The following is a 144179-nucleotide window of genomic DNA, read 5'->3' as shown; positions in this document are numbered from 1 at the left end:
GGGCGCAATAAATGGCTTGCCCCGGGTGCTGGCAACCCACGCTACGCCACTGCCTGCTGCTGCTACTGTCTGTCCTGATCCTGCTGAGTTTTGTGTAGGCCATTTACTCCACCATTACCTTTACCTGCTGCTGTCTGTCCTGATCCAGATGAGTTTGCCCCAGGACTAAAGGGGCCTTCCTGCAACCTTATAGGTTAAAATTTATCAAAAACATTACTATATCTAAAAACGAAAGCACACGTTAGAACGTAAAGAAATATTTATTAACAATGTTGAGGAACAAATATGCCTTCAAGGCAACTTTTTTAGTTGATAATAGAGATCCAGCAACTCCTGGATCCCCTTACGGTGCAACTCTTCCAGCTGATGCACCTTCTTATCCAGATGCGGCTACTGCTGATGTAACCTCCTTTGCTGCTCCCATATTATCTTTTGCTGGGCTCTGATCTCCAGAATTGACCTTTGGTCGTCCTGCTGCAGCTGCATAATTATATTTTTTTTATTTACCGAGTACTGTTAGGATTAAAAAATATATTAAAATTACTTTCAATTAAGATTAAGAGGCAATTAGTGCATTGTGTGGAGTATTTGTTAAAGCACTGACAATTCGTTAGTTAATGATATTTATGATGATTATATAGTTATTGAAAGTTCAGTATAGTATAATGTTATTTCGTTGGTTAGTTAGTGCTAGTTCTGTAGAGTATAATTGTATTTAGTTGGTTAGTTTTTGATAGTTATGTAGAGTATAATGTTATTTAGTTGGTTAGTTAATGGTTTTTATGTAGATTACAGAGTTAGTGTCCAGTGTTGTTGTTTTCTATTACTGTAGTGTGTGTTGTCCCTTCATTTTTGGCCCTTTGTTTCTGTACATGTTATGGATACAGAATTATATTGCTGTGTGCACATATTTACCCTCCTGGCGGGGTCTGTTGACAACCTCCTTCTCCTCCTCTTCTTCCTCATTAGGAGCTGGGGGGAATGCGGCTGCTGAGAGGGACCAGCCTCTTCGGCCTCCACCTTCACCATTTCGCCAACATCAGGTAGTGGTGGAGCATGTGCATACTGGGAGGGTCCAGCATGCTCTCCCTCCTCCTTCTCTTCCTCCTCCAATGCCGAGACCACAACCACCACCACATCCTCTGTAGAAGGCCTGTGCCCTATCACACAATATTCAGAATTTAGACAAACAACTCAGAACTCATAACAAATGCAAATTCACCCCTTAATGACCGGGCCATTTTTCACCTTTCTGCCCAGGCCATTTTGAGCAAATCTGACATGTGTCACTTTATGTGGTAGTAACTTTAAAACACTTTTACTTATCCAGGCCATTATAAGATTGTTTTCTCGTCACATATTGTATTTCATGACAGTGTAAAAATTCAGTCACACAATTTTATTTCTATTTTTTTTAAAAATACAATTTTTACAAAAAATGTGATCACTTGGTATTAAGCTTGTGATGTAAGGTGTAAAAAAAATGGCTTTTTTGACACAGTTTTTATTTTTTATTTTTTACGGTGTTCACCTGAGGGGTTAGGGCATGTGATATCTTTATACTGATGGTTATTACGGACGTGGCGATACCTAATATGTATACTTTTTTTTATTACACAATAATAGCATTTTTGAACCAAAATAAATCATGTTTTAATGTCTCCATATTCTGAGAGCCATATTTGTTTTATTATTTGGGCGATTGTCTTAGGTAGGAGCTCATTTTTTGAGGGATGAGGTGACGGTTACATTGGCACTATTTTGGGGGTCATACGCCGTTTTGATTGCTTCGTGTAGCACTTTTAGTGATGTAATGTGGCAAAAAAATGGTTTATTTAGCACAGTTTTTATTTTTTAATTTTTTAACGGTGTTCACCGGAGGGGTTAGGCCATGTGATATGTTTATAGAGCCGGTCGATACGGACGCGGCGATACATATACTTTTCTTTTTTTAACTATTTCAAAAAAATAATATTTAACTTTATTTTGGAAAAAGGACGCTTTTTTTTGTAAAAATTTTTTTTTATATACCTATATTTTTTTTAAACTTTTTTCAGTTTCTTTTTTGTCCCCCTCTGGGACTTCAACTTTTGGGGGTCTGATCCCCTTTACAATGCATTAAAATACTTCTGTATTGTAATGCATTTGCTGTAAGTGTATTACCAGTGTAATACAGGGGGCTGGATCTCACAGACTCTCCCGGAAGGCAGCCACGATGCCTAAGGAAGGCATCGGGCTACCTTCCCTGCCATCGGGGTCCCCGTCACAGCAACGCGGGGACCTGATGGACACACCCCGCACATGTCTGAAGCTCGCACGTGCGGCGGTCAGCACTGACCGCGGCCATGCAGGGGTTAGTGGGCTGGCATCGGTGATTTCACCGATGCCAGCACATACAGCAGGGGTCTGGCTATCAGTGACTGCCGGACTTTTGCCCCCAATCGGGCGGGCGCAGCTCCTGCACCCGCCTAATCACCATGCAGTAAATTGAAGTCACTGGGCTTTAAGTTACGTCCAGATCTGACGTACATGTACGTCATCGGGCGTTAAGGAGTTAGGTGGGGGATGTATCTAAAGTAATGATGTACGGGGCCTTTTACTGGAATACAGAATGATGATTGCAGTTTATGTACAGTGCTGCCCATAATTATTCTTACCCCTGGCAAATTTTGACTTAAAGTTACTTTTATTCAACCAGCAAGTATTTTTTTGACGGGAAAGGACATAGGTGTCTCCCAAAAGATAATAAGACGAAGTACAAAAAACATTTCTCAGCTTTTATTACCATTTGAGTAAAGAGTGTCCAGTCCAAAATTATTCATACCCTTCTCAATAATCAATAGAAAAGCCTTTATTGGCTATTACAGCAATCAAACACTTCCTATAATTGCAGACCAGCTTTTTGCATGTCTCCACAGGTATTTTTGCCCATTCATCTTTAGCAATGAGCTCCAAATCTTTTAGGTTGGAGGGTCTTCTTGCCATCACCCTGATCTTTAGCCTCCTCCACAGATTCTCAATTGGATTCAAGTCTGGACTCTGGCTGGGCCACTCCAAAACGTTAATGTTGTTGTCTGCTAACCATTTCTTCACCACTTTTGCTGCGTGTTTTGGGTCATTGTCATGCTGAAATGTCCACTGGTGCCCAAGGCCAAGTTTCTCTGCAGACTGCCTGATGTTGTCGTTGAGAATCCTCATGTATTGCTCTTTTTTCATGGTGCAGTTTACTGTGATTAGGTTCCCTGGTCCATTGGCTGAAAACCCCCCCAAAGGCATTAGGTTCCCACCACCATGTTTGACAGTGGGGATGGTGTTCTTTGGGTTGAAGCAGTGGCGTAGCTATAGGGGTCGCCTAAGTCAGGGCCCCTAAGTCAGGGGGGCCCACGGGGCGCCCCAGGAGATAAAGAGAAAAGCCCTGGCCCGGGTAGTTTACAATACTTGTACGCTGCAGGCTGCGCCGGCGGCTAAGTTCAGAGGGGCGGAGGCAGAGCAGTGTATGTAGGTGCAGGCTCAGCCAGAGGAGGGAGTGTTCCCGCTTCCGTGGCAGTACTGGCCGGAACTGGAGGAGAAGATGCGACTCGCGAGTGAGGGAGGTGAGGGTGGTGGCGTGACGAGCAGAGACTTGGAGATCACGGTCAGCAACCTGTGTATGAGGAGCTGTCTGAATATGAGGAGGGGGTCTCTGTGTGTGAGGAGCTGTCTGAATATGAGGAGGGGTCTCTGTGTGTGAGGAGCTGTCTGAATATGAGGAGGGGTCTCTGTGTGTGAGGAGCTGTCTGAATATGAGGAGGGGTCTCTGTGTGTGAGGAGCTGTCTGAATATGAGGAGGGGTCTCTGTGTGTGAGGAGCTGTCTGAATATGAGGAGGGGTCTCTGTGTGTGAGGAGCTGTCTCTGTATGGGGAGCAGCGCATGGTTACATCCCTTCCCATAAGTTCCGTTCCCTGGATAGCTGACACCTATTTGGCTGGGACTGGACTGTGACTTCATATGTGCTCACCAGTTCAGTGGGAGGCTTTGATGCAACTTGATCCTGCATGTTCTGTCCTTGTTAATGCTGGAAGTATTGCCCTATTAACACATTGCTGTGCCCCACACACTTTATAAGTGCTGCTCACAGTAAGGCTGACTCAGTAGTGCCCTACTCACAATTTTGCTTCCTTTAAGGGTACTTTCACACTTGCGGCAGGACGGATCCGACAGGCTGTTCACCCTGTCGGATCCGTCCTTCCGCTATTTCGCTGGACCACCACTCCGTCCCCATTGACTATAATAGGGACGGGGGCGGAGCTCCGGCGCAGCACTGCAGTGCACGGCGAAAGGATGTCCGACTATTTAGTCCGGCGGCCTCTCACCGCGAACTGCCGTAGCGGAAGGACGGATCGGACAGGGTGAACAGCCTGTCGGATCCGTCCTGCCGCAAGTGTGAAAGTACCCTTAGTGACCATCTTGCAATAATGTTGCCCCTTTAAAGCCCCTTACAATAGTGTTGGCCCTTCGTGCAGCCTTACAAGGCCACCTATACAATAGTGTGGCCCCCTTAGTGCCCCCCTTACAGTAGTGTTGCCCCCTTAGTGTCCCCCACAATAGTGCTGCCCTGTAGTTTTAATAAAATAAAAAAGTAATACTCACCTATCCCAGTCCCCAAGGTGATTGGAGCACACCTTCCCCCTATCCTGTGTTCTCCCCCTGCTCAGCTCAGCAGGAACCATGACGTTACTGCATTGCAGCTGCCCAGGGGCGTAGATATAGGGGGTGCAGAGGTAGCAGTCACTATTGGGCCCAGAAGCCTGAGGGGGCCCAAAGACCCTGGTGCTTCATAAGAAGACACCGGTATTATAGAAAGCGCATGCTGGTCAAGTTACACCTCTGGCTAGAGAGAAGGGGTTAGGTCAAGATTTGGCTTGGGTGGTGCCGTTTAAATTTTCTCTTCCCCTGCCACTGGCCCCAAAGCACAGAGGGAAGGGGGGCCCAAGCTGAATTCTTGCACCAGGGCCCATGAGCCTTTAGCTACGCCCCTGCGTTGAAGGCTTCTCCTTTTTTACACCAAATGAAGGAAACATCATTGTGACCAAACAATTACATTTTTGTTTCATCTGACCATAACACAGAAGACCAGAAGTCTTCTTCTTTGTCCAGATGAGCTTTTGCAAAGGCCAAGCGAGCTGGAGAAGTGGCGTCCTCCTTGGTCTACAGTGTGCAGTGTCCATTGGATTGTCTGCCTTGGGACATTGCCACCAGCAGAGCCCAGATTCACTAGGATGGCCTTGGTGGTGATCCTTGGATTCTTTTTCACCTCTCTAACTATCCTCCTGGCCAGCACAGGTGTCACTTTTGGCTTCCGACCACGTCCTCTGAGATTTTCCACAGTGCGGAACATCTTGTATTTTTGGCTCAAATGTAAATAAAAGCTGAGAAATGTTTTTTTTTCCCCCACAATAATGCCTCTTGTACATCGTCTTATTATCTTTTGGGAGACACCTATGTCATTTCCCGTCAAAAAATTACTTGCTGGTTGAATAAAAGTAACTTTAAGTCAAAATTTGCCAGGGGTATGAATAATTATGGGCAGCACTGTGTACACACACACACATATATATATTTCTGTGTGTGTAAAATGCACGAAATCAGCCGGTTACATCATACATCTGTACCTCGCTGTGTGTATAAATATATATATACTCATGGCAAGGTAGAGATGTATGATGTAACCGGCTGATTTTCTACACCAGTTAATAAGTAATCATTTGCAAAGGGATGAAATACTTATTTTCATAACTGTATATATACATTACAGAGTTTTGGTGAGAGATACAAAAGTAATGTAAGCATTGTACCTGGGCATATTCTGTCACGGATCTCTCTGATCCGCTCCGAATTCCTCCTCTTCAAATTCGACCATTTTTTTAATACGCCCATCCTAGGGTGATTGCCCTTAAACTTCCTCTTGAACTCGGAACGGATCTCCCTCACAATGGCCTTCTTCTCAGCGTGGACCCGGGTCCGGTCATAGCCCCGCTCCAACATGCGCTGCAGAATAAAGACGCAAGCATATAATCCCAATAATTTTTTTTTTAATACAAGTATTGTAAATAATGTCCTCAACAAAACATCAAAAAGTATTTTGTCTTCGAAGAGGAAATATTAGATTTAATGTTACCGTTATAAGATCGGATTGTATTGCGATTGTATGTGTGTGGGGTCTGAGCAATCGCATATTGGCCAGCTGAGCAGAGATGTACCTGTCTAGTGAAGTGACGGTACGGTATGGGGTGTAAAGCTGGTTCGCCTCCCCGTGGTGCACCCTGGGTAACTCTAAATGAACCAGCAAATACTGGCGGTAATACAAAGAAAGCTTCTCCTGAGTCCTGACCAACAGGATACAAACTATAATCTATAGACTGTGTGTGGGGGGGGGGGGGGGGGTATATAGTGTGCGGCAGGAAAATGGAAGTGCATTGTGCATGTGAGAGATATTTATCTGCTGTCCATACATACATGCTACAGACATAGTGCTGTGATGTTACAACAATACTTAGTGCACCAATCAGTAAAATCTACTTAGACCTGATAAAAAGTGAAGTTATATGTATCGCGAAAAAATCATTTGGCTCATAAGTGGCGATTTTCGCAATCACGAATATTTTATAGCACTCTATCTGCATATAAAGCGATTGGTCTGACATGCATGTCAAATGTAATCAAATACACTGGTGTAATGTGAAATTACTTCCTCACAGTCTCGAAAATTGCTTCCGACCATCTTTTCCAATCGGTTAAAACTTCGGGTAGTTTGAAAACAGTTGCTAGGTGACGCCCCTTTTTGCGCATGCACATTAAGCGAATTTTACATTGCGATTTTAATAATGAAAAAAAAAAAGGAAACGAAGATAGCAAATTTGCGAATTCACGAATATATGACAAATATTCGTCCATATATTAGCAAAATATCGCGAAATCGAATATTGCCCCTGCCGCTCAACACTATTTATTAACAATATGGAATCCTTTACAGAGCTGACATGCTCTACTAGCTGCCTGTGGATTTTTTGTCATTTCCGTCATCTGAGGAGCAGATGGACTCCTTATATCTGATCTCTGACCTTATAAACACTCATTACAGCTCAGTCCTTATCTTACTGATAAGAATGTGGCTTAAATAAGCGTTTATGACCATTGGCATACATAGAGAAGTAGGGGCCCCATGGCAAGGATTAAACCAGGCCCCCCACACAGGACAGAAGGGTTTCCGCCTAAACCCCTTTCAATGTTCCTTGGGCAATTTTTTTCACTGCTTCGTGTGCTAAAATTTGTTCCTTTAGAAGGAAGAGTCCTGCCCAAGTTTTCATCCTCAGTAGAAGAGGGGATGATCCCAACTGGGCACCCTCTTGCCCTGGGCCCCATAGCAGTCGCATGGTCTGCCCCTATGCTAGTTACGCCCCTGTTTATGACCTCTCAGCAGTTTAGAGATAAGGGTTATTAGATGACCGGCACAAAGTGAAAGTACCGGTCACACAGTTAGAAAAACAGTTAACCCTTTGTGACTAAACAGCTCAATATTTTTTAATAAAGGCCAATTGAAAATATAATATTTAGCCAAAAATAAGTTAAATGCAATCATTAAAAAAATGACTCCAAAGGTGTACATAGCCTTTAAAAATACTTAAAAAGTTTTCTCCTTTGCATTGCCATATTCTGACCTCTGTAACTTTTTTACTTACGTCTACGGGGACGTTACGTCTACGGAACCGTATGAGGACTCACTTTTTGTGGGGTGGTCTGTAGTTTTTATTGATACCTTTTTGGAGTGTGTCTGACTTATTGATTACTTTTTATAAATTTTTTGGGGGAAGTAAGGCAACAAAAAAATGGTGAATCAGCCACTTTGATTTTTCTTTTCTTTAGGATGTTCGCCATGCGGGATAAATACGTTTATATTTTAATAGTACAGGCGGAGAGGACTATTAGCTTTATTTTTTATTGTTTATTTTTAATATGGAGAAAGGGGTGATTTGAATTTTTATAATTTACTTTTTTTTTTTAAATATTTTTTAAAGCCTTTTTTTAACCTTTTGTCACAGAGGGGGGTGTTCATTAGAGATGAAGGAATCAACTTTGGATGAAACATCCGAAGTCGATTTGCATAAAACTTTGTTCCAATACTGTAAGGAGCAGGATCTCCCTACAGTATTAGAATGTATTGGCTCCGATGAGCCGAAGTTATTGCTTCGCAAAGTCTCGCAAGACTTCGGGTAATAACTTCATAAAATAATTTCTACTGTAAAAAACTTTTTACCGAACTCGGGTCAGAGTTACCCATCATAGCCATTAATACAAGGAGATAACGCTCCAACCCTGATTTAGTTTCCTATGTTTAATTTCAATTAACCTGAGCGGCATTAGTGTCCCCGATGCAGCGTCCGCTTAAGGTGATAATATGATGATAGCGAAATCTTTAATTACACCGTAGCAGAAAATAAAAAGTCACACATTCAGTTCTGTTCAATTATTTTAGTTTAATTCAATTAAGTTCAACCAACAGTTAGAAATATCATCAGCAAACACCCGAACACCACGTTTTGGTTTTCTTTTTGGCCCATTCTGGGTACTAATTTAGGGGTTGTCTCCCGAAAAATATTCTATATTTTAAAAAGCAGCCCCTGGAACTGAATACTTTTGTAATTGCATGTACTGTAATTAAAATGTTATTCCAGCCACCTATTATATGCACCTCGTATAGGTACATTCAAGAAAATGCACCTGTATGGCGCCACCTGCTGTTTTTTTTTTCTTATTCCTCTGTACACCTCAGTTCCATACCTCCTGAGCTGTGATAGGGAGATAGCTGCAGCAGAAAGGACACGCCCCCTGAGCTGCAGCAGAAAGGACACCCCCCCTGAGCTTCCAGCTTGATATAAATATAGCAGAGCAACTAGAACAATGAGTGGGGAGATCTCTGGATCCATGTGAGGTACAGGGCTGGTTCTTGGTTAAAAAAAGGTTTTCACGTACTATATGATGTCAGATTTAAAAAAAATTATATTAATCATGGAATAACCCCTTTTAAAAAGGGTGTCATTGCAAAAAAAAAAATGAATGGTTGGAATGTTCTGACAGCTTCTTCAACACCATCCTCATCAATAATCTGAATGTTACTCACCTCACCCGAGTCCTTCGGGAAGTCCCAACCATGGCTCCTGCCGAGTAACCGGATGCCTCCGCTCCAGCCCCGACAGCCTATTTAAAGAGAATAATTCATCCTTTGCCTGGCGCCTGGCTACCGTTCCCATGTATTTTGACTCTTTCTTGACTCCTGATTCTGATCTTGGATATCGCCTCTATCTCGCCCCTTCGGTTGTTTACCTAGTACCTGTTTTTCAGCTCCTGGTCTCCTGACTATGCTCCGTCTCATCCTTTGGCCCATTGCCTCCTAACCACTCTCCTGGTGACTTTCTTTGTTTCTGGCCTGATGGCGGTACTATAATTCATTTTGGTGGTATACAACCTGGGAATCTGACTTGTGGATTAACCCCTTCCTGATGCAGCCATTTTCAGTTTAGTTTCTCAAATGCCCAAAACCATTAAAAATAAATTTGTATCCTTCACATAGAAGTATGAGGGCTTGTTTTTTGGCTGCACATGTTGCACTTTCTAATGGCACCATTGAATATATGTAATGGGAAGCTGGGAAAAAAAATCTAAATGGGGTGGAGTTTTTTCACCCCTTCCATTTTTTAACCCATGCCTTCCTGGAGCCTTAACTTTTTTTATTTTTCCGTTCACACAGGCTTACGAGGACTTGTTTTTTGCGGGACAACTTGTACTTTCTAATGGCCCTATTTAATATTGCATATGATATGCAGAGGAAAGCTGGAAAAAAATTCCAAAAAAGGTAGAATTGGGGCGGAAAAAAAACACAATTCTGCCACCGTTTTATGGGTTTTGTTTTTACGGCGTTCCCTATGCGGTAAAACTGACCTGTTACCTTCATTCTTAAAGGGGTTGTCTCACTTCAGCAAGTTGCATCTACCATGTAGAGAAAGTTAATACAAGGTACTTCCTAATTTATTGTGAGTGTCCATATTGCCTCCTTTGCTGACTGGATTCATTTTTCCATCAGATTATACACTGCTCCTTTCCATGGTTATGACCACCCTGTAATCCATTGGTGGTGGTCAAGCCTGCAGACCATAGGAAAAAGCGCCTCTCTGGTGGCCAGGACCGCGGGAGCGCCCAGTGTGCAAGCACGACCACCACTGATGGACTGCAGGGTGGTCGTAACCATGCAACCGAGCATGGTGTAATCTGATGGAAAAATGAATCCAGCCAACAAAGGAGGCAATATGAACAATCACAATACATTAGTAAGTGCCTTGTATTAACTTTCTCTACAATAATAAATGCTATTTGCTGAAGTGAGACAACCCCTTTAAGGTCAGTACGATTACAGATACCACATTTTATATTGTTTTTCTTTTTTTTTTTATAATTTAAAAAAAACTTAAAATTTGTTTCTGTGCTTCGCTTTATTCTGAGCCTCATAGCTTTTTATATTTCCACTATGTGGGGGCTAGTTTTTTCGCGGAGCGATCTGTAGTTTTTATTTCATTTTTTGGGGCATGCTAAACTCTTTTGAACACTGTAAATTCTTTTTATTTTTGGGAGGTGATTTTATTTTTTTTGTTATGGGATAAATACTAATTATTTTAATAAATCAATGATTGGTTGTCTCCTGTATAAAACAGCAGGCACCCACCAAGGCTATGGCACCCTATCAGCACCTTACAGGGCGCCATCTTTAAAGACCCAACATCTGTCATACGTGTCTTGAAAGGGTAAACGAGGAGATACGTTAAACTGCCCTACATTACACAGACAACCCATTGATATGAATGAACACTGTGTAATACTTCATTCCCCCTGTGGTGGCGCTGCAGGGAAACTGAACACTTACTGCCAGGCTTCCCCACAGAATCGATCTGATTGTCGATGGACCTTTCTGTCAAGTATGGATTCTCCAAAGTGTAGCAAACCTTTAAGAACAGACAATTTAAAGCCATACAGGATTTAAGGTGTGACCCACTTGAAGGGCAGAGTCTAAAGTGACAGTCTGGATCTATAAACTCTACAGATATAAATCCAGCATTGGATCCGATACCAAATATTGCCAGAAAAAAAGCCATCAAAATCACTGAATATGAGCCGTGCTGAGATTCTCAATTTTTGTTATTCTACAATTTTCTTCAGATGAAAGTACAAGAGTTTTTATCAAGTGGCAGCCGTGCCACAGAGACAAGGCACACGATTCCTATGGAAGTGCTTTCCCTGTTCGCTATGTCATTTTTACCTGCTGCCGCCACCAGGGGGAGTGCACTGCATGCAGTCTTATACAGCTCTGATAAATCCATATGCATTTAGCTCCTCCTAGTGGTGGCCAAATGCAGCCAGAATTTTATAACTTGTCAAATGAGAAAACCAGAGACAATCCATACAGTTCTATGGTGGACATACATTTATGGCACAAAGCTTACCGAAGCAAAGAGGGCAGGAGCTTTACAAGGGCTATGACATGTGGCCAGTTGGAGCATGGGGAGAGCGGAATGCCAACCGGAGACTAGTCACGCAGGTGAGCAACAGGAGAAAGCAGGTCGCGGGGTATATCGGTGATGGTGGCTGAGCCCGTAGTGAGCGAGAGGAACAATTTTAAGGTTTTGCTATGGGGCCCCGGCGGCATTCTCAGCCAATAAGCCCTGTGGCAGATTGAGTTATCCACACTCTTGCCTCACGGCTACCTTTGAAACATTACTTTTGGAATAGTATAAAAGCACATTTTAATAAATTACTTGACAGACACACAAAACAATTAAACAATTTGCATAACGATCCATTAAAATGAAAGCTTGGCTCAAAGCAGTAACCTCATTAGCATATGAAATAATTACTACTGCCAATAAACAGAAGCATAAAAGCGGCATACGAAGTACAGCTCCGGCAAGTGGAGGCGATGCTTTACTGAAGGACGCATCCATCCCTCTAATAAACAGGTGCACTGCATTCAGTGTATAGATGGTGGGAGAAATGGAAAACTTCCCGTCAAATTCTGAAAATTACAGCTGTTCTGTATTGTATCAGTAGTAATAATAACACCTACAGATGCCACGGCGGGGGCAGAATAACTGGTGCATTGCACTACACCCTTAAAGGGAATCTCCACTTGTTACCACAATGCCATTTTTAGATCCTAACTTCTGTTCTAAATACTTTTTAGTACAGCATAATAGGGGTTGTTGCTCAGTTTTTTTTTTAATACAGAGCTCGAAATCATTAGCGTTAAATTAAATGATAAAATTCCGCCACTAGGGGGAGCAGGACTTAATAGGCATCAGCAGGGATATTGTTAGGTTCCCTGACTGCCATAAAAATCCCTCAGGACCCTTCTATCACCAATTGATTTGAGCCCCTTCCATCTCTCTAACTACTTAGATGTTGCGGTCACCATTGACTGGGGTTAAAATGCGGGGATTGGAGTTGTTTAAAGTTTTTTTGGGGGGGAGTTTGATATTGATGACCTATCCTTAGGATAGGCCATCAATATCAGATCGGCAGGGGCTCGACACCCGGCACCCCCATCGATCAGTGCCATCCATTGGACAGCAGCCGTGCTTGTAATTGCACGGACATTGCTGTCCTCTGTCTGGAGAAGCTGTGTGACCGCCCGCTCTGCAGTTCTTGTCTCTATGCCCCTACCTGATAAGAAACACTCATAATTCAATGAGTCCGATATCATTGGTCTATCCTTAAAGGGAAACGTCTATCAGAAAGAGGAATTATTTTAAAACTCAATATTCATAGAAAATAATTTTAGGCGTTCTTTCTTTTTCACATTTTTGGCCAAAATTCATCTGATCTGTATGGCCATTATTATTCCTTCCCGGGAAACCCCCTTTAAAGCTCTGCAATAACTTGAAATGCGCTACCATATCTCTCCATCCCTGCAGTGTGAATGCGGCTTTCACAAAGTGAACATTTCCTGTCTGGATATCTATTGCCTGTCTGTTCACACTGCAGCTGATTACAAGGGCTCGTCCAATGCCCGAGATTACAGACCAAACAATCCGCACAGGGGCCGCGTGAACCTGAAGAGCAAAAGCAAAGCAGAGGTACTGAATAGTGAAGAGCAGCATAGGCAATATTCATTTTCGCGATATTTCGCAAATTTTTGGCCTAATATTAGCTATAAATTCTAGAATTCGTGATCTCCAGTCATTATTTTCTTGATTGCGAAAATCGACAATGTAATATGTGCGTATTGCGCGCGCAATACGGGTGTGGGTCACTTTTGCTACATTTTTCAAGCTGCTAGAAGTTTCCTGAGACTGGAGCAACTTTTGTGACTGTGAGGAAGAACTCCTGATCACTGTAAGTAATTTTACATTACAGCACTGTTTTTATTACATTTCATATGCATGGCAGAACAATAGCTTTATATGCAGATAGAGTGCTCCAATATATTTGTGATTGCGCAAATCGGCACTAATGATGCACATATTTTTGGGCGCAATACGTGCCACTTCACATTTTATCAGGTCTGAGTAGATATTACTGATTGGTGCACTAAGTATTATTGTGACATCACAGCGCTATGTCTGTAGCCTGTATGTATGGACAGCAGAGAAACAGTAATCCCTATCACACTACCTAACACCCTGCACTGGGACCTATCAGCTCCACTATATCACTAACTAACCTACACTGACTATCTCCCCCTAACTATCTGTATTATATATATGAGCTAACTAACTAACTAACTAACTAACTAATGTATTAGATAAGGAATAGGATCCAGATGAAAGCACAGAGCACAGCGATGTCACTGCTCTCTCTCTCAGATCTGCTGGGGAGGTTCTTATATAGTAAGGGGCGGGCAACTCTCCTATTGGTTGCCAGGGATGTTGCTAAACTCAGACAAAGACATTGCAGCCTTCTCATTGGCCCACAAGCAAGAAGGGAGGTTACTGATGAAAAAAAAATCTAGAATATTCGCGATTACGAATATATAGCACTATATTCTATATATTCGCGAATTCTCAAGTGCCGATATTCACGATAAAAATTTGCGATTAGAATATTTGTGATGAACATTAATAGTAACATACGGTAGTATATAAGGCCCAAAAAATACCTCTGTCCATCCAGTTCGGCCTGTCATCCTGCAAGTTGATCCAGAGGAAGGGGGGGAAAAAACTGTGAGGTAGAAGCCAATTTTCCCCACTTAGTGTTTTTTCACTGTCAGTGATTTGGCTTCAGTGGTCCGTGTCCGATTTTGCTTCAGTTGTGTTTCCTTGTGTCTTCCTTTTTTTTTATCTGACAGGGGGGAAAAAAAGGAAGGTTAATGAAAAGTGTAATTTTATTGCACCAAGGTCTGCAGCCAACCAGTAGTGCAGGGGCAACACGTGAGGTGCACGGTGGACCGATGAGGGGCCAAATAATATAACACACAGTTCATCAGTTTACTCACGGTTAGCAGATAGCCTCCCTGGGCTGGCAGCACAGTGTTGAGGTGGACAGCACGAAATCCTCCGGGGCACGCTCTGTGGTAGGAAGCATCAGCCAAGATGGTGGTTGAGGTGCCCTTGATGTTAGGGGTGCTTAGGGTGCTTGTTGCGGCTGAGTTCCTTGACGGTTTTTGTCGTGACACCAGTACCGTTAATGGTGGTACAACCATAGGTAGTAATAATGAGGTAGATAGTGGTAAGATGCAACTCACAACTTTCACTTTGGATGTCTCTTGGTTGCAGCAGTACAATTATGCAGTCTTTAGATGTTACAGAGTTAATTCTGCAAATCCACTGTTTTAGGCTTGTCAGGTTTCGTGGCCTTGGAGCAGTGGGTTACTTCAATGTCAGTGGAACTTTTGGTGAGGTTGCCAGAGGCTAGGGTATCCTTCACCTAAAATGTCCCAAAGGTCCTTTATGCCTGGTTTACGGCTTTTATCCTTTGGATGAATTTGAATTTGTCCTTTTCTCTTGTCCCTTTCTGGACTAAAACTTCTCTTTAGAGCTGAAGTGCTGGATCTGCACCTTTTCACTCTCTGTGTCAATCTTCACACTGACCTCTGGTCTCAACTGAACTCCACTCTTAATCTGCCTAATCTGATCTGTCTCACTAGGCCTGACCTGGGTATATATAGGACCTGAACTTTATCCCCATCTAGTGGTGGGATGTATAAATTACACCTAAACATAGTGGGACGCTTCAGGTCTTGTAGAAAAAACCGGACACGGACGTGGACACGGATGACCTACCAGTTGTGCATCCTTTTTTTTTTGACGGAACCATTGACTTGAATGAGGACTATCAGTTTTTTTTCACAGCTCCATAGAAATTAATGGGACCTCCGCTAAACTGTGAAAAATGACGGAACGGACGCGGATGCACACAACGGTCGTGTGCATGAGGCCTTAAGGAGGAAAAAATTCCTTCCCGACTCCAATCAGGCAATCAGAATAACTCCTTGGATCCACGACCCCTCTCTAGTGGCTATAGCCTGTAATTAGGGATGAGCGAATCGACTTTGGATGAAACATCCGAAGTCGATTCGCATAAAACTTAGTTTCAATACTGTACGGAGCACAAGGTACCACTTATACCGAACCCGAGTATGGGAAATGTTTTTTTACAGTATAAATCAATTTCTCACGAGACTTCGCAAAGTAATAACTGTGGCTCATTGGAGCCAATACATTCTAATACTGTACGGAGCGCTCACTCCGTACAGTATAGAAAGTTTTATGCAAATCGACTTTGGATGTTTTATCTAAAGTCGATTCGCTCATCCCTACCTGTAATATTATTACGCTCCAGAAATACATCCAGGCCCCTCTTGAATTCCTTTATTGTACTCACCATCACCACCTCCTCAGGCAGAGAGCTCCATAGTCTCACTGCTCTTACCGTAAAGAATCCTCTTCTATGTTTGTGTACAAACCTTCTTTCCTCCAGACGCAGAGGATGTCCCCTCGTCACAGTCACAGTCCTGGGGATAAATAGATGATGGGAGAGATCTCTGTACTGACCCCTGATATAGTTATACATAGTAATTAGATCTCCCCTCAGTCGTCTTTTTTCTAACGTGAATAACCCTAATTTTGATAATCTTTTAGGGTACTGTAGTTGCCCCATTCCAGTTATTCCTTTAGAAAAAAAATGCAGAAATAAAAGCGCCTCTCACCGAAAATTCACAAATTGCAGCTTTATTGTCGGTTAAAACACAGCGGTTGTGGGTCACAGATGCAGCAATGTAAGGCAACAGCGGTTTCGCACTGGATAGTGCTTTGTCAAGCCCTGATATTGCACTGCGATGAGTAGTGCCGGCTGTGATTCTTTATTTTTTCCAGTTATTACTTTAGTTGCCCTCCTCTGGACCCTCTCCAGCTCTGCTATGTCTGCCTTGTTTACAGGAGCCCAGAACTGTACACAGTCCTCCATGTGTGGTCTGACTAGTGATTTGTAAAGTAGTAGGACTATGTTCTCATCACGGGCATCTATGCCCCTTTTGATGCAACCCATTATCTTATTGGCCTTGGCAGCAGCTGCCTGACACTGGTTTTTGCAGCTTAGTTTGCTGTTCATTAAAATTCCTAGATCCTTTTCCATGTCAGTGTTACCCAGTGTCTTACCATTTAGTATGTACGGGTGACTTGCATTATTCCTTCCCATGTGCATAACTTTACATTTCTCAGTGTTAAACCTCATCTGCCACTTCTCTGCCCAAGCCTCCAATCTATCCAGATCCCTCTGTAGTAGTATACTGTCCTCTGTAGTATATATATATACAGTATACTGTCCTCTGTAGTATATATATACAGTATACTGTCCTCTGTAGTATATATATATACAGTATACTGTCCTCTTCAGTGTTAATTACTTTACACAGTTTAGTGTCATCTGCGAAAATTGATATTTTACTATGCAAGCCTTCTACAAGATCATTAATAAATATATTGAAGAGAATAGGGCCCAATACTGACCCCTGAGGTACCCCACTAGTGACAGTGACCCAATCTGAGTATGTACCGCTAATAACCACCCTCTGTTTTCTATCATTGAGCCAGTTACTTACCCACTTACAGATGTTTTCTCCCAGTCCGAGCATTCTCATTTTATATACTAACCTTTTATGTGGTACAGTGTCAAATGCTTTGGAGAAGTCCAGATATACGACATCCATTGATTCACCGCTGTCAAGTCTAGAACTTACCTCCTCATAGAAACTGATTAAATTAGTCTGACATGACCGATCCCTCATGAAGCCATGCTGATATGGCGTTATTTGCTTATTTTCATTGAGGTACTCCAAGATAGCATCTCTCAGAAAACCTTCAAACAGTTTACCCACGACAGATGTTAAACTTACCGGCCTATAGTTTCCAGGCTCTGTTTTTGGACCCTTTTTGAATATTGGCACCACATTTGCCATGCGCCAATCCTGTGGAACATTCCCTGTCAGTAAAGAGTCCGCAAATATCAGAAATAAGGGTCTGGCTATGACATTACTTAATTCTCTTAGGATACGGGGGTGTATGCCATCTGGTCCTGGTGATTTGTATATTTTAATTTTTTAGTACTTCACTGTGCTTCTTTCTGGGTCAGACAGGGCACTTTTAATGGGGAATTCACTTTTACATTCTGCATTTCATCTGACAGTTCCTAATTAATTTTTATTGCAATATACTTGCAATTAAAATATTGTTAAGTTTAATGTGTGCATTACATCTTTCTCTCTGGTAGCGCCCCCTGCTGTTTCTCCTTCTGGTCCGCCTTCTCCTGCATTCAAAGGTGGACGCACATGCTCAGTAACTTCCCTGCTGTTTTCCTTCTCTCACTGTCAGCGTAGTGATCTTATAATAAAGCATCCCAGACACCTTTAATTCATCCCTACTTCTAAATTCATAAAGATATATAGCTCTATCTTTCTCTAGACAGTGTAGAAGGAAATGAGGCATTACATTCCATAGTGCTATTTATTAGTGGAATCGTGTGAGGGACTATTCTCTATGCAGGGGAGGAAGCGGTTAAAAAGAACTCCTGGGAGATGCAGTTGCTTGATGGTCACATAGGATGAGCTGCTGCCCATCCACAGAAAGGGAGGAGACAAGAACTGCAGAGGGGTGAGTAAAGAAGCTTAAAAGGGTAATGATTGTAATGATCAGTGGGTGTGTAATCACTGTGTCAACTATACTGGTTTGACTTTAAGCTTAACCTAAGAGCTTTATTTTTGCAGTCCCCTGGTATTCAGACTTTAATCCTTATACATGGATCTGGTCTTTACTGTAGAGAAGCTATCAGGCCACTACTTCCTGGAGTAGTACCAATGTAGTTGACAGTTGGCGCACGGGGGACAGAGAAAACAGTGTAGGGCACCGAAGGGATCAGGTCAGGCAGAGTTTGTGCTGTCCGATAAACAGTCTGAGGTCAGGACAGGCAGCTCAGGGTAAGTACGGTGATCAGACATAGGTCAGGTCAAGCGTCAGAAGGTCAGAATTCAGGAATCAAGCAGAAGTCAGTAGACGGGCAGACAAGCAGATTATAGCATTGTTGCAGGATCTAACAAGCTAGTAAACCTATTGCTGAGGCAATGAGTCAGACAAACAGCACAGCATATATAACAGAGCTGATTAATACATTAGAAGCAACTGCACACAGAACCAAAGGAGTGTTAACCCTTGCAATACTGCAGAATGGGGTGAGGTTCGATGAAGACTATGCCCAATAGACACAGGAACCTGAATTCACTGCCAGTGCGCTGGAACTGCGACAGACACAGGGTGAGTCCACCTGTGTCATGTCTTCCCGAAGTAGCACAGCAGCAGGCACTGGCTGTAACAGTGAAAATTACACTGGACAGCATCAGTTTTGGCATTCATAAAGTTAAATTAATGGTGTGCATTACTCCATGTTTTTTTAACTCAAGGCATAATGAGCAGGTTCTGAAAAGAATGTATTTTACTGATTGCATAGAAATGTAGTAAAATAATCTGAAAAATTCCCAGGACAAATGTAAAACCAATTTACTTGTCACTTACCTGCGGCTGCTTGTCACACGTCCCCTCACAGCTATTTTTATAAATGTTCTTCTTACGAAATCAATAAAAATGATTGAAATAAAAAAAAAGACAATGCCAAAAACACTTAAACTGAACCTGCCCGCTCTGGACAACCCCTGCTTATTAGAATGTCTCTTGAAAATAAGCTGATTCTACAGTTCTCCTTTAACTGAGAACCCCTGCGATCAACTGTAATCTGTGGGGAAACCTGGCAGTAAGAGTTCAGTTTACCTGCAGCACCTCCGCAGGGGAAATGAAGCATTACACAGTGTCCATTCACATCTGTGAGTTTGTATAATACAGGACAGGACAGGTCCTCCAGAGTGAGAGACACTCTTTATAACCACTCTAAGAGATGAGGATCCTGAGTAGAGGACTCCACTTTATTAACTCTGAACGCCATAACAGAGTGTCTGCAAATGGGTTTTATAAACTGCCTCTAGGACCCATACCTATCCTCGATGTGCAGTACCCCAGAATAGGGCACTTGCAAAATTGTTTTTGTTGTTTGATGTGTTGTAATCTGCATTATTTTGGATAGATAGGTCAGGTTTGACAATCCTGACATTACCCCGTAGGATACTAGGAGTTGGACCTAGGTCCACCCCTAGTTTTAGTGTGTGAAAAATTAGGCCTGAGACCCAGAGAATCACTATTTTGAGAGATATTTGCATCAAGAAAGCCATCTCTACTTTACAGTGCTCCAGAGAGAGAAAGAAAGAACTAGAAGGTCCAGAGACTGCAAGGCCGCTCACTGGAGTCAGTCAGTAAGGTATTTGCAGTTTAAGGCTGATAAAGACTTTACATTTTGACATGATCCTGGCTAACCGTAGAGAGTTGTGCATATGTGCAACCTCCTCTGCACCTATTCTCCATCTGTGTGCAACACCTAGCTGCTGCCACACCAGCGGTAGGTGGGTTGGGTGACTGACCCCTGTTCTGGAGATAGGTGAAGGGGCCGGATCTACATCTCTAAGACATTTATGAAATATCTTGTGAATATGCCGAGATGGAAATACCCCCTAAAGGCATGCACATTGCAGAATCCACATCCTGTAAGAGTGTGTTTACCTACCAAGTTCTATGGGTCTTCTTCCTGCCCTGCCAGTGTCTTTGTATTCAAAATGGGGAGTGTGTGAGAGCCTTGATCTCTTTCTCAACCCACAAGCCTACGTAGGTAGATAGGTATGTTCATTGAGCTCTTCCTTCAGCATAACGTTCTTTTTTTTATGTCCTTTATAATTTGACTTTATTGAATATACTTCTTAGAGCCCCTACCACAGCCATTGTTGGTGAACCACCCATGTCTTCCACAAATCTCTAGAATGGCAAGGCCTATGTGACTGGCTCCTTCAGATTTACCCGGGTACTTGCCTCAGCTCTAATGTCTTGGACTTTGCCTGGTTCTTCTGCATGTTTTACAGGAATCGGCCCTTGGTGACCCCGACCTGCTCATCTATATTATCGCCATGTTCTTACCTGGCATTCTTAGCAGCACATTTGCCACTTATTGGTAAATACTTCTGGGGATCCAACCTAGGGATCTAGCTCAGAAAGTTCATACCTTGTTGAGGGTAAAGAGCGAGTGGCTTCCTTAGCACTAAACCATTACAGTTCTAGAGGGTCCAGTATTTGGTAAATTCCATAAACGTACATGGCCCAACACATAATGGCCCCTGGAAATGACCAAGTTCCCATTCTTTAAATGCATATCTTCCATATAGCACCATAACCACAAGACCTAAACCCTGTTCCACACAACCTAATTTTGTGCTACATTCAGGATCACCTTCACGTCTTATTGACCTGGTCCAGTTCCTTATCAGTCTAAGTAATGGGTCAATACCTCCCCTCGTCTATACTTTCGTAGTCTTGTCTCATTTACTAATTGCACCTGACAACGTTCCTCTTCTCCAATTCCATATCCCCGTCAGTCCATCCTTTTTAGTATCTTGACTGTGCGGCAGGGTAATAGTGCGTGAAGAATGGAAGCATTGCCCCCATGGGAGAGGAGACTAGTTAATTGTCTAATGCACAGAATGACATCTCTGATGGCAAAGACAATCCATGTGGTGCCATGGACAAAGGCGGGCACTGCGCCACTCTGTAGTTGGGGAAGGAGGGGGCGATATCACTGACCATGCAGGAGATGTCCTGTAAGGGAATCGCAGTGACGTTGTTTCTTACTTAAAGACAGGGAAGAGGTAGGTGGAATAGTGTTGGTGTTCCTCTGCAAGACAGGCAGGAAGCTTGAGGGGGTGGATACGCACACTAGCAATGTGAGTGCCTGAGAGGTGGGGGAGCCTATGTGTATAAATATACCACAGTGAACGGGGAAGCAGTCACATATCAATAGAGGTCCGGAGACTGGAAACACTCAGAGAGGTAAGGCTGACTTCTTACTACAGCTCTGTGGACAGGGTCTACATAACAGAGCCGCCTGCCTAGATCTTATGGTGGCATCTCAGGGGGGTTTGTCTTCTAACAGGTGAATGATTGCACAATCCCTTATAGATATAGCTTTGGTCTCTTACTGTGTGTTCACATCTAGACGATGGGGTTTCACGCTTGTGTGTGTCTCAAAAGACTAGACGTAACTCTTAGAAACTTTTTGATGTTCTGCAATAATTTTTTTTTACAAAAATTCCATCCTTTTTTGAACTATCCTGTAAGTTCTGGCTACAGACCCAGGATACAGATGGATATACCTTGTCTACAGTAAGAGGTTTACAGCAACAATCCATACCGTGAGATCAAAGCGAATGAGAAGCTTACACTCTATCCCAGTTCGTTACTGTTAACGTTTCTGAAGGTGAATGAGGAGCTTACAATCCACCCCGAGGTTGTTAATGTTGTGTTTGTGAAGGCAATTGAGAAGCTTACAATCTGTCTGAGGTTGTTAATGTTGCGTTTATGAAATTGAATGAGAAGCTTACAATCTAGCCTTGGTCCTTACTGTTATTTTTCTGAAGGTGAGTGAGGAGCTTACAATCTAACTGAGGTCGTTAATGTTGTGTTTCTGATGGTAACCAGATAACATAGTTTTTGAGGTTTAAAAAAGACGTAAGTCCACCCAATTCAGCCTGATATCCTGCAAGTTGATCCAGAATGAAATGAATGAAAAGCTTACGATCTAGCCGAGGTTGTTAATGTTGTGTTTCTGCAGGTGAATGAGAAGCTCACAATCTAGCTGAGGTCGTTAATGTTGCCTTTCTGCAGTAACTAAGCCGCAGACTATAGAATTGAGCTAAAATAAGTGAACCCTCTGTTTACCAGAAAAAAAGAAAAAAAAAAAGAGATAAAATACATCAGGGGATTTTAATAGGCGGTCTAAGAGGACAGGTATAAAGCGATTGGCGTCCTCTGCCTCCGCTGAATCCATAGCAATCCCGCCTGTGCACACACAGATAACACCTTGATTCCTTTCATCCATTGAGGGCAGATTACAGAGGTTTTCAGATTAATGCTCGGCACCGCAGCTGACACTCCAAACTCGCCGTGAAAGGAGCAGATAAAGTGGCTGCAGAGAGAAAGGGGCGAGCACGTGGCTGCTAGAAACAACTCCGTTGTGATGCAAATTCCTGGAGGCGCAGGCTGGATGTGTGATCGCGGTGCTGCTGCTGCTGAAAGGAACGCGCTGTCGCCTGCAGAGACAGGGCTAGAGGTCTGCGACGGGAGCCGTGCAGCAGATACAATGACAGACGGCTCCGTGGCTTTGTGCGCAAAACTTCCCTGTGTTCTGGGGAGCTGCGAGAATCTTTGAATTGTAGTTAAGACAGAAAAAAGCAAAAATACTAAACAGACTGAGAGGAGAACAAAGCTGCATCATTATAGCTGCGCCAGAGATTAAAAAACATATTACGATTGTTTTAGTCATTATTCTTGCGGATTAAATGATTTTATTTTATATATTTTTAATAAGTATTCATTATTTTATTATTAATTTTGATAATTTTATCATATTTTACTGTCATTTTTATTTATTTTTAATCATTATCATTATATAGGATCCGTTCTGATTTTAGGCCATCATTAACGTTCATTATTATAATTTTATGTTTTATTATTTTATAGAACTTGCCTTTATATTAGGCTTTCAGTCATTACTATTCATGATCACGTGATAATTATTTATCGCTTAATAATAGACATTTTAGAATTGATATAATTTATATTTTAAATTATTAATTTACATTTCATTCATTATCATTGATTTCCATAATCATTGTTATCATTTCTAGAAATAATTGAATAATAATTTATTATTACATTATTAGCATCATTTATATTATTTCTTATTGTATTTATAGGATTAATTATTCATGCGTATTATTTTTTACATATTAATATCATTTTATGTTATTGCATTTTTTTATGTCTCATTACTATCGATCATTGTTAGTTGATTATTTTTTACAATTTTTTTTTTCCGAATATTTTATTTCTATTTTATTTTATTCATTCTTGTTATTAGTCGGCTTTGATCACTAGCGACCATATGAGCCGTGTCTTTTTCCACATCGTCTTCTGGCCGTTCCTTCAGGTTTCCCAATGATGTGATCATTGCTGGTCTTCTCTTAAACCTACATTAGATGTAAGAACACCACCCCACCCACCCAATATCCCAATATTTCCCCATGGAACAGGCTTCATAATGTAGGCAATTTCAGGTCTTTGCATCGTTCCACGTCTGCTTCTAATGGGTGAGAGATTTTGGAAGAAGAATGGATGTCCAACCAATGGGGCAAATTTGGAAGCAACCATTTCTAGAACCAGAGATGTGACAACTGCAGGACTCTTAGGATCCTGATTTTTAATCGTCGTCTCTATGACTAATTTTATTTTCTTCACTTTACTCCGTGCTACTTGCTTAGGATCTTTTATTGTCCTAGATGGTGGGTTTAGGAGGGTGTAGTTGACCCATCTTCTCAGATGGACCAAAATGTCATAAGACGTGAGGTCTCATCAATGGTGGTGATCAGTATTATTCATGGAAATTCAAGAATCTCTTGAAGAATTAAAGGGGACTTGTGGGGATTCAGAGTCACTGATGTTGATGTGTTGATGACCATTGGGAACTATACCAACCTTCATTTCACGTCAGTACATGATCATTCGTGGTCATTTTAATTTCTTCCATTCTTATGGAGGTCTAGTTAGTGAAGTTTTCTTCAGCTTTATCTTATGAAAATCCTAATAAACCTAGCTAGGATCAGGAGAACCTTTAGGATGGTCTCTGCTTTGGACAATCACTGTTTGTTAGAAGTTTTCCCAAGGATAAGTCGATCACTAGTGATTAGCTGTAATCTATGCAAGAATCTGGTAACAAGTGTTCAATTTCTCTACAGTGCCCCTAGAGGAAAAATGAGGCATTACACATAGATGCACTTAGAAGTTTTCCCAATGATAAGCCGATCACAGTGTGTCCCCCTACTGATTAGCTGTAATCTATTCAAGAATCTTGTAGCAAGTATTCAGTTTCTCTGCAGTGCCCCCAGAGGAAAAATGAGGCATGACACATGGATGCATTTACAAGTTTTCCCAATGATAAGCCGATCACAGTGTGTTCCTCTACTGATTAACTGTAATGTGTGCAAGAATCTGGCAGCAAGTATTCAATTTCTCTGCAGTGCCCCCACAGGAAAAATGAGGCATTACACATAGACATGCGAACAGGGTCCTCCAGGGATAAAGAAAAATTATCTAATTGCTCTTCTGTATTAAGTCAGAATCCCTTAATGCTTAAAAAGGATTTATAAAGGATACTACCACTTTAAGGAAACCTTTCCGGTTGAACGGACACTAAACTTAAAGGCAGCGGCTTATAAAAGATTTGCCACAGCCTGTCCACAGCATAATAACAGGCTAATAGGGAAATGGGTTTTATTTACTTGTGCCTCAATGGCTGATAACAGAGAACAATAGCTTGTATTCATTTCATTTCTCCTACGGTCGGACTCTCCACAGCCAGAATGGCTGATAACAGAGAAAAATAGATTACAAACTCTTTAAAAAAAAAACAGGAAAACAGACGCAATCCCACATGGTAGTAATATGTAATACAGACTTCCACTGAAGACGTGACAGAAGACAGTCGTGTGCTGGAGTCCTCCTGTCCAGACGCCTGTAGTCCTGCAGTCTCCTGCGGTGTCCGTTCTGTGCCTCATGACCCTCACGCATGACCCAGTCGCCCTCATTATGTCCATACATAGGACTCCGCCACCACAAACCATGCATCTGCTGGAGACAACACACGGACGGTTTTATGCATTACTGCCGCCATTCTGAGCAGAACAAATTAGATGAAAATTGTATTCAAAATTCAGCAAATTGCAAATAGATTTGTTAAAGTGGCTTCTTACCAAACTGACGTTGTAACCCTTTCCTGACTGCACAGCTTAGAGGACACATTGTCACAGAGAAGTTGCAATATATCTATCTACCTTTCTTTCTTCTATATGTTTGCCTATCTCCTATCTATCTATCTATCTATCTATCTATCTATCTATCTATCTATTATCTATCTATTATCTATCTATCTATCTATCTATTATCTGTCATCTATCTATCTAGTATCTATCTATCTATCTATCTATCTATCTATCTATCTATTATCTATCTATTATCTATCTATCTATCTATTATCTGTCATCTATCTATCTATTATCTATCTATTATCTATCTATCTATCTATCTATCTATCTATCTATCTATTATCTATCTATCTAGTTAATATCTTACTATCTATAATCTATCTTACTATTATCTATCTATCTATCTAATACCTATTATACAAGGTGGTCCAAAAGTATTAATACACCTGCAGAACTGGAAACGGTAGCACAGATTTGAAAGCCTTGTCGAATGCTCTATCAGATACATATGTCACATGCACCCATTCCCATTTGAAAATATTGACTTGGTTCCAGGCTGGCGGTGTTCAAAATGGCCACCGTGTTGGATACCGCCCCTCAAAGATTTGTCCCCTTCCCCTTAGCAACATGCTACACACAGGATGGCGTTCCCAACCACCATTCACCATTTTCCATTTATCTATCTTTTATGTATATATACAGTATATACGATATATATACAGTATATACGATATATATATACAGTACAGACCAAAAGTTTGGACACACCTTCTCATTCAAAGAGTTTTCTTTATTTTCATGACTATGGAGGCATCAAAACTATGAATTAACACATGTGGAATTATATACATAACAAACAAGTGTGAAACAACTAAAAATATGTCATATTCTAGGTTCTTTAAAGTAGCCACCTTTTGCTTTGATTACTGCTTTGCACACTCTTGGCATTCTCTTGATGAGCTTCAAGAGGTAGTCCCCTGAAATGGTCTTCCAACAGTCTTGAAGGAGTTCTCAGAGATGCTTAGCACTTGTTGGCCCTTTTGCCTTCACTCTGCGGTCCAGCTCACCCCAAACCATCTCGATTGGGTTCAGGTTCTGTGACTGTGGAGGCCAGGTCATCTGGCGCAGCACCCCATCACTCTCCTTCATGGTCAAATAGCCCCTACTTTCAAAGTTTTCCCAATTTTTGGCTGACTGACTGACCTTCATTTCTTAAAGTAATGATGGCCACTCGTTTTTCTTTACTTAGCTGCTTTTTTCTTGCCATAATACCAATTCTAACAGTCTATTCAGTAGGACTATCAGCTGTGTATCCACCTGACTTCTCCTCAACGCCACTGATGGTCCCAACCCCATTTATAAGGCAAGAAATCCCACTTATTAAACCTGACAGGGCACACCTGTGAAGTGAAAACCATTTCAGGGGACTACCTCTTGAAGCTCATCAAGAGAATGCCAAGAGTGTGCAAAGCAGTAATCAAAGCAAAAGGTGGCTACTTTGAAGAACCTAGAATATGACATATTTTCAGTTGTTTCACACTTGTTTGTTATGTATATAATTCCACATGTGTTAATTCATAGTTTTGATGCCTTCAGTGTGAATCTACAATTTTCATAGTCATGAAAATAAAGAAAACTCTTTGAATGAGAAGGTGTGTCCAAACATTTGGTCTGTACTGTATATATATTTATCTTGTATATATCTATCTGCTAATTGACAGTTCATGCTGAGAGTTGTAATTTTGCAACAGTTAGAGAGCCACAAGTTGGAGGCCACTGACCTAGACCTAGAAAATGAGGGTCTTACGTCCTCGTTGTGTTCTAGAACAGGCCAGGTGGAGAGCCTGATGGTTACTTAGATCTTTCCATTTTTCCCTGCTTCTACCTCACTTTGCTATGTCATAAACGTTCCCTTGTGTTTTGCAGTAGTGGACATTATAGGGCTTCATTCCTGCTCACCCTAACCTTACAGACAAACCACACCTGACAAGATGCAAGCCATGCCTACCATAGCTTACACCAGGGATCAGTAACCTCCAGCACTCCAGAGGTTCTGAAACTACAGCTCCCACAATCCTTGTTTCACTTCTAAGGGAGTTATAGCCAGGTAAGTGTGCATGCTGGGAGTTGTAGTTTCACAGAAGCTGGAGTGCCGACGTTTGCTGATCCCTAGCTTACATTGATGAAGGCAAACAAGCCAGAAAGAAGTTTATATAAAAGTAAATGTCTGGGGAGGAGCTAAAGACAGGAAACAGGAGGATAGAGCAGGAGCTGTGCATTTCTATGAAGTCAGGGTGACTCTGTGACAGTATCATAGCTCGATAAATGCTTAAAATTGATGATGTGACATAGCAGTTCTACCTCCTGGACAAAGCATCAAGAAGATTTTCTTACAGCAGTGGGTGTGGAATAACTGTGTCATCCAACATATTTGACTTTGGGTTAATCCTAAAGGCCCTGTTCTGGCAGCCCCCTGGTATCCACCCTGTGACTTTGCTGCAGGGGAATCACCAGGCTGCTACCTCCTGGAATAGTCTCTGTGCAATTGACACCAGTGCTGAGCACCATGGGGTCAGGCCGAGTTCAGGGCTGGCAGAGTGCGTGCAATGCGTTAACCGGTCAGGGTTGGCAGTGAAAGGTCAATATGGGGGTCAGGCACAGGTCAGGTCAGAATACAGTAAACAGGCAGAGGTCAGTACACAGGCAGACAAATGAATGCAGCACACCTTCACAGAGAAGTAGCAAGCTTGACAACCCATTGCTCAGGCAGCCTCCCCTAGTAGAAAGTGCCTTAGGTACTTAGAGTGGCCAGCCATAGGATCTTGTGAATCAGGGCCAAAGGGAACAATTTAGGTAGAGGGGAGAGGCCTAGCCTCTGCCAGGGGAGACAAGACAGAAGACTCCGGCACCTGGGCCCAAGGAAGCTGAGGAGACGCAGTGGGTCTTGGTCACTGGAGGAAGAACATGAGTTTGAGTGAGCGTCGTGTCCACCCTGGAGAGCAGAACGGCAGTGGACAAGGGGCCGTTGCTATAAACAGACATATGGGTCAGTCTGAGATCATTTTTGTGTATTTTAGCTTATATATGTGTCTAACAAAGGATTTGTAGCGGACAGTAGATAGAATTGAGTGGTAATACATGTCCACGAAGAGCAGCGCTCCCCCAGCATATGTGCAGTATGTGATAATGAATATTGCATGGCTGGTTAAACATGTGGATTAGGTAGCCGGGTTAATAAAAGTTTATAGATTTTTATTATATGCAATGAAAGTTCATTCTGATATGAGAAATCAAGATGTACTGTAGATTTCCTCAGTACGTGACCTTGTAGACATAAGGTAAGGAACCCCGGGCCCTTCATGTGTGTGGGAATTTATCATGAGTTATGTTCATGTATGTCATATACATACTTACAGGCTCAGACCGGCCCAGCACCTTTACTAGAGGATCTTCTGGTGGGCCCAGCATCTGACATGTTAATGCCCGTTAATGTTCAGCAGAAGACAACCCCATTTGAAGGGGATTTTGGAGACAATTGTTTCCCCAAGTGTCTATTTCATGTGAATGAGTCACAAATAACCTATTAGCTCTGATTGATTATACGTCCTGTGTGTGAATGAGCACGCTCTGTATTGATAGAGGGAGGACCTTCAGAATTGTCTCCTCTTGTGGACCCATGTCTGGTTAGCATATGGGCTCTTAGATAGATAGAATGTTGTTAAGGCTAAAAGTGCACATCTATGGGTGTTTAGGACCCACAGGCACAATTTTTATAGGACATAGTTTCTGTCCCATGGAAGATTCTCTTCCAGTGAAACCAGTGCCGTGCTCTGCACTGGTGAGAGAAAAAAACAAACAAACTGTTGTCTGCAGATCAATGTTTTTTTACTGGAACAAATTCTGCTTTTGGTCCATATCCCAAGTTATTGTTCTTTACAAAGGCCCAGACATTAACTAGCCAGTAGCCACCCAATACTTGATACCGGAGATCCAGCTTTTGTCTTCCTGGATTTTTTTTTTCCTAGGAAGCATTGAGTGGGCTATAAGACTACACCAACTTGGTAGTCTCCACAAGGAGAAACATAATTTTCCAAGACCCACATCAAAGGTCCTACAGCTAAATCAGCACCCTGATCTGTACTGCAGAAGAGCCAAAAAAAACAAAATAGTTTTCTGCGGTTGGGGTGTAATTCTTATGAAAAATTATTGTTTTGGCTTATGTCCCAACTAGGGATGAGCGAATCGACTTCGGATGAAACATCCGAAGTCGATTCGCTCATCCCTAGTCCCAACGTATTGTTCCAAGGCCTGTTAAAGGGGCTAGATATTGACTTAGAGAGCCAGCTTTTGTCCTCCTGGATAAGAGATATTATGTTTTAAGGAGCATCTCTACAAGACAAATATGAGGTAGTATAATTGTAATAGATCATAACTAGTATCCTCATATATCGATTAATACCAGTTGTGACTTTGCTGAAAACCCTACAGCTATAGGGTATGTACTGGAGAACCCTTAGGCGACCCCTATTTTTCTCCAGTGAAATTGTTTATGTCAGAAATGCTCTTCTTCTCCTATAGCAATCACTACAGAACCTTTCATAGATGGGAGGTAGCTTTATCATCTTGTTGCTGCTTACTGACATTGAGCTGCTCAGGCCCTACATCTCCATTATGATGACCTGTTTAGATACCATTCTATACTATTTTTGAAGGGATTGCAGCCCAGTAACTCTGGTTTTAGTGTATATTTGTTATCAGAGAATCTACAGGACACCTCCAAACACATATAAAGAATGTCAGAAGGATAACCTTGTGCTACCTACCAATCCGCCGAATGGTTGTGATGATTAGTAGAAAGTGCATGTCTTTGGTTGTTTAGCATCCATAAACCTGATTTATGTAGAGCATGAGTTTTGTGTTTTGTCCCTTGAAGATCCTCTTTAAGAATCATCTTTTTAAGGAACAGAAGCATATGAAGAGGTAGAATCTTTCCAGTATGGAAGTATGTCACCCCAAACCCTAAAAAAAATAAAAATACTAGCAAACCTCGTGTCCCCCTTGGGTTATCCGAAGCCATAGTCAATGTCTTACAATATTGATTGAAATAACCATATTTACAGCTCCTTTCATCAATGAGAATTTCCTTTACCATCTTGCTGCTGCTGATTGGCATTGAGCTGACTAAGCAATGGATCTCCTGTACGGGTACCATTCGATTCTATTTTTAAAGGGAAATAGTTTTTTGACTTTGGTTTTAGTGAATATTTAGTGGAATATTTAGTGTAAGTCCCTCTTGACTGATGTGAATGATTTCACAAAGTCTATTACTGTACTTTCATTACATTGAGTCATTAACTGTTTTACCAGCGGTAAGGATGACAGTCTCCTGAAATTATCTATATTGCTTCTATAGGTATGCTCTAGACCAGTGGTATCTAATATGCATCAGAATAACTTTTTTGCAGTGGGAGTCAATATGCAATCAATGCGGCCATTGGTTTTCTGTTGATGGATTGTATAGGAGCGGACATTAATATCAGATCGGCAGGAGTCTGTCACCCTTCTTCTATGGAAGCTGGTTCATGCAGTGGCTCCCATTGAAGTGAATACTGCATTAACCAGCATCTTCCACTGCACCATAGACAGAGCTGTGTAGTTGTGGTGCCAACTACCAGCATGCGTGCTCCTCGGAAATGGCTGATTGGCAGGGGTGCAGAGTTAAGGACCCCTGCCAATCTAATATTGATGGCCTATCCTAGAGCATGGCGTTGAGAAACAACTTAAGCAGGGGCGCTTGCCAGGTCAGAGATCAATACCAGTGGTCCATACGTTGGTAGGTAGAAGAGTTAATTCTTTATTGAGAACGAGTTTCATCATTGGAACAGTGGCTTCATCAGACCTGATGAACCCAATTCAGATAGGAGCTGCCAAAGTGATCAGATGATCGTCATGGGTCCAGTTCTCAGCTAGGTAGAAAATTCACCTCCAGCTGCAAGTAGGATTATAGGGCAGCCATTCAGATAACTGGCTCTCTGTTTTTGCTAATACAGGGGAGTCCCGCTATAGCTAATATAACCCATAATGGGTAGGGTTTGCCTTTACAAGCCAAAACCCTTTTAAAATGAGATCAATTTATGGAAGAACATTGAGAATTCTTGGATACAAAAGTTTTTTTGTCTTCATAAGCCAGCACCTTTAAGATGAGATCAATTCATGGAAGAACATTGAAAATTCTTGGGTATGTAACAGGGTTTGTCTTCACAAGCCAGCACCTTTAAGATGAGATCAATTCATGGAAGAACATTGAAAATTCTTGGGTATGTAACAGGGTTTGTCTTCACGAGCTAGCATCTTTAAGATGAGATCAGTTCATGGAAGAACATTGATAATTCTTGGGTATGTAACAGGGTTTATCTTCATGAGCCAGCACCTTTAAGATGAGATCAATTCATGGAGGAACATCGAGAATTCTTGGGTATGTAACAGGGTTTTGTCTTCATGAGCCAGCACCTTTAAGATGAGACCAATTCATGGAGGAACATCGAGAATTCTTGGGTATGTAACAGGGTTTGTCTTCATGAGCTAGCACCTTTAAGATGAGATCAATTCATGGAAGAACATTGAGAATTCTTTGGTATGTTACAGAGTTTGTCTTCACGAGCCAGCACCTTTAAGATGAGATTAATTCATGGAAGAACATCGAGAATTCTTGGGTATGTAACAGGGTTTGTCTTTATGAGCTAGCACCTTTAAGATGAGTTCAAATCATAGAGGAACATCGAGAATTCTTGGGTACGTAACAGAATTTGCCTTCATGAGCCAACCACTTTAAAATTAGACAATTCATGGAAGAACCCTAAGAATTCTTGGATACGTAACAATAAAAAATTTCCAAGGTTCCATCATTCTACGTACTAGCAAAAAATTTTATGATTACCTCCTGCAGAAGCCAACACAAACACCTGAACTTCTCCGTCTTCTCCAACACAGCCAGCGAAATCAGCCGCCAATATCAATACTGCGTCAGTCCCGTAATTAAGAAATTCATCTCTGACACCGCAGACCTGGACTTCCTCTCCGTTTTCGTGACCCCCGTTGCCCTCGTTTTGCTCCATCCTCCAGAGCCTTGGCTGATTTGTGTTATGACGTCCAGAGCTAATGTCCCGAGACATTTACATCATTCTGCCTGTGATTAACATTCACGCTCCCTATACGTGAGTCCACCACGGATAATGGGCTACATGAACATTCAGCAATGAAGAGCATCCTGGGACCGTTGAACCGCCTCGGTCAGCGTGCTGCTAACAGAATTACAGACGTGACATCTTTCATCGAGCTGCAGATTATTTAAGCATCTTTTTTTTTTTTGCAATTACAGAATTAAGTAAAGCGGAGCCTTTTGGATTCCATCGCCATCTTATATATGATCACATTACCTGGAGAAGGAACCTCGGCAGGATCTCCAACAAAAGGTTCCAGTTCTTTCATACGCCGCAGCTGCAGATAGTAAGAGGTTATAAATATCTGCCCAGCAGTAGATAATGAAATAATAGTGTATTATAGTCCATTCATTCAACAGTCTCGAAACATTCCCTTCAAATATAATACTAGGGAGCAACTAAGGAGCTGAAATTCAATGTTTGATGGACAAGCGACTTTGTTATAAATCATTTTTACCTTCTTGGTTCTCAATTTTTGGTTTGTAAAAAGAAATCTGTTACAACCTGGAAACTATCAACAAGCTGCTGTTGATGGAACAGTGTTGCTATTTGCGCATTGGTAAGGACTTCCTGCTATGATTAAATTGATGGCCTTTGATATCTTCAAGGGGTTGTCTACTCACAGACTACCTCACCTCCTTCCATGGTCACCAAGATTTGGGAATGGCCTTCTGTGCCAAACTATTTTCAATGAATGAGTGGCATGTTCTTATATCCATCCCCTGACTGGTATTTTTCAAAAAGTGTCTTTTGGCTTTAGGTTGCCATGGTGGAAACTGACTCTTCAACACATGGACCTTCTAGAAATAGGTGAACAGTCTCTACACGAAGCCCCTCGATTGTACTTTTCAACGAGTTCTTGACTTTGGAAACAGGATGACTTTTGGCACAAAGTTCTGGTGCACATTGGCACCTCTAAGATATACCCTCCTTGATGGAGACAAAATCTTAGTGCGTTTGCAGTAGTCAACCTGCCCCACTGTGCTTTCTTCACTTTAAAATTGAACAGTCTTTTTCTGCTGATCTGTGTCACCTAAATGGATCCACTGCAGCGCAAAATAACCCACTGGAGACGAATGAAGGGGGTTCATACTTATTAAGAGCAGGGCTGTATTCACATTTCATGCCACCCAAGGCATTGCGATGGAATACGGCCCATTTAATCTGCTTCCACTTTTCTCTTTTTGTGTAGGGACATGGCCTTCCACTCACATACTCTATCTACTAAAGGTTCACATTTTAGAAATATCAGAACATTTCTGATATTGTGCTCACACTCATTACACAGCCATGTACACATGCACACTCACTACCTTCATGCATACACGTATGCCCTTAAATTACTTTTATACAGTACTTGCATACATTTATACAGAAGTATATACACAGTCTCTCACACATACAAACAATGGGCAGGAAAAAATGTACATATTATAGTGGATATACAGTGGATATAAAAAGTCTACACACCCCTGTTAAAACGTCAGGTTTCTGTGATGTAAAAAAATGAGACAAAGATAAATCATTTCAGAACTTTTTCCACCTTTAATGTGACCTATAAACTGTACAACTCAATTGAAAAACAAGCTGAACTCTTTTAGGTGGAGGGAAGAAAACAAAACAAAAACAAAAATAATGTGGTTGCATAAGTGTGCACACCCTCTTATAACTGGGGATGTAGCTGTGTTCAGAATTAAGCAATCACATTCACAATCCTGTTAAATAGGAGTCAGCATACACCGGCCATCATGTAAAGTGCCTCTGATTAACTCCAAATAAAGTTCAGCCGCTCTAGTTGGTCTTTCCTGAAATTTTCTTAGTTGCATCCCACAGCAGAAGCCATGGTCCACAGAGAGCTTCCAAAGCTTCAGAGGGATCTCATTGTTAGAAGGTATCAGTCAGGAGAAGGGGACAAGAGAATTTCCAAGGCATTAGATATACCATGGAACACAGTGAAGACAGTCATCATCAAGTGGAGAAAATATGGCACAACAGTGACATTACCAAGAACTGGACGTCTCTCCAAAATTGATGAAAAGATGAGAATAAAACTGGTCTGGGAGGCGACCAAGAGGCCTACAGCAACATTAAAGGAGCTGCAGGAATATCTGCCAAGTACTGGCTGTGTGGTACATGTGACAACAATCTCCTGTATTCTTCATATGTCTGGGCTATGGGGTAGAGTGGCAAGACGAAAGCCTTTTCTTACCAAGAAAAACATCCAAGCCAGGCTACATTTTGCAAAAACTCATCTGAAGTCTCCCAAAAGCATGTGGGAAAAGATGTTATGGTCTGAGGAAACCAAGGTTGAACTTTTTGGCCATAATTCCAAAAGATATGTTTGGCCCAAAAACAACACTGCACATCACCAAAAGAACACCATCCCCACAGTGAAGCATGGTGGTGGCAGCATCATGCCAAGGGGCTGTTCTTCTTCAGCTGGAACTGGGGCCTTAGTTAAGCTAGAGGGAATTATGAACAGTTCCAAATACCAGTCAATATTGTCACGAAACCTTCAGGCTTCTGCTAGAAAGCTGAACATGAAGAGTTACTTCATCTTTCAGCATGACAACGACCCAAAGCATACATCCAAATCAACAAAGGAATGTCTTCACCAGAAGAAGAGTAAAGTTTTGGAATGGCCCAGCCAGAGCCCAGACCTGAATCTGATTGTAAATCTGGGGTGATCTGAAGAGGGCTGTGCCCAGGAGATGCCCTCGCAATCTGACAGATTTGGAGTGTTTTTGCAAAGAAGAGTGGGCAAATCTTGCCAAGTCCAAATGTGCCATGCTGATAGACTCATACCCAAAAAGACTGAGTGCTGTAATAAAATCAAAATGTGCTTCAACAAAGTATTAGTTAAGGGTGTGCACACTGACGCAACCATATTATTTTATTTTTATATTTTTTCTTCCCTCTACCTAAAAGATTTCAGTTTGTTTTTTTATATTGAGTTGTACAGTTTATAGGTCACACTAAAGGTGGAAAAAGTTCTAAAATGATTTATCTTTGTCTCATTTATTTTTAAATCACAGAAACCTGACATTTTAACAGGGGTGTGTAGACTTTTTATATCCACTGTATATATAGGTAAAATACATAATTGCTAATTACATGTGATTATCATGAAAAATTCATACAAAACATGATTTAAACAAAATATATGCATATATAATATTTTCAATCAGTTCGATATTGTGATACATAATCTCCATAAAAATTCCTATAATATAATTACATCCACCAGCCATATAAAGCTATAAAGTGTCTAAACTGATTAATATTGAAAAACTAGATAGATAGATAGATAATAGATAATAGATAGATAATAGATAATAGATAATAGATAGATAATAGATAATAGATAGATAGATAATAGATAGATAGATAATAGATAGATAGATAATAGATAATAGATAGATAATAGATAGATAATAGATAGATAGATAGATAGATAGATAGATAATAGATATTAGATAGATAGATAATAGATAGATAGATAGATAGATAATAGATAGATAGATAATAGATAGATAATAGATAGATAATAGATAGATAATAGATAGATAGATAATAGATAGATAGATAGATAGATAATAGATAGATAATAGATAGATAGATAATAGATAGATAGATAATAGATAGATAGATAGATAATAGATAGATAGATGATAGATAGATAGATAATATATATATATATATATATATATATATATATGAGATAGATAGATATGAGATAGACAGTGGATAATAATTATTTATTATATTTTGCTGGTAGCTGACTCTCAGACATGACTATCCCAGTTGTACTCCGCAGACCATGTTGCTGATAATTTTCATACTGGCGATCAGGACGCCCCTCACTGTTCAGTAAATGAGTTCATTAGAGGAATGTGTCAGATCCGAGGGGCTGGGCGTCTGCAGTCGTTAAGCCATCGCGGCAGCCATATGCCTTGACTAGATATAGGTAAAAGATATAGGCACTCGTATTTGAAATAATCAAAAGTAATTCATTTATTGTCCATCCCAAAAATTTAATCTTATGACACTGGCCAACGTTTCAGTCCACCAGGACCTTGTTCACGGCCTTAATGGTGAAGATCTGGAGGCACCCGATCCACCCGATGCCTCCAGATCTTCACCATTAAGGCCATGAACAAGGTCCTGGTGGACTGAAACGTTGGCCAGTGTCATAAGATTTAATTTTTGGGATGGACAATAAATGAATTACTTTTGATTATTTCAAATACGAGTGCCGTGGTCTTTACCTATATCTATATTAGGGCTGCACGATATGGGAATTTTGTGCGATTAGGGCCCTAAAAATTGCAATAACGATGTGCGATGCGATATTTTAAGGGAATTGTGCTAGAGGTCTATTTGCTTGGATTTTCCCATATGAGGCGCTGACACGGCTGGGTATGACATTGTTATGGGGGATCTGTGGATGACACTGTTATGGGGGATCTGTGGATGACACTGTTATGGGGGATCTGTGGATGACACTGTTATGGGGGATCTGTGGATGATGCACTGTTATGGGGGATCTGTGGATGATGCACTGTTATGGGGGATCTGTGGATGATGCACTGTTATGGGGGATCTGTGGATGATGCACTGTTATGGGGGATCTGTGGATGACGCTGTTATGTGGGGGATCTGTGGATGACGCTGTTATGTGAGGGATCTGTGGATGACGCTGTTATGGGGGATCTGTGGAGGACACTGTTATGGGGATCTGTGGAGGACACTGTTATGGGGGATCTGTGGAGGACACTGTTATGGGGGATATGTGGAGGACACTGTTATGGGGGATCTGTGGATGGCACTGTTGTGGGGGATCTGTGGAGGACACTGTTATGGGGGATCTGTGGAGGACACTGTTATGGGGATCTGTGAAGGACACTGTTATGGGGGATCTGTGGAGGACACTGTTATGGGGGATCTGTGAAGGACACTGTTATGGGGGATCTGTGGAGGACACTGTTATGGGGGATCTGTGGATGACACTGTTATGGTGGATCTGTGGATGATGCTGTTATGTGGGGGATCTGTGGATGATGCTGTTATGTGGGGGATCTGTGGATGACGCTGTTATGGGGGATCTGTGGAGGACAGTGTTATGGGGGATCTGTGGAGGACAGTGTTATGGGGGATCTGTGGATGACAGTATTATGGGGGATCTGTGGAGGACACTGTTATGGGGGATATGTGGAGGACACTGTTATGGGGGATATGTGGAGGACACTGTTATGGGGGATCTGTGGAGGACACTGTTATGGGGGATCTGTGGAGGACACTGTTATGGGGATCTGTGGAGGACACTGTTATGGGGAATCTGTGGAGGACACTGTTATGGCGGATCTGTGGAGGACACTGTTATGGGGGATCTGTGGATGATGCACTGTTATGGTGGATCTGTGGATGACACTGTTATGGAGGGGATCTGTGGATGATGCTGTTATGTGGGGGATCTGTGGATGACGCTGTTATGGAGGGGATCTGTGGAGGACAGTGTTATGGGGGATCTGTGGAGGACAGTGTTATGGGGGATCTGTGGAGGACAGTGTTATGGGGTGGATCTGTGGATGACACTGTTATAGCGGATCTGTGCTATGACACAGGGCCATGAGGGGGGCCAGCATAAGACACACATATAGCATCTTATGCTGGTCCCCCTCATGGCCCTATGTGTCCCCTCATGTGTCCTAAACTGCGCACATAACTGTCTCTCCTATTGATAAAATGGCCAGCCTCTGTACTCACTGTCACTATGAATGCACTGCAGCGAGCGGGCCGGCCGGCGCGTGACTGACGTCACTTAGTAACGCTCCTCCCACTTCAGGAAGCAGGAGCGTTACTAAGTGACGTCAGTCACGCGCCGGCCGGTCGCTGCCGCTCGCTGCAGTGCATTCATAGTGAAAGTGAGTACAGAGGCGGCCATGTTATCAATAGGAGAGAGCTTGTTTCACACACTAGTAAAATACTTTACACACAAAGCCAGTTATGTGCGCGGGGCCCCTTCATATATAATCGCTGCATTTTCGGGTCGGCCAAATCGCCATATCGCATTTTTTCGATATATCGTGCAGCCCTAATCTATATTGAACATTACCACTGAGCACCGAATGCTACACAAGGAGTGCCATCCACTACACATTTTTGTATATGCCCTGAATAGGACCGACACTTCGGTGGCTGAATGTCCTTGATATATTATCTGAATCAAAGGTTTCTTCTTATAACTATGTTGACAGATGACGGCAGCAAATTGTCGCCATTCACATCAGTCCCATCCCGGCTCACAATCTAACCTCTCAGCACTTGTACATACATTTCATAGGAGGCCATTTTTCCCATCAGTGTGTTATTGGACCGGGGGGAGGAAACCAGAGAACCGGAAGAAATCTACAAGCGGACGGAGATCTTACAAACTCCATGCAGATGTGGTCTTTGGTTGGATTTAAGCTCAGCACCCCAGGGCAATAAATGCTAACCACTGAGTCACCATACTACCCACTGGGAATTGACTTGTGACTATGCTCAAGACAATGCTGTGACCACCTCAGTGTAGATCCATGTAATAACCATGGTTGTTTCCATTGTGATGGTTGGGATTTCTCCCCATTGGATGGAGTCATACACTCTTAAGGTTTCCCAGGAGAGAATGTCTGCATTCCTCAGTATCTAGAAGGAGTTACAGAAATAACTTTGGACCATTTTCTCTAAGAACACATTTAGTCATGATAGTGTTCCATTGTAAATTACAGATGTTAGTGGCCGCTGGGCAAGAACAGTGGTGGGTCCCCATTACCAATATCATGTTGTCCAACTTAGATGTTCTCCAGAGTTGCACTCACTATTCTGCTGGTGCAGTCACAGTGTACATACATTACATTACTTATCCTGTGCTGATCCTGAGTTACATCCTGTATTATACTCCAGAGCTGCACTCAGTATTCTGCTGGTGCAGTCACTGTGTACATACATTACATTACTTATCCTGTAGTGATCCTGAGTTACATCCTGTATTATACTCCAGAGCTGCACTCACTATTCTGCTGGTGCAGTCACTGTGTATATACATTACATTACTTATCCTGTACTGATCCTGAGTTACATCCTGTATTATAATCCAGAGCTGCACTCACTATTCTGCTAGTGAAGACCCTGTGCATATACATTACTTAGATTTTGTATTATACTCCAGGGCTGAATTCCGCATGTGGCATCACTGTGTACCTACGTTACATTACATTTTCTATATTTATCCTGAATTACTCCATGTATTGTGCTCCAGAGCTGCACTCATTATTCTCTTAGTTTTTTTTATTAACACTCCCTATAATACAGGGGCCGTAAGTTTTTCCTGTATTAGATGACTGTACAGATGGCTGCCCGGTGTAAAGATTACGATTCCTGGAAGGCAAATCACCAAAGCAAGATCTGTACAGACACTGAACAAGCAGTAAATACTTGACATGTGCCCTGAAGCTTCCAGAATTGCAAAAGCTGCTCTAAGTGTAAAATGGGCACCAGAAGTCAGCACTGATGCCTTGCAGCGCTGGGGTCCTGGGTTCGAATCCGACCAAGCCCAACAAATCTACATGGAGTTTGTATGTTCTCCCCGTGGGTTTTACATGGAGTTTGTATGTTCTCCCGTGGGTTTTACATGGAGTTTGTATGTTCTCCCCATGGGTTTTACATGGAGTTTGTATGTTTTCCCCGTGGGTTTTACATGGAGTTTGTATGTTCTCCCCGTGGGTTTTACATGGAGTTTGTTTGTTCTCCCGTGGGTTTTACATGGAGTTTGTATGTTCTCCCCGTGAGTTTTACATGGAGTTTGTATGTTCTCCCCGTGGGTTTTACGTGGAGTTTGTATGTTCTCCCCGTGGGTTTTACATGGAGTTTGTATGTTCTCCCCGTGGGTTTTACATGGAGTTTGTATGTTCTCCCCGTGGGTTTTACATGGAGTTTGTCTGTTCTTCCTGTGGGTTTTACATGGAGTTTGTATGTTCTCCCCGTGGGTTTTACATGGAGTTTGTATGTTCTCCCCGTGGGTTTTACATGGAGTTTGTATGTTTTCCCCGTGGGTTTTACATGGAGTTTGTATGTTCTCCCCGTGGGTTTTACATGGAGTTTGTTTGTTCTCCCGTGGGTTTTACATGGAGTTTGTATGTTCTCCCCGTGAGTTTTACATGGAGTTTGTATGTTCTCCCCGTGGGTTTTACGTGGAGTTTGTATGTTCTCCCCGTGGGTTTTACATGGAGTTTGTATGTTCTCCCCGTGGGTTTTACATGGAGTTTGTATGTTCTCCCCGTGGGTTTTACATGGAGTTTGTCTGTTCTTCCTGTGGGTTTTACATGGAGTTTGTATGTTCTCCCCGTGGGTTTTACATGGAGTTTGTATGTTCTCCCCGTGGGTTTTACATGGAGTTTGTATGTTCTCCCCGTGGGTTTTACATGGAGTTTGTATGTTCTCCCCGTGGGTTTTACATGGAGTTTGTATCTTCTCCCCGTGGGTTTTACATGGAGTTTGTATGTTCTCCCTGTGAGTTTTACATGGAGTTTGTTTGTTCTCCCTGTGGGTTTTACATGGAGTTTGTATGTTCTCCCCGTAGGTTTTACATGGACTTTGTATGTTCTCCCCGTGGGTTTTACATGGAGTTTGTATGTTCTCCCCATGGGTTTTACATGGAGTTTGTATGTTCTCCCCGTGGGTTTTACATGGAGTTTGTATGTTCTCCCCGTGGGTTTTACATGGAGTTTGTATGTTCTCCCCGTGGGTTTTACATGGAGTTTGTATGTTCTCCCCATGGGTTTTACATGGAGTTTGTATGTTCTCCCCATGGGTTTTACATGGAGTTTGTATGTTCTCCCCGTGGGTTTTACATAGAGTTTGTATGTTCTCCCCGTGGGTTTTACATGGAGTTTGTATGTTCTCCCCGTGGGTTTTACATGGAGTTTGTATGTTCTCCCCGTGGGTTTTACATGGAGTTTGTATGTTCTCCCCGTGGGTTTTACATGGAGTTTGTATGTTCTCCCCGTGGGTTTTACATGGAGTTTGTATGTTCTCCCCGTGGGTTTTACATGGAGTTTGTATGTTCTCCCCGTGGGTTTTACATGGAGTTTGTCTGTTCTCCCCGTGGGTTTTACATGGAGTTTGTTTGTTCTCCCCATGGGTTTTACATGGAGTTTGTATGTTCTCCCTGTGAGTTTTACATGGAGTTTGTATGTTCTCCCCGTGGGTTTTACATGGAGTTTGTATGTTCTCCCCGTGGGTTTTACATGGAGTTTGTATGTTCTCCCCGTGGGTTTTACATGGAGTTTGTCTGTTCTCCCCGTGGATTTTACATGGAGTTTGTTTGTTCTCCCCGTGGGTTTTACATGGAGTTTGTATGTTCTCCCTGTGAGTTTTACATGGAGTTTGTATGTTCTCCCCGTGGGTTTTACATGGAGTTTGTATCTTCTTCCCGTGGGTTTTACATGGAGTTTGTATCTTCTCCCCGTGGGTTTTACATGGAGTTTGTATGTTCTCCCTGTGAGTTTTACATGGAGTTTGTATGTTCTCCCCGTGGGTTTTACATGGAGTTTGTTTGTTCTCCCCGTGGGTTTTACATGGAGTTTGTATGTTCTCCCTGTGAGTTTTACATGGAGTTTGTATGTTCTCCCCGTGGGTTTTACATGGAGTTTGTATGTTCTCCCCGTGGGTTTTACATGGAGTTTGTATGTTCTCCCCGTGGGTTTTACATGGAGTTTGTATGTTCTCCCCGTGGGTTTTACATGGAGTTTGTATCTTCTCCCCGTGGGTTTTACTTGGAGTTTGTATGTTCTCCCTGTGAGTTTTACATGGAGTTTGTTTGTTCTCCCTGTGGGTTTTACATGGAGTTTGTATGTTCTCCCTGTGAGTTTTACATGGAGTTTTTTTTGTTCTCCCCGTGGGTTTTACATGGAGTTTGTTTTTTCTCCCCGTGGGTTTTACATGGAGTTTGTATGTTCTCCCTGTGAGTTTTACATGGAGTTTGTTTGTTCTCCCTGTGGGTTTTACATGGAGTTTGTATGTTCTCCCCGTGGGTTTTACATGGAGTTTGTATGTTCTCCCCGTGGGTTTTACATGGAGTTTGTATGTTCTCCCCATGGGTTTTACATGGAGTTTGTATGTTCTCCCCGTGGGATTCTCCCGGTTTGTTCCCACACTCCAAATAAGAGAACTTAGCCCGATACTCATCTCCGTAAAGCGCTCCGGAATACAGTCGTGCTATATAAGTGCATAAAATAAATAAGCTGTAACATATGGGTGAAATGTATGGAATCCAATGGGTTAAGTTTAATGGCCGCATAAGGTTCAGGCCTTCCTAGCATTTAGCATCCAGTAATATACTGTACAGCGCGGCGTCCATTCATCACGGGTCTGGCCTGCCGTCGTGTCGCAGGGAGATACGCAGAGTGACAGGTTCATTTCAGTCTATGCAAATTAACTTTAATGACCTCATTTAGAATTCATAGAAGCAATATGTCCCTTCTGTATATCTTATTTCTATGTAAATGAGCCACTTGTTTCAATCACTTATATCCCCTTGAAGGCAAAATGTTGTGTTTAGCGGCCGTCCTCCCGACCCTTACAGTCCTCGTATCAGTGCGCTAACAGTCCTCCTCCATCTGAGTCATTCTGGTCTGCATTGCATTTGCAAAAATCAACAAGCAAATCCATAATGGAGGTAATAAAGACTTCCCTGTGCAGGGGGCAGAGAACACTATAGTGCGGGTATAGGTTCCTGTATGCATATTGATATAATATATATATATCAGGGGCGGACACGCACAACTGCGGTTTCTGGTGCCAAATCAGCTGCCAACATCCCTCTAAATAATATAAAACAATACATCTTGCTATAATTTCTTCAGAAGACATCTGGATAGTCTTAATTTCTGTGTGCAGCAAGGGTTAACATGAGATCCCTGGTGTTCTAGAGTGCTGAATGGGTTAATAGTAACATCCATTTTTTCATCTAGAACAGCAGAGGTGTCTAGAGTTACATCCCTGGTGCTCTACAGTAGTGATGGGGCTATCTGTGACATTTCTGGTGGTCTAGGGCAGTGACGGGGTTCACTGTAACATTCCTGGTGGTCTAGAGCAGTCAATGAGTTAATAGTTACGTCCCTGGTGAGCTAGTGCGGTGAAGCGTTTGATACTAGCAATCCTGATGGTGTACAGCTATTAAGGTGAAACATTGAAGAATGACATCCCTGGTGGTCTAGGGCAGTCAATAAATTAATAGTAATGTCCCTGGTAAGTTAGTGCATTAAAGTGTTTGGTATAAACAGTCCTGATTGTATACAGCAATTATGAGGTTAATGAGAACTTTCCTCGTGGTTAAGGGCAGTGAAACATTAAATATTAACATCCCTGGAGATCTAGAGCTGTTAGTAAGTTAATAGTAATATCCCTGGTGAGATAGTGTAGTGAAGTATTTGATACTAGCAGCCCTCAGAGTGTACAGCAATTAAGAGGTTTACAGTAACATCCCTGGTCGTATAGAACAGTGAAATGTTGAATAATAACATCTCTGGTTGTACAGGGCAGTGAATGAGTTATTAGTAACATCCCTGGTGAGCTAGTGCATCGAAGTGTTTTGTAACAACAGCCCTGATAGTGTACAGCAATTAAGAAATTAATGATAAGTTCCCTGGTGGTCTGGGGAATTCAATGAATGCTAACATCCTGGTGGTCTAGGGCAGTTATTGAGTTTAAAGTAACATCCTTGGTGAGCTAGTGCAGAAAAATGTTTGCTACTGACAGCCCTGATGGTGTACAGCAATTTAGAGGTTAATGATAACACCCCTGTTGGTGGAGGGCAGTTAAAAGTTGAATATTAACATCCCTGGCGGTCTAGGGCAGTAAATGAGTTAATAGTAATATCCTTGGTGAGCTAGTGCAGTGAAGTGTTTGATACTAACAGCCCCAATAGTGTACAGCAATTAATAAGTTAATGAGAACAACCTTGGTGGTCTAGAACAGTTAAACATTGAATGAGTCATTGACAATATTGTCCCTGGTAAGCTAGAGCAGTAAAGTGTTTGCTAATAACAGCTTCTGATTAAGAGATTAATGTTAAAGGGGACCTGTCATGTTGAAGGCAGCAGGTTATAGAGCAGGAGGAGCTGAGCAGATTGATATATGGGTTTATTGGAAAAGATTCAGTAAAACTTGTATTTTTTTCATTTAAATCCCTGCTCGTTCTGAGCTGTGAAGTCCAGGAGGCGGTCCTATCAGTGATTGACAGGTCTCTCTGTATACATAGTGATAGGGGAAAGGCTGTCAATCACTGATAGGCCCGCCTCCTGGACTTCACAGCCCAGAACGAGCAGGGATTTAAATGAAAAAAATACAAGTTTTACTGAATCTTTTCCAATAAACCTATATATCAGTCTGCTCAGCTCCTCCTGCTCTATAACCTGCTGCCGGCAGCTCAGACACCATGTACAATGTGACAGGTTCCCTTTAAACTCCCTGGTGGTCTAGGGCAGTGACATTTTGAGTAATATCATCCTGGTGGTCTAGGGCAGTCAGTGAGTTAACATTAACAAACCTGGTGAGCTAGTGCAGTAAAGTGTTTGATACTAACAGCCCTGATGGTATACAGCAATTAGGAGGTTAATGATAACATCCCTGTTGGTCTAGAACAAAGAAACTTTGATTATTAACATCTCTGAAGGTCTAGGGCAGTCAGTGAGGTAATGGTGACAGGTTCCCTTTAAGTTCCCTGGTGGTCTAGGGCAGTGACATTTTGAGTAATATCATCCTGGTGGTCTAGGGCAGTCAATGAGTTATTAGTAACATCCCTGGTGAGCTAGTGCAGAGAAGTGTTTTGTAACAACAGCCCTGATGGTGTACAGCAATTAAAAGATTAATGATAAGCTCCCTGGTGGTCTAGGGCAGTGAAATTTTGAATAATAACATTCTGTTGGTCTAGGGCAGTGAAATTTTGAATAATCACATTCTGTTGGTCTAGGGCAGTCAGTGAGTTAATAGTAACATAGCTAGTGAGCTAGTTCAATAAATTATTTGATACTAACAGTCCTGATGGTATACAGCAATTAAGAGGTTAAGGATAACATCCCTGGTGGCCTAGAACAGAGAAACGTTGAATATTAACATCCCTGGTGGTCTAGGGCAGTGAAATGTTGAATAATAACATCCCTGGTGGTCTAGGGCAGTGAAATGTTGAATAATAACATCCCTGGTGGTCTAGAGCAGCCAGTGAGTTAGTAGCAATGTCACTGATAAGCTAGTGCGGCAACATATTTCACACTAACAACCCTGATGGTTCACAGCAATTAAGAAGTTAATGATAACATCCCTGGTGGTCTAGGGCAGCGAAACATTGAATTATAAAATCCCTCTTGGACTAGGGCAGTAAAGGGTGCAGGGCTCCTTCCTCCACCACACGTTTGTTCCCTTCTCTGGGCCCTGGGCAGCCTGTTTTAGCTGTGGGTCTTTGTCTGTCAGCCCTGGTATCATGTAATGTGCATAAGTATTCACACCCCCCCCCCTTGATAATCAGTATTTTGTAGAGCCCCCTTTTTCTGCAGTTACAGATAGGAGTTTCTTGGGGTATGCCCCTACGACTTTAGCACACCCGTGCACTGGGATTTCTGCCCATCTAGAGGGGGGTGAATACATATGCACACACAACGGTTTAGTTTTTAGCAATGTAATTTTTTTTTTTTTCATTCCACTGTAACATTTTGGACTATTTAGTCAATTTTAGTGCATTTTTTTGTCAATTTTATTTCCAGATTGTAATACAAAAAAAAAAACAGGAAGAAGGGGGTGAATACTTTTGCAAGGCACTGTGTTCATATATGTTGACTAATCCTCGCTCCTGTCCTCTTCCAGCTCCTCAGCACCGAGACGATGAAGGCTCTTTTGTGGAGTATAACGTTGCTGTCGTTACTGTCACACGTACTTTGCGACTGTCAGAATGACTGCGTCACCTGCAACAAGCGCTTGTATCAGCAGGACAACTTCGACACTCTGGTGAGTGGTCTGCACGGACTGGATGTCGGGGGTATATGAGAAATCTTTAGGATGTGGAGGGGATTTTTCGAGGACACATCAGTGTTCGGTCAGTGATTTCCATCAGTGATTGTGAGCTAAAACCAGGTGTGGCTCTAAACACAGAACAGCTGCAGATCTTTCCCTTGTACCTCATGTCTGTGGAGGCTCCAATCCTGGTTTTGGCTCACAATCACTGATGGAAATCACTGACCAAACACTGACGTGTGAATAAGGCCAGGATACGGCCGGGAGAAATAGAGAAATGTGATGTTATGAACTCTGATGATTCAATCCAGCCTAAGTCTGAAAACCTGAATTGAATGGTTGCTGGGGACTTGTTGCCTGAAAAACCTCTTAGGAAACAATGTACGGTGTAGTTGTCACATTGTATCCATAGCAACCAGTGTCTGTCTCGCATACCTCACCTGCTAGGCTCTAGCCTGGACTGTCCTGGTGGTGACTGCAGGGACGGGAGCACTAGTCCTCAATCCTCCAAATCATTGCACGGAAAATTGTGGAAATTCTAAATTCAAAGTTTTTTTTTAATATATATTAATTTTATAAGCAAAAATTTGTAAGTGCAACTATCTATCTATCATCTCATATCTATTATCTATATATCTAATATCTATCTATTTATTTATCTATTATCTATTATCTATCTATCTATTATCTATCTATTATCTATTATCTATCTATTATCTATCTATCTATTATCTATCTAGTATCTATTATCTATCTATCTATCTATCTATCTATTATCTATCTATCTATTATCTATCTATTATCTATCTATCTATTATCTATCTATCTATTATCTATCTATTATCTATTATCTAATATCTATCTATTATCTATCTATCTATTATCTATTATCTATCTATTATCTATTATCTATCTATCTATCTATTATCTATCTATCTATTATCTATTATCTATCTATCTATCTATCTATTATCTATCTATCTATCTATCTATCTATTATCTATCTATTATCTATCTATTATCTATCTATCTATTATCTATTATCTAATATCTATCTATCTATCTATTATCTATCTATTATCTATCTATCTATTATCTATCTATTATCTATTTATCTATTATCTATCTATCATCTCATATCTATTATCTATATATCTAATATCTATCTATTTATTTATCTATTATCCTATTATCTATCTATCTATCTATCATCTATTATCTATCTATTATCTATCTATTATCTATTATCTATCTATCTATCTATCTATTATCTATCATCTATTATCTATCTATTATCTATCTATTATCTATTATCTATCTATCTATTATCTATCTATTATCTATCTATCTATCTATTATCTATCTATTATCTATTATCTATTATCTATCTATTATCTATCTATCTATCTATTATCTATCTATCTATCTATTATCTATCTATTATCTATTATCTATTATCTAATATCTATCTATCTATCTATCTATTATCTATTATCTATTATCTATTATCTATCTATATATCTATTATCTATCTATATATCTATCTATCTATTATCTATCTATTATCTATCTATTATCTATCTACAGTATCTATCTATCTATCTATTATCTATCTATTATCTATCTATCTATCTATCTATCTATTATCTATTATCTATCTATTATCTATCTATTATCTATTATCTATCTATTATCTATTATCTATTATCTATCTTTTATCTATCTATTATCTATTATCTATTATCTATCTATTATCTATCTATCTATTATCTATCTATCTATTATCTATTATCTATCTATCTATCTATTATCTATCTATTATCTATTATCTATCTATTATCTATCTATTATCTATCTATCTATTATCTCTCTATTATCTATCTATTATCTATCTATCTATTATCTATCTATCTATTATCTATCTATTATCTATCTATTATCTATCTATTATCTATCTATTATCTATCTATTATCTATTATCTATCTATTATCTATTATCTATCTATCTATCTATTATCTATCTATTATCTATTATCTATTATCTATCTATCTATTATCTATCTATCTATCTATCTATTATCTATCTATTATCTATTATCTATTATCTATTTTTCTATTATCTATCTATCTATCTATCTATCTATCTATCTATCTCATATCTATCTATCTATTATCTATCTATTATCTATTATCTATCTATTATCTATCTATCTATCTATTATCTATCTATCTATCTAGCTTTCCATCTCATATCTGTCTATTTTATATCTGTGTTGTAAGCTCTTAAAGGGTTTCTGTCACCCCACTAAAGTGATTTTTTTTTTTTGGGCTAGTTAAATTAGTTATATAGCGATATATTAAAATATAATAGTGTTCCTTACTTTGATCCAGCAGTTTAGTCAAAAAACGAAGTTTTATCATATGCAAATCCGGTCTCTACCAGCAAGTAGGGCGTCTACTTGCTGGTAGCTGCTGCAGAAATCCGCCCCCTCCTCTTGTTGATTGACAGGGCCAGCCGTGATCTCCTCCTCCGGCCAGCCCTGTCGGCATTTCAAAAATCGCGCGCCCGTGTTGAATCTGCGCAGGCGCTCTGAGATGAGGAGGCTCGTCTCCTCTGAACTCCCTCAGTGCGCCTGCGCCGATGACGTCTTCTATTTCGATGATGTCATCGGCGCAGGCGCACTGAGGGAGCTCTGAGGAGACGAGCCTCCTCATCTCAGAGCGCCTGCGCAGATTCAACACGGGCGCGCGATTTTTGAAATGCCGACAGGGCTGGCCGGAGGAGGAGATCCCGGCTGGCCCTGTCAATCAACAAGAGGAGGGGGCGGATTTCTGCAGCAGCTACCAGCAAGTAGACGCCCTACTTGCTGGTAGAGACCGGATTTGCATATGATAAAACTTCGTTTTTTGACTAAACTGCTGGATCAAAGTAAGGAACACTATTATATTTTAATATATCGCTATATAACTAATTTAACTAGCCCAAAAAAAAAAAATCACTTTAGTGGGGTGACAGAAACCCTTTAAGTGGCTGGTTGTCCAACTTTATACATTTTTTTTATATCTATCTACTGTAACTATCTATCTATTAATCTATCTATCTATCTATCTATCATATATATATATACACTCACCTAAAGAATTATTAGTGCCCCCATACTAATACGGTGTTGGACCCCCTTTTGCCTTCAGAACTGCCTTAATTCTACGTGGCATTGATTCCACAAGGTGCTGATAGCATTCTTTAGAAATGTTGGCCCATATTGATAGGATAGCATCTTGCAGTTGATGGAGATTTGAGGGATGCACATCCAGGACACGAAGCTCCCGTTCCACCACATCCCAAAGATGCTCTATTGGGTTGAGATCTGGTGACTGTGGGGGCCATTTTAGTACAGTGAGCTCATTGTCATGTTCAAGAAACCAATTTGAAATGATTCGAGCTTTGTGACATGGTGCATTATCCTGCTGGAAGTAGCCATCAGACGATGGATACATGTTCTCATTCTGTTTACGCCAAATTCGGACTCTACCATTTGAATGTCTCAACAGAAATCGAGACTCATCAGACCAGGCAACATTTTTCCAGTCTTCAACAGTCCAATTTTGGTGAGCTCGTGCAAATTGTAGCCTCTTTTTCCTATTTGTAGTGGAGATGAGTGGTACCCGGTGGGGTCTTCTGCTGTTGTAGCCCATCCGCCTCAAGGTTGTGCGTGTTGTGGCTTCACAAATGCTTTGCTGCATACCTCGGTTGTAACGAGTGGTTATTTCAGTCAACGTTGCTCTTCTATCAGCTTGAATCAGTCGGCCCATTCTCCTCTGACCTCTAGCATCCACAAGGCATTTTTGCCCACAGGACTGCCGCATACTGGATGTTTTTCCCTTTTCACACCATTCTTTGCAAACCCTAGAAATGGTTGTGCGTGAAAATCCCAGTAACTGAGCAGGTTGTGAAATACTCAGACCGGCCCGTCTGGCACCGACAACCATGCCACGCTCAAAATTGCTTAAATCACCTTTCTTTCCCATTCTGACATTCAGTTTGGAGTTCAGGAGATTGTCTTGACCAGGAGCACACCCCTAAATGCATTGAAGCAACTGCCATGTGATTGGTTGACTAGATAATTGCATTAATGAGAAATAGAACAGGTGTTCCTAATAATTCTTTAGGTGAGTGTATATATATATATATATACACAGTACAGACCAAAAGTTTGGACACACCTTCTCATTCAAAGAGTTTTCTTTATTTTCATGACTATGAAGGCATCAAAACTATGAATTAACACATGTGGAATTATATACATAACAAACAAGTGTGAAACAACTGAAAATATGTCATATTCTAGGTTCTTCAAAGTAATAGACTGTTGGAAGACCATTTCAGGGGACTACCTCTTGAAGCTCATCAAGAGAATGCCAAGAGTGTGCAAAGCAGTAATCAAAGCAAAAGGTGGCTACTTTGAAGAACCTAGAATATGACATATTTTCAGTTGTTTCACACTTGTTTGTTATGTATATAATTCCACATGTGTTAATTCATAGTTTTGATGCCTTCATAGTCATGAAAATAAAGAAAACTCTTTGAATGAGAAGGTGTGTCCAAACTTTTGGTCTGTACTGTATGTATATATATATATATATATATATATATACTGTAACTATCTATCTACCTCATATCTATCTATCTATCTATCTATCTATCTCCTGTATCTATCTATCTATTATCTATCTCATATCTATCTATCTATCTATCTATCTATCTATCTATCTATCTATCTATCTACCTTTCTACTATCTATCTTCTATCTATCTGTCTTATATGGTGGAAGATCTATGTTGTATATTAAGTAGCTAGAAATCACAATGTGAATTGAACTCTATATGGAGACAACAATGGTTATATAATGGGTTGTGACTGATTCCATATAAAATTATATACAGATTTCTATGCTAAAAGAATTGTTCCATCAGAGGACCACCACATTGACTTCTAGATGACCCCTTGGACATCATAGATGTTGATCCCTTGCAGAAGAGCCAGTTCTGTAAAGGAGACTCCCCATACTGGTAGATTTGGCATTATAATATATTACATGATCATCTACTCATCTGAACGTGTGCCATGCAATGCCACAGTTCCCTGCAGGATCTGTGTGGACGGCCACCGCTTCCTCTTGAGGAGGCCTCCACCAGTTTCTCTCAACCTGGTAATCCTATTTAGTTACACAGCTCCACAAAGTTCAATATTTCTCCATCTATTAACCACCTCAGCCCCCAGTGCTTAAACACCCTGAAAGACCAGGCCACTTTTTACACTTCTGACCTACACTACTTTCACCGTTTATTGCTCGGTCATGCAACTTACCACCCAAATGAATTTTACCTCCTTTTCTTCTCACTAATAGAGCTTTCATTTGGTGGTATTTCATTGCTGCTGACATTTTTACTTTTTTTGTTATTAATCGAAATTTAACGATTTTTTTGCAAAAAAATGAAATTTTTCACTTTCAGTTGTAAAATTTTGCAAAAAAAACGACATCCATATATAAATTTTGCTCTAAATTTATTGTTCTACATGTCTTTGATTAAAAAAAAATGTTTGGGTAAAAAAAAAATGGTTTGGGTAAAAGTTATAGCGTTTACAAACTATGGTACAAAAATGTGAATTTCCGCTTTTTGAAGCAGCTCTGACTTTCTGAGCACCTGTCATGTTTCCTGAGGTTCTACAATGCCCAGACAGTACAAACACCCCACAAATGACCCCATTTCGGAAAGTACACACCCTAAGGTATTCGCTGATGGGCATAGTGAGTTCATAGAACTTTTTATTTTTTGTCACAAGTTAGCGGAAAATGATGATTTTTTTCTTTTTTTTTTTTTTTCTTACAAAGTCTCATATTCCACTAACTTGTGACAAAAAATAAAAACTTCCATGAACTCACTATGCCCATCAGCGAATACCCTGGGGTCTCTTCTTTCCAAAATGGGGTCACTTGTGGGGTAGTTATACTGCCCTGGCATTCTAGGGGCCCAAATGTGTGGTAAGGAGTTTGAAATCAAATTCTGTAAAAAATGACGAGTGAAATCCGAAAGGTGCTCTTTGGAATATGGGCCCCTTTGCCCACCTAGGCTGCAAAAAAGTGTCACACATCTGGTATCTCCGTAATCAGGAGAAGTTGGGGAATGTGTTTTGGGGTGTCTTTTTACATATACCCATGCTGGGTGAGATAAATATCTTGGTCAAATGCCAACTTTGTATAAAAAAATGGGAAAAGTTGTCTTTTGCCAAGATATTTCTCTCACCCAGCATGGGTATATGTAAAATGACACCCCAAAACACATTCCCCACCTTCTCCTGAGTACGGAGATACCAGATGTGTGACACTTTTTTGCAGCCTAGGTGGGCAAAGGGGCCCATATTCCAAAGAGCACCTTTCGGATTTCACCGGCCATTTTTTACAGAATTTGATTTCAAACTCCTTACCACACATTTGGGCCCCTAGAATGCCAGGGCAGTATAACTACCCCACAAGTGACCCCATTTTGGAAAGAAGAGACCCCAGGGTATTCGCTGATGGGCATGGCGAGTTCATGGAAGTTTTTATTTTTTGTCACAAGTTAGTGGAATATGAGACTTTGTATGAAAAAAAAAATAAAATAAAAAAATCATCATTTTCCACTAACTTGTGACAAAAAATAAAAAATTCTAGGAACTCGCCATGCCCCTCACGGAATACCTTGGTGTGTCTTCTTTCCAAAATGGGGTCACTTGTGGGGTAGTTATACTGCCCTGGCATTTTCCAGGGGCCCTAATGTGTGGTAAGTAGGTAAATGACCAGTGAAATCCGAAAGGTGCTCTTTGGAATGTGGGCCCCTTTGCCCACCTAGGCTGCAAAAAAGTGTCACACATCTGGTATCGCCGTATTCAGGAGACATTGGGGAATGTGTTTTGGGGTGTCTTTTTACATATACCCATGCTGGGTGAGAGAAATATCTTGGCAAAAGACAACTTTTTCCATTTTTTTATACAAAGTTGGCATTTGACCAAGATATTTCTCTCACCCAGCATGGGTATATGTAAAATGACACCCCAAAACACATTCCCCAACTTCTCCTGAGTACGGCGATACCAGATGTGTGACACGTTTTTGCAGCCTAGATGCGCAAAGGGGCCCAAATTCCTTTTAGGAGGGCATTTTTAGACATTTGGATACCAGACTTCTTCTCACGCTTTGGGGCCCCTAGAATGCCAGGGCAGTATAAATACCCCACATGTGACCCCATTTTGGAAAGAAGACACCCCAAGGTATTCAATGAGGGGCATGGCGAGTTCATAGAATTTTTTTTTTTTTGGCACAAGTTAGCGGAAATTGATATTTTTTATTTTTTTCTCACAAAGTCTCCCGTTCCGCTAACTTGGGACAAAAATTTCAATCTTTCATGGACTCAATATGCCCCTCACGGAATACCTGGGGGTGTCTTCTTTCCGAAATGGGGTCACATGTGGGGTATTTATACTGCCCTGGCATTCTAGGGGCCCTAAAGCGTGAGAAGAAGTCTGGAATATAAATGTCTAAAAAATTTTACGCATTTGGATTCCGTGAGGGGTATGGTGAGTTCATGTGAGATTTTATTTTTTGTCACAAGTTAGTGGAATATGAGACTTTGTAAGAAAAAAAAAAAAATTCCGCTAACTTGGGCCAAAAAAAAGACTTACAGGGGGGGGGGGGATCAATGACAGGGGGGTGATCAATGACAGGGGGGGGATCAGGGAGTCTATATGGGGTGATCACCCAACTGTCATTGATCACCCCCCTGTAAGGCTGCATTCAGACGTCCGTATGATTTTTACGGATCCGATCAGTCTATCAGTGGATCCGTAAAAATCATGCGGACATCTGAATGGAGCTTTACAGGGGGGTGATCAATGACAGAGGGGTAATCAATGACAGGGGGGTGATCAGGGAGTCTATATGGGGTGATCACCACAGTCATTGATCACTCCCCTGTAAGGCTGCATTCAGACGTCCGTATGATTTTTACGGATCCGATCAGTCTATCAGTGGATCCGTAAAAATCATGCGGACATCTGAATGGAGCTTTACAGGGGGGTGATCAATGACAGGGGGGTAATCAATGACAGGGGGGTGATCAGGGAGTCTATATGGGGTGATCACCACAGTCATTGATCACTCCCCTGTAAGGCTCCATTCAGACGTCCGTATGATTTTTACGGATCCGATCAGTCTATCAGTGGATCCGTAAAAATCATGCGGACATCTGAATGGAGCTTTACAGGGGGGTGATCAATGACAGGGGGGTAATCAATGACAGGGGGGTGATCAGGGAGTCTATATGGGGTGATCAGGGGTGATCAAGGGCTAATAAGGGGTTAATAAGTGACGGGGGGGGGGTGTAGTGTAGTGGTGCTTGGTGCTACTTTACTGAGCTACCTGTGTCCTCTGGTGGTCGATCCAAACAAAGGGGACCACCAGAGGACCAGGTAGCAGGTATATTAGACGCTGTTATCAAAACAGCGTCTAATATACCTGTTAGGGGTTAAAAAAATCACATCTCCAGCCTGCCAGCGAACGATCGCCGCTGGCAGGCTGGAGATCCACTCGCTTACCTTCCGATCCTGTGAAAGCGCGCGCCTGTGTGCGCGCGTTCACAGGAAATCTCGCGTCTCGCGAGAGGACGCACCGACGCGTCCACCCAGAACAACAGGACCGCCGCAAAGACGCAATCCTGCGTACGGCGGTCCTGAGGAGGTTAAACACCAGATTTATTTTAACCCTTAGGCCTCATGCACGCGGCCGTTGTTTTGGTCCGCATCCGAGACGCAGTTTTGGCGGCTCGGATGTGGACTCATTCACTTCAATGGGGCCACAAAAGATGCGGACAGCGCTCCGTGTGCTGTTCGCATCCGTTGCTCTGTTCCGTGGCCCCGCAAAAAAAAAAAAATAACCTGTCCTATTCTTGTCCGCGCTTTGTGGACAAGAATGGGCAGATATATTAAAGGCTGTCCGTGCCGTTCTGCAAATTGTGGAACGCACACGGACGCCATCTGTATTTTGCGGATCCGCGGTTTGCGGACCGCACAAAACGGAACGGTCATGTGCATGTAGCCTTAATGCCACTTGCTATCTGATAAGAACCCCCCCTTCCCCCATGATCTAAATGCCGACCTAGTGTCTGTCCTCACTAACACTTAGGTTGGGCATTCCATAATGTGACAAACTGTAAAGAATCTCTATCTTATTTGCTTTTGCAGCCGCATCTTGACATTGAGTTCTACTGCTTAGATTTGGAAAACATTATTGATCAGAGTTGGGTTGGGGGGGGGGGGGGGGGGGAAATGCTTCTTATGAGATACAGAAAGGAGAGAATCACAGGTCTTGATATTCATCTTCCTATGTGCTTTGTGCATGGTCTTCTTTGTAGTACACATTGTCGGACTGGGGTTCCTTGGGCCCACCAATGGACATTCTCAAGACCTAACCCTCTAAATCATCAATAGACCCTAGTCGCAAATGATTAGCTACAAATGCAGCCTAATTAGTTTTTTTTTCTCTTGGATCTTTGGGACCTGTTTTGATATCAGACTGTGGTCCCACCAGAGGATCCTGTGGTAGTCTGGTGGGCCAGTCCAACGCTGGTCGTACAAACACAGCCTAATTCAGGAACCACCATCAAAGTACTTTCTGGAATTCTGCTGCACTGGTGTCTTCTAAATCATGCGCTACAGATGAAGGATCCTATTAATCTGTCGGCGATTAATCTCTGATTAGATTTATTACTCAGCATTTCTTCCTGGAGTCACATTGACTACAACATTAACAGAGCTTAACGATGAGTTGGCAGACATCAGTCAATGCCGTTCCATGGGTTCTTTCTGACACGTTGTCCGCCTTTTCCAATCAGAGAGTCATTTCCAGTTTCTTGTAGACTAAGCTAATTAGGTATGAAAGAGTAAACATGGTGGGGTGAGATCTCCTGGTAATAATAAGTGACAGCCGACATTACTGCTGCCTGTACCTCAGCTAGAGACAGCCGGTAAGAAAAAATAGTTGAGATTGACTTCAAACGGAAATCTTCTAGACTGAGTCATCCAAAATGTAATGTTTAACTAATTATCAACTCATCTACTGTAAATCCTAAGCTAATTAACTAGACAGTAGACAGTCGAAACATGATGTTGTACCACAACAAACAGCTGCTCAAATCCATGCATGAGTCTGGAGATGACATTCTTAGATCTTCTTGGGTTGTTGGTAGACATCATTGTCCCTCTGTAGACCCCCTCTGATATATGCGGTTGTGTTTTGGTCATTGCAGCTACCTTGACTGTCACTTCTAGTCCTTATCCAAAAATTTCAGTTCAGACCAGGTCTGTTTGGGCACCTCCAGCCGGGTGATGTATGTGCTTCTCGGTGTTGCTATACCATACGTGCACTCCGGCTATGGCTCTTTCAGCGCAGGCTGCTCCTCAAGGTATGAAGCAGCCTCCGAGTCACACACCTGTAGTGTTAAAGCGCTGCAGCAGACCTTCATTGGTTTTCACCGCCAGCAGGGTGATGAAAGCACACCATGTGGACTACAACCCATTTTAGCACAGGATGGCACCAACAGAGAGCTTTATACAGTTACTTCTTCAGCGGTGACGCACTGACCAGTGTCATCAAATGTTACCAAAAGGGGTCTGCACCTTTCTAAGAGTTCTGTATCAATATATTTATAGGTTCAATACATGTTTAATATTCTGTAAGTTCTGTTTGATTTTTGAATGCGTTTTATATTATGAACACATTCTGCATGAGTTCCGTGTAAGTTCAGTATGAGCTCAGTATCAGTTCCTATGAGTTGTGTATGATTTCTGTATAAGTTAAATATGAGTTCTGTATGAATTTTGTTTCATGTCAGTATGAGTTCCTTATGAACCGAGTATAATTGCATTATGCGTTCCATTTGAATTCAGTATGAGTTCCATATGTGTTCCAATTGAGTTTAGATTGAGCTCCGTATGAGTTCCTAAGAGTCAAATATGAGTGCATTATGTGTTCTGTTTGAGTTCAGTATATTGTAAATTCTGTACAAGTTCCGTATGAGTGAGTTCCATATGAGCTCAGTTTGAGTTCAGTATCAGTTCTGTAAAGATTCAGTATAAGTTCTTTAGATGCCCTGTATGAGATCTGTAAAGGTTCTGTATATGTCCTGTATGAGTTTTGAAAAGGTTCTGTATATGTCCTGTATGAGTTTTGAAAAGGTTCTGTATACGTCCTGTGTGAGATCTGTAAAGGTTCTGTATATGTCCTGTATGAGTTCTTTATATGTTCTATATGTGTTCTGTATGAGTTCTGTAAAGGTTCTGTATATGTCCTGTATGAGTTCTGTAAAGGTTCTGTATACGTCCTGTATGAGATCTGTAAAGGTTCTGTATATGTCCTGTATGAGTTCTGTAAAGGTTCGGTATACATCCCGTATGAGTTCTGTAAAGGTTCTGTATACGTCCTGTATGAGTTCTGTAAAGGTTCGTTATACTTCCCGTATGAGTTCTGTAAAGGTTCTGTATACGTCCTGTATGAGTTCTGTAAAGGTTCTGTATACGTCCTGTATGAGTTCTGTAAAGGTTCTGTATACGTCCTGTATGAGTTCTGTAAAGATTCTGTATACATCCTGTATGAGTTCTGTAAAGGTTCTGTATACGTCCTGTATGAGTTCTATAAAGGTTCTGTATACGTCCTGTATGAGTTCTGTAAAGGTTCTGTATACGTCCTGTATGAGTTCTGTAAAGGTTCTGTATACGTCCTGTATGAGTTCTGTAAAGATTCTGTATACGTCCTGTATAGGTTCTGTATACGTCCTGTATGAGTTCTGTAAAGGTTCTGTATACGTCCTGTATGAGTTCTGTAAAGATTCTGTATACGTCCTGTATGAGTTCTGTAAAGGTTCTGTATACGTCCTGTATGAGTTCTGTAAAGGTTCTGTATACGTCCTGTATGAGTTCTGTAAAGATTCTGTATACGTCCTGTATGAGTTCTGTAAAGGTTCTGTATACCTCCTGTATGAGTTCTGTAAAGATGCTGTATACGTCCTGTATGAGTTATGTAAAGGTTCTGTATACCTCCTGTATGAGTTCTGTAAAGGTTCTGTATACGTCCTGTATGAGTTCTGTAAAGATTCTGTATACGTCCTGTATGAGTTCTGTAAAGGTTCTGTATACCTCCTGTATGAGTTCTGTAAAGATTCTGTATACGTCCTGTATGAGTTCTGTAAAGGTTCTGTATACGTCCTGTATGAGTTCTATAAAGGTTCTGTATACGTCCTGTATGAGTTCTGTAAAGGTTCTGTATTCCTCCTGTATGAGTTCTGTAAAGATTCTGTATACGTCCTGTATGAGTTCTGTAAAGGTTCTGTATACGTCCTGTATGAGTTCTGTAAAGATTCTGTATACGTCCTGTATGAGTTCTGTAAAGGTTCTGTATACCTCCTGTATGAGTTCTGTAAAGATTCTGTATACGTCCTGTATGAGTTCTGTAAAGATTCTGTATACGTCCTGTATGAGTTCTGTAAAGGTTCTGTATACGTCCTGTATGAGTTCTGTAAAGGTTCTGTATACGTCCTGTATGAGTTCTGTAAAGGTTCTGTATACGTCCTGTATGAGTTCTGTAAAGATTCTGTATACGTCCTGTATGAGTTCTGTAAAGGTTCTGTATACGTCCTGTATGAGTTCTGTAAAGGTTCTGTATACGTCCTGTATGAGTTCTGTAAAGGTTCTGTATACGTCCTGTATGAGTTCTGTAAAGGTTCTGTATACGTCCTGTATGAGTTCTGTAAAGGTTCTGTATACGTCCTGTATGAGTTCTGTAAAGGTTCTGTATACGTCCTGTATGAGTTCTGTAAAGATTCTGTATACGTCCTGTATGAGTTCTGTAAAGGTTCTGTATACGTCCTGTATGAGTTCTGTAAAGGTTCTGTATACATCCTGTATGAGTTCTGTAAAGGTTCTGTATATGTCCTGTATGAGTTCTGCAAAGGTTCTGTATACGTCCTGTATGAGTTCTGTAAAGGTTCTGTATACGTCCTGTATGAGTTCTGCAAAGGTTCTGTATACGTCCTGTATGAGTTCTGTAAAGGTTCTGTATACGTCCTGTATGAGTTCTGTAAAGGTTCTGTATACGTCCTGTATGAGTTCTGTAAAGGTTCTGTATACGTCCTGTATGAGTTCTGTAAAGGTTCTGTATACGTCCTGTATGAGTTCTGTAAAGATATTCTTTGAAAGCAAGAAAAATATATTTCAAGCTCTTTTTCCCTTTGATACATTTGTATATCATGTACTGTACTGTTACTATGGACCTTTCTAAGGGACATTTGGTATCTAATAGTCTAATAGATCATATCGTGGATTTCTTTCATACACTGACATCCGAATATAAAAAAAAAAAAATCCTTGTGAAAACACAACGTCACGCGGAAGCCTCTGGGATAACATCAGCTCCATATCACACATCTGTGTACCACATAGAACTGGTCCTGCTCCATAACATGCTCCTGGCAGTGAAGAGCCCCTCCGGCCGGCACCGGAAGACACGACAATCAGCGCTCTCGGAAGTGTCTGGTATCTGCTGTTTGCCATGCTGAGCAAACATTGTATAAACGCGCTCATCTGTTCCAGGTTTTCCTCTTCTCCAAATCCTCGTTTACGGTTTTAATGTGTGACAGGAAATTAAACGGATTGTCGCCTTCTGATTACTTTTCATCAGTGGTTTAAATAAAGTGTTTCGTGGTGACGTCATCATGACAGGAAGCCAATGACTGACCACGATGGTGAAAAATATCCACAGGTGGAGGCGTGTGCGCAAATTTGCAACTTTTAGAAACTATTTACCGCTTTGGTATAACTTGATGTTCTTGGGCCCCAGTGCAAAACCTGTAACAGGGCCCCCACCTCCCATGTGGCTTCTGTAATTCCAACTCAGGCACCAGGTCCAGGGTTGACCCCTACCTCTGCATTGTACCATATAGCACTATGCTGTTTGATTGACTCTGGATGGAGCTTCGGGGGTTAACAGAACCCCTCCCCCCCCTCCCACCACTATATATTACAGTTTAGTCAGTGTTTTGCCATGGACATCAATGTACATATAAATAATGAAATAAATACTGTACAGTTTTCACATGTGCTGACATCTAGTGGCCAACCGATTGCACTGCAAGGTGGTCCAAAACAACTGCATCTGGTATTAGAGCAGGTGGTGAAATAAATTTGTATCATATTATATAATTGGCAGACAAACTATACAAGATAGAATAGCAGATCTATTGTATGGAGTCCAATAAGACACAAAAGGGATAGTGTAGACAGCAGACACATAGCAGAATGAGAGGGGAAGGGCTATCTGATGAAGGCAAGTGATGTCATAGGCAGGGCTGGTGATGTCATAGAGTGAGGGTGTTGTGTTATCAGGGAAGAGCTGATGAGGTTACAGACTGAGGGGGCAGGGCTATCTGGGGAGGCCTGGTGATGTCATAGAGTGAGGGTGTTTTATTATAAGGGGGAAGCTGATGATGTCACAGACTGAGGGGGCAAGGTTATCTGGTGAGGTACTCTGGTGATGTCATAGAATGTAGAATGCTGCTGATGTCATAGAGTGAGTGTGAGGTGTTATCAGGGGAGAGATGATGATGTCACAGACTGAGGAGGCAGGGCTATCTGGGAAGAGGAAGTGATGTCATAGAGTGAGGGTGTGTTGTTAGGGGGGGAAGCTGATGATGTCACAGACTGAGGGGGCAAGGTTATCTGGTGAGGTACTCTGGTGATGTCATAGAATGTAGAATGCTGCTGATGTCATAGAGTGAGTGTGAGGTGTTATCAGGGGGGAGGTGATGATGTCACAGACTGATGGGCAGGGTTATCTGGGAAGAGGAAGTGATGTCATAGAGTGAGGGTGTGTTGTTATGGGGGGAAGCTGATGATGTTACAGACTGAGGGGGCAGTGTTATCTGGGGAGAGGAAGTGATGTCATAGAGTATGCCAGCAGGGTTATTTGCATAGTGCTAGTGATGTCATACAGTGAGGGGGCAAGGTTATCTAGGGGAAGACTGGTGATGTCATAGACTGAGAGGGTAGGGTTATCTGCAGAGTGCTGAGCGTATGATGTTATCAGGGGAGAGTTGATGATGTCTCATACTTAGGAGGAAGGGTTATCTGAGGAGGGTAGATGATGTCATATACAGTGAGGAGCAGGATTATCAAAGAAAGGCTAGGGTTGAACAGTGAGACAGTAGGGTATTTCATGGTGGCTAGTGATGTCATAGAGTCAGGGACTCTAAAAGTGATTAAAATAAAAAAGATGAGTGGCAAGGTTCCTTGGGAGAGGCTGGCAGGGGTGCACCGCCAATGAAGCCAGGTGAGGCAGTGCCAGGTGGGGCAGCGGAAGGGCCATGGGCAATGAGAGCTTTCATTGTGGGAAATGGGATATGTTAAGAAATTGGCATTATCAGGGGCGCCGTTTCAGTTTTCGCCTCAAGCAGCAGAAAGGCTAGGTGCACCCCTGGAGGCTGGTGATGTCATAGTCTGAGGGGGCAAGGTAATCTGAGGAGTGGTGGTGATATCATGGAGTGAAGGGAAGGGTTATTTCCACTGTGCGGATGATGGCTTAAACAGCCTCTGTCAGCATGATCAACTCTGTTAAACCGAGCATACTGCCTGGTAGGGTTGATTATGCTGATTAATATGATAGCATTCTTTTGTCTGTATGAAAAACAGCTGCCGAGATATCTATGTTTTAAAATATATGCAAATGGGTATGTATCAAGTATCAGGGGGCGGACTAAGTCCTTGGAGCACTGCTTTTTTTAAAGGAGTTTTCTGAAATTTTGATACTGATGACCAGTGATGGCCAGTTCGCATTGTTCGCCCGCGAACATATACGGGGTGCCATCTTTTTTCACAAATCCGGCGAGGCACAGGTGAGCCCTTACCTGTGCCTGTGTGCGAGCCGGTCTGAAAACAAGTGCGATCACCGGGAGCAGGCAGTTCCGAGAACAGCCCGATAAAGGCCCCCGGTGGCTGTTCTCGGAACTGCCTGCTACCGCTGACCGCACTTGTTTTCAAACCGGCTCGCGCACAGGCACAGGTAAGGACTTACCTGTGCTTCGCCGGACTTGTGAAAAAAAGATGGCAGCCCGCATATGTTTGCGGGCGAACAATGCGAACTGGCCATCACTGCTGATGACCTATCCTCAGGATAGGTCATCAGTATCTGATCGGTGGGCATCCAAATGCACCCGGGATCCCCACCGATCAGCTGTTTGAGAAGTCACCGGCACTCCTGTGAGCGCTGCGGCCTTCTCTGTGCTCACCAAGCACAGCTCCGTACATTGTATATAGGCTGTGCTTGGTATCGCGTATAGCCCGATTAAAGTGAATGGGTCTGAGCGTGATACCAAGCACAGTCCCTATATAATGTATAGAGCTGTGCTTGGTAATCACGGAGAAGGCCATAGCACTCACAGGAGCACCGATGCCTTGTCAAACAGCTGATCGGCAGGGGTCCCGGGTGTTGGACCCCCACTGATCAGATACTGATGACCTATCCTGAGGATAGGTCATCAGTATATAAAAATCACGGAAAACCCCTTGAACACCTCTGTGCTCTGCACGCTCTCTCCTCCTTTGATTGACAGGGCTTGATGTCAAGCATGGTAAAGGGCAGGTAAAACACTTACCTCCAGGCTATAGACCTATAGAATACTTGTTTCATGCTTAGGCCTCATGCACACGACAGTATTTTTTCACGGTCCGCAAAACAGGGTTCCGTTGGTCCGTGATCCGTGACCGTTTTTTCGTCCGTGGGTCTTCCTTGATTTTTGGAGGATCCACGGACATGAAAAAAAAGTCGTTTTGGTGTCCGCCTGGCCGTGCGGAGCCAAACGGATCCGTCCTGACTTACAATGCCAGTCTATGGGGACGGATCGGTTTGACGTTGACACAATATGGTGCAATTGCAAACGGATCCGTCCCCCATTGACTTTCAATGTAAATTCCGGAGTTAATATACCATCGGATCAGAGTTTTCTCCAATCCGATGGTATATTTGAACTTGAAGCGTCCCCATCACCGTGGGAACGCCTCTATGTTAGAATATACTGTCGGATATGAGTTAGATCGTGAAACTCAGATCCGACAGTATATTCTAACACAGAGGCGTTCCCATGGTGATGGGGACGCTTCAAGTTAGAATATACTAAGAACTGTGTACATGACTGCCCCCTGCTGCCTGGCAGCACCCGATCTCTTACAGGGGGCTGTGATCCGCACAATTAACCCCTCAGGTGCTGCACCTGAGGGGGATTAATTGTGCGTATCATAGTCCCCTGTAAGAGATCAGGGGCTGCCAGGCAGCAGGGGGCAGACCCCCCCCGGGCCCCCCCTCCCTCCCTCTATTGTATTAATTTCATTGGTGGCACAGTGTGCGCCCCCCCCGGCCCCCCTCCCTCTATTGTATTATTTTCATTGGTGGCACAGTGTGCGGCCCCCCCCCCGGCCCCCCCTCCCTCTATTGTATTATTTTCATTGGTGGCACAGTGTGCGGCCCCCCCGGCCCCCCCTTCCTCCCTCTATTGTATTATTTTCATTGGTGGCACAGTGTGCGGCCTCCCCCCCCCGATCATTGGTGGCAGCGGAGAGTTCTGATCGGAGTCCCAGTTTAATCGCTGGGGCTCCGATCGGTAACCATGGCAACCAAGACGCTACTGCAGTCCTGGTTGCCCTGGTTACTTAGCAATATTAGAAGCATCATACTTACCTGCTGCGCTGTCTGTGACCGTCCGGGAGCTCCTCCTACTGGTAAGTGACAGGTCTGTGCGGCGCATTGCTTAATGATCTGTCACTTACCAGTAGGAGGAGCTCCCGGCCGGTCACAGACAGCGCAGCAGGTAAGTATGATGCTTCTAATATTGCTAAGTAAGGGGAGGCCGCACACTGTGCCACCAATGAAAATAATACAATAGAGGGAGGGAGGGGCCGGGGGGGCCGCACACTGTGCCACCAATGAAAATAATACAATAGAGGGAGGGGGGGCCGGGGGGGGGCCGCACACTGTGCCACCAATGAAAATAATACAATAGAGGGAGGGAGGGGGGGCCGGGGGGGCCGCACTGGCCACCAATGAAATTAAAACTGGGGAGGGAGGGAGGTATCTCTTATAGGGGGCTATGATATGCACAATTAACCCCTCAGGTGCAGGGGTTAATTGTGCAGATCACAGCCCCCTGTAAGAGATCGGGTGCTGCCAGGCAGCAGGGGGCAGTCATGTACACAGTTCGTAGTATATTCTAACTAGAAGCGTCCTCATCACTATGGGAACGCCTCTGTGTTAGAATATACTGTCGGATATGAGTTTTCACGAAGTGAAAACTCAGCTCTGAAAAAGCTTTTATGCAGACGGATCTTCGGATCCGTCTGTATGAAAGTAACCTACGGCCACGGATCACGGACGCGGATGCCAATCTTGTGTGCATCCGTGTTCTTTCACGGACCCATTGACTTGAATGGGTCCGTGAACCGTTGTCCGTCAAAAAAATAGGACAGGTCATATTTTTTTGACGGACAGGAAACACGGATCACGGATGCGGCTGCAAAACGGTGCAATTCCCGATTTTTCCACAGACCCATTGAAAGTCAATGGGTCAGCGAAAAAAAACAGAAGACGGCACAACGGCCACGGATGCACACAACGGTCGTGTGCATGAGGCCTTAGGCTGAGTTCACATCACCATTTAGCTTTCCGTTCTTCTGATCAGTCAGAAGAAGAGAGAGAGAAAAAAAAAACGGATCCTGTAAAAAAAAAATGGATCCTGTTGCATCAGATGTCATCCGTTTGAGCCATTTCCATCAGTTTTTTAGACTGGGGGAAAAAGTTCTGCATGCAGTACTTTTGTTTCCATCTTAGGGTAATTTCACACTTGCGTTGTTGGATTCCGGCAGGCAGTTCCGTTGCCGGAACTGCCTGCCGGATACGGAAATCCGTATGCAAATAGATAGCATTTGTAGATGGATCCGGATGCAGATCCGTCTCACAAATGCATTGCAATACCGGATCCGTCTCTCTGGTGTCATCCGGAAAAATGGATCCGGTATTTATTTTTTTCAAATTTTTAAAGATCTGCGCATACGCAGACCGGAAAACCGGATCCGTTTTTCCAGAACACTTGGTGCCGGATCCGGCATTAATGCATTTCAATGGAAAATAATGCCGGAATTTTGGACGGGGAAAAGAGTGACTGAACTGAAGACATCCTGATGCATACTGAACAGATTGCTCTCCATTCAGAATGCATTAGGATAAAACTCAGTTATTTTCCGGTATTGAGCCCCTAGGACGGAACTCAGTACCGGAAAACGTTAACGCTAGTGTGAAAGTACCCTTAAAAAACAGATCTCGGACGGAAATGGCTCAAGCAGAAGTCAGTTTTTTTACTGGATCCGCATGCTGCGTATTTTCTCCAGCCAAAATTCCTGAACACTTGTCGGAATGCCGGATCCAGCATTAATTTCCTTTGAAATGTATTAATGCTGGATCTGATACCAAGTGTTCCAGAAAACCGGATCCGGATGTGCAGACCTTTAAAGATGTGAAAAAAATAAATACCGGATCCGTTTTTCCGGATGACACCAGAGAGACGGATCCGGTGTTTCAATGCATTTGTCAGCTGGATCCGCAGCCGGATCCGGAAACAAATGCTAAGTATTTGCATACGGATTTCCAGATACGGCAGGCAGTTTCGGCAACGGAACTGCCTGCCGGAATCCAACAATGCAAGTGTGAAAGTACCCTTAGAAAGCTAATATGTGTTACTGTTTTTTCCACAGGCATATATTATGCCTATGAAGAAACCAGCAATGTGTATTAGCTTTCTAAGCATAGAAAACCACTATACTTAACATGGTAGGTCTATAGCTTGGAGGTAAGTGTTCTGCTTTCCATATAGAATGTCTCAGGGCTCATTTGCATATCAATAAAAATGCAGATATCTCTACAGCGGTTTAACATACAGACAAAAGAAAGGTATCGTTTTAACCACATGAGCAACCCTACCAGGCAGTATGCCTGGTTTAATAGGGTTGAACCTGCTGACAGAAGTTCTTTAACCCCTTAGTGACCACCCATACGCCTTTTTACGGCGTAAAAAGAGCGGTGGCCCAGTCTAAGCGTTGTATGGGTCCTCCGTGCAGCGGGGAGCGGGGGCCCGGCTCTTACATGAAAGCCCGGACCAGCAGTAGTGCCAATCCAGACTGTTTAACACTTTACATGCCGCGGGCAATGGTGCGCCCCGCAAATGCGATCACGGGGTGCCGATGTGTGTGAAGGCTGGCTGGGGTCTCGTGTAGGCCCCAGACCAGCCTTGAGTAATTTCCAGCAGGCTGTGCCTCTCTGGCGCAGCCTGCTGGTCAATGTCAGAATAGCACTGATATTAAAATGCAGTGCACTATAGCGATAATAAAATCAAGCAGAATGTTGTCTGTTATAGTCCCCTTGGGGGACTATTAAGTGGTAAAAAAAGTAATTAAAAAAACACATTTATTCAATAAAAAAATCCCATTAAAAAAATTATGCTTTTTTTCCATTAAAAATCCGCTTTTCAAAAAAAAATTGCAAAAAAAAAATCTCCCCCATATGTTTGGTATTGCTACGTCCGTAATGACCCGGACTACATAAATATCATGTAAAATATCCCCTACGGTGAACGTCGTAAAAATATATATTTTTTTAAATACAGAAATTATAATTTATTCTTAGTTGCCACCGAAAAAAACCTCATAGCAAGTGATCAAAAAGCACCATTTACTCCAAAATGATACCAATGAAAAAGTACAAGTCGTTGCACAAAAATCAAGCCGTCCCACAACTCCGTAGAAAGAAAAATAAAAAAGTTATGGGTCTTGGGAAGCTGCAATGCAAAAACATTTTTTCTTTTTTAAAAAAGGGTTTTTATTGCAAAAAAGTAGTAAAACTGAAAAAAAAAAACTATGTATTTAGTATCACTGAAATCGTACTGACCAATGGAATAAAGATATTATGTTATTTATACCAAAAAATGAACCCCATAAAATGTATAACGTAAAATCTCAGTGGCAGTATTGCTGTTTTTCCCATCTCCCTCCCAGAAAGAGTTCATAAAAGTTAATCAGAAAGTTATGTGTACCCCAAAAATGGCGCCATTAAAAACGACAACTTGTAAGCCCTCGTAAAGATATATAGACGGAAAAATAAAAAAAAGTTATAGGTCTTGGAACGAGACGATGAAAAAAGGTAGAAAAAACGCTTGGTCAGTAAGGCCCAAAACAGGCTGGTCACTAAGGGGTTAAAGAGCAGACACGGTTATCTGGGTAATACTGGTAATGTCACAGTACGAGAGGAGGGTTATTTGGGGAGGATTAGTGATGTCACAGTACGAGAGGAGGGTTATTTGGGGAGGATTAGTGATGTCACAGTACGAGAGGAGGGTTATTTGGGGAGGACCAGTGATGTCACAGTGAAAAAGAATGGTTATTTGGGGAGGACTGTGATGTCACAGTAGGAGAGGAGGGTTATTTGGGGAGGACTAGTGATGTCACAGTAGGAGAGGAGGGTTATTTGGGGAGGACTAGTGATGTCACAGTAGGAGAGGAGGGTTATTTGGGGAGGACTAGTGATGTCACAGTAGGAGAGGAGGGTTATTTGGGAAGGACTAGTGATGTCACAGTAGGAGAGGAGGGTTATTTGGGGAGGACTAGTAATGTCACAGTAGGAGAGGAGGGTTATTTGGGGAGGACTAGTGATGTCACAGTAGGAGAGGAGGGTTATTTGGGGAGGACCAGTGATGTCACAGTGAAAAAGAAGGGTTATTTGGGGAGGACTAGTGATGTCACAGTAGGAGAGGAGGGTTATTTGGGGAGGACTAGTGATGTCACAGTGGGAGAGGAGAGTTATTTGGGGAGGACTAGTGATGTCACAGTAGGAGAGGAGGGTTATTTGGGGAGGACTAGTGATGTCACAGTAGGAGAGGAGGGTTATTTGGGGAGGACTGTGATGTCACAGTAGGAGAGGAGGGTTATTTGGGGAGGACTAGTGATGTCACAGTAGGAGAGGAGGGTTATTTGGGGAGGACTAGTGATGTCACAGTAGGAGAGGAGGGTTATTTGGGGAGGACTAGTGATGTCACAGTAGGAGAGGAGGGTTATTTGGGAAGGACTAATGATGTCACAGTAGGAGAGGAGGGTTATTTGGGGAGGACTAGTAATGTCACAGTAGGAGAGGAGGGTTATTTGGGGAGGACTAGTGATGTCACAGTAGGAGAGGAGGGTTATTTGGGGAGGACCAGTGATGTCACAGTGAAAAAGAAGGGTTATTTGGGGAGGACTAGTGATGTCACAGTAGGAGAGGAGAGTTATTTGGGGAGGACTAGTGATGTCACAGTAGGAGAGGAGGGTTATTTGGGGAGGACTAGTGATGTCACAGTAGGAGAGGAGGGTTATTTGGGGAGGACTAGTGATGTCACAGTAGGAGAGGAGGGTTATTTGGGGAGGACTGTGATGTCACAGTAGGAGAGGAGGGTTATTTGCGGAGGACTGTGATGTCACAGTAGGGGAGGAGAGTTATTTGGGGAGGACTAGTGATGTCACAGTAGGAGAGGAGGGTTATTTGGGGAGGACTAGTGATGTCACAGTAGGAGAGGAGGGTTATTTGGGGAGGACTAGTGATGTCACAGTAGGAGAGGAGGGTTATTTGGGGAGGACCAGTGATGTCACAGTGAAAAAGAAGGGTTATTTGGGGAGGACTGTGATGTCACAGTAGGAGAGGAGGGTTATTTGGGGAGGACTAGTGATGTCACAGTAGGAGAGGAGGGTTATTTGGGGAGGACTAGTGATGTCACAGTAGGAGAGGAGGGTTATTTGGGGAGGACTAGTGATGTCACAGTAGGAGAGGAGGGTTATTTGGGAAGGACTAGTGATGTCACAGTAGGGGAGGAGGGTTATTTGGGGAGGACTAGTAATGTCACAGTAGGAGAGGAGGGTTATTTGGGGAGGAGTAGTGATGTCACAGTGAAAAAGAAGGGTTATTTGGGGAGGACTAGTGATGTCACAGTAGGAGAGGAGGGTTATTTGGGGAGGACTAGTGATGTCACAGTAGGAGAGGAGAGTTATTTGGGGAGGACTAGTGATGTCACAGTAGGAGAGGAGAGTTATTTGGGGAGGACTAGTGATGTCACAGTAGGAGAGGAGGGTTATTTGGGGAGGACTAGTGATGTCACAGTAGGAGAGGAGGGTTATTTGGGGAGGACTAGTGATGTAACAGTAGGAGAGGAGGGTTATTTGGGGAGGACTAGTGATGTCACAGGGGGGTAGCGAGCTTATCTGCAGAGGAATTGAACAAGAAATACAAAAGGCTTCCGTGAACCAGATCTCTCAGCATTTCATTCTCTGAAAGTAAGCAAGAATTTTCCATTCGCTGACAGCAAACATACATCTTGAAAAAAAGTCAATTAATTTAAACACAAAAGGCTGGCACGTAATACTCCAGTCTTAATAAATGTCCCCCCAGAGGACATTAGAAAGTTGCAGGGCTTCACGTTACATACTAATTACACCACATAACCTAATCATAAAAGAAGAGAGGAATTAAAATGGGCATATAATAATAAATAATCACATGTTATTGTGCCGCTGCTGAGGTTCATACCGCACCATAAAAGATAAGCGGGCAGAGGATTGTCCTGAAGCCGATCCCGGATTGATAGTCAATCCATGTAAAGCTTACTTTTATTAAAAGGCAAATACCCAGAGCGGTGTAATCAGCATCGCGCCCGCCGTTTATTATACAGAGGTCTATGACGAGATGTGAAGTATCATAAACCTCCTGTGTAATCAGAGAGTGTATTATAGCAGTCTGTTCTGGATATTCTGCTGCAGCGTAAATCATGTAATTATTGTTTTCCGAGTAACTGCATTTTAATCAATGGGGTTGTGTGAGATTACATTAATTAAAGGGGTTGTGTGAGATTACATAAACATGGCTGCCTTCTTCTAAAAACAGCCCCACATTTGTACATAAGTTGTGTGTGGTATTGCTGTTCAGTCTCGTTTACTTCAGCAGAGCTGCAATACCAGATACAACCTGAGGATAGGTGTGGTGCTGCAGTCATGTTATCCTGGACAACCCCTTTGTGGTTGTGTTCACCCGATTATCTTTAGAATTTATCTAGTATTTAAGCCATTATATACAATACATTATATTGATCCTAGTTAGTGGGGAGCCTGTCAACAAACCTGTTGACTGGTTCCAATAGAAACCCACAGAATAGTGAGTGCAGCTCTGGAGTATATTACAAGATGTAACTCAGGATCAGTACAGGATAAGTAATGTATGTACACAGTGACTCCACCAGCAGAATAGTGAGTGCAGCTCTGGAGTATAATACAGGATGTAACTTAATGATTTTCCTATTTCATGACGTAAAGTCATAGTTTTATTAAAGACACGGAGGCGAGTATTGCTTTCTCCTTCTTTACTGAACCACCAAAGAGAAAAAATTTACATACAAGGAACCATAGCAACCAAGGTCCCTCCCCACTGGCCCCTATAATAGGCCGCTCTTCCTCTGTAACTTCCTCTTTCTTTGAAAACTGATGCTGACATCCCGAACATCCCAACAAGAACTCCGAACTTCAAACTGGAACGGAAAGTCCAACGCCCATGCAGCGCAATCAACTAGCCAACCTGGCTAAACTGTAGAAGACATCATCCGGTAACACGGCATCCCATAACGGAAATAACTTCATCCTGGAAAATAAAACAGACCATAGGCCTAGGTGAAACAAACATGTCAGGACATAATGTCCGGAAGCCATCTATGCAACTGACTCAACAGGTGACAAAAGACAGAAGGCAATATAAATGGCAAAATATCATGCAAACGATGGCAATGAAACAAACATTAGGACAATAAATACCTAAAACAAAATAATTTAAAAGGTTAATAATACATAGAGGTAATGATGCATGACCCCTGTAACAAAAACCGCGAGAAAAAACCCAAGGGAGGGAATAGGGCGGGCAATACTCGCCTCCGTGTCTTTATTAAAACTATGACTTTACGTCATGGAATAGGAAAATCATTTAGTTTTACAGCAAGACACGGAGGCTTCGTATTGCAAGTTCAAAGCCTGTCTATAATAGAAGCAAACAGATTAGATGGAGGGCGAAAATAAAATTCTCTGAATGTGGTAACACTCGACCAATCAGCCAAACGCATGACATCCTCCAATCTGGCCCCCGAAACCGCCAAGGCGGTGGCAGAGGCACAACGCGCAGAGTGGGCCGTGAAGATAGAAGTGTCGATACCTGCAAGAGACATGACCCACTTGAGCCAACGTGCCAACGTAGGGCTAGAAACAGGACCAAAAGGATGTCGGATAGAAAGAAACAATTGGGAAATGGCAGAGGACCGGTGTGACAAAGTCCTGGATTCGTACTCCTTAAGGCAAGCCACAGGGCACAAGACCGGAGATGAAGGGAAACTAGGATAGGAGACAGCCCTAATGTTAGTCTTGGTTCGACGGGAAATGTTAAAGGTGACCCCATCCGGGGTAAATGAACGAGCGTCGTAGTCAAGGGCTCTCACATCCGAGACCCTTTTACAAGAAATAAGGCAAAACAATGCCAACAACTTTGCGGATAATTGCTTAATAGTAAGGGCAGAATTCTCGGGCCAAGAGGATAAAAAGGATAAGACCAGAGAGACGTCCCATGTAGTGGAAAAACGAGGTCGAGGGGGTCGAGTCAAACGTGACCCCCGCAAAAGGCGAGACACAGAAGGGTGTTGACCAGCCGGCACACCCTCGAACCCCGCATGGGAAGAAGAAATAGCGGACCTGAAAAGGTTAATGGTCCGATACGCCTTTCCCGCTTCAAAGAGCGATGTGAGGAACTCCAGTAGGTGGGCTACAGGTGCCGAAATGGGATCCAGGTCCCGTTCCACGCACCAATTAGCCTAAGTTCTCCAGGCTGCCCGGTAAGACTTTCTGGTACCGGGAGCCCATGCGTTATCCAGTAACTGTCTAGTTGCTGCCGAAATGCCCTCGACAGCTCCAGGTGTCCGGAGATCCGGCACGCCAACAACCGTAGGGACCCGTCTAGGAGAAGTGGATGGTGTAGCCCCTGAGGATTGCGTAGGAGATCCATACGGTTCGGGAGGAGAAGGGGTGCTTCCACCAGGATCCTCATCAGTGAAGGGAACCAGACCTGAGACCCCCAGAACGGGATCACCAACACCACATCCGCCAGGTGACGTTGGACCTGGAGGAGAGTCCTCGGAATCATCGAGAAAGGAGGAAAAGCATAAAGGCGGGCTACCGACCAATCCTGAAGAAACGCATCCACCGCCATCGCTTCCGGATCTGGATGCCAGCTGAAAGATCGGGCGAGTTGCCTGTTGAGCCGAGAGGCAAAGAGATCGACCGACATCGGGCCCCATAACTCCGAGATTGCTGAGAAGACCTGTGGATCCAACTGCCAGTCGCTGCCATCCATCAGGTAGCGCGAGTTCCAGTCCGCACGAACGTTGCTCAGCCCCGGCAAGTATTCTGCCTGTACCATGATGTCTCTGGACAGGCAAAACGACCAAAAATCCTTGGCCAACCGAGCCAGGGTTGCCGAGTGGGTACCTCCCAAACGATTGACATACCGGACCGCCGATATATTGTCCATCCGTAGCCTGATGCACGCGTTGGCGATCCCATTGGAGAAACTCCTCACCGCAAATGAACCGGCCAGTAGTTCCAAGCCATTGATATGGAGGAGGGATTCTTCCGTCGACCAGGCTCCCCCGGTGGAGACCCCATTGCAATGGGCGCCCCAGCCCTGGAGACTCGCATCCGATTCGATGGTTAATTCTGGCAGAAATCCGAAGATTGCTCTGCCGTTCCACGCCTCCAGATTGGCGATCCACCAACTCAACTCCTCTCGGGCCTCCAAGTCCAGAACCACCGCGTCCGCAAAGGAGGCACCGGTCCGTTGAAGAGCCCGGTTGAAGAGCCCGGTAGTGTAACGGGGCCGGAAACACCGCCTGAATCGATGAGGCCAGCAGACCGATGATGCGAGCTAGGTGACGCAATGAGAGGCTGGGGACGAGAAGAGCATGCCGTAACTCCTTGCGGATGGCTCGTAACTTTGTCACCGGCAGGCTGAGGGACTCCGAGAGCGAGTCCACCATGAATCCCAGGAATTCCATCCTCTGGGATGGGATGAGAGAAGACTTCTCCTTGTTGAGGAGGAACCCGAGATCTGAAAGTAGGTTCGCCGTCCACTGGAGATGCTCCAGTAGTCCCGACCTGGACTCGTGCAGCAGCAAGATGTCGTCCAGGTAGATGATAAGGCGTACGCCCCGTGTCCTCAACCATGACACAACCGGACGTAGCAACTTGGTGAAACACCAAGGGGCCGATGACAGTCCGAATGGTAGACAAGTGAACCTCCAGATTTCTCCTCTCCACCGGAACCGGAGAAGATCCCTGGAATGCAAGGCCACTGGAACCGTTAGATAAGCGTCTTTCAGATCCAGCTTTACCATCCAGTCCCCGGGAACTAACAAGTCCCGAAGGAGGTGGATCCCCTCCATTTTGAAATGGCGGTAGCGTACTACCGAATTGAGGGCGCGGAGGTTGATGACAGGTCTCATCTGACCTCCTTTTTTCCTGACAAGGAAAATGTTGCTGACCACCCCTCTCCCAAAAGGGGGGGCTCGCTCTATCGCCTGTTTTTGTCTGAGGGAAATCAGTTCCGTGTCCACCAGAGCGCAATCTGGGCGCGACAAAGGTATGGGTGGAGGGGAGGGGATTAGGGAAGTGGAACCCGTGAGTTCTATGTGAAATCCCCTGACCGTGGAAAGTACCCATGGATCTGAGGTGATGAGGCTCCAAGCATGCGAAAAAAGATGGAGTCTGCCCCCTACACAAGGGACCATAGAATCCCCGATCTGGGGAGGACTTACCCAAGGGTCTGCGGTAGCTTGGATTTCCTCTGAAGGAACGAGACCTCCATTGATTTCCTCTTGTGGAGAAGAAAGGTGATGGGTTACGCTGGTCCTGGAATGACGGTCGCTGACCACCAGAACCTCTGTTCGTGCCACGGGCCTGAAAGTTTGCACGGCCGGACAGGCGGCCCCTACTACTGCCGGCCCGATGAGAGACCCGTCCCTGAAATACTCTGCGCAAATTAGCTTGGGCCTTGTCAAGTGCGGTAAAAGTACCCACGAAATGGCTCATGTAACATAGTACATAACATAGTACATAAGGCCGAAAAAAGACATTTGTCCATCCAGTTCGGCCTGTCATCCTACAAGTTGATCCAGAGGAAGGCAAAAAAACCCTGTGAGGTAGAAGCCAATTTTCCTCACTTTAGGGGAATAAAAAATTCCTTCCCGACTCCAATCAGGCAATCAAAATAACTCCCTGGATCAACGACCCCTCTCTAGTAGCTATAGCCTGTAATATTATTACACTCCAGAAATACATCCAGGCCCCTCTTGAATTCCTTTATTGTACTCACCATCACCACCTCCTCAGGCAGAGAGTTCCATAGTCTCACTGCTCTTACCGTAAAGAACCCTTTTCTATGTTTGTGTACAAACCTTCTTTCCTCCAAACGCAGAGGATGTCCCCTCGTCACAGTCACAGTCCTGGGGATAAATAGATGATGGGATAGATCTCTGTACTGCCCCCTGATATATTTATACATAGTAATTAGATCTCCCCTCAGTCGTCTTTTTTCGAACGTGAATAACCCTAATTTTGATAATCTTTCAGGGTACTGTAGTTGCCCCATTCCAGTTATTACTTTAGTTGCCCTCCTCTGGACCCTCTCCAGCTCTGCTATGTCTGCCTTGTTTACAGGAGCCCAGAACTGTACACAGTACTCCATGTGTGGTCTGACCAGTGATTTGTAAAGTAGTAGGAATATGTTCTCATCACGGGCATCTATGCCCCTTTTGATGCAACCCATTATCTTATTGGCCTTGGCAGCCGCTGCCTGACACTGTTTTTTGCAGCTTAGTTTGCTGTTTATTAAAATTCCTAGATCCTTTTCCATGTCAGTGTTACCGAGTGTTTTACCATTTAGTATGTACGGGTGACTTGCATTATTCCTTCCCATGTGCATAACTTTACATTTCTCAGTGTTAAACCTCATCTGCCACTTATCTGCCCAAGCCTCCAATCTATCCAGATCCCTCTGTAGTAGTATACTGTCCTCTTCAGTGTTAATTACTTTACACAGTTTAGTGTCATCTGCGAAAATTGATATTTTACTATGCAAGCCTTCTACAAGATCATTAATAAATATATTGAAGAGAATAGGGCCCAATACTGACCCCTGAGGTACTCCACTAGTGACAGTGACCCAATCTGAGTATGTACCGTTAATAACCACCCTCTGTTTTCTATCATTGAGCCAGTTACTTACCCACTTACAGACGTTTTCTCCGAGTCCGAGCATTCTCATTTTATATACTAACCTTTTATGAGGTACAGTGTCAAATGCTTTGGAGAAGTCCAGATACACGACATCCATTGATTCGCCGCTGTCAAGTCTAGTACTTACCTCCTCATAGAAACTGATTAAATTAGTTTGACATGACCGATCCCTCACGAAGCCATGCTGATATGGCGTTATTTGCTTATTTCCCATAAGATGCTCTAACATAGCATCTCTCAGAAAACCTTCAAACAGTTTACCCACAACAGATGTTAAACTTACCGGCCTATAGTTTCCAGGCTCTGTTTTTGGACCCTTTTTGAATATTGGCACCACATTTGCCATGCGCCAATCCTGTGGGACATTCCCTGTCAGTACAGAGTCCGCAAATATCAGAAATAAGGGTCTGGCTATGACATTACTTAATTCCCTTAGGATACGGGGGTGTATGCCATCCGGTCCTGGCGATTTGTCTATTTTGATTTTTTTAAGTCGCTGTTGTACTTCTTCCTGGGTCAGACAGGACACTTTTAATGGCGAATTTATTTCAGCATTCAGCATTTCATCTGACAGTTTATTTTCCTCAGTGAATACATTGGAGAAAAAAATATTTAACAGCTTTGCTTTCTCCTCGTCGCTCTCTGCGACTCCCCCCTCATTACTCTTTAAAGGGCCGACACCTTCAGATTTATACTTTTTAACATTTATATAATTGAAGAACATTTTAGGGTTAGTTTTACTCTGTTTGGCAATTAATCTCTCGGTCTCTAGTTTGGCCGCTTTTATTTGTTTTTTACATGTTCTGTTTTTTTCCTTATAGTTTTTCAGTGCTTCCGTGCTACCCTCCTGTTTTAGGGTTTTATATGCTTTCTTTTTGTCATTTATTGCTTTCTTTACAGTTCTGTTTATCCACATTGGTTTCTTTTTGTTCCTTAACCTTTTATTCCCATACGGTATGTACCTCTCACAATGAGATTTTAGGATGTTTTTAAAGATATCCCATTTTTTGGCTGTATTTTTATTTTTGAGGACTTTGTCCCAGTTAGTTAGGCCTATGGCCTCTCTTAGTTGGCTAAATTTAGCTTTTTTGAAGTTTGGTATTTTTGTTTCTCCCTGTAGAAACGCTCTTTTGAATGATAATTGGAAGGTTATTACTTTATGGTCACTATTTCCCAGGTGTCCCCCAACCTGCACGTCTGTTGTTCTGTCAGGTCTATTGGTTAATATTAAGTCCAGTATGGCCGTCCCTCTAGTCGGGTCCTGAACCAGTTGGGAGAGATAATGGTCTTTGGTTATTGCCAAGAATCTGTTTCCTTTATGAGATATACAAGTTTCAGTTTCCCAGTCTATATCTGGGTAGTTGAAGTCCCCCATAATAACCACCTCATTATGATTTGCCGCCTTGTCTATCTCGTTTAGTAGTAGATTTTCTGTGGACTCTGGTATATTAGGTGGTTTATAGTAGACTCCTATTAGTAATTTATTGTTGTTTTTAGCTCCATGTATCTCTACCCACAGTGACTCCACATGTTCATGTCCCTCACTTATATCTTCACGGAGTGTGGGCTTTAGACAAGATTTTACATAAAGGCAGACCCCTCCACCTCTCCGGTTTTGACGATCCTTTCTGAACAGACTGTAACCTTGTACATTAACTGCCCAGTCATAGCTATCATCCAGCCATGTCTCAGTTATTCCCACTATGTCATAGTCCTCCTCACACATCACTAATTCCAGTTCACCAGTTTTATTAGTCAGACTTCTGGCATTAGTATACATACATATGAGAGGTTTATGTATATTTTTTACCCTACACCTTTCCTTCTGAACTGTTCTTGTCCCTCCTTCCATTTCTCCCCCAGTCCCACTACCTTGCCCCCGGTCTCTATCTGCACTATCTTCCCCTTCTATAGTGTAATTACCCTCCCCCCCAGTCCCTAGTTTAAACACTCCTCCAACCTTCTAGCCATTTTCTTCCCCAACACAGCTGCTCCTTCCCCATTGAGGTGCAGCCCGTCCCTACGATAGAGGCTGTAGCCGACAGCGAAGTCGGCCCAGTTCTCCAGGAACCCAAACCCCTCCATCCTACACCAGTTCTTGAGCCACTTGTTAATTTCCCTAATCTCCCGCTGCCTTTCTTGTGTGGCCCGTGGTACCGGTAGTATTTCGGAAAATACTACCTTTGAGGTCCTTGCCCTAAGCTTTTGCCCTAAATCCCTGAAATCATTTTTAAGGACTCTCCACCTACCCCTAACTTTGTCATTGGTTCCGATATGGACCATGACCGCTGGATCTTCTCCAGCCCCTCCCAGTAATCTGTCAACCCGATCCGCGATATGTCGAACTCTAGCGCCAGGAAGACAGCACACTGTTCGGCGATCACGGTCTTTGTGACAGATTTCCCTATCTGTTCCCCTAATAATTGAGTCTCCCACTACCAGCACCTGTCTGGCCTGCCCTGCTCTCCTGGTCCCCTGCTTACCGGAGCTGACATTCCCCTGACTGGCAGAGGAAGTGTCCGGCTGCGGCAGTGCCGTCCCTGGACTGACATCCCCCTCATCTGCCAAACGTGCAAACTTGTTGGGGTGTGTCAGATCAGGGCTAGCCTCCCTGGCACTCTTCCCTCTACCCCGCTTTCTAAATGTTACCCAGCTAGCTACCTCACTTTCCTCAGCCTCCTCTCTGTCACCCTCTCCCTCATCTACCCCAAAGAGTGCTTGCTCGGTGAGAAGCAAACTTTTTGGTGAGAAGCAAACTTTAATGAAAGAGTCTCCAAAGAGGAGACCCTGGGCGTCCTTACCCGCCTCCGTGAGCGCTAAATTTGCCAATTTGGGGTCGATCTTAAACAAGATGGCTTTGCGCCTTTCGATTGCCAAGGAGGTATTGGCGTTACCGGCAATACAAATTGCCCTTTGGATCCAACCCCGTAGTTCCTCGGGGTCTATTGGAGAGCCCTCATTTCTAGCTGTTTCAGCCAACTCAAAAATCTTTGCCAGCGGGCCAAAGATATCCAAGACCTTGTCCTGGCAGCTGCGGAGAGCTGAGTCCAGGCCCTTCTTAGGGTTCCAGCCAGTTTTGGCTAAGAATTGTGACATCTTGGGGTCAACCATGGGGGTGTCACATACTTTGTTAGGCACAATCGGCCTGGGGAACTCGGCCCTAAGCTTGTTCCGTGTCTCACGGTTAAAAGGGTGGCGTACCCAATGTTCTAAATAGGACCCCACGTGTTCAGTGGGAAGCCATTCCGCCGAGCGCGGGTGATGCAGAGCTTCAGGGTCGAACATGGCGTTAGCAGATGATGCCGTAACTTTGGCAGAGGAGGCCGCAGTAGCGGAAGTAGAAGGACCCTGCACTGGGGGGGCGACATCCTCCTCTGACCCGTAGTCAAAGTCCGCAATAGCCTCCTCGTCAGAAACTCCATCAGAGTCAGACATTTCAGGTGATTGCGCTCTAGCGCATTTCCATGTCCGCGCCCGTTCTGCCTGGCGGGAAAAGGCTCTTTTCCGTGAACTATGCACGGTCTCTGGGGTGGCATGATGCGCACCAGACAAAGTCTCCTGTGGCACAGGAGGTTCAATGGAGGTAGGCTGCGGAGTGGTGTTATGATCTGGCAAGGACCTACTAGCTGGCTGGGTGGACAGGGCCTGGGTAATGGCTTGCGACAATATAGTCGACATAGAACCCATGGCCGCCGTGATAGCGTCTGATACAGAGCGCTGCAGGGCCAGCGTCTGTGCATCCACATCTGTGGGAATGAGACCCTCAGGGGAGGAGGGGGGCATAATGATAGCAGGAGGATTAGGGGTAGACATGATCCCACAATAGCTAACTGAGGATAAACAAATCCTGGCAAAAGCAAGCGCAAGCTGTAACTAATGGCACCTGTTATGAGCAGTGACCGGAGCTAGGGCAGAGAGCAGGAGCCGCCGACCGCAGGGCACAGGAGCAGATGTAAGCTGGGCCGGAAGTGACGCGGTTACCGGAAGTCCTGCTGAGAAGCCCGCGAATTGCGGTAAGCTATTACCAAACGGCCGCTGAGATCTCGCGAGATCTCGCGGCCGGCCGGGTCACTGAAGGTATACCAAGATGGCCGCCGAGATCTCGCGAGATCTCGCGGCCGTCCTGATCACCGGAGGAGTTCCAGAAGGTGACGCTGGAGACCGGGATGGAGCTATCGTCTCCCAATGTCCATAGACGAGGTGAGACTGTTCCAGGGAGTGAGGGGAAGCGCCGCACCGGCGAACCGAGTCGCCGTAGGGAGCGACAGTTAGCAGCTAAGGGGGGGGGGGCGTCGGGGAGCGCAAGCAGAGGCACAATAAAGCGCAAAATAAGCGCAGCTGCAATAAAACGGGACGCAAAGCAAAAGGGGGTAGCGCTGTAAGCGATACAGGGTTAGTCACCCTGGGTAAAGCGCACATATATAAAAGTACAAAGCCATGATAAAATCCAAATCACAGATAAAGAGATTTTCAGTGTACTTATCTTGGCAGCAGCAAAGAAAGAGGAAGTTACAGAGGAGGAGCGGCCTATTATAGGGGCCAGTGGGGAGGGACCTTGGTTGCTATGGTTCCTTGTATGTAAATTTTTTCTCTTTGCTGCTATTGGTGGTTCAGTAAAGAAGGAGAAAGCAATACGAAGCCTCCGTGTCTTGCTGTAAAACTAAGGATCAGTACAGGATAAGTAATGTAATATATGTACACAGTGACTGCACCAGCAGAATAGTGAGTGCAGCTCTGGAGTATAATACAGGATGTAACTCAGGATCAGTACAGGATAAGTAATGTAATGTATGTACACAGTGACTCCACCAGCAGAATAGTGAGTGCAGCTCTGGATATAATACAGGATGTAAACTCAGGATCAGTACAGGATAAGTAATGTAATGTATGTACACAGTGACTCCACCAGCATAATAGTGAGTGCAGCTCTGGAGTATAATACAGGATATAACTCAGGATCAGTACAGAATAAGTAATGTAATGTATGTACACAGTGACTGCACCAGCAGAATAGTGAGTGCAGCTCTGGTGTATAATACAGGATGTAACTCAGGATCAGTACAGGATAAGTAATGTAATGTATGTACACAGTGACTCCACCAGTAGAATAGTGAGTGCAGCTCTGGAGTATAATACAGGATGTAACTCAGGATTAGTACAGGATAAGTAATGTATGTACACAGTGACTGCACCAGCAGAATAGTGAATGCAGCTCTGGAGCATAATACAGGATGTAACTCTGGATCAGTACAGGATAAGTAATGTAATGTATGTACACAGTGACTGCACCAGCAGAATAGTGAGTGCAGCTCTGCAGTATAATACAGGATGTAACTCTGGATCAGTACAGGATAAGTAATGTAATGTATGTACACAGTGACTGCACCAGCAGAATAGTGAGTGCAGCTCTGGAGTATAATACAGGATGTAACTCAGGATCAGTACAGGATAAGTAATGTATGTACACAGTGACTCCACCAGCAGAATAGTGAGTGCAGCTCTGGAGTATAATACAGGATGTAATTCAGGATCAGTACAGGATAAGTAATGTAATGTATGTACACAGTGACTGCACCAGCAGAATAGTGAGTGCAGCTCTGTAGTATAATACAGGATGTAACTCAGGATCAGTACAGGATAAGTAATGTAATGTATGTACACAGTGACTGCACCAGCAGAATAGTGAGTGCAGCTCTGGAGTATAATACAGGATGTAACTCAGGATCAGTACAGGATAAGTAATGTAATGTATGTACACAGTGACTGCACCAGCAGAATAGTGAGTGCAGCTCTGTAGTATAATACAGGATGTAACTCAGGATCAGTACAGGATAAGTAATGTATATACACAGTGACTGCACCAGCAGAATAGTGAGTGCAGCTCTGTAGTATAATACAGGATGTAACTCAGGATCAGTACAGGATAAGTAATGTATGTACACAGTGACTGCACCAGCAGAATAGTGAGTGCAGCTCTGGAGTATAATACAGGATGTAAATCAGGATCAGTACAGGATAAGTAATGTATGTACACAGTGACTCCACCAGCAGAATAGTGAGTGCAGCTCTGGAGTATAATACAGGATGTAATTCAGGATCAGTACAGGATAAGTAATGTAATGTATGTACACAGTGACTGCACCAGCAGAATAGTGAGTGCAGCTCTGGAGTATAATACAGGATGTAACTCAGGATCAGTACAGGATAAGTAATGTAATGTATGTACACAGTGACTGCACCAGCAGAATAGTGAGTGCAGCTCTGGAGTATAATACAGGATGTAACTCAGGATCAGTACAGGATAAGTAATGTAATGTATGTACACAGTGACTGCACCAGCAGAATAGTGAGTGCAGCTCTGTAGTATAATACAGGATGTAACTCAGGATCAGTACAGGATAAGTAATGTATATACACAGTGACTGCACCAGCAGAATAGTGAGTGCAGCTCTGTAGTATAATACAGGATGTAACTCAGGATCAGTACAGGATAAGTAATGTATGTACACAGTGACTGCACCAGCAGAATAGTGAGTGCAGCTCTGGAGTATAATACAGGATGTAAATCAGGATCAGTATAGGATAAGTAATGTATGTACACAGTGACTGCACCAGCAGAATAGTGAGTGCAGCTCTGGAGGATAATACAGGATGTAACTCAGGATCAGTACAGGATAAGTATATGGATCTGAAAGGACTTCTCCACTTATGATATTGCCAATCGTGTTTGAAAGGTCTTTTAACAATAAGCTGAAGGCAAAATCTGCTGAAACCCCCTGCGATCAGCTGTGATCTGTGAGGAAACCTGGCAGTAAGTCTTCTCTTTCACTTCAGCCCCACCACATGGGAATGAAGCATCATAAAGCTTCAATTCATATCAATGGGTTGCCCTTGTAACAGAGGACAGGACAGGTCCTCCAGAGTAGGAGACGCTCTTTGTAACTGCTCTCATCTCTTCCCATGTTTTATGGCTTTGTCTACTAGTACTACAGGTGTATAGGGCTGAGCTGCAGTACTTGACACAGCTGTGGGAAGAAGGCGTCGCTGCCCCGAAGGTAATGTGAAGCTCCAGTGAGCACTGTGCCAACTCCTTGGTGGGTATCTAGAGGCCTACTGTACTTCCAAATAATCCCATTCTTTGAGGGACTGTCCAGTGAAATGGTTCTCCAGAAAGTGGTCATTTCTGGGAGGTTTGTGGGTCTTTATAGGTGAATCCGGGGTGGTACTTTAATGTCCCATGAAAGAGGATTTAAATGTTGTGAAGTATTTCCAGAAAGTAGGACAACCATAGATCACACATTAATTGCCTATGCTAAAGGTTTCATGCTATTGTTATATCGCAAAAAAAATCCTTCTAAGCATGTTCCTCCCTTGCTATTATTACTTCTCTGAATAGGATCCAGGCAGAATAATAATTGTGGGAGGCATAAAAGATTATGGTACTTGTTTTTTGAGTCTGAGATGCTCACATAAAACATCTGAGTCACACAAAATACTTAAAGGGCACCTGTCAGTATGATCAACCTGGCACAGTGCCTGGTAGGGTCTATCCTGCTGATTGAAACGATGCCTATCTTGTGAAAATCGGTTGCGGCATTCCCAAGAAAAAAAGATGTTCTGTCTTAGTGCCAATGAAGGCTTGAAGGCACTGAGGGGTGTGGCCTAGCCTCTCTGTGCACCTCAGCTTTCCAGTGCTGGCCACGCCCTTCATTTCACTGAAGCCCTCGTTTGTTTAAAGAATTAAAGTCTGTTTTTCTCTGGAAAGCCACAACCGATTTTCACAAGACTGGTATCATTTTTATCAGCAGGATCAATCTGACCAGTCAGTATGTCTGCTTTAATAGGGTTAATTCATGCTTTAAAAGGGCGTCCACTCTAAAAGTCATACATACCTGGTCCCACTGTTCTGTCGGCCGTTGGATATTCACATGGATGGTTCCTTTGCCTTGCTGTCTGGTACATGCCTTTTTTTTTCAAGAAAGGACAACTGGAAGGGACTGGGGTATTGTAGGTGTGTTTGAGTATTTTTATATTTTCCATAACTATTATCGCTTGTTTGTTTGCTTTTTTGGCCTTATTTCATACTAGGGTAATGCGGGCGTAGGGCTATGTAATTAATACCTAAGTCCTTCATAGCATGGGATTAGTGTCCACAATACATACAAAGTTTTTCGGGTCCGTTGTTCCTGATACAACGCTATGGTTAGTCCAGCAATTATAATGTATTCATCACTTGTTATCAGTTCATTGGGGCCGTTTCTGGCCTGTCTAACAAGGCAATGCTTACATTACAAGGAGAATTGCTGAACACCCTGCTGGAACCGATAAGCCTTGTGTGCCTGACAACCAGCGTCATGATGATGAGATCTGCCAGATAACATCAGTTTTGGAGAAAATGGGTTTTATCCCTCCTTATTTGCAGAGTTAAAATGAAAAATCTGACAGAAGTAAGTAATTGGTGGCTGCAAAAATCAATGTAGAGGGAGGAAATGAAGATTAGCAGCTGCATATGGTGATAAAATAATTATAAGTGACAATTTCCAGGAGCTTTTCAAGAATCCTCCTGACTCCAAAGACAGAAGAGCTTTAGTCCAGATTAGATATAGTAAAATATCTTAGAACATGGTTATTGATTCATGTTTCTTCATGTTCCCATGAGGAGCCAGTGCAAAAGATAGGAGTGGTAGTGGCTCTGATGAGATATCACGGTATACTCCCTCGGACCATCACTCCCTGGGGTTTGGTGCAGTCAAGGACCCTATTTTCCCTCTGGGCACTCCCTGTAGTTGCCTTGCTTGATGGTAGTCTGGGAGTGCCTTTGATGGTAAATATCCGGGTGGGTGCAAGGCAGGGCTTGGAGTGATACAGTGACCAGTATGTGGTGTTAGGGTCCAGACTGAACTTAAGAAAAGTCTTTTTTTATGGTGCACCAAGTAGAAGTTGTACATTCAGCAGTTACCTGTACACAGTGCAAAATCCACACAGATGTTCAGCAGGTAGTTGGAAGTAATGGCCCACAGATTATTCTTTCTCTTGCTACAGTCTTTAGTTCTTGGATTTCTGCAATCTGTTACAATGCCCACAACTCGCATGGTGGTGTGCGGTTCTTATAATCGTACCTGAAGTGAGCAGGGCGTCTGAATGCGTTATCCCTCCACTGCAGTGTAGCGGTCAGAGGAGGGAGAGACCGCAAAGCAGGATTCAAGTACAGTACAGTGGACAAGGAGACTGAAGCAAAAACCGGCTTTATTAAGGAGCAAAATGAAACTGCCGGAAAACCTGAGTAATAATACAGTACCACCGCACCAGAGGCACAATGGGTCAAAGACAGGAATGGTATTAACAGGTGAACATAAATCAACAACAATGGCAATGGAGTTTTGCATATACACAGAATGAGCTAAACAGTAAGCAGTCAGCTTACAAGCTACTCTCACTACCAATTTCCTATCTAGCCCTGCTACCCAGGGGACGCTTCTACAGCGCACTGACTAAGTCCCTGACTCTAGAACAGGAAAGCACCGGTGCCACTCAAAGTTCTGCAGATTCTCCTGGGTACAATAAGATGCAGTCTGGATCCAGGTCCGGTTGCTTGCTTGGCTGTATTTCTCTCTCTGGTCACAGCAGATGCAGATCTTCACCTAGTTTCAGCTCTGGAAGGAAGGATCTGGCTTGTACTGGTCTCTACACAAGGTCCCACTCCTCTGGAACACACAGTGAAGTCCTCTGTGTGCTGCTCCACAGCTGTAAGGAAAATCTCAGCTAATATAGCCTCCTGCTGCTCCAGTCTTTTACTGTTATCTCTCAGCAGTCCATCTCTCCCTGTTATCTCAGCAAGGCCCCAGCAACTTTTGGAACAGCCTGGGAAAAACTTCTAAACTCTTTCTTAGCCTCTGGCCAGCACAACTCAGGTTCCTGTTTAGTCACAGCGGCCTCTGGTGGCCGGAGGGAAACATGACAGTCTGCATACATATAAGTGCTGGAATGCTGCTGGTTGATTCAGGGCTGCCTCTTACAGCAGCCAGGTGTAAAAATGCTGTACGCTGATGACCTTGCCTTTGAATCCACAAATCTGTGGTGCATCGGGTGTTGTAACTTGTTTCCCCGTTGCAGCAGCAAAGTCTATAATGCTTTATGCAGGTTACCTTGCTGACTCTCACTCTGTAGCTATATAATTCTCCTTAATCTTCTCTCTCTTACTGTACAAGTACCAGTGTACACACGGGAAACTGTTAGTCTCCGGAAGCTTCATGCTGACTGCCTGGGGAAAGGAGTGCCTCTCTCCTCCAGGCCCGTCCTCACACACTGCTTACTTCTAAAACACTAGAATCTTCTGGAGTTACTGTTACCTTAACAGTACAGTAACAAATAATTGCAGATACTCCATCTGGGGTACTGCTCAAGTGTTGTCCACTCAGTTTAAATCTTCAACTGTAACCAGCCATATCTTCTGTTAGAAGCTTTGACAATTACATGGAAAGAACTACAGCAGAAAGGACACCACCCCTGAGGAAGGACAAGCTCCCTCAGCTGTCAGCCTGAAATAAATCTAGCAGAACAGCTGGAGCAATGAATGGGGCGATATTGTTTTTCAGTCTTCAGAATATTCTTGACGCAAAAAGCACCAGGGTTCATCTCCTCCAGGTCTCTTCCATTTTTATCTGACCAGAGGTGGGACTTAGTCAACAGATGTGGATTATCTTTCCAGATCTCCATTTGCACTCAGAGCAGTGGGGGAGGGCTCCTGCTGCAGCCAGTTGCCTTACAGATTGAGCTTTATTAGATGGAGAAGGTAATGGCCCCTCTCCACAACTACCCTGCACTTATTCATTGGCATCACATACAAAGGGCAAAAAAAATAAAAATGATGAGACCCGCAGAGGTTATAGTTTGACATATGTGATAGCCGAAATGTAGGAATCACTGCCCCCCATTTAGATATTGTTAATGAGTTTTGTTCTGTTTCATATCTGAGATCTGCAGCTGTTTTGCTACCGGAGGTTTTGGGCTGATAAATGTTCCCATTACACACCAGCTGTGCAAGTAATTTGCCTGAAAACTGTAATAATTCAGCTTGATTGTTTGAATATATCATGTTAATGTCTATTTCATACAGTAACAGATTTATTAATTGATTTTGCATATCTGGGATGGTGGAGGAAACAGACACAGGGCCCAGTATGGACATATATCCTCCAAACAGGCTTCCAATATATAATTATTGCATCAAAATATTATCATTAATTCTAATGAGCATTATTAAATTATAATTATTTTGTAATAATGAATATAATAAGTACCGGTATGTAATTATATACAGGAGATGCCCAGGTTATACCAGCATGGTCCATAACACTATATACAAGAAGATGTATAACTTATACCAGCTGTACATATATAATTATATACAGGAGATGCCCAGGTTATACCAGCATGGTCCATATCACTATATACAAGAAGATGTATAACTTATACCAGCTGTACATATATAATTATATACAGGAGATGCCCAGGTTATACCAGCATGCTCCATATCACTATATACAAGAAGATGTATAACTTATACCAGCTGTACATATATAATTATACAGGGAGTGCAGAATTATTAGGCAAGTTGTATTTTTGAGGATTAATTTTATTATTGAACAACAACCATGTTCTCAATGAACCCAAAAAACTCATTAATATCAAAGCTGAATATTTTTGGAAGTAGTTTTTAGTTTGTTTTTAGTTTTAGCTATTTTAGGGGGATATCTGTGTGTGCAGGTGACTATTACTGTGCATAATTATTAGGCAACTTAACAAAACACAAATATATACCCATTTCAATTATTTATTTTTACCAGTGAAACCAATATAACATCTCAACATTCAGAAATATACATTTCTGACATTCAAAAACAAAACAAAAACAAATCAGTGACCAATATAGCCACCTTTCTTTGCAAGGACACTCAAAAGCCTGCCATCCATGGATTCTGTCAGTGTTTTGATCTGTTCACCATCAACATTGCGTGCAGCAGCAACCACAGCCTCCCAGACACTGTTCAGAGAGGTGTACTGTTTTCCCTCCTTGTAAATCTCACATTTGATAATGGACCACAGGTTCTCAATGGGGTTCAGATCAGGTGAACAAGGAGGCCATGTCATTAGATTTTCTTCTTTTATACCTTTTCTTGCCAGCCACACTGTGGAGTACTTGGACGCGTGTGATGGAGCATTGTCCTGCATGAAAATCATGTTTTTCTTGAAGGATGCAGACTTCTTCCTGTACCACTGCTTGAAGAAGGTGTCTTCCAGAAACTGGCAGTAGGACTGGGAGTTGAGCTTGACTCCATCCTCAACCCGAAAAGGCCCCACAAGCTCATCTTTGATGATACCAGCCCAAACCAGTACTCCACCTCCACCTTGCTGGCATCTGAGTCGGACTGGAGCTCTCTGCCCTTTACCAATCCAGCCACGGGCCCATCCATCTGGCCCATCAAGACTCACTCTCATTTCATCAGTCCATAAAACCTTAGAAAAATCAGTCTTGAGATATTTCTTGGCCCAGTCTTGACGTTTCAGCTTGTGTGTCTTGTTCAGTGGTGGTCGTCTTTCAGCCTTTCTTACCTTGGCCATGTCTCTGAGTATTGCACACCTTGTGCTTTTGGGCACTCCAGTGATGTTGCAGCTCTGAAATATGGCCAAACTGGTGGCAAGTGGCATCTTGGCAGCTGCACGCTTGACTTTTCTCAGTTCATGGGCAGTTATTTTGCGCCTTGGTTTTTCCACACGCTTCTTGCGACCCTGTTGACTATTTTGAATGAAACCCTTGATTGTTCGATGATCACGCTTCAGAAGCTTTGCAATTTTAAGAGTGCTGCATCCCTCTGCAAGATATCTCACTATTTTTGACTTTTCTGAGCCTGTCAAGTCCTTCTTTTGACCCATTTTGCCAAAGGAAAGGAAGTTGCCTAATAATTATGTACACCTAATATAGGGTGTTGATGTCATTAGACCACACCCCTTCTCATTACAGAGATGCACATCACCTAATATGCTTAATTGGTAGTAGGCTTTCGAGCCTATACAGCTTGGAGTAAGACAACATGCATAAAGAGGATGATGTGGTCAAAATACTCATTTGCCTAATAATTCTGCACGCAGTGTATATAGGAGATGCCCAGGTTATACCAGCATGGTCCATAACACGATATACAAGAAAATGTATAACTTATACCAGCTGTACATATATAATTATATACAGGAGATGCCCAGGTTATACCAGCATGGTCCATATCACTATATACAAGAAGATGTATAACTTATACCAGCATGTACATATATAATTATATACAGGAGATGCCCAGGTTATACCAGCATGGTCCATATCACTATATACAAGAAGATGTATAACTTATACCAGCTGTACATATATAATTATATACAGGAGATGCCCAGGTTATACCAGCATGCTCCATATCACTTTATACAGGAAGATGTATATCTTATACCAGCTGTACATATATAACTATATACAGGAGGTGCCCAGGTTATACCAGCATGGTCCATATCACTATATACAAGAAGATGTATAACTTATACCAGCTGTACATATATAACTATATACAGGAGGTGCCCAGGTTATACCAGCATGGTCCATATCACTATATACAAGAAGATGTATAACTTATACCAGCTGTACATATATAATTATATACAGGAGATGCCCAGGTTATACCAGCATGCTCCATATCACTATATACAAGAAGATGTATAACTTATACCAGCTGTACATATATAATTATATACAGGAGATACCCAGGTTATACCAGCATGCTCCATATCATTATATACAAGAAGATGTATAACTTATACCAGCTGTACATATATAATTATATACAGGAGATACCCAGGTTATACCAGCATGCTCCATATCACTATATACAAGAAGATGTATAACTTATACCAGCATGTACATATATAATTATATACAGGAGATGCCCAGGTTATACCAGCATGGTCCATATCACTATATACAAGAAGATGTATAACTTATACCAGCTGTACATATATAATTATATACAGGAGATGCCCAGGTTATACCAGCATGCTCCATATCACTTTATACAGGAAGATGTATAACTTATACCAGCTGTACATATATAACTATATACAGGAGGTGCCCAGGTTATACCAGCATGGTCCATATCACTATATACAAGAAGATGTATAACTTATACCAGCTGTACATATATAATTATATACAGGAGATGCCCAGGTTATACCAGCATGGTCCATATCACTATATACAAGAAGATGTATAATTTATACCAGCTGTACATATATAATTATATACAGGAGATACCCAGGTTATACCAGCATGGTCCATATCACTATATACAAGAAGATGTATAACTTATACCAGCTGTACATATATAATTATATACAGGAGATGCCCAGGTTATACCAGCATGCTCCATATCACTTTATACAGGAAGATGTATAACTTATACCAGCTGTACATATATAACTATATACAGGAGGTGCCCAGGTTATACCAGCATGGTCCATATCACTATATACAAGAAGATGTATAACTTATACCAGCTGTACATATATAATTATATACAGGAGATGCCCAGGTTATACCAGCATGGTCCATATCACTATATACAAGAAGATGTATAATTTATACCAGCTGTACATATATAATTATATACAGGAGATACCCAGGTTATACCAGCATGGTCCATATCACTATATACAAGAAGATGTATAACTTATACCAGCTGTACATATATAATTATATACAGGAGATGCCCAGGTTATACCAGCATGGTCCATATCACTATATACAAGAAGATGTATAATTTATACCAGCTGTACATATATAATTATATACAGGAGATACCCAGGTTATACCAGCATGGTCCATATCACTATATACAAGAAGATGTATAACTTATACCAGCTGTACATATATAATTATATACAGGAGATACCCAGGTTATACCAGCATGGTCCATATCACTATATACAGGAATATGTATAACTTATACCAGCTGTACATATATAATTATATACAGGAGATGCCCAGGTTATACCAGCATGGTCCATAACACGATATACAAGAAAATGTATAACTTATACCAGCTGTACATATATAATTATATACAGGAGATGCCCAGGTTATACCAGCATGGTCCATATCACTATATACAAGAAGATGTATAACTTATACCAGCTGTACATATATAATTATATACAGGAGATGCCCAGGTTATACCAGCATGGTCCATATCACTATATACAAGAAGATGTATAACTTATACCAGCTGTACATATATAATTATATACAGGAGATACCCAGGTTATACCAGCATGGTCCATATCACTATATACAAGAAGATGTATAACTTATACCAGCTGTACATATATAATTATATACAGGAGATACCCAGGTTATACCAGCATGGTCCATATCACTATATACAAGAAGATGTATAACTTATACCAGCTGTACATATATAATTATATACAGGAGATGCCCAGGTTATACCAGCATGCTCCATATCACTGTATACAAGAAGATGTATAACTTATACCAGCTGTACATATATAATTATATACAGGAGATGCCCAGGTTATACCAGCATGGTCCATATCACTATATACAAGAAGATGTATAACTTATTCCAGCTGTACATATATAATTATATACAGGAGATGCCCAGGTTATACCAGCATGGTCCATATCACTATATACAAGAAGATGTATAACTTATACCAGCTGTACATATATAATTATATACAGGAGATGCCCAGGTTATACCAGCATGCTCCATATCACTATATACAAGAAGATGTATAACTTATACCAGCTGTACATATATAATTATATACAGGAGATGCCCAGGTTATACCAGCATGCTCCATATCACTATATACAAGAAGATGTATAACTTATACCAGCTGTACATATATAATTATATACAGGAGATGCCCAGGTTATACCAGCATGGTCCATATCACTATATACAGAAGATGTATAACTTATAGCAGCTGTACATATATAATTATATACAGGAGATGCCCAGGTTATACCAGCATGCTCCATATCACTATATACAAGAAGATGTATAACTTATACCAGCTGTACATATATAATTATATACAGGAGATACCCAGGTTATACCAGCATGGTCCATATCACTATATACAAGAAGATGTATAACTTATACCAGCTGTACATATAATTATATACAGGAGATACCCAGGTTATACCAGCATGCTCCATATCACTATATACAAGAAGATGTATAACTTATACCAGCTGTACATATAATTATATACAGGAGATACCCAGGTTATACCAGCATGGTCCATATCACTATATACAAGAAGATGTATAACGTATACCAGCTGTACATATATAATTATATACATGAGATACCCAGGTTATACCAGCATGCTCCATATCACTATTGTAAGGGATCGCTGTACTTGGGGGGTCATTCTCACAAGAATTGTCATCCACCGCAGCTTTCGAGGCCAAACATTGCATTTATTGGGACATTTTTCATACACGGAACAGTCCAGTTTATAATCACTGGGGTGGTGAGGTTCCCACATACATCAAAACAAATACCTGCCCGGCGGGGCTCTCACTACACCTGTTAACGTGGCCCTGACTCAACTACAGAACCCTGTTCACACACTGAGCCCATATGCAGCTTTTTTCTCAGCCCGTAGTTCCCCAGCCTCTCCGGCTATAATCAGTCCCGTACCTGTATGGGGAAGTGTGGCCCAACAGTCCTCCCGACTCCAGCCTTGTGACCCTTGAATCCCGGCATTCCCCAAACTTCGGGCTGTCACAATGCCCTGGTCTCTCAGCCTGGCAAGCTGAGACCACACACAGAGCCTCTGCTCTGGGTCTCTGTATCTCTCCCCAGACTGACCTACTCTGAGGCGCTTTATGCCAGCCCAATTACAGCAGGCCTCATCTGCGATCACCTCAGGTAGAAAGGAAAACCCGTACTGGAAGGGTGTGGACTGGCAACTCCCTCTACCAAGCCTAGCCACCAGTCCAAGTAAAATCCAGCCCAGAAAATGTATACAAAAATGTCTCAGCAAACTATGCTTTGCTGAGACTACTGCCACTCTCTGGATTTTATCTGTCTCACCCATCTGAGGTACCTGAAGTGGGACAACACACCTTCCAGCACTGTTCACATTACCACAATATATACACAGGAAGATGTATAACTTATACCAGCTGTACATATATAATTATATACAGGAGATACCCAGGTTATACCAGCATGGTCCATATCACTATATACAAGAACATGTATAACTTATACCAGCTGTACATATATAATTATATACAGGAGATACCCAGGTTATACCAGCATGCTCCATATCACTATATACAGGAAGATGTATAACTTATACCAGCTGTACCTATATAATTATATACAGGAGATACCCAGGTTATACCAGCATGGCCCATATCACTATATACAAGAAGATGTATAACTTATACCAGCTGTACATATATAATTATATACAGGAGATGCCCAGGTTATACCAGCATGGTCCATATCACTATATACAAGAAGATGTATAACTTATACCAGCTGTACATATATAATTATATACAGGAGATGCCCAGGTTATACCAGCGTGGTCCATATCACTATATACAAGAAGATGTATAACTTATACCAGCTGTACATATATAATTATATACAGGAGATACCCAGGTTATACCAGCATGGCCCATATCACTATATACAAGAAGATGTATAACTTATACCAGATGTACATATATAATTATATACAGGAGATGCCTAGGTTATACCAGCATGGTCCATATCACTATATACAAGAAGATGTATAACTTATACCAGCTGTACATATATAATTATATACAGGAGATGCCCAGGTTATACCAGCATGGTCCATGTCACTATATACAAGAAGATGTATAACTTATACCAGCTGTACATATATAATTATATACAGGAGATACCCAGGTTATACCAGCATGGTCCATATCACTGTATACAAGAAGATGTATAACTTATACCAGCTGTACATATATAATTATATACAGGAGATGCCCAGGTTATACCAGCATGCTCCATATCACTATATACAGGAAGATGTATAACTTATACCAGCTGTACATATATAATTATATACAGGAGATACCCAGGTTATACCAGCATGGTCCATATCACTATATAAAAGAAGATGTATAACTTATACCAGCTGTACATATATAATTATATACAGGAGATACCCAGGTTATACCAGCATGGCCCATATCACTATATACAAGAAGATGTATAACTTATACCAGCTGTACATATATAATTATATACAGGAGATGCCCAGGTTGTACCAGCATGGTCCATATCACTATATACAAGAAGATGTATAACTTATACCAGCTGTACATATATAATTATATACAGGAGATGCCCAGGTTATACCAGCATGCTCCATATCACTATATACAAGAAGATGTATAACTTATACCAGCTGTACATATATAATTATATACAGGAGACGCCCAGGTTATACCAGCATGGTCCATATCACTACATATAACCCTCATCCTCCTCAGTAAACATCTGATTCATGCAGCTTTGTCCAAGTTGTTTATCCCATCCCCTCGGAAGGAAGTAATTAAGTGGATTGTGGTTTTTGCATCTTTGTGGCCGTCCACCTACAGGCAGCAAATTCACTGTCGAGGCAAATGATAATTTAATCAGACGTAACCTTTAAAGGGCAGATCTGTTCCCCATCTCAGCGTCATCGGTTCTTAATAAAGATGGCTGCGTCTTATATGAATATTGTGTTGAGGAGCCGTCACCTGATGGGATGAAGCAGATATTGGCTGTTGTGAGGAGAATGAACTCATGCCCTATCTAGAAACTTTCTAACCCTCCAATACTTTGAGATATGGCGGCATTTCACTTCCTCCCGGCTCACTTTTGTAATGTTCTTATTCTTGTGAATAGTGTTGAGTGAAGCGAAGTATTCGAAGCGTAATGCGGTCTGAGGTTGAGGAAAACTTTGATTTGCAAATAATCGAAACTTTCTTGCGCGTCGTGGTGACAAATCAGTTTTTCCTAAAATGGCGGCGACACGTGTTACAAAGTGAAAGTAAGAAGCTCTGGAACGCAATCTCACCCATAATGCTGTGCAGCCAACCAGTCCACAGATAGCCATCACCTGTGATGTCACAGCCTTATAAAACCCTCATCTGGCCCGATCTCCACCATTGTCCTGTGAGCTGAGCATATGGAGGGACGTGGCAAGTGATCATGTGCTAGGGAGAGTGTTGCTGAAAATGATTAATAGAAGAATATTGGAGAGAGAGAGAGTGCAGGGACAGTGCAGGGAGATCATAGGGAGAGTGCAGGGAGATCATAGGGAGAGTGCAGGGACAGTGCAGGGAGATCATAGGGAGAGTGCAGGGACAGTGCAGGGAGATCATAGGGAGAGTGCAGGGACAGTGCAGGGAGATCATAGGGAGAGTGCAGGGACAGTGCAGGGAGATCGTAGGGAGAGTGCAGGGACAGTGCAGGGAGATCGTAGGGAGAGTGCAGGGAGATCATAGGGAGAGTGCAGGGAGATTGTAGGGACAGTGCAGGGAGATCGTAGGGAGAGTGCAGGGACAGTGCAGGGAGATCATAGGGAGAGTGCAGGGAGATCATAGGGAGAGTGCAGGGACAGTGCAGGGAGATCATAGGGAGAGTGCAGGGACAGTGCAGGGAGATCGTAGGGAGAGTGCAGGGACAGTGCAGGGAGATCGTAGGGAGAGTGCAGGGACAGTGCAGGGAGATCGTAGGGAGAGTGCAGGGACAGTGCAGGGAGATCGTAGGGAGAGTGCAGGGAGATCATAGGGAGAGTGCAGGGAGATCGTAGGGAGAGTGCAGGGAGATCATAGGGAGAGTGCAGGGAGATCGTAGGGAGAGTGCAGGGAGATTGTAGGGACAGTGCAGGAAGATCGTAGGGAGAGTGCAGGGATATCATAGGGAGAGTGCAGGGAGATCATAGGGAGAGTGCAGGGACAGTGCAGGGAGATCGTAGGGAGAGTGCAGGGACAGTGCAGGGAGATCGTAGGGAGAGTGCAGGGACAGTGCAGGGAGATCGTAGGGAGAGTGCAGGGACAGTGCAGGGAGATCGTAGGGAGAGTGCAGGGAGATCATAGGGAGAGTGCAGGGAGATTGTAGGGACAGTGCAGGGAGATCGTAGGGAGAGTGCAGGGAGATCGTAGGGAGAGTGCAGGGAGATCATAGGGAGAGTGCAGGGAGATCATAGGGAGAGTGCAGGGAGAGTGCAGGGACACGGTGTAGGGAGACTAATTCTGCATCAGTTTTCTTTATTTATACCCACATTTACTTACCGTATTTTTCACCCCATAAGACGCACTTTTTCTCCCCCCAAAATGGGGGGGAAATGCTCCTGCGTCTTATGGGGCGAATGCTGGCAGTTTTACATCGCAGTCTGCGATGTACGAGCGAGCGGGGGAGGGACTGGGAGGAGGATCTGGGGGCCGGCAATAGCGGCGGGGCGGTGCAGTCAGTGTACTATAGCCCCGCCGCTCCGGTATACTAATATAAAATGTCTTATTCAATTAATAGTTATTACACATGCCCCCTCACTCTTAATAGTACCTTACATCCTAACCGCTTCAGTAGAATGCAGGCAGGCAGGCCGGGCGGGCGGCAGCGTAACTCCTTGATGTCAAGTGCCTGCGCCGCCTACTTTATGAATGAAGCAGGCGGCGCAGGCAAGTGACGTCAGTGAGTGACGCGTCGGCCACCCGGCCTGCCTGCCTGTGTTGTACTGAAGCGGTTAGAATGTACAGTACTATTAGGAGTGGGGGGCATGTGTAATCACTTTTAATTGAATAAGATGTTTTATATTTGTATACTGGAGCGGCGGCGGGGGATCTGTGGATGACATTTTTATGGGGGACATCTGTGGATGGCACTGTTATGGGCTGGGAGGTCTGTGGATGGCACATATATAACAGTGCCACCCACAGATCCCCCCTCTAACAGTGCCATCCACAGATCCCCCCTGTAACAGTGCCAGCCACAGATCCCCCTGTAACAGTGCCAGCCACAGATCCCCCTGTAACAGTGCCAGCCACAGATCCCCCTGTAACAGTGCCAGCCACAGATCCCCCTGTAACAGTGCCAGCCACAGATCCCCCTGTAACAGTGCCAGCCACAGATCCCCCCCATAACAGTGTCCGTCACAGATCCCCCCCATAACAGTGTCCGTCACAGATCCCCCCCCAAAACAGTGTCCGTCATCCACAGATCCCCCCATAACAGTGTCCGTCATCCACAGATCCCCCCATAACAGTGCCCGTCATCCACAGATCCCACCATAACAGTGTCCGTCATCCACAGATCCCCACATAACAGTGTCCATCATCCACAGATCCCCCATAATAGCGTCCGTCATCCACAGATCCCCCCATAACAGTGTCTGTCATCCACAGATCCCCAGTAATAGTGCCATCCACAGACCACCATTAGTTCCAAACCCACCAAAAGCACAGCTTTTGGTTAAAAATATTTTTTTTCTTATTTTCCTCCCCAAAAACCTAGGTGCGTCTTATGGGCCGGTGCGTCTTATAGGGCGAAAAATACGGTATTCCTACATCAGCCCTAAATGTAATTCAATACTAATAAGATGGAAGCCTTTATTATTCCACTGCCGGCGTGCCAACCAGTTCCATCCAGTCTGTACCCCATAGGGGGTGCAGGTCTTAATGATGACCATCCTCTTCTTTTGCTTGCTTTACTTCTTAAAAATTATCCTTCAAAGTTTCCATGTCCTAGAAAAGTCAGCAAGATGTAGAGAGAGAAGGAGCTGGATGTTCCTGATGACATATTGTCATCCATATTAGATGATGTGGAAAAGGAGGAAAAGCAGATGGCAGAAGAAGGGCTCCCACCTGTTGGGCAGGAGAGCGCTGGGGTTGGAGAAGTGGGTACAGCCCCTGTTTAAAGGTGCATTAAAGGTGACGTGTGGCCATTAACAATGAAGAAGGAGGTGGAAGGTGGACATCACTCAGATTGGCCGCCCACTCATGTGCACTACAGTATTTACATGCCTGCGCTGCTGCGATCAGCTCTTCTGAACTTCAGGGAGAGAGAAGAGCGGGAACAGTGGTCCCGCCTGCCCTGCTGTGTTTCCGTAGAGGAGCCTGGAGGAGTCCTGCCCTGGTGTTGCCAACTTGTCTGGCCTGGCTAATGGCCTGTAGACTATAGTCAAGTGACCCCACTGTCTCCCCTCCATCTTCAGCCAGTCCAGGGGCAGACAGGGGCCACAGACAGTCATTGTAGACTCAACTGTAGCAAGAGCAAGCAAGGTACAGTTATATAGTACAGAGTCAGTGTATTGTATGTACCAGTATTGTCACCATATTTTTGCCCTATACTGGTGTGGTGAATAAGACTCCAGTGATAGATAAGGTTGCCCCCCCCCCCCACACAATGAATATTAACCCCATACACAGTGCACACTGATCAAGCGGTTGCAGAAGCTGCACTTGCTTGATCAGAGGCTACCCTGGCAGTCAGTTACTGACCGCCAAGCCCAGGGCCCCTTGCTGTACCCACCGGCCTCAAGCGATTTGTGCCTTATTCTACAGCAGTGGACTCCAACTTTTGGCTCCCCATTAGTAAAACTACAACGCCTGGCATGCCAGTGGTCAAGGCACAATTGGCAAGGTTATACCTACCAAAGAAGAAACCCATGAAGTTGTTGTGATGGCTATGCAGAGAAGGTGGCCATGCCAGGTTGGTCTGAACCCAACTTCAACTGGTGGTAAGAATCTGCACAGTAATGTGGTCCCTACGGGAGCTCCAAGGTTAGCTTTAAGAAATTCAAAAAGTGCTCATGAAAATGAGACGGGGCAGCAGGACTTCCAGGGTCCCTGGTGTCAGGCAGCTGCTGAAAAAAGAATTTTTAAAAAATCTTTGTTTTGCAAGAACTGGAGATCTGTCTTTATTCCAGAGCTAAGCTTGGTATTTAAGTGTCCCCGCTGTTCAAGGACACATCTCCACTGCAAGATGGAGACATCTCGCTCCGTAAAAACCACATTTATCAATTTGTTCTAATTTACTAACAAATTAGCATCTGAAATTATGCACTTGCACAATTACCTCTGACATCGCCTGTTATTTTTGGCCGCCGCAGAATAACAATTTCCCTGCATTAAGCCCCTTTCGAAAACAGATCTTAAAATTGTGAGTGAAGCTCGGTGGCCTTGTTGTGACACGCGGCTTTCTGCAGCTGCCTGACATTACTTTATTGTGCAGCAATTATCTTGTTTGTGTGACTTCAAGCCTCGGCCCGTACATCAGGCACTTTAGAGGAATTTTTCCTTCCAGGTCTTATAGCCGTCTCCTCCATGTGATTACTCCGTATGGATTTTCTCTGCTTTCTCTCGATGACCGGTACAAATGACTCTTGAGAGAGCGAGACAGAGAGAGGACTCTGCGGCTTCACCCGCCTGCTCCTCAATTACGTCTGTTAATGAAGGGCACTCGCCCAGAACACTGACCACCTGCCGGACCTGCCCTGTAGGTCACATTATCACTCTCCCTGGACACCTGATGCTTTACATCCTATTAAATCTACGGGCAGAACATTTATTAATGCAGCATGACATTTATTGTATTGTAGACTGAATGCTAACCCCCGTTTTGGCCTTAAAGCGGTTGTCCCACGAAAAAATTTTCAAACCAGCATCGGGATCTGAAGACGTCTGTAATTGCATGTAATTAAAAATGTAGTATAGACACTGAGTTATCCAATAAAATGTATCTTTCTACATTCTTCGTCCAGTTCACTGAGGTTGACATTCATGCTCAGTTCATCCTTCAACTGCCACTAGCTGCAGCAGAAAGGACACCCCCACTGAGAAAGGACCCCTAGGGGTCGCCCCAGAGTCATGTCCTTTGTCAGGGCACTCCCTTGACAAAGTACATGACCAGGGGCGGATTGTCCATAGACCTTACAGGGAAATTTCCCATTGGGACAATGCCCAGGGGGCCACCTGAACCCTCCTCACGACCGGCCAGTGGGTTTTTGGGGGATGTATTTTGTGATGCACACAGGTTCATGGAGAAGATGCAGTTTGCAGTGGAGCAGAATTTGGTGTATGAAGCCTATAGTGTTTTATAAATGTCATACAAGTCAGTAGCACATGTAAATGGTTGTATTACGTTAAAGGACAGCATACAAGAGCTGGACAGAAAAAAATGTGCAGAAACCAGAAGGTCTACATCTGATATGCATACACAGCAAAGCAAGGCTCTGTTCACATCTGCGTTAGGAATTCTGTTTTTCGTTTCCATCGCAGGAGAAAAAAACCACACAATACAAGCTGTGACAGAACTGTTATATAACGAACACTTATGCCGGAGGACAATCCCCTTTGACTTATAATGTGGTCTGTTGGATTCCAATGTGGTGTCGGTCATTGTGCTGGACAAAATAGTGCCTCCAATGCAGATGTGAACAGAGACCTAGGGTAATTTTTTATTTTTTTTTGAACAATACCACAGGATGAGATAAGACTTAAGAAGCTTCATATAATAACATTTTTTTTGCACGTACCTATGTGGAGATCCACCAGAGGATATTAAAGATGGTGGTAGAGGTATCTGACTAAATCCGGAATAGTGGTTAGGAGTATGTTTATGAAATGTCTAGACGAGGTTTAAATTCTTCCTCCTGTCACCAGAAAACAATATTTAAAAAAATGTTAAGCCACTATTCTTAAAGGGCTGCTCCACTTTGGACAATACCTATTTGTTAAAAGGGTCACTTGACAATAATCTAATCACAGAGTGTCCACCATATGGGACCTCTAGTTGTTATATATGGTGAAACATGGCTGTAAGTGGACAGTTTCCCTGCAACACCCCTACAGGAGAAATGAAGCATTACACCATCTCATTCACATCAAAGAGTTGTTTGTGGAAAAAACAGGGTCTCCACAGTGAGAGAGGCTCTCCATTCTGCCCAGTAGATGATAATCCTGAACAGAGGACTCCTTTATTGACTCAGATTTCCCTTAAAGGATGTATAAGAATGGGTCTTGTAAACTGAACAACCCCTTTAATACAAGGTGGTCAATGCTCTGTTCCTTTACTTTCTCCCATCCCCTAGACATTTGCTTAAGGTATATATCTGACCAGGACTGGATAAAGATTGATAGAGGCCCCTAAAAAATGTTTTGTACAAGGGAAATGGAAAGTGCAACTCCTGTAATAGTGTCATGCATTTGGTTGATCCGTTGTTCCTTTACTTTCTCCCTTCCCCTAGACATTTACTTAAGGTATACATCTGACCAGGACTGGATAAAAACTGATAGAAACCCCTGTGCTAATTTTTTTTCTACAAGGAAAATGGAAAGTACAATCCCTGTAATAGTGCCATACAAAGTGGCCGATGCCCTGTTCCTTTACTTTCTCCTTTCCCTTAGACATTTACTTAAGGTATACACCTGAGCAGGACTGAATCAAGGTTGATAGAGGCCTCTGAGCAATTTTTTTTTGTACAAGGGAAATTAAAAGTACAACCCATATAATAGTGCAATACTCTGCAAGATACAAACACACAGTGATCAACAACAGTTCTATATAGTGACTATATGACAGTAGCGACCACATTATAATGCCATATAGTGTCAAATTAATATTATGCACATCCTGAGTAATACCGCTATTGGCACCAAGACACGTAAAAGACGATGGAGAAGGCAGCTTCCTACTTTGTCTGTTTTATAATCCAGCCTTCTACTCATCCAGACATTCAGAACTTATAGGGGTTCTGCAGACACAGACCCCCCCCCCCATTCTCCCCTCTGATCACTTGGATGAAGATCTGGTCTTGAGAGGAAAGCCCCAAAACCTATAAAAGCCCATTAAAATCCATTGCCACCATGTGGAGGTATCCAAACTAAAAACCAAGGGGACATGTAGACAGATAGTAACTAAAATAAAGAGATGGGGCTGTGGAAAGGGAGGAAAACATTTTTTTTTCTTGGTTTATATTCTAAAGTGCCTATCCAGATCATCAATATCTGATTGGTAGGGGTCCATCTCCTGACACCCCTGCTGATAAGCTGAATAAGAGTGCCCAATTTGTTCCTTACCAGGGACAGTGCCGTGCCTGGTACTGCAACTCAGTCCCAAGTGACTGAATGCATGGTGCTGTGCGAGGTAACTAATTCTGGTACGCCACAGCCCCTGCATTCAGCTGATTAGTGGGGGTGTTAGGAGTTAGAGCCCCACCAAGTGGCCTAAATCCAGGTGGACATCCTTGAAATTCTAAAGCAACATTGTGTCGGAGACTGTCACTATCTATTATCTTTCAGTAGGGTTCGGTTGGGCGCTGTATTGACTATTGCAGCCCCTTTGTTCTGGAAATAGGTGGTGGTCTAAGCTTTCCACCAGGCCATCACTTAGTCTACCCATATTGGGGACATTTTAGGGCAGCCATTCTCTGGAGGCCGGCAGTAGATGCTTTTTGTGGCCATCAGAATATCTCAAGCCAGTGACATCACTGATGATGACTGTGGCCTATTGTATAATTGCATTGTCGTCCTTGCTCCTGGGTTGACCACCTCTGCTATAGACCGTCTTGTCTCATCTAATCCAACCCTCCTAACCTTCTGCTTCATCGATATCTTGGGGTCGGGGGTTGTAAAAAGGTCTATTTCTATTATCAACTCTTAAATCCTCGTTATGTGGAAGAATGATTTCTAAGTCAGACGTGGTATTTGGGTTAAGGCGAGCCGAGGCGTCTTTCATGGACAAGAATCAATGTGCTGGAAGAAATCATTATTTACTTCTGTCACGACCCATTGACCCCTTCACCATTCACTGCAATGACTCCAGATTGTAAAATACAAGCCCTGACATACAGATCACTCGTTCTGTGATGTAGGCGTACTGTCATGGGCATAGCACAAGGCCATATGGCTCCTACCAGAGGGGGCCTGTAGCAAAAAGTCATAGTGGGTCCCCTCTGTGTGCTGTGTGATACCACCAGACCCCCCGTCATCCTCCAGGAGCATGTGTTTAGCCCCTCTTCCTGGTATGGGACTGTTAGAGATAGCCGAGAGCTGCACTTGGCAGTCCTGTAGAAGCAGTTGGGGCAATGGTCACACATGGACATGCAGCAGTTGGTGTCTAAGGGGGCCTATAGGTACCTTTACAACATAAGACAATGGTATTATACATGTCACATTGTAGGCGGGGGCTCTGTTACAAATTTTCACATCGGGCCCCAGGAGCTTCACATTATGTCTCTAATGACAGCTATAATGACTTATGCGATGTGTTCATAACATCATCCATTAATAGCTGCTTGTTGACAGTTTCCTTATTCCATTAAGATAATAATACAGGGTGGGCCATTTATATGGATACACCTTAATAAAATGTTTCTGACCACTTATAAAATGTGTTCAATGTGCTCTTCTCCCACTCTTCACACACTGATAGCAACACCGCAGGAGAAATGCTAGCACAGGCTTCCAGTATCCGTAGTTTCAGGTGCTGCACATCTCGTATCTTCACAGCATAGACGATTGCCTTCAGATGACCCCAACTGATACTGGAAGCCTGTGCTAGCATTTCTCCTGCGGTGTTGCTATCAGTGTGTGAAGAGTGGGAGAAGAGGGTTGCATTGACAATCCAACACAATGGGCAGCACATTGAACACATTTTATAAGTGGTCAGAAACTTGTAAATAACTCATGAAAGAATAAAGTTACGTTAAAACCAAGCACACCATTGTTTTTCTTGTGAAATTCCCAATAAGTTTGATGTGTCACATGACCCTCTTCCTATTGAAAAAACAAAAGTTGGATTAAAAATGGCCGACTTCAAAATGGCCGCCATGGTCACCACCCATCTTGAAAAGTTTCCCCCCTCACATATACTAATGTGCCACAAACATGAAGTTAATATCACTAACCATTCCCATTTTATTAAGGTGTATCCATATAAATGGCCTACCCTGTAGATAGATAGATAGATAGATAGATAGATGGATAGAAAGATAGATAGATAATTGATAGATAGATACTTTACATAGATACATAGATAGACAGATAGATAGATAGATAGATAGACAGATGGGCCGAGATTTGCACAGATTATCGATAACGAGCGTTCATAGTAATGCTCGTTAGCGATGATCTGGCAGTGTAAATGTACCGCTATTACCCGATGAACCAGCAAAGTGCTAATTCATCGGGTAATCCTATCATTTGTGCGCACGCAAAAATGATCGTTTACCGGCAGCAGATTGTGCTGTCTAAAAACGAACTGCTGCTGGCAAACAACAATTTAGTATGAGGAAGAGCGATGGCATTAGCCACCAGCGAGCAGCAGATTCTGCTGTAATATCGTCCCGTGTAAAGGGACCTATAGGAATATGGGAAAGACATGCAAATGAGCAGAATCTGCCTTGTTTTTCAGCTGAAAAACTATTTGCATGGAAAATTCACAGTCTAGACTACTCAGGAACAGCGCCATCTATTGGTTTCATAGTCTTATGACAAAACGATTACTCTTGTCATAAGACTATGAAACCAATAGATGGCGCTGTTCATCTTGTTGGGGCGCTAGTAAGTGGGGCACACTGCTCAACAGAGCACACACCGTGTAGCACTCAGCCTATAATAGCCTGCGCTAACACTGAGGTGTATATCGGATTGCTGCTATCATTCACACATCTTTTAGCACTTTATCTGCAGTAATATAAGATTGCAAGGGTGTATCTGAGGACTATTGCCCTGCTTGTGATGACTCATGAACAGCGCCATCTATTGGTTTCATAGGCTCAGAAGAGAAGAGAGTGTCTGGTTCATAAAAAAAGGTTAGAAATTGAGCCAGTAAGCCTTAAAGTTACTTCAGATCTGTTGAATGGCTTGGGTGGACCTGTGCACCTAGATCAATATCATTAGGGAGAAAAAAAGTTTTTTGATTGTCCTAACATAATATTCAATAACCTTTCTATACAGTTTTGTCATGTAAAAACTCATTTGCATAGGCATGGAAATATGGGAAAGACATGCAAATGAGCAGAATCTGCCTTGTTTTTCAGCTGAAAAACTATTTGCATGGAAAATTCACGGTCTAGACTACTCAGGAACAGCGCCATCTATTGGTTTCATAGTCTTATGACAAGAGTAATCGTCTTGTCATAGGACTATTAAACCAATAGATGGCGCTTTTCATGAGTCATGAACAGCGCCATCTATTGGTTTCATAGTCTTATGACAAGACGATTACTCTTGTCATAAGACTATGAAACCAATAGATGGCGCTGTTCATCTTGTTGGGGCGCTAGTAAGTGGGGCACACTGCTCAACAGAGCACACACCGTGTAGCACTCAGCCTATAATAGCCTGCGCTAACACTGAGGTGTATATCGGATTGCTGCTATCATTCACACATCTTTTAGCACTTTATCTGCAGTAATATAAGCTTGCTAGGGTCTATCTGCGGACTATTGCCCTGCTTGTAATGACTCATGAACAGCGCCATCTATTGGTTTCATAGGCTTATGACAAAACTATGAATCCAATAGATGGCGCTGTTCATGAGTAGTGTAGATATTCTAATTGCAAATTTTTATCGCAAATTTTCCATGCAAAAGGCTACACTAATAATCTTGTCATAAGACTATGAAACCAATAGATGGCGCTATTCATGACTCATGAACTGTGCCATCTATTGGTTTCATAGTCTTATGACAAGACGATTACTCTTGTCATAAGACTATGAAACCAATAGATGGCACTGTTTATGAGTAGTGTAGATCACAAATTTTCCATGCAAATGGTTTTTCAGCTGAAAAACAAGGCAGATTCTGCTCATTTGCATGTCTTTCCCATATTCCCATGTTTATGCAAATGAGTTTTAACATGACAAAACTGTATAGAAAGGTTATTGAATATTATGTTAGGACAATCAGAAAACTTTTTGTCTCCCTAATGATATTGATCTAGGTGTGCAGGTCCACCAAAGCCATCCAGCAGATCTGAAGTAACTTTAAGGCTTACTGGCTCTCAGTCAGATGAGAGCTGGTTTGGAATGTCTCATAGTGCACAAGGCTGGCATTGTAAGGTATGCTAACTAAGCCTGTTATCTGTCTTATGGATAGATTGATGGCTTGTACATACATGGCTTTTGGCATACAGCCTTTGTGTGGTTGTCTATTGTATGTTGTAGATAATAGGAGTCCAAGACGCATCCAGCCATCCTCTTAATGCTGTTTCCTAACCATTTTGATGTGGTTTCCATCAATTTCTAACCTTTTTTTGTGAACCAGGCACCCTCTCTTCTTCAGAGCAGGGGGTGCCTGGTTTGATGCTCGGGTCTCCCATTGACTTTCATTGTATTAAATTGTACTCGAGCACCCCGCAGTATTCGGCCGAGAACTCTGATGTGCCGAGCATAGCGATGCTCGAGCCGAACAGCAGTTTGGCCGAGCATGCTCACTCAACACTAATAGATAGATAGATAATTCCAAAATGTTTTATTATTTTATTTTTGTAGATAGATATGAGAGGTATAGATATGAAACAGATAAATAGATATGAGATAGACAGATAATAGCCTCACATGCAGAGGACTCACGTAGCAGAAGGGAGCACTAATCACGTTGTGGCCTCCAGCAATGATAGAAATCCATCCATTAGCGTGATCTGCTTCCGACAAGACGTGAACAAGAAGAGCAGACGCCTGCTCCACAGGTATATCTGCTGGTGACTTGGCCTTACGATTATAGTTAGGCAAAAGCAGACAAAGATCTCCAAGGATGGATGGGTGCAGGGCCGTCTTTAATATTGATTGGACCCTGGGCAAGAATTTACTTGGGCCCGCCGGTGCGCACAGGGAGATCTGTTATACCGAACATCCATCTGATCACCGCGCCTGCGCACTGTGGGGGTAGGGAGATCTGATGGCCATTTGTTCTGTTAAATCTCCCTACCACTCACTGCGCACGCGCGGTGTCTGATCATCTGGAGCCAGCTGAGAGGTAAGGCGCAAGCGCATTAGGTGGCCCCTTCTACCCAACTCTGGTGTGAAATTTCCCTACTCCGTCGTTGTGCGCCTGCGCGGCGCGGCACACCTCCTTCCAAAGCTGGGAATGTCATGTTCGGTGCAGCCGCGTCACAACAGAAAGTGACGAGGGTAGGGAAATTTCACGGGTAGGGAAATATCACGGAACACCGGCACAAAGTGAAAGTGAAAGTACCAGTCACACAGTTAGAAAAACTGTTAGCGTTGACAGAATGGCTCAATATTTGTAATAAAGACCAATTAAAAATATGATTTTTAGCCAAAAATGAGTAAAATACAATCATAAACAAAAATTGCCTCCAAAGGTGTACATAGCCTTTAACCACTTGCCGCAACTGTAACGCCGAAAGGCGTCATCGCGGCGGCTCCCCCAGGCTACGCTAACGCCGATTGGCGTCATCTCGCGTGAGCCGAGATTTCCTGTGAACGCGCGCACACAGGCGCGCGCGCTCACAGGAACGGAAGGTAAGAGAGTGGATCTCCAGCCTGCCAGCGGCGAGCGTTCGCTGGCACGCTGGAGATGTGATTTTTTTACCCCCTAACAGGTATATTAGACGCTGTTTTGATAACAGCGTCTAATATACCTGCTACCTGGTCCTCTGGTGGTCCCCTTTGTTTGGATCGACCACCAGAGGACACAGGCAGCTCAGTAAAGTAGCACCAAACACCACTACACTACACTACACCCCCCCCGTCACTTATTAACCCCTTATTAGCCCCTGATCACCCCTGATCACCCCATATAGACTCCCTGATCACCCCCTGTCATTGATTACCCCCCTGTCATTGATCACCCCCCTGTAAAGCTCCATTCAGATGTCCGCATGATTTTTACGGATCCACTGATAGATGGATCCGATCCGCAAAACGCATACGGACGTCTGAATGGAGCCTTACAGGGGCGTGATCAATGACTGTGGTGATCACCTCATATAGACTCCCTGATCACCCCCCTGTCATTGATTACCCCCCTGTCATTGATCACCCCCCTGTAAAGCTCCATTCAGACGTCCGCATGATTTTTACGGATCCACTGATAGATGGATCGGATCCGCAAAACGCATACGGACGTCTGAATGGAGCCTTACAGGGGTGTGATCAATGACTGTGGTGATCACCCCATATAGACTCCCTGATCACCCCCCTGTCATTGATCACCCCCCTGTCATTGATCACCCCCCTGTAAAGCTCCATTCAGACGTCCGCATGATTTTTACGGATCCACTGATAGATGGATCGGATCCGCAAAACGCATACGGACGTCTGAATGGAGCCTTACAGGGGGGTGATCAATGACTGTGGTGATCACCCCATATAGACTCCCTGATCACCCCCCTGTCATTGATTACCCCCCTTTCATTGATCACCCCCCTGTAAAGCTCCATTCAGACATCCGCATGATTTTTACGGATCCACTGATAGATGGATCGGATCCGCAAAACACATACAGGCGTCTCCCTGGAGCCTTCCAGGGGGGGTGATCACCCCATATAGACTCCCTGATCACCCCCCTGTCATTGATCACCCCCCCTGTCATTGATCACCCCCCCTGTCAGGCTGCTTTCAGATGTCCGTATGATTTTTACGGATCCACTGATACATGGATCGGATCCGCAAAACACATACGGACATCTGAATGGAGCCTTATAGGGGGGTGATCAATGACAGGGGGGTGATCACCCCATATAGACTCCCTGATCACCCCCCTGTCATTGATTACCGCCCTGTCATTGATCACCCCCCTGTCATTGATCACCCCTCTGTAAGGCTCCATTCAGACATTTTTTTGGCCCAAGTTAGCGGAAATTATTATTTTTTTCTTACAAAGTCTCATATTCCACTAACTTGTGTCAAAAAATAAAATCTCACATGAACTCACCATACCCCTCACGGAATCCAAATGCGTAAAAATTTTTTAGACATTTATATTCCAGACTTCTTCTCACGCTTTAGGGCCCCTAGAATGCCAGGGCAGTATAAATACCCCACATGTGACCCCATTTCGGAAAGAAGACACCCCCAGGTATTCCGTGAGGGGCATATTGAGTCCATAAAAGATTGAAATTTTTGTCCCAAGTTAGCGGAAAGGGAGACTTTGTGAGAAAAAAATAAATAAAATCAATTTCCGCTAACTTGGGCCAAAAAAATTAAAAATTCTATGAACTCGCCATGCCCCTCATTGAATACCTTGGGGTGTCTTCTTTCCAAAATGGGGTCACATGTGGGGTATTTATACTGCCCTGGCATTTTAGGGGCCCTAAAGCGTGAGAAGAAGTCTGGGATCCAAATGTCTAAAAATGCCCTCATAAAAGGAATGTGGGCCCCTTTGCGCATCTAGGCTGCAAAAAAGTGTCACACATCTGGTATCGCCGTACTCAGGAGAAGTTGGGCAATGTGTTTTGGGGTGTCATTTTACATATACCCATGCTGGGTGAGATAAATATCTTGGTCAAATGCCAACTTTGTATAAAAAAAATGGGAAAAGTTGTCTTTTGCCGAGATATTTCTCTCACCCAGCATGAGTATATGTAAAAAGACACCCCAAAACACATTGCCCAACTTCTCCTGAATACGGCGATACCACATGTGTGACACTTTTTTGCAGCCTAGGTGGGCAAAGGGGCCCACATTCCAAAGAGCACCTTTAGGATTTCACAGGTCATTTACCTACTTACCACACATTAGGGCCCCTGGAAAATGCCAGGGCAGTATAACTACCGCACAAGTGACCCCATTTTGGAAAGAAGACACCCCAAGGTATTCCGTGAGGGGCATGGCGAGTTCCTAGAATTTTATATTTTTTGTCACAAGTTAGCGGAAAATGATGATTTTATTTTTTTTTTTTCTTACAAAGTCTCATATTCCACTAACTTGTGACAAAAAATAAAAACTTCCATGAACTCACTATGCCCATCACGAAATACCTTGGGGTGTCTTCTTTCCAAAATGGGGTCACTTTTGGGGTAGTTATACTGCCCTGGCATTTTAGGGGCCGAATGCGTGAGAAGTGGTTTGAAATCAAAATCTGTAAAAAATGGCCGGTGAAATCCGAAAGGTGCTCTTTGGAATGTGGGCCCCTTTGCGCACCTAGGCTGCAAAAAAGTGTCACACATGTGGTATCGCTGTACTCAGGAGAAGTTGGGCAATGTGTTTTGGGGTGTCATTTTACATATACCCATGCTGGGTGAGAGAAATATCTTGGCAAAAGACAACTTTTCCCATTTTTTTATACAAAGTTGGCATTTGACCAAGATATTTATCTCACCCAGCATGGGTATATGTAAAATGACACCCCAAAACACATTCCCCAACTTCTCCTGAGTACGGCGATACCACATGTGTGGCACTTTTTTGCAGCCTAGGTGGGCAAAGGGGCCCACATTCCAAAGAGCACCTTTCGGATTTCACCGGTCATTTTTTACACATTTTGATTTCAAACTACTTACCACACATTTGGGCCCCTAGAATGCCAGGGCAGTATAACTACCCCACAAGTGACCCCATTTTGGAAAGAAGACACCCCAAGGTATTCGCTGATGGGCATAGTGAGTTCATAGAAGTTTTTATTTTTTGTCACAAGTTAGTGGAATATAAGACTTTGTAAGAAAAAAAATAAATAATAATAATCATTTTCCGCTAACTTGTGACAAAAAATAAAAAGTTCTATGAACTCACTATGCCCATCAGCGAATACCTTAGGGTGTCTACTTTCCGAAATTGGGTCATTTGTGGGGTGTTTGTACTGTCTGGCCATTGTAGAACCTCAGGAAACATGACAGGTGCTCAGAAAGTCAGAGCTGCTTCATAAAGCGGAAATTCACATTTTTGTACCATAGTTTGTAAACGCTATAACTTTTACCCAAACCATTTTTTTTTTTTTACCCAAACATTTTTTTTTTATCAAAGACATGTAGAACAAAAAATTTAGAGAAAAATTTATATATGAATGTCGTTTTTTTTGCAAAATTTTGCAACTGAAAGTGAAAAATGTCATTTTTTTGCAAAAAAATCGTTAAATTTCGATTAATAACAAAAAAGTAAAAATGTCAGCAGCAATGAAATACCACCAAATGAAAGCTCTATTAGTGAGAAGAAAAGGAGGTAAAATTCATTTGGGTGGTAAGTTGCATGACCGAGCAATAAACCGCTAAAGTTGTGGAGTGCCGATTTGTAAAAAAGGGCCTGGTCACTAGGGGGGTATAAACCTGTGGTCCTTAAGTGGTTAAGTCAAAATAAAATAAATAAATATAATAAAAATAAAACAGAAAAACAACTATAATCATCGCTATATTACTGTACTCTACATTTCTACAAAAGGTGACAAGCGGAAAGTTTCTGGAGTCCGGGCATTAGCATGCCAGATGGATTTTGTAGCCTATTGTGGTATAAATCTACATTTTTATGCTTATCCACGGCTCATAAATTAATGAGCACTTTCCATTTGTTTTATAATCGCACATCATCAGACGCTTGTCATTTGCATACTCTTTTGGGAAATGAGGCAGATAATGCTAATCTGCAACAAGTCATGACGGAAAAAAAAAACTAAAAAACCCACAACAGGCTACACCCCCGACATAAAAGAGCAGCGGCGAGTTGTGAAACGGCTGGGTGGCAAAATACATAATTATAATAATGATGAAAAAGTAAGAGGAAATTAATCGGCGGATGTAACACACTGCAAATCAGCAAGGAAATCTTCTGAGACGTCGAATGGAAGCAATAATCCTATTAATCGGGGGAGGAATACATTTCATGCAGTTGCACATTCTGCATCTGATTCCAAAAATCTCCCCACAATAAGTGGAATATTGTCAACTGGCCGAATATAGGGGGACTGTAGACCTGTAACTAGGTACCTCAGTAGCTGCCATCATTTTGGGCACTACTAGTTAGTTGGGGTACTGAGCAATCCTATATGATAAAAAATAAATTAAAAAAAATGCCTTCTATGTAAAGCATGGTATCCCATTCTCTTATGGCCCAGAGGGGTCACCTGACCGATCCCAAGACTCTTTTGTTAGGTCCCTCAGAGACCATTCTGTTTTATATACAGTGAATGACCCCCACACTAGGACATCTAAATAGACCTCTTCCTTGGTGACTGATCGAACATAAGACATAAAATAAGTGCAAGGTATGTACACAAATGTCTCTGCTACCTATTGTTATTTTTAGGATTGCATTTTACTCATTTTAGGCTAAAAATAATTTTCTCAATTGGTCTTTTTTTTAAATGTTCAGCTGTTTCTGAGATACAAGAGTTAAAAGTCAGTCTGTTTGCAACCTGTCACAGTCAGTTTTCTTTGAATCCCGTCATCTGACAGCTCATGTGTAGCTCTTATCTCTGATCTCGTGACAAACACTTATTTAAGGCCTATTCTTATCAGTTTGACAGGTCAGGAGATCAAAGATAATGATTCACATGAGCTGTCAGATTGCGGGATTCAAAGAAAACAGACTGTGAAAAATGTATTTTTAACCCCTGTATCTCAGCAACAGCTGAACATTTTTAATAAAGCCGAATTGAAAAAAAAATCATTTTTAACCCAAAATGATTAAAATAATTGCCCCGAAGGTGTCAATAGCCTTCAAGAACTTGATTTCTAACTTACACCAGGGAATCATTGCTCAATGTACAGGAAAATCTCATTGATCTTTCTTTCAAAGACTTGAATTTAACCCCGGGAGATGGACATTTTATGGCATCTTCTCCATCCACGCGCCGCAGGACGTGACCCCCTACCCTCACCACTCTACGTCATGAAGTCCTAGCGCTCCCTTTATTTTGCTCTTCAAGGAAGCAAGTGCAGAGTGTCCTCTCAAAAATGGTTTTCCGAGATATTACATGACGGACCATCCTTATAATAAGCCATCAATGTATGATCGTGGGGGTGCAGAGCAGAAAAAAGGGTAATGGTGCCCCACTGCAGTGCCATGGGGTCCCTTCACTGCAAAGTCTGTACAGGTCCAGTTGTGTCTTCTTCTAGCCCCAGTATGGCACAATAGGTTAGACTTACAGCCTTGGATATTATATACAAGGAGTCATTTGGCTCCTCTTATATTACAGTCTGCTCCGAATCTTTCATAATGGCAGAATTAACCCCTCGAGAGCCGAGTAGGGTCCAGCGCCTGTAGTCGTTTTTCTTTAAGCCTGTTCCTTTTCCTTCTCAGGGTCTATTTTCTTTTCGATTAATCTAAAACCATGGTCTAGGCAAAGAATTGGCTGCTTATTGTTGCGGAAGATGAAGTGCAAGGCTCCTTCAATAGACATGAAGAAATTGCTTGTAATAATGACCCGAGATTGTACATTCAAATCAATGGAAATCAGCGCATTTGTGATTTACTGTAATTGGCCATTTAACATTCATTGGCTTCGTTTGACAATGGTCGTATTTCCGGGGCAGATAATAAGACTCGCTTCTTCATATCTTTTAACTTAACGTGTTCTGACTATCATTTTCCGTATGAGAATCAATCGCATAGACCTTCAATTAAGAAAAAAAATGTTTTTTTATCTTTTAGCTGAACATCAGATACACACTGCGAAAAGATCACACTCAACAATATAATAAAAGTACAAGGAAGATAATCGCTATCTCTGGAGGACCTACCAGGTCTCTGGACTGCCCAATGGTTTCATTTGAGTAGCATGTAATACTTAATTTGCCCTGTGGAGGTGCTGTTGACTAACCACCATGTTTTCAGGGGATCGCTGAGGGTCACAGCAGCCACTGATCAGCTTATTTTTATGAGACCCTTTAAACAAAATAAGATTGTAGGAGACTCAGTTCGTGTTCTCGTGGGTTTCCTTCATTTTCTATAATGTAGAAAACTTGAATTCAAGAAGCATCTTATTAGATGGTGGTGGTGGTCGTGCTTGCACACTATAGGAGAAAGCATCAGCCTCTCTGGTGGCCGGGACCATAGGAGCGCACATAGGCTGGTTCTTTTTCCTATATGGTGCAAGCACGACCACCACTGATGGATTGCAGGGTGGTTTGCAACCATGGAAACAAGCAGTGTATAATGTGATAGAAAAATTAATCCAGCCAACAAAGGAATCAATACGGAGAATAACAATACATTAGTAAGTAGCTTGTATTAACTTTCTCTACATGATAAATGCCACTTACTGAAGTGAGACAACCCCTTTAAGGGGCCTCGACCAAGGGCTGAGTACTTCTGCTCCATCTAGCATTTTCTGGTTATGACCCTTGCATTCAATGGTAGTATATATGCACTGCTGAACTCTGGGAACCTGCCCCTTTAAGAAAACAGACCCCCATCCCCATCCCACCAATGATCCTGTCCAGTCAAGTAGCATGTGAGTTGTTGGCTTGGTTGCCACCAGGATTCAGGTCCATGGCCATATACTGTCATCTCAACGATTATGCTTTACTTGTAGAAGGAACCGGCCCAGTTCTAAAACGCGTTGTATTCACACAATAGAGGCTCCATTTTTAGTACAATATGTGGAATGTCTTCTTCCAGCAGCGCCACTTCTGAATTGACTTGTATGCCTGTCTGTTCACCTATGTATGGCTGCAATGGGTGGTCAGGTGGGGTTCTTGTTGAATACGTGGTACGGGGGAGTCCCTTCCAATTTAAAAAAAAAATATTTTTGCCAGGGACCTCCACCAATCTTGCCCTGGGTAAATAAAATCTTCATTACCTTCTTGCAGCCTACAGGGTCTTTGTAAGCGATCAGAGATCTCAGAGATCTCCTGGTTAGTGTAAAGCAGTAAATAGTAGACAGGGAGGAGGGGGATGTAATGCCCCAGAGTGGCATTACCACTTCTGCACCCTGCTACTATCTCTAATGGGCTAGTGTCATGTCATCTGTGTATTTATTCCAAGTCCTCTACATTGTGCATTTCCTATTTCTTGTAACTGTTGTGTTATAATGTAATTTAGCTGGTTCACCAGTAGGTGGCAGCAAGCATAGCAGAGCTACACTTAGAGAGAATGGAACCCTTCATTCCATCCTAACTCTCCCTCTGAGGAGGGGAGGGGACTAGTTAGTTAGAAGTCAGTCTAGTACACCCCCAGCTAGGGGAAGGGTGTGCAGCAGGCGCATGTCCCTGCTGGACGTGCCCCAGCTAAGCAAGCAAGCCAGCTAGAGCACCCTAAGCTCTGCTGGATATAGAGGCCACAGCTTGGAGCCTCAGGAGCCAGGAGGAAAAGTTCCCTGGATTAAACTAGAGTCAGACTACAGAGAGAAGTTGCAGCATCCTGCAGAAGCAGAGACTGTATTTAAGCATGTCAGTACAGCAGAGCCATAGAGCAACCGATGTAGCAGAGAGGAGTTTGCCTGCCACAGTTTTGTTCATGCTAAAGTCTGTAAATAGTTTGGAGAAGCGTTTATAGAAAGTAAAGCTGCTGTTCAACTTCATCACAAGGTCTGGACTCTGGACTTATTCTTCATCCCCAAGTTAACTTTTTCCACTTTTTCTGCTTCGGACGACAACGCCTGGGGTCCAGCGTATCCATGTAGGAGCACCGTGACACAACATTACATTAAGGGACATTGTAGGCCACCCTATACCACTTTGGCATTCCTACACCTGGGTACCACCAACAACACCATTTCTTAAAGGGATTCTGGCCCGTTGTTGCTTCATTGCAACTGGTGTCACAAAACAATTACCTCCTCTTAAAGGGACCCCTTGCCGCTGTCGGACGCTGCAGATGCAGGGTCTCAGTGTGCTCAGTGTGCTACAGGAACCAGGAGAGGAAAGGGAATTACATGATCTACATCTGACACACATTATACAAATCTAAGGAGGGTTTGGGAATTTTCTTTATGGTGATGTCTATGACATCGATATATATTTATATGGTAAATGTAGTGGCTAGGGGTATGGATGTAGATGGATGTGTACCGTGGATGTATATTCGCATGAGCAGGCAAAGTCCATGTCATAGAGGTTGTCACAGAAGTTTCCGTGGACCGGAGTTTGTTCTTGATTTGAATTTGATTTTTTTTTTGCTGTTTTATATTATTTAATTAGTTTTTTTTAATACATTTTACATTATTTATTTACTGTTTTATTTGTATTATTTATTAACTTTTTTATGTTTTGTTTTATTTACTATTTTATGTTTTATATAATTTTTTTACAATTTTATATATAGTTTTATTTGTATTATTTACTAGTTTAGCTTTTGTATCATTTACTATTTTTATGTTTTGTATTATTTATCTACTATTTTTATATATTTTATATTATTTATTTAAAGTGTACATAAAGGTTCAAATACACTTTATTAAAATCTATTGTAAATGGGATGGAAATTATTTTTGTAATATACTTTTTTTTTTAACTTTTCCTAGTGAAATAGCACCCTGAAGTTCAGGTACTTACCACACTTTGCAATTCGTACTCCCATATACCACTGTGCACTGGAGTACGGATTCCCCTGCGCCGTACTGAGCGCTGTACAGATCGGAGCCTGTACCAGTGCTACTATTCTGAAGCCTGGTGTACTGCACGTGTCTGGCCGGCTCCCTGCTGATCCCTTAGCATTTGATGCTTTAGCAGAGTGGGCCCATGCAGAGCAGCGATGTGCTATGTAAGGTCCTGCCCTGTGCTCGCTCCGCTCCGTAAATAGTCTGCATGCCACATTGGTACAGGCTGCAGTGAAGGGTACTTCAGAGCTGCGCTCATTCACTTGTACATTAGACCACAGTTTGTCCTTCCTTTGCTTACTTTTAGCTGCTTGTTCATTTAGCGTAAATCACACATCAAAAAGAGAGAAGCTGACATTTATTCGGTGACGGTACGAGAAGAGCTATATCTAAAATACCTTGTTCCCATGAACACCCACACTTTAATAAACACCCCCTTACATTTTAAAAGCTTTTCAGATGCAGCATCTGTCTATGGTTCAGAATGGAAAACAGGTAGGAAGAGAGGAGAGAATTCAGAACTTCTCATGTTTGTGTAGGAATTTATTTTTTAATCATCTATGAGTCCTGGATAAATGCAGGGAAGGTCCCACAGCGTGGAGAATTTCTTGCTTACTTTGCCCTCCCGATATGTCCAGTTAAAGGTTATGTCCCACCAGTACATTGCCTAGATTTGCAATTTACTTGGATTCAAAAAATGATGCATTATAATAATATAAAAATAATCTTTATTTATATAGCGCCAACATATTCCGCAGCGCTTTACAATCAGTATGTTCATGTACAAGTAGCATTACATAGCAACAAACAAGTCAGCAATTAAAGCGAGAGGAGTGTGGGCCCTGCTCACAAGAGCTTACAATCTTTGAGGAGACAGGAAGGACACAGAAGGATCTTAATACAATAGGGGAGCAGATATAAAGCAACACGAGCCGTCGCCAGCCGATATCTGTCGTGGTGCTGAGGGTTGGGGGGTGGTGGACAGTGATGGATCAGGTTCAAGAGAATGATGATGGGAGGAGGGGTGAATGGAGAAGATTTAGATTAGGGGATATGATAGGTCACCCTAAAAGATGTGTTCTTATGGAGCGCCTAAAACTGTGGATGTTGCTAATTAACTTAATTGCTTGGGCTGTAACGGATCTCCTGGCACCCCGACTGGGTACCTCCGTTGATGGATGCTCCTAGTGCTTCCCGAGGGCTCCAAGCACTCCACTTTCACATCGTAAGCACTGCGGACCCCACTAACCGCCGCAGCTTGTTTGGAGTCTCGCCTTCTCCTACCCACCCTGGATCTACAACAAGGCTTCCAGGTTCCAGTGGGTGAACCTCTCTTCCTTCAGAGAGCGATGCAGGAACAAGCTCTTAAAAGAGCTCAGGGATTATAGCCAGGGGAGTATACAATGTATAGCAATCCCCAGCGTAGATGCAGACTTTCCCCCCACACATGTGACGAGGCTCTATGTTGAGGGTAAAACAGGAACTCTTTAATGGGACTACATGTCAGCCTTTTATGCAGGTCTTCCAGCAAGGGACACTCCCCTGGGGACCTTGTGGAAGACTGCAACAGTTTATACATTAGCCAATCACATGCATTTACAGTATTGAAACCTTTCCAACCATTGTACACAACCCCCACCCCCTCTGTCTGTGACCCAATTAACAAAATACAATGGGCATTGCCTGTGATACAGTTACCAAACACAATTAACAAAACACAATCGGCTCTGCCTGTGATACAATTAACAAACACAATTAACAAAACACAATGGGCCCTGCCTGTGATACAATTACCAAACATAATGGGCTAACTTAATCACTCACAGGCAGAAAATACAAATTTTTCCCAAAACACAGAAAACACCTCAAAACCCCACATATCCCTATAATTTATACATCCATGGATAGTTCTGATCTAAGCAAACAACATATCCAAAAATCACCCAGATCCGAGCAGGGGTTCCCGAATTCCATGGAAGTCACATTTGGCCGACCGCAAGCATGGCTTTCCTGCCCAAAACAGTTCCACAGATTTAGGTTGTGCGGCCGGTCTGTCTTCTCCTTCAAAGTTAGTATATGGGCTCATAATCCTGAGGCAAGAGGCTGGCAAACAGGCCCCTCCAAAACCCAGTGGCGAGGTTAGTTTCGTCACAAGGGCGTTCCAGAGAACTGGTGCAGCTCAGGAGAAGTCTTGGAGACGGGAGTGAGATGTTCAGATTATGGTGGATGTCAGTCGTAAATCATTAGCTGAATGGAGAGCACGGGTAGGGTGGTAGACAGATATGAGGGAGGAGATATAGGAGTGCAGCACTGTCGAGAGGTTTGTGGGTGAGAGTGAGCAATTTAAATTGAATCCTGAACTGTATGGGCAACCAGTGCAATGACTGGCACAGGGCGGAGGCATTGGAGTAAAGAATGGCACAGGGTGGAGGCATCGGAGTAGAGTTTGGCACAGGGTGGAGGCATCGGAGTAGTGACTGGTACAGGGAGGAGGCATCGGACTAGAGACTGGCACAGGGTGGAGGCATCGGAGTAGAGACTGGCACAGGGAGGAGGCATCGGACTAGAGACTGGCACAGGGCGGAGGCATCAGACTAGAGACTGGCACAGGGTGGAGGCATCGGAGTAGAGTATGGCACAGGGTGGAGGCATCGGAGTAGTGACTGGTACAGGGAGGAGGCATCGGACTAGAGACTGGCACAGGGCGGAGGCATCGGAGTAGAGACTGGCATAGGGTGGAGGCTTCGGAGTAGCGGTTGGACAGATAGGTGACCCTGGCTGCTGTGTTCAGGATGGATTGGAGAGGGGGGAGTCTGGTGAGGGGGAGACCAATCACTAATGAGTTACACTAATCGAGGCGGGAATGGATCAGGGCAGCAATGATAGGTTTTGTTGTTTCCATAGTAAGAAAGGGGCAGATTGTAGAGATGTTTTTAGGTGTAGGCGGCATGAGCAGCAAGAGATTAGATATAGGAGGTGAAGGAAATATCAATGTGAAACATAACACTGAGACAGCGGGCGTGCGAATCCTGATATCTCCCTGCCTAGGCGTTATGGTAGTGTCACACACTGTGAGGGAGGTATCAGGATTCGGTAGGTTACTAGAGAAGGTACTAAAAACCCAATCTACTGATAGTCCGTACGATAAGGGCTGTCCGGATGGGAAGTAGAGCCAACAAGCAACATGCTACACCAAAAGAGCAGCTTGAAAGATAGGAAGAAAACCAAGAGAGAATGATGTCCTTCAGACCAATAGATCGGAGCATGGTGAGGAGGAGATGGTGGTCTACAATGTTGAATGCTGCAGAGGGATCGAGGAGAATTAGTAAAGAGTAGTCACCGTTGCACTTAGCTGTCAGAAGGTCATTTGTCACTTTGATGAGGGCAGTTTCTGTAGAATGAACAGTGCATTAGAGAGTAGTCATCCACTGTTCACTAAACAGCAACCTATACAAATTACTTCTTGTCAGGGGCAGACCAGAGCCTGTGAGTATTGACTTGAGAGCAAGCAAGTGGTGTTTCTTTTCATTGCTGCAGACTCCATGGTACAATTATTATCTATCTGCAAGGGAACTTGATGCAGATTATAGTTATAGCTGCTGGGGGCAGGGAAGGGGCGGGGCAGACTGACTGACAGAGGATGTTACAGTGGTCTATTTTATAGCTGCCAGAGGGAGAGGGAGACTGACAGGAAAACCTACTGTGAATTATATTTACAGCTGCCTGAGGGAGAAGGAGACTGACTGGGGTTTTGGGAGTTGTAGGCAGAAAACAGAGACCAGCAGCCAACCTACAATAGAATAGTTTTCCAATGTTGTTGAGGAGGATGCGGATAAGTAAAATAGATGAAAAACTATCTATAGTACTATGCAAAAGTTTTAGGCAGGTGTGAAAAAATGTCATAAAGTAAAAATGCTTTCAAAAATAGAAGTGTTAATAATTTATGTTTAACAAAAGGCAAAATGAATGAAGAAAAGAGAAATCTAAATCAGATCAACACTTGGTGTACCCTCTCTTTGCTCCATCATCAGTTCTTCTAAGTAGACTTTCACAGTTTTTGAAGACACTTGGCAGGGAGGTTGTTCCAGACAACTTGGAGAACTAACCACAGATCTTCTGTGGATGCAAGCTTGCTCAAATCCTTCTGTCTCTTCATGTAATCCCAGACAATGTTGAGATCAGGACTCTCTCTTCATATCATCACTTCCAGGAATCCTTGTTCTTCTTTATGCTGAAGAAAGTTCTTGGCTGTTCTTGATATTGGCTGTATGATTTCAGCAAGCCTACATCCACAGAAGATCTGTGGTTAGTTCTCCAGATGTTTGGAACAAACTCCACGCCGTGTTCCTTAAAAATCTGTGTGCAAGTGTGCCTAGAAAATCTGATGCTGTTTTCAAGGTAAAGGGTGGTCACACCAAATATCAGAATAGAGACACAGTTTGGAGACCACTAATCTATAGTATGTAACCCCTGATTGAACCCCTTTCCATTTCTAAATAAATGCATTTTATTCCAAAGACCTTAGTCCACAACCGCTACCACAAAACCGTTCGTTTTTATCGCATTTTATAATATCCTTGTCCCTTTCATTTGGAGAATGTCTGAGTTTTCATGTTTTGTCACTGAAATGACAATGGAAGTTATGAGCTGCTCACAGCAATGTAATAATCCTTCACTGATTTGCATTTAATTGAAATCTCTCGCCCTGCGAACATCCAATCGTCAGAAGCATTGTTTCATATTAGATAATTTGCTTTGACGTCTTATTATACATTTTCTTCATTTTTCTGTCTGAATGTTTTTGGGTATCATTATTGGGGGTCACCACAAAAGAAAGCTTGTTTGCTTTCTCTTTAGACGTGGCTGTGTCTGGTATTGGAGTTCGGTTCCATTGAAGTGAATGAGACTGAACTGCAATACTACACAGCTCCATAGTTTATGTGAAGTTCAAATTCAGATTTCTTTTCTACTTTCCTCTTTGCGAATGTTGGAAGAATGACCATATCTTATCATAATACCGCAAGAATGTGGTCAGCAAAGGTTCTCAACTATTCTTATTTCAGAAGACATCAAGGAGGGTTCTTTACTGTAAGAGCAGTGATATTATGGAGCTCTTCTACCACAAGATGTTGTGAAGGTTGATTTATTGTCTTCCTCTGGATCAACACAGTTGGATTATAGATCTGACTTTATGGACCCAGCTTGCCCTAGACATTGCATATCTTGCAGCTATCTCCACTGACTTGGCCATAAACATGAATATTTGGGTCACCAAACTGACTTTACTTCCGTGAGGAAATTAATATAAGCGACCATCAGATACTTTTTGGCGCCCCTTTAATATATGGAGTCCATGGAAGCAGTTAGGTAAATGTGCACGTGCAAATCAAAAAGTTTTAGAAATTCCGGAGAACCCCCTTTATGGTTCCAATTTCTTTGATATGGTTACATCTTTTTTTATATTCAATAGGTTATTTTCAAAGATTTATTTTCTTCAATTCATTTCATCCCATTAAATGTCCATTTTTCATTGATGTTGAGATGTTGATGGGCAAAAATGACACATTTCAGTGGAATGTGATTTCCAAGCTTGTTCTCCGTTAAGTATATACCGACGGTGTCGGCCAAAGTGCAATGCAGCGCCGACGTGTAGAGCTGTATCTACGGCAAGGACAATATATGTCCTTTACGGCCCACTGGGTAAATGCCACCTCCACACTATGTCACCTTGCCACTCTGTGGTCTCTTGATGATGCTGCGACCTCCACACTATGTCATTGGGCCACTCTGTGGACTTCTCATGCTGTTCCCACCCTCCCCACTTAATGACTGGGCCACTATTTTGCCTTTTTGGCCTGGTTGACATCATCATTTATTTGACCCTTCTTCTGATCTGTCAGAAGGAAGGAAAAATGAGACACCCCAAGGAGAACTTGCCTGTCCACCCAAAATGTGGAGAGACTGACCTTTGTCAAGATGAATCAGGTGTGGATCAGCCAGGATTTCCACCGACCAATGCCTGATGCATCAGATTAGATCATCCATGCTGCCTCACCCAAACCTTGACAAAAGAGACCGTTTTCTTCTGGCTACCTGCCTCAGCTACTATTCTGATGCTGCCACCCACCTGATACCACACATCTGATGCCAAGTGCTCCTTCTTACACCCACCATCGTCAACGGGTAATGTTAGTGCCACTCACCTCCCGACTCTGTCACGGGCCACTCTGTGGTCTCCTGATGCTGCTGCCATCTCCACACTATGTCACCTTGCCACTCTGTTGTCTCCTGATGCAGCTTCCACCTCCACAATCTGTCACTGTGCCACTGTGGTCTCCTGATGCTACTTCCACCTCCACACTATGTCACCTTGCCACTCTGTGGCCTCCTCATGCTGCTGCTGCCACCTCCACACTATGTCACCTTGCCACTCTGTGGCCTCCTCATGCTGCTGCTGCCACCTCCACACTATGTCACCTTGCCACTCTGTTGTCTCCTGATGCTGCTGCCACCTCCACACTATGTCACCTTGCCACTCTGTGGTCTCCTGATGCTGCTGCTACCTCAACACTATGTCACCTTGCCACTATGTGGCCTCCTCATGCTGCTGCTGCCACCTTTCACACTATGTCACCTTGTCACTCTGTTGTCTCCTGATGCAGCTGCCACCTCCACAATCTGTCACCTTGCCACTCTGTGGTCTCCTGATGCTGCTTCCACCTCCACACTATGTCACCTTGCCACTCTGTGGCCTCCTCATGCTGCTGCTGCCACCTCCACACTATGTCACCTTGCCATTCTGTTGTCTCCTAATGCTGCTGCCACCTCCACACTATGTCACCTTGCCACTCTGTGGCCTCCTGATGCTGCTGCCACCTCCACACTATGTCACCTTACTACTCTGTGGTCTCCTGATGCTGCTGCCACCTCCACACTATGTCAACTTGCCACTTTGTGGTCTCCTCATGCTGCTGTCACCTCCACACTATGTCATCTTGCCACTTTGCCACTCGGTGTCCTCCTCATGCTGAAGCTGTCACCTCCACAATCTGTCATTGGTGCCACTCTGTGGTCTCCTGATGCTGCTGCCACCTCCACACTATGTCACCTTGCCACTCTGTGGTCTACTGATGCTGCTGCTGCCACCTCCACATGCTGTCATTGTGCCACTCTGTGGCCTCCTCATGCGGCTGCTGCCACCTCCACACTATGTCACATTGCCACTCTGTGGTCTCCTGATGCTGCTGCCACCTCCACAGTATGTCACCTTGCCACTCTGTGGTCTCCTGATGCTGCTGCTACCTCAACACTATGTCATTTTGCCACTCTGTGGCCTCCTCACGCTGCTGCTGCCACCTCCACACTATGTCACCTTGCCACTCTGTGGTCTCCTGATGCTGCTGCCACCTCCACACTATGTCACCTTGCCACTCTGTGGTCTCCTGATGCTGCTGCCACCTCCACAATCTGTCATTATGCCACTCTGTGGTCTCCTGATGCTGCTTCCACCTCCACACTATGTCACCTTGCCAATCTGTGGCCTCCTTATGCTGCTGCTGCCACCTCCACACTATGTCACCTTGCCACTCTGTTGTCTCCTGATGCTGCTGCCAACTCCACACTATGTCACATTGCCACTCTGTGGCCTCCTGATGCTGCTGCCACCTCCACACTATGTCACCTTACTACTCTGTGGTCTCCTGATGCTGCTGCCACCTCCACACTATGTCAACTTGCCACTTTGAGGCCTCCTCACGCTGCTGCTGCCACCTTTACACTATGTCACCTTGCCACTCTGTGGTCTCCTGATGCTGCTTCCACCTCCACACTATGTCACCTTGCCACTCTGTGGCCTCCTCATGCTGCTGCTGCCACTTCCACACTATGTCACTTTGCCAATCTGTGGTCTCCTGATGCTGCTACTACCTCCACACTATGCCACCTTGCCACTCTGTGGTATCCTGATGTTGCTGCCACCTCCACACTATGTCATTGGGCCACTCTGTGGACTTCTCATGCTGTTCCCACCCTCGACCACTTAATGACTGGGCCACTATTTTGCCTTTTTGGCCTGGTTGACATCATCATTTATTTGACCCTTCTTCTGATCTGTCAGAAGGAAGGAAAAATGAGACACACAATGGGTCCTGTCTGTGTAGCAGCTGTAAGGCCTGTATGGTCCCATCAGAATTGGCTTATGATTTGGTAGCCAAAAGCAGGAGTGGGTACAAAACACAGAAGACATGCAAATATTCCATTCACGTGTCATCTCTGTTTTGGATCCACTCCTGTTTTTTTTGGGCTTTAGCAATACTGATGGATTACTGACCAAATGCTGATCGAGTAAAGGCGGATGCTCAACAGACAGGATCCGTATTTTTGGGGGTTATTGTTCTGACAGATTTAAGGAAGGGCAAAATAATCAGTGACGTCAACACAAACTTACTGCTGACACCCTCTCCACTCTGTCGGGGGGGGGCTCTACTTGTATAAGCGTTTAATAGAACAGGTTCTGTAGACATCTATGTGGAATCAGCTGATGACGGTGTAAAAGGAGTGCGCTCTTTCACGCTATAGTAGATTCTTGGGCCTCTGCACAGTTCTATATACCTGACGTTAACATCGACCTGTGAGGCTGAGTTTACACTTGAGTTATTTGGTCAGTTTTGGCCCCGTGACTGCCCAAAGAAGTGAAGTGTGCAGTGATTCTAAGAGCGACCCCTGTCATCTGCGTGTGATACTGACTCACAGTATTATTTCACTACCACAGCACACTCCCTATGCGTGTTACTGCAAGGCACAGTGTTCTATACCACTATAAAGGCTCTCTGAAGCCCGGAAATAGGTGTTTTTTGAGAAATTCACTCATCTCTAATTATGATGGATCAATGGTGCAGCAAACAGTGGCAGCTCCCATGGTGCACCAAAAACTTTATTTGCATAAAAATAAAAAGAAGAATTTCTCAGGATTAGAGGAACGTATTTTCATAAGAAAGGTATGGTTATGCTACAGGGCACTTCCCCACAGTATGCCTACTTTGAGAAGGTGCAGACTCCATTTAAGTACAGCATACTGTATATACGTGTATGTTCCTCTGTATGCTCTCCATCACTAACAACCCAAACATATGAGAAGTATCCACTCCACTGGCATGTTACATCATTTTGGGGGCTGCCATTTTGCCATGTCTGCTGTTCAACTATATTAACAGCAGTTTAGAGATTTGCTTTTCAGCATGTACATTTTCATAAGTAACTGGTGTCTGAACATGACTCACTGACATCTGTAGGAGATGTTGTGGGCATGCTCTGTAACCTGTCCAGAGGTCATTGTGCAGGGAGGGGGAGTAGCTGAGCTGTTACATCACCTATGGTCAGTGGTGGATCATGTGTTTGATTTATCTATTTTTCATCTATCTATCTATTTATTTATCTATCATCTATCTGTATATTTAATTTTTTAATTCTCCGCACTGAGATCCAGGAAGCCGTTTGTTGGTTGTAATAGGCTGGAGTCTGTATATGGCTACCAGGCCTATCAAAGGCATATTCCAATGTAGGCCCGCCGGTGACAGCCCTGCATTAGAATACACAGCATTGAACATATACTACTATATTAATTTACAGTAGTGTATCTGAGAAGCAATCTCATTTTGCAGATTCATGCCCCCTAGGAGGACTTAAAAAAGTTTAAAAAAATAAAATAAAAATCACCCATTCCCCCAGTCCGCAGAATAAAAATAAATATAAAATAAAAATCATTAGCACTGCTGCATCCCAAAATGCTCGAACTATTGATATATAAACTTATTCATACCATACGGTGTATGAAAAAAAATCAGAATGGCCATTTACAGTTTTTTTTGTTGCTTCACCTTGCAAAAAAAAAAAGTAATAAAGAGTGATTGAAAAGTCAGACACACTTCATAATGGTATAATAAAAAGTACGGATTGCCCTGCAAAAAAAAAAGAGCCCTCACACAGCTCCATCGATGGAAATATAAAAAAGTTATAGGAATTCGGTGATAAAAAGAAATAAATATTTTTTTATTATTTTTTTTTTCAGTATTAAAACAAGAAAAAAAATATATATAAATGTGGCATCACTGTAATTGTACTGACCCAAAGAATGAAGGGAACTGCCAGTTTTACAGCTTTTGGAACACCGTAAAAACAAAACTCAAAACTGGCACCATTACATTTTGTTTTTTTCCAGTTCCACCCATTTGGAATTTTTTTTTTTCAGCTTCCACTGCATCGGATGCAATATTAAATGATAACATTAGAATGTGTAAACTGTCCTGCAAAAAACAAGCCGTCATACGTCTGTCAGGGATCAGCAACCTTCGGCACTCCAAATGCTGTAAAACTACAACTCCCAGCAAGCAAACATGCACAGCTGTTCTTGTAACTCCCACAGAAGTGAAAGAAGCATTCTGGGAGTTGTAGTTTCTGAACAGCTGGAGTGCCGGAGGTTGCTGATCCCTGGTCTATGTGCACGAACAACAAAAAAGTTATGGCTCCGGAAGGCAGGGAGTAAGAAACAAAAAACAGAACATGGCTGTGTCTCGAAAGGGTTACATACGATGACGATACATACCAGTCGCCCCATAAAACATCTTAATGATGCAGCATTATACAGGGATTCTGTCGGATGCCCTTTTTTTCTGTAAGGAGATAGAATTCGACTTCCAATAGATCAGGAATCTCCTTCGCAACTGGGAAGACTAATGAGAGCGCGCAGCCATACAGTCTGTAAATACCGCTACACTGACATGAAACACACCGCAGCAGATGCGGCAGCTGACATCACCGCGCTCCATGCATTTGTTCTCATTATGGTAATAATTAGGACACTGATCTTTTTAATTTTTCAGGATCATTAAGCAGGTTAAGTATCTAGCACGCTGTGTCCCTCTTCATTGACCCGACAGAGTGATTGATGCTGAAGTGTTCAGGAAAAGAAACATTTTAGAGACTCTTTTTTATTACATTATAATCACTAGAACAGCACTTCCCCAGCTGGGCGACAGACCTCCCGCCATACAAATGAGATGAATGTTGGCCGAACCTGCTGATTTTAGTGGGAACGCCCCCACCATCCAATGCTTACGGTAACTGCTGCAATGGGTTACCGTTTTACCCCGTTATGGCGGCATTACCACCTGGTTGAACTGTAATGTGACTGTTGCGCCAGCATTGTTATTATACTTATGCATGCTGTTGTGTCTGTCAGTGTAGCGTGCCAGGCCGCAGGGGGGTGGTGGCTGGATCTGTAGAGGATGGGAGAGTGGTGGTAATAGAGGTGGTTGTAGTCCTCACGGTGGCTAATCCCTCTACCCAGCGCTCTCTGGGATTTTGAGCGTGTAGTGAGCGGAGGGCACACCCTTTCTTCCCTTATCTTTTTGAGGCTCCTGCTTGGGGTGCCCTTGATGTTAGTTAGATGCGTGCAAGGCAGGAAGACAGAAGACCGGTGAATAGATGGCGGAATCAATGGCCAGGCCTGTTTGGTTCTTTACTGAGCAGATGATGGGAGTTGTAGTACATATAGTAGCAGTAGGCACAGGTCTGAAGTATATAGCACAGAGTAAGTAATTGTGTATAGGCAGCAGTAATGGTGGTAGTAGTAGTCCTCCCTGACTCGCTCTCTAGATACAATTTGCAATCTTCCCAAATAACTATGTGAATTGCCCAGTTTGCTGGGCGCAGATCTCAGATCCCGATGGCCAGTCTTTCTCCAAAGCCTGGTGGGCACCAAAGGAATATACTCTTTCCACACCAGTAAAGTCTTCTGCCATAAACGAACACCCTACTGTCTTTCCAGCATGGCCTTAATTGTTCTCTACCTTCTGTAAAAGTCTACTCTCTTTCTCTTGGGGGTAGTCTCTCAGTTTAGCTGTTGTCTGGTAGTTTTCAGTCTCAGGGATGAAGGTTCCCTGGACCAGGCTCTCAGATACATGTCTTTCCTCTAGGCCTGCTCAGCAAACACTCACTAACCAGGGGTTGGAACCAGCCCATCACCCAGGCAACTGAACTAAGACTGCCAGTTTTAACTAATTGCTTCCCGTAGACGACCATTAGAGATACATAGTGCACAAGCATAATGAAAATACATTACCGTAAGTGCTTTGGCAACAAATCACAACATTTAACTCTTTAGCAGTGATCTGCTGAGACGCTGCACCACCTCTTAAGTGTTCCATGTGCCTTGCATCCATGAATATATGTCATATTGTGATGATCTGTGATTTACCATGTACTATGCTTTTGTTCGGAGGATTCTGTATCGCCTTATGAGCGTGAGGAGTCTTATAGGCCATACATGCTCCTCTGGAATTCTGGGAAGAAAGGGATGCAAATGAGCTACATAAGAAGGTATCTGGAATCATCGTGGATGGAAGGTATGTGTCACCGAGGTTCCTGGCCTCGGTGGAGTAAGAGCCGGTATTTAATGTGTCAGCAGCAGCTATTGCTAATTGACATCTTGAGATTTAGCATGGCTGTCAAAGCTGATCCGGGACGGCTCTTACTGGGAGTAGTCAAAGTGCTGGGTGGGTAACTACTCCCCATGTGCCAGGCTGGGTTTTGCCAGGCATAAAAACCAGCCAGCACTGCCAGGTGTGGTGGATTTACCTCCCGATGACAGGGGAGCTCAGGAGTCCGTGTGCTGTGAACTGAGGGCTGTGCTGGGGTTTGAGGTTTGAGCCGGGCTGGAGGACTCAGGCCCCTCTAAAGATGAACAGCCTGCCTATGGACTTGATGAGGCTGAACTGCTAACAGGGTGTGAATTAACACCCAGGAGAAAAGGTGACTTTTATTGTTTATGGACTTTCCTTGTGTGTGAACAAACACCAAGCCACCTGCGTTTTGTGATAGACCTTATCTGCGTTTTGTGATACACCAATGTGTGAATAAGCACCGCTGTTTGATTCAAGAACTGGGTACTTTGCCTCTATACTGCATCCGCTAGTCCTAACTACCAGAGCAAATCCCCACAGTTCTTAGCAGGCTCTGCCTCTGATGCCACCAGATGTAAGGCAGATATCCTATAAGTCAATGGTTGACCTTTTAAACAGGCCTTGAGACATGACTTTTTAATAATTAAGCCAAGTCATGTCTCAAGACCTGTTTATAAGGTTGAACATTGACTTATAGGATATCTGCCTTACATCTGGTGGCATCAGAGGCAGAGCTTGCTGAGAGCTCATTTGCGTACCCTGTGCCTTTGTAAAACGCCAGCGAGGGAATGTTGGATGTATGTGAACTACTGTGTATGAGACGCCCTGTAGGTATTGGGAATATAGCAGCCAGCAATGCAAAGTGAGGACATCACTGGCAGAAGATGACAGCGTACTGACACTCTGGGGGAGTCATGTACCTTGGGTGGGATGTGACGGAAATTGCACACTGGAGAAAAGAGACAATGTCCCTCTACGACATAATTGTGTGCACTGTAAGAAACAACACTGAGATTATAAAGGTACGACCATGCGGTCGGAGTTCCTGCATGCAGTTTTGGAAATCAGAATCAAGAGGGGATCATAAAGGGAGAGAAAGTATGAAGGACAAATACGACTTTTCCTCTTTTTGAGTTCACTTCTGCCTTTGGCTTCCACTGCCGCCACTGTTGGGCTCGCCAGGCGGTTTGGACCTGCTGTCTTGATCCCAGAGGGTCCAGCCGCCACATCTGGTCTGTCCCTCTATGCAGGTTGACTTCTCTGCCCATAGGTGGCGCAAGCTCTCTTCCTGGCTCTTAAAGGGCCAGCACTCATGCACTGTAATATTCACCAGCCAATGGCTGGCAATCCTAGGATACCTAAGGCACCTTCCTTGAGGGAAGGTTCCTGAGCAATATGCTGTCTAGCTTGCTAGTTCCCTGTATAGGTGTTGTATTCTGTTGGAATAAAATGGTCCACATCCAATCTGCAAAAAATGCGGATCAGACGCAACCGAAATTTCGGTTGTGTGCATGAATCCTAAGCCTGTTGCCTGTCAAAGACTGTTCAAAGTGTAGGCGTGTTGCCCCATGTGAGCCAAAGACCTTGTTGTTTAAGTTACGATTGTGTTTGATTCCTTCTTTCAACCTAGAATGTGGAGCCACATATACTACTCCGGGCCAAAAATACCTATGCTGTCAGGTCTGATACCCCATACAAGCCGCAACCAGAAGTGTCTGGCAGCGGCTTCCTCACCTCTTCCCATTTAGAGCAATGAGAGCCAAGCATGCATGTGTCTACGGGGATTGAAAGAGACAGCAGTTGGCCAAACAAGTGTTCGTCTGACATCTTATGCATATGAAGAAAAAATTTTGGGAATTGAGTCAGCACAACCTGTATATAGGTGCAGATCACTATGGCGAAATACATATACAAACGTACATATGTACAGATCGCCACGTCTCCAATATATACTACACGTCTCCAATATATACTACAAAGAAAAAATTACAAAGCCAAAATTACAAAGGCGATCTCCTTTGAGTCATGCACACCTGACCAGTTAATCTGTCCTGGAGGCTGGTTTTAAAGTCAGTATAAAACTGAGTCTGCTTGTATAGAACCTACCAGTGGCCATTTGGCTCCAGGAGAAGTATATGGTGGGCTCAGCGTGCATGTTGGTACTTGCATCCCTGGATCCGATGAAAGCTGTAATGGCACCGGACAGGGTTAAAAGCAGAGTGTGCTTGGCTTGCATGCTAACCTGCATTCCCTGGATTTTGTGTGGCTGTCATGGCCCATGAACAGGTAGGAACTAGTGATAGGGACCACTCAAATGGAGGCGACCTTGACGCGGTGAGTGGCTTATTGCGCTTTGGCCAAAATGTACACCAATGTCTCATCCAGCATGGAGGCAGGGCAGAGTGCTGGATATAGAGTGCAATCACATTTGTATTCTCCATCTTATGCATATGGTCTGCTCTGCTGGAGATGGTCACCATAGTTCTTGATGGTTTGCCTCCTAAATGCTCCAGATTCTGTTAGAAGGTCCTAATGTCCTGCAATTTGAGGCGCTCTATCACAGGTGGCTTCATCAGGACTTGGCTAGAACTGTTATTGGGGACATTATCGGACCTAGGCTACAACACATTATCCATACCACATCTACACACCTAATGTTTTATCTGGTTGTGCGTTGGCTGGTAAAGCCCTGGGGGAAAAAATTTAGAAGCTCCGCACTAGACCATTAATGGTGACAGGTCACACCACATATTGATCTCTGAAAATAGTCATCTAGAGACAGAAAAACATTAAAAGAAATATAGAAAGATGTTGAAAAAATAAATAAAATAAAAAATACCAAAACGATCAAACGTGTAAACTGTAGACCTAATCCGACCATGATTTTCTGGTATATTTTTGTCACTATTAGCCTAGAGCTTCGTTTGGTTGCCTGACAATTGCAGAAAAAGTGCGACATTACTGCACTCCCTGAGTAATGTCATGTTTCTCTGTGTTCAAAAAGTTTCAAGGGTTCTTTAGGCTGGATTCACACATGCAGTTTATGGTGCAGATTTTGATGCCGTTTTTTGGAGCCAAAGCCAGCAGTGTATATTCAAAAGGAATAGGAAATATAAAGGAAGGGCTTATACTTATTCCTTCCGGATCTACTTTTGGCTTTGGCTCAAAAAACACATCAAAAAGTGCTGCTTCCAGCCTTTGCAACCATTGAAGTTAACTGAGAGTCATGGTAATCCCATGATTTTACCACACCTTGCAGGCAATTTCACAATGCAGACCTTGAGTCATAGTTAAAAAAAAATATTATATATATATATATATACACACACACAAGATCTTGGTCATCTTTAGTTTAAATTTTTTTTAGATTTTCTTTGAAAAATTTTAGATATTTTTAATATGCCAAATACTACACAATGTCACATAGCTGGGGTAGATAGTTTGTGAGATTCTTCCTGCACTTGCAATACCACTTCTCGCCACAATTAGACATAAAAGTTCCATAAACACAATGCAACAGCGCCTCCCTAGTCCCAACCGAGTGATCTGATTCAGTCAAAACTCAGAATTGTAAAATGCGGTAACTCTGGAATGAAGTGTCCTCCAGAAATGACAAATTCATCGTTCCAGTCCCCAAGAAGAATTCTATCACGTAGATATTTTGGGAAATTCAGCGCTGCAGATCCTTTAATTAGTTAAGGCTTCGGCCAGAGGCAAGTATGACTCACATGATATCTGGCGTAGAACATACGTAGGGGCCCTGGTGCCTATATAAAGGGCAAATAAAATAATTAGTGACAAGTCAATGACAGGACATGCCAAGCCGCAGCACCTGTCGTAGAGTGTGCCGACCATGCTGTACGCCTCGAGCCCTGCTACACGCCCTTAACATAGCGTGCGTGTGGCGGGTCTAATTAACCTCAAGACGTGTAGATTAACCCGTGTACTAGTACTATGATACGATATCATGAGACATCATCAAACCCCTTAAGAAATCCATTTTAACCTTAGGAACTAGAGACTATTTTTTAAAAATTTGGCCTCCCTTGGTATCATTGGCCACAACTTTTTGATTTTACATGTACGTGGCTTTTTGCAGTCCTGCCTTTTCATGATATTTAGCTTTCTGGCTCTCCTTTATGGACAGAAACGCCGAGCAGTGGCCCCTTCTCTGTGATGTCCATAGATGTCCAAGTTGTTAAAGGGTTTTTCTGAATGTTTTATACTGACGACCTATTTTCACGATACGTCATCACCAGAATCCTCGAAGCTCTGGCGGCCTTCTCCGCGCTTACCAAGCACAGCGCCATTTATTTGATAGCGGCTGTGTCTCGAATCGCAGCTCAACCTTATACACTTCAATGGAACTGAGCTTCTCCCAGGCCACGTGACCAGCGAACGTCACATCATTGGCCTAGGGTTAGCTACGAGGAGGACACTCCCTCACCGGAGTTCCAGCGGCCTTCTCCGCGCTTACCAAGCACAACGCCATTTATTTTATAGCGGCTGTGTCTGGTATCGGAGCTCAACTCTATTCACTTCAATGGAACTGAGCTTCTCCCAGGCCACGTGACCAGCAAACGTCACATCATTGGTCTAGGGTTAGCTATGAGGAGGACGCGCGCTCACTGGATTTCCAGCGGTCTTCTCTGTGCTTACCAAGCACAGCGCCATCTATTGGACAGCGGTTGTGCCTGGTAACGGAGCTCAGCCCTATACACTTGAATGGAACTGCGCTGCTCCTAGGCCACGTGACCAGTGAACGTGACATCATTGGCCTAGGGTTAGCTACGAGGAGGACGAGCGCTCACCGGAGTTCCGTGGCCTCTTCAAACAGCTGATCGATGGGGATGCCGGGAGTCAGACCCTCACAGATCAGATACTGATGACCTATCATGAAGATAGGTTATCAATAGGGTGGAGCGAATCGGTTTAAAGCAAATTAGTTTAAAAACTTCGTTAATAATATGGGCTGCGTCTTACTGTAAAATGCATGTCCTCCGCAGAGGTCTTTCCGAATTTAATGAGACTTACTTCGCCTCCCTTCTACCACAAGTCGGCCTCGTGCCTCATTAACGAGGCTGAGTACAGCTTCATATTTTGATACAGTAATTTATGCCAATAAACGAACTGACATGTGATAGAAGCGAGACGAAGCAAGTCTGGCGATATTTGCACAAACCTCGGAAAGGTCTCGGTGGAGGACATACGTTTTCCAGAAAGACGGAGGCAGTTTTTAAAAGAATCGGGTTGGAAAAAAAGCAATGTGAACCTGATTTGCATTCACTCAGGAAAACCCCTTTAAGAGCGTTGTAACTTTTAGGGTAACATACTTGCTTTTTTATACCAATCAGTTAAATCCATAAATGAGGCATAGAACCCCCCCATAAAATACCACAAAATGCAGTAATTTGTCAGTAAGCACCATGCACGATTAAAGACAATAACCCTCAAATGTATTTGCGTCGTTTTAAAGGCACCGGAATATAAAAAAGTTCTGTATGATATTTTTTACTGCAATTTTTATCCCTTTTTCAATAAAGGAATCAATCAGATGCTGAAATATTTAAAATATGAATAAATGGAATAAAACATGTCCATAATTAATACGACATCAAGGACATAAAAGTAACGGCACAGTCGATTGAGCCGTTGTGTGGGCAATGTACTAGACCCGACAGCTCGGAGGAATCACAGGAATTAGTAAGAATTGAAAGTTAATGTTGATAAATGTAAAGTAATGGACCGGGGGCCATAGTAATAGCATGGTAATGTATATATAAAAGAAATGCAGCTGGAAATAACAGAGCCATGGTGGGATGTGGGCACAAGTATTACCCTTAATGTAAGCAGAGGAGGTCAATGTCAAGCAGCAGCTGCAAAGGCAAAAAAAGGGATAAAAAGTGGGTAACTCCCATATACAGTATTTAAAATATACAAGAGAATTGGCATGTAAACTATTAATTGTAGAAACTGTGCAGTGGATTATGGAATATAGTGTACGCGTGGTGTGAATACAGCTCACCATTACCATGGAGCTACAGTGATCCCTCAGGATACAATGTTTTCAACATACAATGGTCTTTTCTGACCCATCGTAAGTTGAAACTAGACTCAACATATCTGTGAAGGTTCTCATTTATCCAGGTCATGGTATATCTGTAAAGAATAAATCAAGGCAACTGGACTTACTGTAGATTTCTTGAAAACGTTTCACTCGTTCTTCCAACGAGCTTTCTCAATTCTGAGTGACTGTACAAGAATTCTCTGGGAATAAATATGTAACTGAATCAACATCTGGTAATTATACCCAGCATGGGGTCAGGGGTCATTATACCTCTGACCCCATGCTGGGTATAATTACCAGAGGTTGATTCAGTTATATATTTATTCCCAGAGAATTCTTGTACAGTCACTCAGAATTGAGAAAGCTCGTTGGAAGAACGAGTGAAACGTTTTCAAGAAATCTACAGTAAGTCCAGTTGCCTTGATTTATTCTTTACAGATAGACTCAACATACAATGTCTCAGATCCAACCAATCAAGGCCACTTCTCTGGATTAGTTACTAGTTAGCAGCTATTCCTGACTTGTCTTATCCGTCTTAAGTTATCTGCTTATTTTTCTTAAATCTTCATTTTCTCTTATCTTGGATGACATTTTCGAGCTTTGGAACCGATTTACTCAACTTACAATGGTTGTCCGGGAACCAATTAATATAGGTACAAGCCTAAATGGACTATTGTCCAAGTACAGTATGAAAAACAGAAAAATCAGCAGCACTCTCTTCAAGTAAAAATAAAGAGAAATCTATTCCCCCATGTGGACGCGACGTTTCGGCTCAAACACTAGAGCCTTTCTCAAGCAACGTGTAAGAATGTGTACGACATATTTAAGCGTAAAGTGCATGTGCAAATAATCAATAATCAATTAGCATGATTCCATGAATAAGTGAATTACAAAGTATACAAAGTGCAGAAACATCAGTAAAGACACATTATTGTGTTCTATAAAGTCTCATTGATGCATAATTGTGTTAACACATATAGCAATGTATAACATATACGTGATGTCGTGTTTATTAATTAGTGCTAATAAAAAACATCTGAATACAATAATAAACGACCAATACCAGGGTCCGATGAACGGGAGTGGGACTCATCCTGGGGAAGACACGCCGTACATCGGCGTTCGGTAGTGGCCAGTACGCATGTCAGAGTCAGGGAATGCGGAGGAGCTCTCGCGAGATGAGCATATCAAAGATGGAAGATAAGTCGGCCATACTAGAGTAGAGAAAAGACCTAAGGGCCCCGCACGCAGGCGCAATAGGGCGGTGATACACACTAGCGCCATCTTGTGTAAGGCCACATGTCCCATTATGTTCGGACGCCGGTAAGTCCAAACACTGACCAAATCAATGAAGCCTGAAGCTTGCTGGAATAATTTTTTTTAGAATTTTGGATATATGCTTTATTTTATCCAGGGAAATCTGTGGTCCACAAACTGCAGGATCTGCAAAATACAGATACCATCCATGTGCTTGCCGCAGTTTCCTCAGACCCATCACTAGAAATGGCCATTCTTGTCTGCAAAATGGACAAGAATAGGACATGTTCTATAATTTGCGGAACGGGCACACAGATGCTGACCGGTAGAAATGAATGGGAAGAGAGTCCGACCCGCAAAGAAATCCGCGTCGGACACGAATCCCAAATAAGGTCTTGTGCATGAGGCCTAACTGTGAGATCAGGAAAGATTTTTTTCCTTTGATTTTTCCTTTCCGTTTCCGTTCCGATTTTTTGCGGATAGGATGCAGACCCATTAATTTTAATGGATGCGCAAAAAATGCGGACAGCACACAGTGTGCTATCCGCATCCGTAGCCCCGCAAAAAAATAGAACATGTCATATTCTTGTCGGTTTTGCGGACAAGGAAAGGCATTGTTACAATGGATCCGCAAAAAAAAACGGATGCCAAACGGACGTCATCTGTTTTTTTTTTTTTTTTGCAGATGCGCAATTTGCGGACCGCAAAACAACTACGGTCGTGTGAATATAGCCTTACTCTAGTTCAGTCAGTTGGTTGTGTGATTAGCTGTCCATGGTGGACATATGTCTTTTTCCACCTGGGTAGATGTTAAAGGGGTTGTATAGGATTATAAAGACATGACTGTTTCCAGTGACAAACAGTGCCACACCTGTCCACAGGCTGTGTGTGGTATTACAGGTCAGTTTCATTCACATCAGTAAAGCTGAGCTGCAGTATCAGAAACCACCAGGAGACAAGTGTGACACTGTTACTGTGTAAAGCAACCACGTTTTTATAATTCTGTAGAACGCCTTTAAAGTCCACCCTACTCATGGAAGAGGACATCCATTTTTTTTATAGTGCTTACCGCTTTTTGTTGTATTTTCTTCTTTCATGTACTACTACGAATTGTTGGAGTCATGGCTGTTTCCATTGACCAGCAGGGGTGGACTGGCCATAGACTATACAGCAAAATTTTCCGGTGGGCCGATGCCCAGTGGGCCGCCCAAGCCCTCCTCTCTGTGGATGGTGACCGCACACACCGTACTGGATTCGGTGGGCCGCCTCTCACCTCCTAAGACCCTTCTCCATATATTAATCAGAGATAACTGGAGGAGGAGGACAGAAAATAGCAGCTATTGATGACCACCACAAAAGGACATCTTTTGGGGGAATACTGTAAATGGTGCTACACTGTGGTATATGACGGTATTTTGTGCTATAGTATTGCTGACCCTGCCTACATGTGTTACCCCGACTTCTGACAATTGACTCACCTACAACATGGGGCCACTTTTAGTTTTTTTTTTCGGCGCTACTTTAAGTTCCTAGTCTGCTCCTGTTGACCAGTCTGCCCTAAGCCTGAAGAAGGCCACAGTAGGCTTCAACACAATCTTTATAGGAAGATTCCCGATACCAGGCCATCTATGTTATGTCGCATATATCTTTATAACACATACATTTCTGTATTTATAGGTTTGCATTGTGGAGTGTGAAGGAAAGATCTACTCAAGTTCCATGTGGGGTGTATGCAAAACAGTTCTTATAAAGTCATCGATAAGACTCAGCATGGACAGTTTCGAAGAAGACTTTAAACCCTTCAACGTGGAAGACAGCCAGCTTACCGGCGACTTCAAGCGACTGAGCGATCTCACAAAAGTGGTTGATTTAAGTAAAATTAAGGATGAGAAAAGATTATCTAAAATTAGTAACCTGATCCATGAGCAAGGAGAAGAAGAAGATACCAGCATTGATGGTGGAGAAACCGCTCTGGGGATGAGCGCCGGCACTGATGAACTTGGGGACTTGCAGGATCCTACAAATGCCATGGCTAAGCGATTTGGCGGTTTTGTAAAAGGCAAATATAGCTACCGGAAATTCATGGGTCCATCAAAAGATCTTCAGAAGCGTTATGGAGGCTTCATTGGTGTTCGAAAGTCAGCCCGGAAATGGAACAATCAGAAGAGGTTTAGTGAGTTTCTAAGGCAGTACTTGGGGATGTCCACACGTTCTGTGGACTATGACAGCTTCACCAATGATATGAATGAACTGAACGAGCAAAATGAAATCTAAGACTCTTCTTCATTGATGCACATAATTATTTGATTTAGAACTAAGAAGGCAGAAAGTCAACCTCCACCTCAGAATATACTTTAGGAATTTCTCAAAAATGTCAATGATGTTTTGGCACATGGCTACTGGATGATGTTCTGCTCAGATCCTAAACCGGGAAAGCTCCACCAACTTTATTTATTGTCCAGTTTTTCTTTTTTGCTCATTTAATACAATATTTATGTAAATATAATGCATGCAAATGGGGTCTCACTTGGCACCTAGGTTGAATTCTTTCATTAATTAAACATTTACTTTTGCCATGACTGCATATTACTCCTAGAATTATAGAGTTAGCCCATGGACCTGTGGTGGGGCATTCGAGGTTTGCTGATTTTGTATCTAGAAGGGTGCAATATCACCTTAAAAGAGGTTTTCAGAACTAGAAAACATGACTGCTTTTTTTCCAAAAACAGCGCCACACCTGTGCACAGGTTATGTGTCACATTGCAGGTCAGCTCCGGCCACTTCAGTGAAGCTGAGTTGCAATACCAGACACTGGAGCATAGTCAAAGGTTCTTGGGCACTGGCACAAAAGTACAACTTGCCCACCCTTTTTGCTTAACTTCACTTCATGGTCATTGGTCACAGCCCGCACATGACTTTCAGCTGTTTGTCCGGCAGTGCTCCAACTAAGCCTCTGTATCGCTGGTGGTCTTGGTCACTGAAGGAGTTAATATCTGCACACCTGGTGATAATTGGCAGTAACAAGGACGGACTGGCCATAGACCCTGCAGGGAAATTTCTATGTGGGGCGATGCCTAGTGGGGTCACCCAACCCCTCCTCATAGCCTCCAGCCGGGTACAGGATGGCAATACAGTTAAATACTATAGCGTAGGCGTCAGTGTTTTGTGCTGCACTGGGGTATTTTGTTCTGCACTATGGTATTGCTCTCCCCGCCTCTTTCTGTTGTCCTTGCCTACCTATGTTGTCCCTGCTTCTTTGTGTTGCATCACTTTCTGTCAATTTGGACCCACCTACAACATGGGGCCATGTTTAGGTTTTTTCCAGGGCCACTTTAAGTTCCCAGTCAGACCCTGTGCAGTAAGTATGTTAGTTTTAGCATCCCTGGTGATCTGGGATAGTGAAAGGTTAATATCAGTATCCCTGGTGGTCTAGGACAGTGAATGGGTTAATGTTGATGTACCCAGTGGTCAGTTAAGGAATAGTGAAGGGCGTTAATCAGGGGCATAGCTAGAAGTGACTGGGCCCCACAGCAAATTTTTGTATGGGCAAAATACTATTTTTACCCTAACTGTCCTTTCACTTGTGATAAAAATCTTTTTTATTTATATGCAAATTACCTTCCTAACGTGCCCAAGGGGCTGTCCCTCTGGCCGTTTGTGCCCAGCCACGCCCATTATCGCCAAGCCCAGTGCCGTCCTGCTGTTAATTATTCACTGCTGTCCTCGTCTTTTTTTTTTTTCTAAGTGCGCCGTAGTCTCACGCATGCGCTGATGTTACTCACATCCGGGCCCGCGCGGTGTCCTGGCAGCAGCCTCAAGTAATGTAATCGCGCATGCGCCAGAAAGCGGAGAAAGCTGGCGCATGCGCTATTACACTACTTGAGGCTGCTGCCAGGACACCGAGCAGGCCCGGATGTGAGTAACATCAGCGCATGCGCGAGACTACGGCGCACTTAGAAAAAAAAAAAAAGAAGAGGACAGCAGTGAATAATTAACAGCGGGGCGGCGCTGGGCTTGGAGATAATGGGCACGGCTGGGCACAAACAGCTGGAGGGACAGACCCTTGGGCACGTAAGGAAGGTAATTTGCATATAAATAAAAACGATGAAACTTGACTGACACGCTGCTGGGCACCGGGCACCTTATCAGTCCGGGCCCCGAAGCAACCGCTTCCCCTGCTTCCCCGGAAGTCACGCCACTGGCGTTAAAACAATGAAACACCTTTGGCTACACCACTATCAGGCACAACCCATGGACAGGTGTGGTGCTGGTTTTGGAAGAAAGCAGCCATGTATTTCTACTTCTGAACATGGCTCTGTCATTTAATTTCCATACTATAGCATAAACATGAGTAGCACGAAAAAAAACAAAACCTGCAAGAAGATAATACTCTACCTTCCACTAAGTCGACCTACTGGTAGGAAATTGAAAGTTGACCATACATGACGTAGTTGGTGAGTAGTTCATGGTGAAAGATCTTGGTCTGAAATGGTCGATCCAGAGAATTGAGGGATGTCTCACTGACCATAGGTGTTGAGAAGATATTTTACCATGTATGGTCAACTTTAGGAGATACTACAGAGGTTGGAAGCCAATCCACCATTGCTTAAGGTCAGAATTTGTGATCTACATTCCTCAAAAGTTCAACAAAGATGGCAACAAAGCTTCTGTGTGCCCCAAGCTCTGTTGGAGGTAAAACATATTAACATCATCAGGTTTCTAACTTTCTTGTGAGAAAAACGATGTTCAAAGTAGAAGATCCCTGTAGGTGATGATAATCTCCACTGAAAGCTGAATGAAAGAGAAATAAGGTAATGGTTTCACCGATCTCACAATCTTCAGTTCAGGAGTATGAGAACGGTATCAAGTAGGCACATGTATAAAATGATAAAAAGTTCCTCTACTAGATACCTCATATGTGAAGGACAAAGTAGCCCTTAACTAGAAAATGGAATATAGTGGAATACAGATTTAGGGCTTATATGCACAGCAAAGTATTATGGACAGTAGTATTGTCATATTTTGCCGCCATGACTTACGGTATGTACCCGTAGAAGCCAAGCTTGCTGGAGAGAGTACTCATGTAATAAGATATACAATGGAGAATGGCCTCCAAATAAAATGAGAGTTCTAGGAATGTATTGTGTTTACTCATGGTAGGTCGTGGTCAACTTAATACGAATCAGCTCAACTCAGCTGGGTGCATGTCGACTGATAACAAGTCTTAGGTCTAAGACAATGGAAGACCAAAAGCAGTAGCTTGAGACCAAAGTGACTTCCAAAATAATGATTTATGAAGGCCATCATGGTTGGATAATTCCTACAAGTCAGGCAGACAATAAAACTTGGAACCAGCATTGAATGATGCTGGTGTACAGGTTCCTATAAAAGGGTCTTAATGGTGAACCAATGAGGAGGTGTAGGTGGCTTCTAAAGCCAGTAGTATTTTCTATCTCAAGAGACGTACCTGAAGCTATAGGGTTGTGAGGAATGTTCATGAGATAGTCCATCTACATGCTGTGAAATCACCACAAAAATGACTATGTGGACAATGGTCTACCTAAAATCATAAAAGCCACCACTGGCTCTCGGTGATCATTTCAGAGTTTAACAAATTTAGCTCAAAATGCATCTGCTCTTTACTCCAGTTTGCATATAGTCATTCAAATGAAATGATTATGTCAACCTATTCTTCATACCATAACTTGCTAACACCTACAGATGCTTCTTTCCTCAATCCTCATCCTGTACACTTGCTGAAAAAGCTGCACTTACGCATCCGTTCACATTGAAAGAAAAAAAGAAAAATTAAAAAGTCTACTTGAATATAGCCTTGACTTTTAAATGTGTATACAGCTCCCATACAGACATTAGTGTTTCCATGGTGACAGACTACAAACAATACCTGTGTAGTCTGATCCTGCAATCTCTGATATGTATATAAATTATCATAGCTAAAATTAGTTTGCTGACAATTCAATTGTACAGTCATCATATTTTCTTCTCAAGCGCTGGTCTTCTCAAGCGCTAGTGTTAGCACCATAAAAACAATCCATCAAGATACAAGGCGAGGAAAATATTATTATTCCGATTTTTGCTATGAGTGAAATTTTTTTTTTTTAATCTTGATATTTTTCAAAATTCCAATTAAATGATGACATCTAGCAATCTGACAACACTGTTTCATCTAGTACTAGGCCTGTGGGGGTGGAGCATGAGAAATAGATTATCTCTGCTTCTCTCTGTGTTAAGCACCGCCCACGCAGAACTTGCATAAGCTTTGCCTAGAGTGATGTGAGAAAATGTAAATCCTTTCATCTGTAAAGTATAAGACCAACCTCTTTGGAGGAAAATGGTTGATGTTACATTAAATCGGTGGCTTTGTGCGCCACATGACTTTCCACATCATGTTTCTACGCTAATGACTAAACATTGATGTATCGGGGTATACTTCACATTGCTGCGATAAAATTTGTAAAATATTGTTAGGGATATAGGACAGATCTTTCCTCTTTTCTTAATCTGATTACTATGTCAGATAAAATAACATGATCTTCGGCCTCAGCTCGGTGCCAAGTCTTGCTTGATCTGAAGAACTGGGTAAAGTGAAGTATGCTAGCTACTGTAACTATAGAAATACAGTGTAAGTGGACATAGACCTCACCTTTTTTTATCACAGCTTGAGTTATTAAGCAATTCTTAGTAGCTCAAGTTACAAAGTTAAATATTGTAGGTTGAAAAAATACACATGTCCATCAAGTTCAACTTTTCCTGTTTAATTATGCACATTAATTATGAGATTAATCATAACCCTAACATCTTGCATAGGTAGGTTCTAAAAACTTTAACATTTACATGCAATCTATAATGCATAGTCATTTTTCAATACCATTTCCCAGCATATACAGTCCTGATCAAAAGTTTAAGACCACTTGAAAAATGGCAAAAAATCATATTTAGCATGGCTGGATCTTAACAAGGTTCCAAGTAGAGCTTCAACACGCAACAAGAAGAAATGAGAGTGAGACAAAACATTTTTTGAGCATTCAATTTAATGAAAACAACAAATAAACTGAAACAGGCTGTTTTTCAGCTGATCAAAAGTTTAGGACCACACCTCCAAAAAAAAACTAAACCCCCCCCCCCCCAAAACAGAAATCCAACTTCCAAACATGAACTCAGTAATGAGTAGCTCCGCCGTTATTGTTGATCACTTCAAAAATTCGTTTCGGCATGCTTGATGCAAGCGTTTCCATGAGGTGAGTGGGAACATTTCTCCAAGTGGTAAAGACGGCCGCACGAAGGCCATCTACTGTCTGGAACTGTTGTCCATTTTTGTAAACTTCCCTTGCCATCCATCCCCAAAGGTTCTCAATTGGATTTAGATCAGGGGAACACGCAGGATAGGCCAAAAGAGTGATGTTATCCTCCTGGAAGAAGTCCCTTGTCCTGCGGGCATTGTATACTGTAGCGTTGTCCTGTTGAAAAACCCAGTCGTTACCACACAGACGAGGGCCCTCAGTCATGAGGAATGCTCTCTGCAACATCTGGACGTAGCCAGCGGCCGTTTGGCGCCCCTGCACT

At 43.0% G+C, this 144179-nt stretch overlaps 1 protein-coding gene across 1 annotated transcript; it reads left to right on the top strand.

Annotated features, from left to right (window-relative positions):
• The first annotated feature begins 46615 nt into the window (after positions 1–46615).
• On the top strand, positions 46616–138869 carry PNOC (prepronociceptin). The gene is made up of 2 exons (XM_040430952.1): positions 46616–46738; positions 138273–138869. The coding sequence occupies exons 1-2, from the start codon at positions 46616–46618 to the stop codon at positions 138867–138869; spliced, it is 720 nt and encodes a 239-aa protein (XP_040286886.1).
• Positions 138870–144179: the final 5310 nt, after the last annotated feature.

Source organism: Bufo bufo, chromosome 4, assembly GCF_905171765.1.
Source record: "Bufo bufo chromosome 4, aBufBuf1.1, whole genome shotgun sequence".
In the NCBI taxonomy this organism is placed as follows: domain Eukaryota; kingdom Metazoa; phylum Chordata; class Amphibia; order Anura; family Bufonidae; genus Bufo; species Bufo bufo.
Note: the sequence above shows the minus strand (reverse complement) of the source record. Positions and strands in the feature narration are given on the sequence as shown.

Bases quoted from the DNA above. Each gene is read 5' to 3' on its own strand.
- PNOC (XM_040430952.1), top strand. From the start codon at position 46,616: ATGAAGGCTCTTTTGTGGAGTATAACGTTGCTGTCGTTACTGTCACAC. The intron at 46,739-138,272 runs GTGAGTGGTCTG...CTGTATTTATAG, and splicing joins AGGACAACTTCGACACTCTG to GTTTGCATTGTGGAGTGTGA.